General features: G+C 42.1%; 1 protein-coding gene across 1 annotated transcript; it reads left to right on the top strand.

The window, feature by feature from the left end:
• Positions 1–56,919: 56,919 nt before the first annotated feature.
• Positions 56,920–138,133, top strand: LOC126335925 (uncharacterized). The gene is made up of 9 exons (XM_049999400.1): positions 56,920–57,001; positions 63,934–64,005; positions 79,317–79,525; positions 94,193–94,321; positions 97,233–97,269; positions 110,738–111,013; positions 116,377–116,583; positions 129,586–129,789; positions 137,787–138,133. Exons 1-9 carry the CDS (start codon positions 56,920–56,922, stop codon positions 137,942–137,944), a joined length of 1,374 nt encoding a protein of 457 aa, XP_049855357.1. The 3' UTR covers positions 137,945–138,133.
• Positions 138,134–144,179: the final 6,046 nt, after the last annotated feature.

Raw genomic sequence — 144,179 nt, 5'->3', positions numbered from 1 at the left:
CATCTGCTGGGAAATTTAATCTGCACCTTACGGTAGCAAATAAATGGGTGAACACACGTAGCAACAGTATGTACATAGCTGGTGACACAATGTTTGTATTTATATACGTGGTGAAGTGCAGGAAACGTGCTGAGGGCTCCATCGACTGTCTGGCCTGTCTCAGGAAAGCGGACTTGCAAGCGACGAATGGAGGGGGTGAGCGGCCACGTGACCTCCGTTACTGAGAAAACTACCGTGTCTTCTCCCTCCCAAATAACAGGAAGTGCGGCCAGCAGCCGCCACGCATTGGTCCGCTCTGCCGTGCTGTCTCACCGTTCTCTTGCGCTTTGTGTGGGTGTTTGTATCCAACAGTAAGTAAGTATACTCTAGACACTAGAGTCTGATGGATTGTTTATTATTTTTAGAAGTTTAAAACGTTTTTCTTTGATGTATTTATGATGTAGCTTACGACAGCAAACTTAAATCTCTGATCTAAAGTTCTCGTTGGTGGCAGGTTATCGGATTTTATAATGTTCGTGTCGTCTCTGTATGAATTTTACTGTTTATTGTAGAGCTTACAGCTTGCAGTTGCATTTAGAACAAACCATTAGGGATTCCCTCTTACTAGCAGTGAGGACAGTTTCCGGCAGCAAACATTCTTTCCCAAAAGTTTTAATACACTCCTGGAAATTGAAATAAGAACACCGTGAATTCATTGCCCCAGGAAGGGGGAACTTTATTGACACATTCCTGGGATCAGATACATCACATGATCACAATGACAGAACCACAGGCACATAGACACAGGCAACAGAGCATGCACAATGTCGGCACTAGTACAGTGTATATCCACCTTTCGCAGCAATGCAGGCTGCTATTCTCCCATGGAGACGATCGTAGAGATGCTGGATGTAGTCCTGTGGAACGGCTTGCCATGCCATTTCCACCTGGCGCCTCAGTTGGACCAGCGTTCGTGCTGGACGTGCAGACCGCGTGAGACGACGCTTCATCCAGTCCCAAACATGCTCAATGGGGCACAGATCCGGAGATCTTGCTGGCCAGGGTAAGTTGACTTACACCTTCTAGAGCACGTTGGGTGGCACGGGATACATGCGGACGTGCATTGTCCTGTTGGAACAGCAAGTTCTCTTGCCGGTCTAGGAATGGTACAACGATGGGTTCGATGACGGTTTGGATGTACTGCGCACTATTCAGTGTCCCCTCGACGATCACCAGAGGTGTACGGCCAGTGTAGGAGATCGCTCCCCACACCGTGATGCCGGGTGTTGGCCCTGTGTGCCTCGGTCGTATGCAGTCCTGATTGTGGCGCTCACCTGCACGGCGCCAAACACGCATACGACCATCACTGGCACCAAGGCAGAAGCGACTCTCATCGCTGAAGACGACACGTCTCCATTCGTCCCTCCATTCACGCCTGTCGCGACACCACTGGAGGCGGGCTGCACGATGTTGGGGCGTGAGCGGAAGACGGCCTAACGGTGTGCGGGACCGTAGCCCAGCATCATGGAGACGGTTGTGAATGGTCCTCGCCGATACCCCAGGAGCAACAGTGTCCCTAATTTGCTGGGAATTGGCGGTGCGGTCCCCTACGGCACTGCGTAGGATCCTACGGTCTTGGCGTGCATCCGTGCGTCGCTGCGGTCCGGTCCCAGGTCGACGGGCACGTGCACCTTCCGCCGACCACTGGCGACAACATCGATGTACTGTGGAGACCTCACGCCCCACGTGTTGAGCAATTCGGCGGTACGTCCACCCGGCCTCCCGCATGCCCACTATACGCCCTCGCTCAAAGTCCGTCAACTGCACATACGGTTCACGTCCACGCTGTCGCGGCATGCTACCAGTGTTAAAGACTGCGATGGAGCTCCGTATGCTACGGCAAACTGGCTGACACTGACGGTGGTGGTGCACAAATGCTGCGCAGCTAGCGCCATTCGACGGCCAACACCGCGGTTCCTGGTGTGTCCGCTGTGCCGTGCGTGTGATCATTGCTTGTACAGCCCTCTCTTAGTGTCCGGAGCAAGTATGGTGGGTCTGACACACCGGTGTCAATGTGTCCTTTTTTCCATTTCCAGGAGTGTAGTTTAACCGTATTTCCAAACAGTTGCTCCATCAGAAGAGCCTCATTTTTCTGTGCGTTACAATTCATGTTCTTAGTTTCACGGAGAATGAATAACATTTTTGCTTCATTTTAATTGACTGGACTAGTAACTCATGGTGATATTGAGGAACTGTCCCTAAATCACCACACCTGCAGTGTTTTAGCATCGTAGCACGGAGACTGTAGGGTTGCCTTCTATCTCACAGTGAGATATTTAACTAAAAGTTTCTCATAAGGAAACATCACGATGATATATATGACTTTAAATAAGTTAATCGTGGTGGCAAGAAGACTAGCCACACAGATGATGAGAAACTCTCTCTTTTTAAGGCCACTGTCCGGTGCAGCACGCTGGTTAATCTGTAGTTCGATTGAATTTTCTTACCGTTATTAGTCCATCACATGCTTTCTTGTAAGTGGGGCATATCAGATCTTTGAGCGGGCTGATTGGTGTCATTGTTCCGTGGCGGAAGGCCCATGAAACCCGTAAAATTCTCATGAAACACATGTTACCTAAAATAATGAAAATGATCGGTAAAAGTATCTCAGATAGGTCCTAGCTTCTGTTAAAGAAGTGTTTAATGAAAGACCACAAATACTTTTCGGTCGATAACCTTCGAATAATTCACCTTCAACATCTCTTAGTTGGCAGCTGAAAATCATCCACAACATATAAAAACAACTCCCCACAACAACTCCTCACTACGATTTTTTTTTTTTTAATGCATAGTCAGCTGTAGAACTTGCACTACGAAATTACTTCGCAAACGAATGCCTCACTTGTCACTGATTTGCAAGCTACGCAATCGTCAACGGTTTGTATATAATTTACAGCTGACGTTAGCTTTTTAAGAATGATCCCCCTATCATTATACACACGTTGGTATTTTAGTAATACTTATGAAAGTTTTGAACGTTACAAACAACATGGTGGACTGAAAAGTAGCTCTACGTTGTTGTTGTGGTCTTCAGTCCTGAGACTGGTTTGATGCATCTCTCCATACTACTCTATCCTGTGCAAGCTTCTTCATCTCCCAGTACCCACTGCAACCCACATCCTTCTGAATCTGCTTAGGGTAGTCATCTCTTGGTTTGCCTCTACGATTTTTATCCTCTACGCTGCCCTCCAATACTAAATTGGTGATCCCTTGATGCCTCAGAACATGTCCTAGCAACCGATCCTTTCTTCTGGTCAAGTTGTGCCACAAACTTCTCTTTTCCCCAATCCTATTCAATACTTCCTCATTAGTTATGTGATCTACCCATCTAATCTTCAGCATTCTTCTGTAACACCACATTTCAAAAGCTTCTATTCTCTTCTTGTCCAAACTATTTATCGTCCATGTTTCACATCCATACATGGCTACACTCCATACAAATACTTTCAGAAATGACTTCCTGACACTTAAATCTATACTCGATGTAAACAAATTTCTCTTCTTCAGAAACGCTTTCGTTGCCATTGCCACTCTACACTTTATATCCTCCCTACTTCGACAATCATCAGTTATTTTGCTCCCCAAATAGCAAAACTCCTTTACTACTTTAAGTGTCTCATTTCCTAATCTAATTCCCTCGGTATCACCCGACTTAATTCGACTACATTCCATTATCCTCGTTTTGCTTTTGTTGATGTTCATCTTATAGCCTCCTTTCAAGACACTATCCATTCCGTTCAACTGTTCTTCCAAGTCCTTTGCTGCCTCTGACACAATTACAATGTCATCGGGGAACCTCAAAGTTTTTATTTCTTCTCCATGGATTTTAATACCTACTCCCAATTTTTCCTTTGTTTCCTTTACTGCTTGCTCAATATACAGATTGAATAACATCGGGGAGAGACTCTAACCCTGTCTCACTCCCTTCGCAACCACTGCTTCCCTTTCATGTCCCTCGACTCTTATAACTGCCATCTGGTTTCTGTACAAATTGTAAATAGCCTTTCGCTCCCTGTATTTTACCCCTGCCACCTTCAGAATTTGAAAGAGTATTCCAGTCAACATTTTCAAAAGCTTTCTGTAAGTCTACAAATGCTAGAAACGTATGTTTGCCCTTCCTTAATCTAGCTTCTAAGATACGTTGTAGGGTCAATGTTGCCTCACGAGTTCCAACATTTCCACGGAATCCAAACTGATCTTCCCCGAGGTCGGCTTCTAGTAGTTTTTCCATTCGCCTGTAAAGAATTCGCGTTAGTATTTTGCAGCTGTGACTTATTAAACTGATAGTTCGGTAATTTTCACATCTGTCAACACCTGATTTCTTTGGGATTGGAATTATTATATTCTTCTTGAAGTCTGAGGGTATTTCGCCTGTCTCATACATCTTGCTCACCAGATGGTAGAGTTTTGTCAGGACTGGCTCTCCCGAGGCCGTCAATAATTCCAATGGAATGTTGTCTACTCCGGGGGCCGTATTTCGACTCAGGTCTTTCAGTGCTCTACGTTAATAATTCTATAAAGAATAACGTTAACCGACTGAGGCGCACTGCGGCTTCCAAATCAGCAAAGAATGAACGAGAGCAAGCTTCAGACATCGCTCCATATAGCAGCAACACACCGCTCGTGCAGGTTGTTGAAGTTAACTTCAGTGAATTCCGTATCTATCTAAGTAGTTCATATTTTGTAAACGCTTAATGCTCTAAAAGCTTCTCCGTGTTGTAGGCCTAAAATAGAATTATTAGGAAGATTCACCCGAACAGCTGCTTATAGTATTTAATATTTATTAATGACAAACTGTTCGCCATTTATCTCCGTTGTCAAGTACCTAATAATACAATTTTGGTGAGACCGTTAATAACTGTGAATGTCGTTTGTATTAAAGTGACTGTACTGTACACAAGTCTTTATTACGTCGTTAGCGAATTGTCTTATTGCTGTCAGAATTTTGATTAGATGGTGAATGACGTAAATATATTGAAAATAATACGTTTATTATGGTTTGACAGTAGTCTGACACTTATACCCTTACGAAGTTATATGTTTACAATGATTATACAGATAAACAGCATATGCTACAGCCGGTTCATTTTTTCATGTTCTAAAAGTCCAATAAAGAATTCTAAGCTGTATTTGTGTTTGAATTCTACATACTCATTTATTATGTCATGTGGATCTTACCACGTTGGGTGCATACAGATTTATAATGCTTCAAGAATGCTCATTGCACCGGGATGACTGAGCTGTTCTAGGCGCTTCAGTCCGGAACCGCGCTGCCGCTACGATCGCAGGTTCGAATCCTGCCTTGGGCATGGATGTTCATGATGTCCTAGTGGCCGTTCTCTGTGAAATACCTGGCTCTCTTGAGCGTCTTCGGCAATTATTAGTGCGCAGATGCCAGTTTCGTATCAACATGAACGTTCGACAATCTCAGCAACATTTCTAAAACGATGATCATATCGTGGCCGTTTGATCAGAATCTCTAAGAATTACGGCACTCAAAACAGTCATGGATTATTAGTGGGAAGTCAGTGTGTGTGTGGTATTTTTGTCCCTTAAAAAGTCTTATTTTTATCTCCTCTAAACACTCTAAAAGTTAGTGTAAGTAGTTATTTCATACCTTGCATATCGCAACAGTAGTATGGATGTCAGACATATATTACAGGATTCGACGCCTCATTCCAGGTCGATCATTACTTAGACTAGGAGTTTCACCTTTGCCCATGTGGGGATAATGCTTCAAACTGCATCTTCTTTGTTTGTCCTGACTAGATGTACATAAAATAAAATTGTTCGTAATTTTTTGATTCACAATGCTAAACAGTTAACATACATTAACTCAGTCTGATGTAAGCTTATAAATCAAATTTTCGCTTTCGGTTTTCGTCTTATGAAGTTATGAGTAAAGGTGGCATTATGTACTGACATTCAGAACTAAATTTCTTTTTGAGTTAACAGGTTTCGTGGGAAGTTGGTTCACTAGGGCTGCTTTATCTTGCAATATATGAAACACGAAATCCTTTTACAACAGGATTTTTTAGTCTTATAAAGAATTTTTAAAGTGACTGAACACTCTCACTCAGACAGAATTAATTAGGAAACTTGATAACGTCACTCATTGCTTTTCATTCAAGCCGGCCAATTGTGATTTCAGATTCATATACCGTTTGTCATTTGCTATGACTCAGGTATCACTTGAAGAATGTTAAAATTCAAGAGATAACGGAATCTGCCACAGCTAAAGAGAGGGAAGTGAGGAATTAGGTACGCTACTTGCGACTCATTTAATAAAAGGAGCCGCCATTCTGTATGACAGAATTAATAAGTTGGCTGCATGATTTCAGCTATATTTATTTTCCAAGCGATGTTAGTGCTAGTGTCTGTTATTGTTTCGAAGAATTAAATGTATTTTTGAATTCTTGTTTACAAGTGCACAAAATCTCATCAAGGAAAAAAGTTGCAATTTTTATGAGTCTGAATTGGAAAATCCCCCGCAGTGATTTACTACAGATATCATTAGTAAATCCGAAATGTTTGTCCCCATACGACGACACAACAACTCAATATAAAAATCACAAATTAAACTTGCTCGGTGCTAACACGAGGACTGAGCTGTGCTGAGAACCAGCGTGCCATGCGTACTCTCTATGGTAACTGAAAAAAGTTTGGCTAGCCTTTCTTTCCATTTCGTTTCAGAATGTGAGCAGGGATAATTAGCTTAACCATGTGAAACTCATATTATCGGTCCTTCAGCTACCTGCTTCTCATCTAACTGGTTTTGTGTAGTTGTGCTTAGAAATACATTTTTCAAATGTCCAACGAAATAGTCAGTCATGTGATATATTCTCCACAACTGAATGTAGAGTTGGTCAGGTTATTGAAATTCAGTATCTTTTATCCGCTAACAAGATTAATTTGGGACTATTCCAGTTCTATTGTTCCAAGAGAAGTAATGTTCTACTAGTACATCATCTCGAAACCAAAATACTAATTCCTCTTGGAAACAAAATAAAAAATCTTCGAGTTCAAGCAACATGTTGATTTAGACTTCCACACGTTGTTTCAGTCGTGTGAAGTGCAGTAACATAACCAGAAAACATGTGCTTGAGTTTGGAACAGTTTAAAATTCATTACTGTATAACGAATAAACGTCACAGAGAACGAAAATTTCCTTTTCTGGTCTACTGTAACTGAGTATTGACTAAGGAAAGGAATAAATGAAGCTAAGTAAAATTTGAGGCAGTGCACATGCATCAAAAGAGCTACTAAAATCCGCAGAAACACTTAAAACATGTACGGTAAATCAATTCGTGACAGTTAATACTGATACAGGCTTTCAACACCGAGTTCGAAAACTTCAGCACTGATGAAGAAAGTACGTATAACGTTAATTAAAATATATATGTGAACGTCTCTAGTGTAAAGAAGAAGAATTTTAGTCTTATTTCGAGCACTGAATAGGTTCTTAAACTCAGGAAAGTGTTGAAGTTGGAAATGTGCCTGCCTGTAGATATCGTTTAATGTATTCAGAAAACAAAATACCCAGAAAATTTTAAAAGAAAATGTGTACCTCCATAAAGTCCTGTCTACTAATTCAACAGCAACCAGTCTACGTACAGGGAGGGAAACTACATTTCACAGTCTCTACTTGGGATACGTAACCATGAGAGACAAATTATAAAGCACCGCAAAATATTTCCAGGGTTTGGAAATGCCGGCCACTCCTGCAGGTCAAACGATCACATAATAATCGGAAGAACCTTAGCCGAAGATCGTGAAAAGCTTGCTGCGTGACACTATGCAGCCTCAAAGTCGTCACTTAATGGTTCAAAACGTAATTGTATACGCCTTATATGCGTCATATTTCTTTCACACCAAGTAAATAGTTTAGCAGATTCTGTTCTTCACTAATCTTCTCAGTTTTACTCCTTCATTCACAAGTCATATGTTTTGAGCTCCGTTTGGTTTCCGTTCCGTTTCGCCTTGTTCTTTCTCGGTACTTACAACAATAAGTATTCCGACAAGCAGATCTGTTCTCTTCCCGAGTTTACGCCGCTCTTTTTCCAAGTCAGATCAGCGATATTATGTAGTTAGCTACCTGAGCTTATTTTTTGTTCTTATCGTTTGCTTGTTGTGTAATTTGTCCAGTCACTTAGACGATCACTTTACTTAAATAAGAAGCAGCTTTCATACAATAGGACGTAAATGCTAGTCAGAAAATGAAAGTTATTTTATTTTATTTTCTGGCTAGTATCTACTCCCTTACACATATATTGTGCCTATGTAAACCTTCTACGATGGCCTTCAATCAAAGTACCTTATGAGCCAAACTCTGTTGATATGCTATACTGAGACATAACCACAATCTGTCGGTTGTTGCAGTACACTTCAGACTCTTTGACATTGGGTATTCAAAGCTATTATTACGACATACAAGAATTAAGGGAATGTCCATTACTCACAGATTTGACGTCCGTTGCAGAAGGCATCATTAGTGAGCATTATTATTCGAATCTATGCTAGCTCGTTTAATGGTACAAGCTATAATCGTACAGAAAGTCACAGTTCTCATCTGCTTAATTTTAAATGTACGATAGCACTTAAAAATGCATGATAGGATTTTTCTGATGAACGTCTGCTCTGATGTATATCCATATGCTGTCACGGTCAGAATTAGCTGGCTAGTGTTAGTGAAATCGAACAAATACTACGCGAGTGTACTGAAAAAGAAATGCCTTCGAACATTTTGTGTGGAAAGTCTCAAAGCTTTTAAAATAAAAACAAACTATATTAACATTGTACTTCTTTATTCTTCATGCCCACATATTTATTTAACAACAAAGTCACCCTGACAACCAACACATTCCTCCCAACAAGAGACCAATTTGTTGATAATGTCACTGTCGCGTGTTTGACTTTGACGGCAATGTGACAACCTCATCTCTGTTTTGACCGCATCATGATTATCAAAGTTACGTTCCCGAAGGTGTTCTTTTAGTTTTGGAAACGGCTGAAAATAGGGTGTGGCCAAGTAGGAATCGTATTGAGGAAAATCGGTAACAGTGAACCGAAGGCATCGAATTGTTGCAAATGTTTAAGCGCTCGTGTGGGGTCTAGCATTGTCAAGCTGAAAGACAGGGTGCTCGTTGTGTAGCCACACTAGACGAATTGACGTTTTCAGTTTGCAGAGGGTCTGTTTTTCACGCACCGATATGGTTACGTTACACACCACAGTTAAATTACACACCGTCATGTTTCACTCTACAATTCGGAGCCCTCTAATGGCAGAGGGTTGCAACTTGAGTCACGCTAACGGTAAATTCGACGGCAGAAAATGGATGACATACAATATGTCAACGGGAATTAAGAGCAGAATTAAAAATTGGGTGAGATTGCTTTTCATCAAGCCGTCGTAGATTGCAGTTTCTAAGGTGATGTCTGACTGTTACTGAGCATTGAGAACCATGACTAGAGGGACACATGAACTGCATACACGAGGTACGCATTGTTTTGCCGTAGGTGAACATTAAGGCCGGGGTGAAGGATAACTACACGCCCCCACACAGCACTGCCATGAGGCCGGTTTTGCTGACGCTGGTGACCGCTGCCAGTGTAGTAACTTCGCTGCACGATGACCGGCGGCTGAGATGTGACTGTCACCTCAACCAAGTCAACTTCCACCAGATCGATTTAACCTGTGGCTACAACGCAGTGAGTTTATGAATAACGGATATCAACCACCAAATGCCATCTTCCTTTATTTGTAGTCAAGCATACTACAGTCAAGCACTTAATCGTTGTTAGTATATTTGATGATATTTCCTCCACAGATTGTAGATAAGGTTACAGAACAAGTTAACGCCTAAGAGTGGGTGTACTGTTTAAGACGCTCACAGCGTCAAATTAGAAGAAGTCTAAAGCAGAACATTCATGTGTTTCATTGAACAGAAAAGTTTTTCCATAACCACAGAACAATAAATATAAACATTGCTACTTCAGTTTCGGTGCAATAACCTAATCATAAAGGCAACAGAGCGGTTTAATCTGACACCGAAATGTACTATGACTATTAGTAGTTGTATGGCTCATATTTAAATGCTTCTCCAGGATTATTTGCTGCCGAGAAGGTTCAATGATTCCACGTAGAAGTCAACCACACATAGTACGTTGAAGATGTGTTGGTTAAATTGAAATAATTTTGTCATTTACGCTTTACATGAATAACAAATATTGTCCACACATTTTCCGCCATTAGACTCTTCCCATTAAAACTTTCAAAATGGTTCAGATGGCTTTAAGCACTATGGGACTTAACACATGGGGTCATCAGTCCCCTAAACTTAGAACTACCTAAACCTAACTAACCTGTGGACATCATACACAGCCATGCCCGAGGCAGGATTCGACACTGCCACCGTAGTAGCAGCGCGGTTCCCCTGCCCCTCGGTCACAGCGGCCGGTAGCAAAACTATCATTCAGTTTTGTTTTTCATATCTGACCTCTTGTTTGTTAAAATTTCTTTCTTTTTACCTAATTCCTACTTATCAATGAATGATCAGGCACGATTAAAGCGCATTCAGAATGACTGTTGTCATATTTACTGAAGTAATTAGTACACTTTTATGTCCACTTCTGGTGCTTATTCCCCGTTCCTTTTTAAAAAGCCTTTACAGTTATTTTTTTTCTATTTGCCTTTTAGTTCGTCACTGTAATAACGGAATTAATTCCATTAATTTATGTGATTGCTTTCTGTGTTATAAGTTTGTGGCTGTCTATGAATTTGTTTATGGGTTTCCCTACATTTTATTTTTAACATCAGTCACTTTATGAAGTCTGTAGTAGCTCTTCATTCGTTATTTACTAATGTAAAGGATTCCATATTGTTTAATTTTTAATCTTTGTTCGGTATTTTTTGTCATGTTCATTACCTCCTGCCCCCATCTCCACCACCTTAGAACCCAACTTATTTCATTTTATAAATTTTATTAATTAAATAAGTAGGGGTCTGGGGGGGAGGAGAGGAGGGGATAAGAGTGGGTAATCTAGCCTCACACATTCTATCACTTTCGCCTCTTGCCCAAGGTTGTTGATATGTGATGGCCTGAGCTGTGGTGAATGGTTGTTAGCGTCTTTGGCCAGAGTGCTGTAGGTCGCCAGCAATTTTTTCCCCATATTTATAAGTTCTGGAATGCTCTTGATGTATCCTATGTTTCTAACTTTTGTACAATCTGGAATATTTAATGTGCGTCTAAATACCAGCAGTCTGGAATATTTTAAGTTTGTAGAAATAGCTTTCTCGAGGTCAGTTCCGTTCCGGCTCTAAATTGGTATTCGTGCTTTCAGTGATAAATGTGGTAGGTCCTTCACAACCCTGCACCATGATTTGGACTTGACTCTGGTTATCACGTGACATTCTTTGGTTGAGAAGTCGCGTAATGCGGAACATCTACATCATCATGCTTTCAATAAGTCAACGTGAAAGCCGTCGACTACACAGACAGGAACTGGAATGCAGGCAGTAGATCGGCACTAAGGACTGTATAATTAGGAGAACAACAGATTCCAAGCGAACAGGACATCAGCTGTAGATCCATGCAAGCGTTAATGCTTTTCAGAATCATTTGTCGGGACGCGAAGAAAAGACTTAAATAATTTTACCGGGCTACCTAATACAGGCTGTGGGAGGATATGATGTGCTTGGCAAATGTATAATATTACTTACACGGCAGAGCAAAGCAATTTTTCCAGGACATGAAGGAGAAGCTCAAAAGCTGGGACAAATTCAAGCCCGAACTAAAGAACACATTTGATGATAATCAACAGGCAGACCGCTTAGCGATAGAACAACTGAAGAACAGGGCAGAACGTAACTGCGAATCGACACAGTCTTACATACAGAATGTTTTGGCCCTTTGCAGCATTGTGAATCAAAATACAACAGAAGGTAACAAAATCTCCTATTTTCCATATTTTATTAAAGGAGTCTCAAGAGGCATGTGAGAAGCTCTTCTGTTAATCAGTGCCACAACGAATGAAGAATTTAACAAGCGCTGCCAGCACATCGATGTAACAGGAAAACAGGAGGGAGAGAGAGAGAGAGAGAGAGAGAGAGAGAGAGAGAACGCTCGCGAGTTATACGGAAGAGATATGATTGTCTTCCGAATGTCGTCTCTATGTCAGTTGTGAAAGAGAATCATGATCTACCTTATCTCATGCACCAGGTTGTCAGCGAACAGATATAGCATATTAAGGCAGCGTGAACTGTAAGATCGAGTACATAAGAAGTGGTGGACTTGAACTTCGTCGCCCTGCATCAGGAGGTAATGGAGAATGTTGAAGTATAGTTGTATAGATCTTAGGCACCAATCTCCACATCAGTCTAACGCTCCGTGAATATTGAACTGGGCCACCGTTTGCAAACGTTAGTCCTGCATCCGGTACTGCAGAGAAAGAAGGCAAGTGTTAGACGACTATTACTCTGTAAGACGTTAGAAGACTAGTACTCCGTAGATTTATTCGCGCCACTCAACTGCAGACGATTATAGTCGATATTTGGGATGAAGATCATCGCCGCACCTGGACGAGGCAGCTCCTTAACACATCGTAGCCGCTTGGTATCTCTGTACTGAGGTACCAACCGCTCGCGTAGCCATCCAGATTAGGAAAACTAATCGAGGTGGCCATCTACACAAGTGAGGCTGCCACAGATGAATATCCTCCGTGGACGACAGTTGGAGGGATGACAGATAAACTCATGAACGTTTCCACTGACGGCCAATTTGTACGGGTGCTAGTCAACTCTCTGTCTCTTTTTCTGTAAAGTCTAACACTTACCGTCGCCAGCTGAAAAGGGCCATGTTCCACGGTAGTAATGCGATTCTGCTGAAAGGAAGATCGTCCGTGAATCAGCCAGCGGTCATATAGAGTATTGCCAACTTGACGAATGGATGATCCGGAAGTATGAGGAACACATGCTGCAACATGACTTCATCTTACCTTTATAGTTCTTGTCTTCACCTTGTAATGAGTAACGACATACGATGTTTCTGTGTCAACTACTGAAAACTGAGGAAAATCACAAGGAAAAATGTTTATTCACTGCCATATTTTATCCACGGCACCACATTGATGACACCTTAGACTACTCGAAAAGAGCGAAGTATTTTCACCTATTGACATGTAGACAAACAAAATCGAGATTGATTAAAAGACTGCCTTCAAATCTCCTGTTGGTTTCCGTGAGCTTAAAGGTGTGATGCCTGGAGTGTGTAGCGTTTCGACCGGTTTCTCACATGTGGTGGGCAACCTGCTTCGAAGTGGATGAAGTGCCTTCGTTATCTGTACAATACTGTAGTTCCTTCTAAGACATTTGAAGAACGTGTTAACTAGCTGACAATCGTGCTGGAGTGTTCTCAGACTTTAGGACTCTGTCTGAATCCGAGAAGTGCGTCTTGTCCGCCTAAGGAATAAAAATTTTGGGACATCTAATGAATGAGATTGAGTTCAGCCGTATGCCGAGAAAATAAGGACACTTACAGATTTTCCATATTCGTGATGTGAGGTGTTTTCTCCGAAAGTGCTCATACTACTGCGATTCATAAAGGATTTGTGTAACCTGACGCCTTTCAAGGACTACTGCAGGGCGACACCATTTTTTTCTGGAACAAGATGCACAAAAATTCTTTTCTTGTTCCTAAGGAGGCATTAACATCATCTCCACCTCCAGCATTGTAGGATTGGAACGCTAACAGAAAATTTCATGCAGATGCTAGTGGTTATGCGATAGTGGCAGTTATAGTGCAAATTCGTGAAGATGCTGAAAAAGTGAGAGCTTACGCCTCCAGAGTACTCCCCACGTCTGAGATGAACTGATCTGCAACCGATAAAGAGTACCATGCAGTTGTTTGTGCCATAAGCAGTATTTACTTAACAAACCTTTCATCTTTGTAATGGACCACCATTTTCACTGAGCCTGAAGGATCCGTCGGGTTCACTGGCGAGACAGGCACTGGGGCTTCAGGAGCGTACCACAGTGGTGTACAAAATCAGACGAAAGGCAAGGACGTCGACAACAAATCCTTTCACGGAACACAGGGGCACAGGTGAAATCTCAGTCACCAATTCATTAAATGACATTGCTGCCTACCAGAGGGAATATCCAACACTGCTGAAAACGATGGAAACCTTGAAGAAAGAGGATTACCCAAAGGAGAATTCCAGTTAAATTAACAGGCATTGTATAAGCGGTACGATGATACAATGAGACTGAAAGGGTTGCTTATCGTCCCACCTCATCTACAGATAGATATCCAGAAATTATTCCATGACTCTCCAGCATCTGATCACCTGAAATTTTTGAAGTCTCTAGGCGGAATGAGGTATCACGGGCCCAGTTTCTAACGATCCATTAGGCAGTATATGAGTATCTGTAAGGAACGGCAATAACCGTACCACGTACCACAATTATCTCCGGTTCATTCTGCACCAATACTGTTAGCAGTGCCGCCATTCCACCAGTTTGAAATCGAGCTCTTGGGAAGATTCCCGAAGTCAACAAACGTATACTGCCTTAACTGCTATGCTGTCACACAAGCTGTGTCGAATCTTCGTAAATTGCAAATTCCATGTAGAAGGCAACATTTTGACGCAGGGCACACACCGTTTAATGATTTCAGATTGTGGAAAAAATCTTCTGACAGGACTAGTGTTCGGCATTAATTTCGGATTGTGACATCGCCCACAGGATGACAAATGCCTTCCATGCACAGACGAAAGCCCTCACAAATTGCCTTAATGAGACACTAGCAGATGTGCTCCCGAGGTACGTTGATATCAGAAGACTGATTGGAGCCCGATACTGCCCATCTTGAAATTTGCACAGAACACAATGAAGCAAGACACTATGTCGGCGATTGCTGCGCAAACAAGTTCTCCACGTACGCGTACACCACCATTGCTTCACCACGCAAACATAGGGGTTACACTCGCCTGGTGTGAAACGTTCCATGGTGGGGTGGGGGGCAACGGCGTCCGAACGGCCCACACAATAACCCTAGGTTCGGTGTGGGGCAACGGAGGGGTGAAGTGGACTGCGGTAGTCGTCGTGGGGTTGCGGACCGCTGCGGCTGCGGCGGGGACCGAGCCTCTCCGTCGTTTCTAGGTCTCCGGATAACACATAAAATAAGATATTATTGTGAGAAGATAGACTTAACCACTGTCTATGCTTAAGAGTAATAAATTTTCTTGTTAAAGACAAGTTCCCAGCATTCTGGGCAGCAACCAAAAATAGATTGTTCTAAAGGTAAGCACATGATTCGCATTTGTGTCTGTGCAACAGTTTTGGTATGAATATATTTCACAGTGTTTCTTTTGTCACATGTAATTCCATAAGTTTGATGAAGATATTACGGGTGGTTAGTGTTTAATTTCAATGCTTATACACTTCTTATCAATTAAGTAAAATGCGCTCCTGACATGTGCGAACATGACGTAGAAGAAACATCCCATCAAACTCGCTTTGATATGTATAAATAAATAGTGACTTTCCAGTTGGGCTGGTCATCAGTTCGAGTCAGGGAATCACTGAGTTGTCATCTGCCATGAAGTTACTACCCTTCCACCGTCATCCTGAACGGACCGTCTTCCACAGTAACATTGATGAGCTCAGGGTCGATCTGACCCTCCTAGGCACTGAGTCGTTGTGCGTCTGTCAGCGTCAGATGCCGCTAGCCAGACACCAGACTGCGGTTCGTTCCCCATTACCCATCGCATCAGCTCCCACTATTGCTTCTCTGCCGGCAGGCCTACATGGAGCGTCGCACCTACAGGCATTTTCACGACATTGCTTCACCAGCAGGGTCTCTGGGGCGATGCTAATCTTCCAGCACCCGTCAGATGCGTGCTTGATAAAATTTATTCTGAATTCCACGTAGATAAAATATATCCCTAACTGGGTCATCGCATTACCCCTGCATAGAGAACAATATTATCAGATCTGTTATAATTACAGTTAAGAGGGCATCTTTTTATTTTTGAACCTCTGTTCAGTCACTAACGTAAAACAACAGCGAAAATCCGGCAATCCGATGAAGCTTTGAGCAGATGTGTTGTGCAGTGTCTCTAGTATACCCGTCTATCGTGCCAAGTCTCAGTTTTCAGTTCTGAGTGCACAGTGGGCAAACAAAGATTGTAGAAAATAGTGTCTCCGCCAAGTGTGAAGTCCTGCGGACGAGTTTCACTTACTTTCATGCAGCCCACATAAATATCATGCGTTCCCTTCTTCATGGCAATTCTTCAATGCATAATGCAGGTGCAACAAAGACGACTTTGCAGCGTTTTCCGTGGGAAGCGTTTGATTACTCATCACACAGCCAGGATTTGACTCCGTCTTATTTTCATCTGTTCGATCGCATGAACCGCTCGGTAGGAGGAGAGAATTTTGGCACAGACAATGAACTGCAGACCATTGTAGGGAATTGTGGAAAATCAATGGTGGCTGCCTTCTATGAAAAGGGTATTCGAAAGTCGAAACCAAGCTACGAGGAATGTCGAAGTCTGAGCGGCAACCAGATACAGGAGTAGCTAGAAGGTGTAGCTAAATGTTGCAAATATATCATTTTTAATTTTCATTTACGTTTCCATTTCGCAGTTGGTGAGGTGATGAAAATAAAATTGCCACCGTTGACAATATTTACATATTTGAAACCCAGAGTAAAATTCTACAGTTTGTCGCAAGACACACATTAACAGTACAATAACACTGGGAAAGAAGGAATGACATGTAGAAAAGCCGATGTGAACATGTAAATAAGAAAATATCCATTTTCACCTTGTGCTAGGACAATTCACAGTGGCCGATAATCATTTCTTCGATCTTATCCACCATTACTAGTATGATCGTTCGTTCTGATAGCTTTAAACTCAGAACACAACTTGAACACATGAGTGCGAATCATCACACCATCCCCATAAACAGTTTTTTTATTTAAAAATCTGGAATACTGTGTTTCATTTTTCAAGCAGAAACTAGATTACGCTGCTCACCTCGCAGCTGGCGCAGTTCGTAACAGACAATCACTTCTACACGGTCTGCAACTCATGGGCAAGTGGTTAGCGTCACTGCCCCGGTATTGTGAGGTCGCAGGTTCAGTTCCCGGCAAGGTTGGGGATTTTCTGCTCTCGGGGATTGGACATTTGCTTTGTTGTAAACATTACATCTGATCTGCATCTCAAGGACGTGTAAGTCGCAGAAGTGGTGTCAAGTGGGAACACATGATCCAGGCTGCCCTACTACTCTAGATGGGTTCTCCCGGCCAGTTATGCCGTACGATCATTTCATTTCATTTTAATGTGGCTCTCCAACAAGAGTTTTCAGCCAAGTGTCCTCAGCCCTATGAGATCCTATTTAAATATCCTACTGGCGGCTCTCAAATCAGAATTAACACATATCAGCTATTATTATTGTTTTACATATTACCTGTTATGATTGTTCTGTATGATACACGTCTAAATATTAGACTGGTGCAAAATTCGTAGAGTTCTGTAAGTTTAATAAACACAACAGATACACAAGAGTCTTTAGTCATCAATAATATATTCTCCTTAACTCGCATTTACAACAGTCTCCCAACGTGGGGGTAGCTCCTCCTCCTCTTTCGTGGGTTGGATTGTTGGGGGAAGACACCAAACAGCGAGGTCATCGGTCTCATCGGATTAGAGAATAACGGGGATAGATGTCGGCCGTGTCCTTTCGAAGGAATCATCCCGTCATTTGCCTGGAGCGATTTTGCGAAATCACCGGGACAGGATGTCCTGATGCGTGATTGAACCATCGTCCTCCCGAATGCGTTAAGGTAACTACTCGATTTCACGAATATAGAAATCACATGGTTTTGAGGCGAAGAACTCGTCGAGAAGAAAGGAAGTTCCATGAAGGCTCTTCGATACAGAGGGGAAAAGGTGAACATGTAAGAGCGCAAGGTCAGGAGAATAAGGTGGACGTCGACTGTCTCCACAACCCAACTCTTGTATAATGTTTTTGTCAATCAAGCAAAATGCGGGCGGGCGTTATCGTTGAGTAACATAACCTCACGTAGTCTTCCCGGCCGCTGTTCTTGGACTGCGTCTGCAAACCGTTCATTTGTTGACAGTACATGCCGGCAGTGATGGTCACATCTCGGGGAACCAATTCGTAGTACACCACACCGACGCTGTTCCACCAATTGCAAAACATTGTCTTTTGTAGATGCGCAAGTGTCTTTCAACGGGGAGGTGTTGCTTTGTTTGCGGTCTACAATTCCTTTCTTTTCTTTTTGTTAGCGTAAAGACACCATTTATCGATGCTATAGCAACTACATGCTGCTGAGGTTCATTATTTTATAGGGGTGTGTCAAACGCACTGTGGAACGGATATTTTTCTTTTACTAACGTGTACACATTGATCTGTATACACATTCATTTGTTTGTTACCCCATTTCATTTCGTAAAATTTCGCTTTTCTTGTTAGGGTATGCCTTCTTACAAACTGTAAAGTTGTATTCTGTTTTCACATGTGTAAATATTGTGGAAGCTGCAATTATAATTTCATTTGAAAATATTATCCTGTATGTGAAGTATTACGACGGCCCTGTTAACAATACATTTTATCTGTGCAAAATTTCGTCACAATTGAGGAAATTATGTTGTTAAATGTTGCTTTTTCGGCTATAGGATGTGTGATATGTGGACATTTTAATTCAATTGTGAGACATTTAGTGGAGGATTTGAGCATGAACACTTTTGGTTGAACTTCGCTATAAGAAGGCGACTTGTAGACGGTGGAATAGCAGTTTTGCACGTCGCATTACTACGTAAGTGTGAGCTACTAATGCGTTAAATTCGAAATTTAAATACAAGTTTCAACAGTGTTGTTAAGAGCGAATTTCTGATAAGAACCGTGATGCTTTAGTGTATCGAATTGTGATTTGTTCTCAGGACAGTATTAATGAGAGACTAATATATGAAGTAAACTACACAAATTTAATCAGACAGAAGCTGACCGGGCCATTCACCTTTACTCGTGTTGTGAGTATGGAGTGAAATATATGTGCACGCTCTCATAAAATAAATTTGGAACGATCATGTAGTCTAACTGCACTGACTGCGTTCTGCATCAAATTCGCATCCTAGCATCCACGCGGTATTTTCAAGATTTTCAGCACATCGCGGACTATCGAATTGTGGAATCCCAGCACAAAACACTGAGACGCTGATTACTAGTTTGTTGTTTGTGGATATTAAACACTACAGACATATAATTCCCAAGACTGTCCATTTCGTGTTGGAGCAGTGACGGTTAGTTACTTTTTATAGCAGTACCAACGAGGCAACATCTTCCCAAAGTATGTTTCCTCTGACGTCTTTCTCGAATCAGATGGTGACTGGGAAAGACGCTACAGCTACTGACAACGTTGTACCTCAGCGTTTTTGTAGGAGAATATGATTTACGGATACTAAAGTAGAATCAAGATTAAAGCTAGTAGAAAAGTAAAAAATGTTACCTCCTTTTCGAAAGAACTAATTTATATTTAAAACAAGAAATGACAGATCGACTGTTGAAGGTTACGTAATGTAAACAATTAATACACAGAGAGCGAAGCGTTTCATTGACGACTTGTTAACAGCATTTGCCAATCTACTGAATCGCAACTGCACTGAAATACCATTTATTATTTCATAGAGAAGGCTAAAACGAATAGAAAACAGTTAATGTGTGTGTGAAATGTGTGAAATCTTATACTCAACTGCAAAGGTTATCAGTCCCTAAGCTTACACACTAGTTAACCTAAATTATCATAACGACAAACACACACACCCGTGCCCTAAGGACGCGAACCTCCGGCAGGTCCAGCCGCACAGTCCATGACTGCAGCGGCTAATCCCGTGCGGCAACAATTAATGTTCATAAAGTAGTTTTCTATTGCTGAATGACGACTGCCATAAAGCATTATTTCCTGCAGTATTCTGCTTTCACGAGTTATAAGACAAGCATACGCCAGAAGTGAATTTTATTTGCTTCATAGCTTCCATGACACTTGTTTAACGGCTCGCATAGCAAATCATTATTTATCTGTTGCCTTATAACTGAGGCATGTTACTTGAATATCGAATTGGAGTCTGAACGATTTTGACAAAGTAATAACTTAACATCCTAAAACAAAACATTACTTTAAAATTTCCCACAGTCACAGTTAGAAAGGTATAGATCTAAAGTTATGTATGTGCAAAGCAAAGAAGTTGTATCTTTTTGTAAAAATGTAGTAAAATAAGTAGGATAGTATTTCTCCACAAACATTGATTTTATTTCCTTTTTATAAAAGCTGTAACCGAAATTGCAATTGATGTGAAAATCCTATCGTCAGATCCAGAAATTATTATGGGGTCACTGAACTACAACGATTTACTTACTTTTAAAATTTTATCATTTACAAAGTTTTGTACTTTGTACAATCACAATTAATTTTTTTTGCTAACGTCACTCAGAATTTAATTTAAGGATAGTATAGCTTTTAGTTCCAGGGAGACAGCATATGTTTTGAACAGACAACACATACACATTTTGATTAAAGGCTTCCAATAATGGAAAAAATTAAACCGAGAAAAGGTAGTTTAATGATTTAGTTTATATAGTTCGAACATGTAACAGGCGTATGCGTATTTTAAAGTTCTCTTTATAGAATCTCCTTATTCTCCAGGTTTTTCTTCTCTGCCCCATATGCCTGACCTCGGCCTCTATTTGTAGGTCAGCCAATGCTCTTTTAGCTTTGCTGAACTCACTCGGGTCGAATATGTAAAATGCTTTTGCAGTGCACAAACCTGTACTTACAAAGCTCTCTTCAGTAGTTTAACCCTGGCAGTATTACCCTCACTTAAATATAAAACTGCATAATAATCACCTATTTTTAGTACAGCAAATATACAGAATGTTTTTTTAAACGTCTGACCAAAATTATACAGGGGGTTTCAAAAAGAATATGAGTTTTTAGAATGCTAATATTGATTAAACTTTAAGACATACGAATATGAAACTTTACACACATATTTACGAAGTTCAATTACAGATGTTAAGTACGTCTTCCATCAGCGACACGAACAATGTCACATCGATACTCAAATTCCTCCAATACTTGGGCAATACTTGCCCTTCGACATTGACGTTATGGCAGTACGAATCCGGTTCTTCAACTCTTCCAGGTTCTGTGGGAGTGGTGGTACATAAACGTTGTCTTTAACGAAACCCCACAGGAAAAAGTCAGAGGGTGTCAAATCTGGTGACCGTGGAGCCCAGCTGAGACATGCTAAGTCGCCAGCTCTTTGATGACCAATCATACGGTTCGGTAGAGTTTCATTCAGACATTCACGCAATTCGGGTCTCTGTTGAGGGAGTGCCCCATGTTGTTGGAAAACGAAATTGTCCTCGTGCAGCTTCGGAACAAGTAGTTCTGTAACACAGCAAGATACTGCTGACCGTTAACCATGTTTCCATCAGAGAATAACGGGTCGCAAGCAGATGCCGGGATATCGCACAAAACACATTGAGTTTGGGCAAATCTCGTACATGTTCAATGGTCGCATGTGGATTTGTAGGTGCCAAATTCGAACATTGTGTTTGTTTACCTGACGACTAAAATGGAACGTCGTTTCATGATTGAACAGGATGCGTTGTGCGAAAGTGTTGTCACTGTCAATAGCATCAAGAACCTCTTTACAAAATACCACACGTTTGCGTTTGTCATCAGGACGCAGAGCTTTTAAAAGCTGTAACTTGTACGGCTTCATAACCAACCGACATCTCAAAACACGCCAAACTGTTGTTGTAGGCAGTTGTAACTCCCGACTGGCACGACGAGTTGATTTTGAAGGACTACGTTTGAAAGCTGTTTGAATTTTTGAAACATTTTCTTCAGGAACACGAGGGCGGCCAGGACTCTTCCCTTTACAAACACATGCTGTCCATACCACGTGCAAGTGTTCCACCCATTTGGAGGATCAATTTGGTACCGCATCCTGAAACGTCTTTGCACTGTAATCACGGAACTGCACTTCGCAAACTCGAGAACACAAAATGATTTCTGCTGCGGAGTAGCCATTTTAAACATATGCAGTTACCAAGCAAAACAGAATACAACTGACATCTAGCAGCTGCTATTATAAACTGGATTGTATTCTTTTCTCCAATAGCCGATCCGAGGCGCAGTGATCCATAGTTTGGGCAAAATAATATATTGTAACATGTATATTCTTTTTGAAACACCCTGTATTTATAGGCTTTCACTCGCACTGTCTTTTCCATGGAGACACTTTCTTAGTTAAATCAGATTTGCAACAAAGCTGAAAGTGGGCTCAATTGCATTCATAACACGTCCTGTTACTAATGTCTTACGCGAATACACTATTGGCCATTAAAATTGCTACACCAAGATGAAATGCAGATGATAAAAGGGTATTCATTGGACAAATATATTACACTAGAACTGACATGTGATTACATTTTCACGCAATTTGGGTGCTTAGATCCTGAGAAATCAGTACCCAGAACAACCACCTCTGGCCGTAATAACGTCCTTGATACGTCTCGGCAGTGAGTCAAACAGAGCTTCCCGTGCAGCTTCAACAGGATACCACACTTCATCAAGAGTAGTGACTAGCGTACTGTGACGAGTCAGTTGCTCGGCCATCATTGACCAGACTTTTTCAATTGGTGAGAGATCTGGAGAATGTGCAGGCCAGCACAGCAGTCGAACAGTTTCTGTATCCAGAAAGGCCCGTACAGGATCTGCAACATGCGGTCGTGCATTATCCTGCTGAAATGTAGGGTTTCGCAGGGATCGAATGAAGAGTAGAGCCACGGGTCGTAACAAATCTGAAATGCAACGTCCACTGTTCAAAGTGCCCTCAATGCGAACAAGAGGTGGCCGAGACGTGCAACCAATGGCACCCCATACCATTACGCCGGCTGATGAACTGTTCTTGCAGATGGTTGTTGTCTTGCAAACTTTGCGATCTGTTGACTCAGGGATCGAGACGTGGCTGCACGATACGTTACAGCAACGCGGATAAGATTCCTGTCATCTCGACTGCTAGTGATACGAGGCCGTTGAGATCCAGCACAGCGTTCCGTATTACCCTCCTGAACCCACCGATTCCATATTCTGCTAACAGTCATGGGATCTTGACCAAAGCGAGCAGCAATGTCGCGATACGATAAACCGCAATCGCGATAGGCTACAATCCGATCTTTATCAAAGTCGGTAACGTGATGGTACGCATTTCTCCTCCTTGGAAACTTGTCCTCATGAGAACACGTTGTATGTGTCGCCACCGGCGCCAAACTTGTGTGTAATCTCTGAAAAGCTAATCATTTGCGTATCACAGCATCTTCTTTAGGTCTGTTAAATTTCGCGTCCGTAGCACGTCATCCTCGTGGTGTAGCAATTTTAATAGCCAGTAGTGTGTGTTTCATATTTTGAGCTGTGCCTACATTAGTCGTGTTTCATGCTCGTATTGTGAGTTGAAGATTGGCTTACAACCTGTTTGAGACAATATATCGATCATCGGGCACACCTCATTGCCTCTTAATTACCTGTATTTTTCCTCCCAAATCTATGACACTCCTCTCAATGTCTTCTGATTCAGGGTGCCTGTCGCTTCCACGGTGCAGTTAGCGTACAGCGACTCTTCACAGTGCCGGCCGGAGTGGTCGTACGGTTCTAGGCACTGCAGTCTGGATCCGAGCCACCGCTACGGTCGCATGTTCGAATCCTACCTCGGGCATGGGTGTGTGTGATGTCCTTAGGTTAGTTAGACGTAATTAGTTCTAAGTTCTAAGCGACTGATGACCTCAGAAGTTAAGTCGCATAGTGCTCAGAGCCATTTTGACTGTCAACAGAAATACGGGGTCGCGTGCCGCGCGGGTACGAGCACTTGCCCGCCGCCGGCCTGTACAAGCTGTTCCGGACGGGCCGCAGCTACGAGCAGACGCTCGCCAGGTGCTGGCAGGACGGCGCCGAGCTGGCGGTGCCCGGGTCCGCAGCCGAGGCGCGCGCCATAGTCGACATTTTGCGCAGGAACCCCGCCGTAAAGGAAGCCTTCGTCGGCATCAACGACTTACGAAAGACTGGCACGTTCAGGTCCATTCGAGGTAATTTTTAGCTCAACGATTAACATTCAAGCTTAAAACTCGCTTGTATCCAATTTCATCGCAGGAAAACGTATCACTGAATATGCTAGTTACAATAATATCTGCTCGCCTTACAGGCGGCGGTTTTAAATAAACCAATCGTGCTTCCGACAGCTGTCTTACATTGTTATTAGGGGTTCACTGATTGCAGGGGCTAGTACGGTATTCTGCTCTTATACAGAGTGTTTCTTCTAGAGATTGCCAAAATGTGAAAGGACATAGGGAATGCTCCACTGAACAATTTGGGGTACGGAACCTGGGGAAGTTTGTTGCAATACTCTCGCCGGCCGGGGTGGCCGAGCGGATCTATGTGCTACAGTCTGGAACCGCGCGACCGCTAGCGTCGCAGGCTCGAATCCTGCCTCTCGCGTGGATATGTTTTATGTCCTTAGGTTAGTTCTAGGTTCTAGGGGACTGACGACCACAGAAGTTAAGTCACATAGTGCTCAGAGCCATTTGAAAAATTTGTTAAGACCCGTAGTGCTCAGAGCCATTTTGCAGTGCTCTCGCTGCTGGAAGGTTGTACACGGAACAATTTCCTAACAGGCTTCATCCGCCACGACGAGTATATGTTTCCCTCGATAGGCGAATGCGGAAGACTGGTTCATTGGAAAGAAGAAACGAGGGATCCGGCAACATAAGGTCCATCCCACACTCTATTTTAAGGAGAAGGTGTTGAAACGTGCTGCAACGGACCCCGATACCAGTACTTGTCGCATTGCACGTGAACTGGGTGTGGCATGTACCAGCGTACAGCCAGTAGTCCACGAACCATTACACCCGTATCACCCTCAACGAGTCGATTAAATGCCAGACTGGCTTTGCATCACGTCTCTCATTGTGACAGTGGTTCCTCCAAACAGATAGATCAGATTTTCTCGAAAGGGTGTTGTTTGCTGACGAGGCCTCATTCGATCGTGATGGTATTTTGAGTCACACATGAAGTACGTTTCGCTGTGAATATGTGGGTCGCCACTGTAGGTGGCCATCCTCCTTCTACCTGGCCGTATGAATTGCCACCTGCACTTGAGGCTCGAGCAAGGAGTTCTACCTGTGTTGTTGTAGAATGTTCCCTTGGTGTTGGTGAGAGGATGAGGTACAACACGACGCTGCACCGCCTCACTTCAATGTGGATGTCCGCAACCATTTCAGTGTTGTATTTTCTGGTAGCTGGATGGGAAGGGGAGGTCCTGTATGGCCTGTGAGGTCACCTGACGGAATCAAACGGTTCAAATGGCTCTGAGCGCTATGGGACTTAACTTCTGAGGTCATCAGTCCCCTAGAACCTAGGACTACTTAAATCTAACTAACCTAAGGACATCACACAAATCCATGCCAGCGGCAGAATTTGAACCTGCGACCGTAGCGGTCGCACGGTTCCAGACTGTAGCACCTATAACCGTTCGGCTACCCCGGCCGGCTTGCTAAAGTACAGTAACCGAATGTTATGTACAGAAGCTTCACGTGGCTGTAGACTGCTTACACAGCACCAACACACTTACATTTCATAACTAAGAGGTGGAATACTGCCAGCACATGCTGCCAATCAGGAACGGGATAGACATAATCATAGCGAAATTGATACCTCTATTACTTTCTTGCAAGTGCTCTCAGTTATTAACTATGGACAGAAGAAGTGAACAGCTCATATGGTGATTAGTATGAACAGATAGGTAGCATTTCACATATACAACTGTGCCAGAGATGTTGCAAATGCGTATGTAATCAATCATATAATACCCCAGTCATATGGGCATACAAGAAAGATAGGATAAAATTCCACACGTTGAAGGACTGTACAACTTACATATGTGTAGATACAAGTCCACAACAAGGTAACATAATAATTCAAGTAAAGACGCTACCCAATAGCTGTTTAAATAGGATACATTTGGCCAACATTTACACAAAAAACAGAAAAAATGGGCGAATGTTACGATGTGAAAAATTACATTGCGCCCTGAAAAATGTGGCTTTCGACGTTTTTTGTTACCTCAGAACTAGTTCAGGAGGGATGAGTAAGAAAGGAACTGTCTCATCCGGAACGTATTAGTCGGAAAGATCAGCCAGATGATTCGAAACACACCAGGGGTATTTGTCAGGGTATTACACCATCTTATTCGCCGATGTCATGCTGAGGTTGACGGGCGTCAGTTTCAGCACATTTTGTAAGATATAGTACAAATGGTACTTGCCTTTTGTCAGTCACGCTTCTTGCAATTAACTGTAAATAAGAAATAAAAAAGTACACAGTAATGTTATTTTATTCCTACTATCTCCTTAACCTGGCTTCTCCGACACCACGTTCCCTACCTAAAATTGTTCAGTGAAGCATCCTGTAAGTCCTGTTGAATTTTTGCATGCTCTTACGAAAACAGGAACCTTGCAGAGAGTGCCGGAGTGGCGCATGCCCGAAAGGCAAATTGGGCAGCTGCTAGGGGCTCCGTCTCGCCACGGGACCCACTGATGTCGCAAGGCAAAAGTGACCAGGGCCCGTTTGGAGCTGTAGTTCTTAAGGCTTGCCTTTTGTAGCGTCTATTTAGTATATATGTTTTGCTTGTTTTATCCTTACTATTTCTTCCAAAAATATGGAAACCAATGAACTTGACATAGAAGACACGTGGTTCGCAGTATCGGAGATGAATAAGTGTTCATAGCTGTTAAGAACTGCATTTTAGAGCCCATGTTTATCAGACATTTTTTTCTTGTTTTGGTTCATATTTCAACCTTTGCAAAAACAGTACTGGTGTGTTTATTCCACTCTTAGACTATCAGAACGATTTTCTCTTAAAACGCAGGACATCCTTACATCGGTTGTTAAAAATAACGCGCGCCCGATTGTCAGCAATTTTGACGACTTTTACACTCTAAAACATGTGTTTCGGAGCATAAGTCCAAATTAATGAACTCATTGTTGTATTACTTCATTGCGTATAGGCTCCATGGAATATCTCCACCAAATTGGCGTCACTCAGATGTTTGCAGGAATCAGCGATAGCTTCAATAACTTCACTCGTCAGTGTTGGCGTATGATCAGAAGTATCCAGTGTCCCGTTCATCTTAACTTGTTTTCGTTTGCACCAACTTTAAGAAAAGTATTGCGAATTATCATTCGTTGAACTGTCGTGACGCAGTGTTGCCATAATCGCTTTTTCCATCTATGTTTTTCTCGAAAGTATAGGTTTGATACGTGATACGTATGCACGAAAAACTAGTATATCGATATTTTCTTTGACCTAAAACGTTACAAATAGCTTTACAGACAAAGAAATGTCGATGGGCTCAGTCGCCGACAGCGGCTTAGGTGGGCGTATGCGCGCTGCCATTGAAACATGATTTTCAGGTTCGGCATTTGCGCACTTCCATTGAAACACGATTTCCAGGTACAAATAATGATTCCGCGACAAAATCTTATGAATTTTACATTCTTAAGACAAAAAGAAGTCAAAATACTCTAAAAGTAAACGACTTTTTGAAACGTCGAGACCGAAAAACCGCTTCAAATAAGGGACAGGTGAAAGCATTCAACAGGGAACGTCCCAGCCTCTGGTAGATCGGTCATACCACGCACACGGACAGCGAAGAGGACATTGCTCTTCCCATTTTCGGCTGTCAGTCTTCTCGCCCCGCTACGGTCGCAGGTTCGAATCCTGCCTCGGGCATGGATGTGTGTGAAGTCCTTAGGTTAGTTAGGTTTAATTAGTTATAAGTTCTAGGGGACTGATGACCTCAAAAGTTAAGTCGCATAGTGCTCAGAGCCACTTGAACCATTAGCCAATCTTCTCGTGCAGATACGGACACGCTACGTTACATAGGTTGTATACTCTGGTATAAACACACGATGTAATCCCATAACTTTTAATTTAACATCTGTGCTAACAGACAAATAAGAATATCTCTAAACAAACATTTCAAGAGCCATCTGTTACATCATTTGTTGAAATTTCATTATAGGAGATCCTCCAAAGTATACAAGGTAGGAAATTTTCGCATAAAATGTAAATGGCGATACTAGTCGTACGCTCTGGTGTGTGACACAGTGGACATGTGCCAGACAACATAAAAAAAATCATCTTGGCTTCGCCGTATACTTGGTCATCTTTTAAGACTTAAATGAGTCAGTTTTGATTACTGCATCTGAAAGATAGATATTTCTGAGTTTCATGTAATATGCTCTATCAGTTATTAGCAAGATGAACTTTTACGGAAATGGATGAATAACGTTTGGTAATAAAAACGTTTCGACTCGGCCCCCGGAGTAGACAACATTCCATTAGAACTACTGACGGCCTTGGGACAACCAGTCCTGACAAAACTCTACCAGCTGGTGAGCAAGATGTATGAGACAGGCGAAATACCCTCAGACTTCAAGAAGAATATAATAATTCCAATCCCAAAGAAAGCAGGTGCTGACAGATGTGAAAATTACCGAACTATCAGTTTAATAAGTCACAGCTGCAAAATACTAACGCGAATTCTTTGCAGACGAATGGAAAAACTGGTAGATGCGGACCTCGGGGAGGATCAGTTTGGATTCCGTCGAAATGTTGGAACACGTGAGGCAATACTGACCTTACGACTTATCTTAGAAGAAAGATTAAGAAAAGGCAAACCTACGTTTCTAGCATTTGTAGACTTAGAGAAAGCTTTTGACAATGTTGACTGGAATACTCTTTTTCAACTTCTAAAGGTGGCAGGGGTAAAATACAGGGAGCGAAAGGCTATTTACAATTTGTACAGAAACCAGATGGCAGTCATAAGAGTCGAGGGGCATGAAAGGGAAGCAGTGGTTGGAAAAGGAGTGAGACAGGGTTGTAGCCTCTCCCCGATGTTATTCAATCTGTATATTGAGCAAGCAGTAAAGGAAACAAAAGAAAAATTTGGAGTAGGTATTAAAATTCATGGAGACGAAGTAAAAACTTTGAGGTTCGCCGATGACATTGTAATTCTGTCAGAGACGGCAAAGGACTTGGAAGAGCAGTTGAACGGAATGGACAGTGTCTTGAAAGGAGGATATAAGATGAACATCAACAAAAGCAAAACGAGGATAATGGAATGTAGTCAAATTAAATCGGGTGATGCTGAGGGAATTAGATTAGGAAATGAGACACTTAAAGTAGTAAAGGAGTTTTGCTATTTAGGAAGTAAAATAACTGATGATGGTCGAAGTAGAGAGGATATAAAATGTAGACTGGCAATGGCAAGGAAAGCGTTTCTGAAGAAGAGAAATTTGTTAACATCGAATATAGATTTATGTATCAGGAAGTCGTTTCTGAAAGTATTTGTTTGGAGTGTAGCCATGTATGGAAGTGAAACATGGACGATAACTAGTTCGGACAAGAAGAGAATAGAAGCTTTCGAAATGTGGTGCTACAGAAGAATACTGAAGATAAGGTGGATAGATCACGTAACTAATGAGGAGGTATTGAATAGGATTGGGGAGAAGAGAAGTTTGTGGCACAACTTGACTAGAAGAAGGGATCGGTTGGTAGGACATGTTTTGAGGCATCAAGGGATCACAAATTTAGCATTGGAGGGCAGCGTGGAGGGTAAAAATCGTAGAGGGAGACCGAGAGATGAGTACACTAAGCAGATTCAGAAGGATGTAGGTTGCAGTAGGTACTGGGAGATGAAGCAGCTTGCACAGAATAGAGTAGCATGGAGAGTTGCCTCAAACCAGTCTCAGGACTGAAAACAACAACAACAACAATAAAAACGTTTCTATAGCTGTAGTGCAGACTACGGTAAACAATGAGAATTCATAAACTGTAAATTTTTATCGTAGAGAAAGGCCAATAAATAGATGACTTATTAGAATTCCCGCTGAAAAAGAAGAGACTATTATGCGTCTCATGCACAGCAGAGATTATAAAAATATTTTTTTTCTTGAAACCAACGGAAATATGACAAATAATAACGCTATAAATTCGAAATATGCAGAATGAGACATCAGGTCAGCTGTTACAATCACGTTACTGGTCAAAGAGGATGACGAGTGTTGTAAATTCCTCTTGATCCTGATGAAAGGCGAAACAAAAATCATACGAGAGCTATGTTGAGTGTGACATATCAAAACTAATTAACACTTCTACACCTTACGCTCTCATTAGGAAGCTTGTATAGAGCATATACTCGATAATACTCAGGGGAAGACCACAACGGCACTGCTGGTTTCTGCGCGTGTTAGCTATGTCTGGATCCCACTTACACAACATTCACAGTTTCACGTGTGACTGTTTCACCTCGGCAGAATGAGCGTAGTATGTGCTGGTGTTAGTCATTTCAGTGTCATTTAGCTAAATGGTCAACTAGCACCACATACCGCACTCCACACGTTAAACTAATGTTAAACGTAGGGGCTACTTTATTGTCGTCTCAGGCGCAGCTCACAAGAAGAGTACACGGCAGTAGGATTTTTGTAATTTTAATATTTGTGGTATGTGAACTTCAGAACTGAAACATATCTCTCCCAAAGTATTTCGATGCAGGTATTCAAACTGAACGAAAAAGAACGAAGAAAACGATAGCCGAAACGGAACTGATCCTAATGATTACTAGTCTTGTTTGATTTAAGAATTCTTTGCTTCACGGAAATGCTCGTAGAACATGCACCATTGTTTAAAAATTTGATTACACCTGAAATCGAACTCAAGCTTTCCCACAAAGCGAGCAAGCATTCTGCTCATCGAAAACTTTGTGTCTTATCTTAGGTTATTAAAAAGATTGGAAAATTTCAAAGCCGATTTGCTAGAGAAATTTTGAGATTTGCATGGGACTGCTTTCGAGGGGTATATTTGAATTCTTCAAATGGCTCTGATCACTATGGGACTCAAATTCTGAGGTCATTAGTCCCCTAAAAAAAAGGTTCAAATAGCTCTGAACACTATGGGACTTAACTTCTGAGATCATCACTCCCCCAAAACTTAAAACTACTTAAACCTAACTAACCTAGCGACATCACACAATCCATGCCCGAGGCAGGTTTCGAACCTGCGACCGTAGCGGTCGCGCGGTTGAAGACTGTAGCGCCTAGAACCGCTCGGCCACCCCGGCCGGCCATCAGTCCCCTAGAAGATCTACTTAAACCTAACTAACCTAAGGACATCACACACATCTTTCCCCGAATCAGGATTCGAACCTGCGAGAGTAGCGGTCGCGCATTTCCAGACTGTAGCGCCTAGATCCGCTCGGCCACTCCGGCCGGCTATTTGAATTCTGAATTCCACGTACCGTAACTATAAGAAATTACAAAAGCCCAATAGCCGCGTGATCCTCTTGTTAGTTACAACTCTGTCGCCAGGGGACCATTCATGGAGAGGCGTTTCTTATAATCAGTCATTATTGTTGGTTACTAAGCCTTGCAGACATCAATGAATTCGTGGAAGTTGTTGTTTCGGTCTCTTCAACCAGTGATACAAACTCATGAGAGGCGTGGCTTCTATAGTATCTATCTGAGGTTGTAACAGGTGAGGGTATAGAAAAAAAAACCGCTCGCCACTACATTATATGGTTACTTAAATGTCCCCTGACCATGACCTGTTGTGTGACACAACTGTCTCTCTCAACGAGAGACACATATTGTACGTCGTAATCTTCTTCTGTAGGTGCAAAGTGGCTGGTTACTCTTTGAAACTAGTCGTATCAATGACATCTGTATCTTACTTCCTTTCTGGTCTATTTTAAAACGACTCATGGATTCAAGTAAGTGTATTCCTCAAAGTACCATATATTACAGATACTCATCAACCCAATACAAGCCAATAATAACATTCCTTAATTAGTAACAGTATGTCAACCATCAGATGTCATCTTCTCGGCGTCATATACGAGGTGTATTCTGCAAATAAGGTCCTATTAGGTTCGAAATGGAAACCACTGTGAAAAATCCGACAGACCTTTACACAGATATGTTGTGGGGGTGTCTTTAGTGTGCCTGTCGATCGCTTCAAGGCGCTTTTTTCCAGTTCAGAGCGCAATGTAATCACGTAGAAATGTCTGAAACAACAGTGTCTCCCGTCAAGTATGTGGATCTGGTGAGAAAATTCGCCCAAAGCTGTGAAGCCCACGTAACATAAATGACATGCGTTTCTTTCTTCGAGACAATTTTCAGCCGCATTCTGTAGGGGCAATGAAGAAGCTCCTGCAGCGTTTTCGATGGGAAGTGTTTGATCACTCACATTACAGTCGTTAATTGGATCCCTCTGTTGGTCCTCTCTGTTCATATGAACTGCTGGCTACGAAGACAACATTTTGGCACAAACAACGAAACGCAGATCAGCATAGAGAATTGGCAGGGAGCTCCTTTCTGTGTAAAGGGTACTGGAATGTTAGTACAACGCTATGACAAACATCTAAGTCGGTGCGGTGAGTATTTAGAGAGATATCTGGAAGGTGTGGCTAGCTATGGGGAACAAAATTTTTTTTTTATTTTCACTGTGGTTTTTATTTCGTGGCCGATCGTAGTTACTTTCCAAACAGCCTCCTCCTCCTTCCCCCCCCCCCCCCCCCCCACGTGCGCAGTAGGCCTGAAAACAGCGATATGCTGCTAAAACGTAGGTCTGAGTGGCTCTTCTTTTCCCTTTATATTCGTCAATGAGAAGGCAGTCATAACACCTTCTCATAAACAGAGGTTACTTCTAAAGAGCGTTTGTGTGTACAGTCTGGAGAAAACAAATACCAGGGCCATTACAGAAATGTAACACATATCAAACATCTGAACCCTCTGTACCAATTTAGTCAAATTAAGTCAACGACCGTAACATACTTCAAACTCTGAGTAAATGGTGAGGTGTTTGAAACATATATAGAGCCAGTCAACACCGTGTTCAGAAAATGTTCGTTGTGGTCAGTGCGACAGTCCTGCCTACTGTAAATGGTCTGTCTTTCTCAGACATATTGTGTCCTGTATCCTAAAAGCGCCATCTTTCCCAGGTCCTGGTGCCACTACGACGATGCGGGGGAATAGTGGTAAGATGATCCTCTTTTCTATTGCACGTCGGTGCTCACTGCCTACAAATTTCGTATTCCTAACTGTATTCGTTATTGAGCTGTGTGATCATGGCATCTGCATAGGTAAGCGAAGTGGCTAACACGCTGGTCGGATAGCGCTCGACACAGATGCTGGAAGAAAGCTTTATAAGTTTCATGACCAGCAAGTGGTGGAGAGTTGGTAGCGAAAACTTTCTCCCTACAGAACTGCAGGCAAATGTCGTGGGTTAAATAACAACCCTCTTTCGAAGCTGATACTGATATTTCCGCCGCAAGTGGATAACTCCGTTACTAGACAGCCTCTAAAGTATGGCATGTACGAAATTATATTCCGCCTTTCCGTTGAATGATGCACACTGACTGTACGACGCTGTATATGTTCGAATTTCTTTAGTTATACGTTCGCGGCCATTACTCAGGATGTAATTTGCAGGAAGTAATGCTGCACGAAGCCCTTTCTGTTGTAGGGTGACAGCTTTGCAGTTCGTTGAGCTTATAGTAGCTATCGCAGTGACTAAATAAACCCTTGACGAAGCGCCTAACTCTACTTTTAATCATTTCAGTTTCTGCCGTTAAATCGACTTGCTATTGGTCACAAACCGACAAAAAACACACACGAAACTGCTGGACGGGAGCCCTGTATGCTGTCTTCCTCCTAAGCGAGTTATGTCGTAGGAATCTTTCAATGTCTCTCTGGCATCTCTGTTCTCTGAGGCTTTATTTACGCAGGCAGTCTTCTAAATTCAACGCTATAGATATTTGAGGGCAGCACCTTATCCCAGTGACTGCTTATAAATGGCGCGTATAAATGGACTATATATATATATATATATATATGTCTTTCGACTTGTGGAAACGTAGATAAGTATAGTCTTCGACCAAAACAAATTTCACAATGACAACATTTCAGTCTTTCTCAGTACGGTCTTGATATCGTTAAATCTTTACGTGTGTGCATGTGACTCGTCGTACGACACCCTCCCTCCTGCCCTCCGCACCACCGTCCCTACATCCCCCCTCCCCGGCACCCCTCCTTTTTCACACAATGCATTCCACTAGCAGTGATGCTGTGGACGACTGCCGGCCGCGGTGGTCTCGCGGTTCCAGGCGCTTCAGTCCGGAACCGTGTGACTGCTACGATCGCAGGTTCGAATCCTGCCTCGGGCATGGATGTGTGCGATGTCCTTAGGTTAGTTAGGTTTAATTAGTTCTAAGTTCTAGGCGACTGAAGACCACAGATGTTAAGTCGCATAGTGCTCAGAGCCATTTGAACCTTTTTTGTGGACGACTGGTACACGCAGGAGCGTCGACGCTCTACCATCTTGGGGAAAAGTAGATGGGAAGATTGAAGAACTTTAAAAATCATGGAATGAAGAACACGGTACAGAACGTTACGCAGTAGGAGATTATGATATCATACATGTTTCAAAGACGTACACTTTCGAATAGCTAACCTTTACTTTCATTATTGTTTCGTTTTCATTTTTTCGTAGAGCTCCGTTCTGGATCCACAAGCTTTTCATCCGCTGCTCCTAATTAATTTATGCTCATTTTCGTACGCAGATAAGCACAAGCTGGAGAATCTCCTTTGAGACCGCCTATCACACTCCCCTACGGTACTCAAGGTGCAGTTTCTCTTCTAGTGGCGCGTTTCCATTAAGAAAGATGTACTGGATTGTCATTTATAGGACGTTCGTTTATTAAGTGCCCAGGATGGAGTGCATTTCCGGAAGTCAAGAAAATCAAGGAAACCTAGCTCTGTCTACAGCCGTCTGCATCTCGGGAGATACCGCAGCAATCCGAGTTTCACACGTTCTGTGCTTGCGGAATCTTAGCTGTGATGATTGCCAGACAGCTGTTAAGGTCCGGTATACATAGAAGTGAACAGACATATGAAGAAACAAGCCCCGAAACTCTACAACAGGAAGGCCTACATTAAATATGACTCTAATTGCATGTATTTCTTCCGTGAATATGTTGAGCCATGAGTATATTATAATTACAGAATTAAAAGGTGGTATGAAAATAAATCGAACTGTTTTATTGTTAAGGTAGTCATTCTTTAAAAAGAAAATTGCAACTGAAATAACTGGTATACGTGAAGAAAGAATAATTATCTCTAACCTGCACCACTGACCATTTTAACTGAAGATGACTAACAAATTGGGCACCGCGTGCTCAAATTCAGTCGGCAGGTACCGTGAAAGAGGTCAGCATTGCATCCAATATATTTGAACCTACCGGTACGTATATTCATTTGGAATTATGATTTTGCGCAGATGATCTGAAATGGCAATGAGGAATCATAACAAAAATTTCCCTATTGCAGTCAGATAATGTAATAACAGCCTGTATAGTAACGCTGACTCCCATGCACTTGTTGTGAAACTGCAAGAACTCCTATAAACTCGCTGGGCTACCACCAGTGATCTCCCGGCCAGCCAGACAACAATGGACCCTCCGGAGAGCAGTGTGTCACCATCAGCGCTGAGGGCCTCTATAACGACAACCGCTGTCATTGGGTTTTCGCCTTCGTCTGCCAGAGGTCGCTCCCTTTTGTGCTGCCTGCTGGATACAAGTAGGTAGCTCATCTGCATCTCGTCTCATACTCTGTATTGTGCCACGTTTCGCTACAAATAACATTGTTGAAATCATCTTAACTACGTTTCATTCCATCATCTGCTACCCACAGAAATAATGTACAGTGGGTGGATGTGGAAACACCAAAAACTAAAGATATTACCAAGCGTAGTACGATGAAGGAAATCATATCGGAATAGATTGTCAAAGAAATGTTGTAGCATACTTCCTGCAAAACAGTCGCACGTTCAGGTAACGATGGATGGCGTCCACACACCCTTCTATCCAAAGTACACATAAAAGCTCTATAATATTGCGAACTGCTCACTGTGTCGGCCGTGTGAGATGCGAAATTATATCTTCGTGTTTACAAAACAAGTCCACGACGATGGGAGCCTTGTGAACAGGGCCCATATCGCCTTGAAACACTGGGGAACAAACATTGCACCTCGGGATGGACCTGATCAAACAATATTGTCACAAGATCCTCGACAGTAATGCTGCCTTGAAGAGTAGTGATGGGGTCCATGGAATATCTTGGTATGGCTGCCAAAATCATCATCGGACCCCCACCATGTGAACCGGACAAGGAAATTATACATTTAGTCCAACGAGACTCGTTGGACCAAATGACTTTCTCCCCCTGTTCGGTAGCCCTTGTCTTATGGCTTCGGCACCACGTTCTCCTCTTACTGGCATTCCTATAATCAATGCTTTGTTTTGGAATTCCAGTTCGCTCCTTAATTCTCAGCTTGTGGGCGTCCCTTCGAGTTGTTTTGGTGTTGACAGGATTCACGAATTGCGAAATTCAGTTCTGCAGCGATTGCGTAGTTACCGTCCTCCTATTTATTCTTTACAGTCCTCTTAAATGATCGACAGTCACGATCACTCAACACACATTTTCAGGCGCGTTGTGATTTGACGGATAACGTTTTAGCGTTTTCTCTATATGCGGTCTCAGTCTTCGATACGGTGCTTCCTCGGCTATCTTGGTTATGGAAGCATCTATTGTATGAGCACTAAGAAGTTCCCCACGTCGGAACTGCATAGGTCTCGTTCGTGGCCAAATATAACAGTGCAGCCTCCTGGATTGGCTAGCAGCAGCTTTATGTTCGAGCATACATTGCTCTCGGTGTTTGCATATATTGGTCCAATCGCAGTAGGTATAATAGTCAACTCGATCCTCCTAATGCTTTATGCACTTATTCCTGTTTATCAGGCCTTATGTTGGAAGTTTTACTGTGTCCTACATTGTGTGGCTCATACGAGGTTCATTCAATGAATAATGCGACACATGTTATTCCGAAAGTAGATTGGTTTTATACCAATAGATCATATTATACTCTTTTGGTTACAGAACCCAATCTTTAAACATAATCTCCGTTCAATGCGACGTTCTTACGCCACCTTACTGAGAGGTCCTGTGCATGGTACAACTCTACTACTCTTGCTGCATCAATAACCTCCCCATTATCCACGTACTGCTTACTGCAGAGTGCATCCTTAATTGGGCCAAACAGATGGATGGTAAGAGATCAGGGCTGTCGGGCGGTCGAGAAACCCAGGGGGAAACAACTCGTGAACGATTGTGTCTGCACTACCAACAGAGACGCCCATTTGTGCAGCGAGGTGTTTGATTGTGATCCGTCGGCCCCCTCGAATGGATGTCGCACGTTCCAACACTGCAGCAGCCACAGGACAGGAAGGCCGGCACGCGTGAGATCGCAGAGGTTTGGGCGAACCTGTTGCGATGATTACAGACGCCCCGCCTAGCGACTAACAGTGGTTTTCTTCACTGTCAGATCTCCGAGGATATTCTGCAAGAGGCTACGAATATCTGCGATGCTCTGGTTTTCCGCCAAAAGAAAGTCAATGACAACTCTCTGCTTGGAACGGACCAGCGCAAAAGACGCCATTTCGAAGGATACGTATAGCGCCGCTACCTATCGGAACTTCAAGAAACTATAGGCGATGTCCCACAGCAAAATTCCACACTTTTTCAACCCAATTTGGCTGAGAAAGAGATATGTGGATTACTAATTGAAAGCTCCTCGGACTTTGTGTAGTAATCAGCCAGCCACACACATCAATTATAACGATGTGTGTGTGTGTGTGTGTGTGTGTGTGTGTGTTTGTATGTGTGTGTTAAATCTGCACGAAATACCTGCGATGAACTTTTTTTATTGTTATATCAGTTTAATTTTGTAACTTTAAACCTTTTTAATTACTCTCGTTTCATCATGTAGCAGCACAGGTGCTAAATACCTCAACGCCTTGCGCTCAAACGATTTATTTCTTCGCCAAATGCATAATATCTCCATATAACAACGGTCGAAAAACTTGAAAGAACGAGGTGTGGGTGTGGATATGAATATGACGCAGTCCTTGCGATATTCATATTTCATATTCATGATGGTAGCAGCGGCTGAGTGGGAAGTACAAAGTCAGGCATCACTCTACAGTGGAATACACAACTGTACTAATACGTTTAGTCTTCGTCGCCTATTCTTGTTTACAAATCAGAAGTGACCTCTGAGCACCTCTCTATACCTATGTTGGTTACTGTTCTCCTCTAGATATTGTCAAATAACTTAAAGTGCGCTCTGCTCTAAAACTCTCCGCAAAAATGAGCGTTATTATACGATTGTGTAGGTGCTAGATGTGAATGGGTGGTAGTGAGCCTTGCTAAAATATCATGACAACTCATAAGTTAATACTTTCAAAATTTGGCCTCCTGCCTTTTCATTCAGAAGATTAATACTAATCATTAATTTTATTCTAATACAATACACAAAATTATGTCTTAAACTTGTCAGCTCACGTGAGGTATTGTTAAAACCAACAGTGTGTGAACAATCTTAGGACTGATTTGAGGCGATCCACCTCGACTTCATCTGCTACGCCAACGTCTTCTTCTCAGAATAGCACTTGCTGCTAACGTTGGATATACTCAAATATCTGTTTTCCCTTATAGTTTCTATCCTCTTCAGGTACCTCTAACAACATGTAATTAATTCCTCACCGTCCTGTTTTACACTGCCCCACATTCTTGTGAGTGCTCTCCACCTAATTATTCCTCGCCGGCTGTGTGGAGAAGCTCCTCATTCCTTGACATAGCATTCGACCACGTTCTCGACACTCTTTTATAGCACCGCATCTCTAACGCTTCGATTCTGTTCTTTTCGCGAGTTCCCTTATTCCATGCTTCACTACTATGCACTGTTGTGATCCAAAGTCACGTTCTCAAAGATTTCACCCCAAATTAATACCGTGCTTGATGGACTGCCGCCCGCATCTCGTGGCGTTCTCGCTTCCCACGCCCGGGTTCCCGGGTTCGATTCCCGGCAGGGTCAGGGATTATCTCTGCCTCGTGATGGCTGGGTGTTGTGTGATGTCCTTACGTTAGTTAGGTTTAAGTAGTTTTAAGATGTAAAGTCCCATAGTGCTCAGAGCCATTTGAACCATTTGATGGACTGTCTTTGGCTAGCTTTGCTAGTATGCTTTTTATGTCCTCCTTGCTTCTTCTGCAGTGTTACATATCTTCTAAGGTAGCAGAATTCCTTCACTCATCTACTCCTTAGTAGCCAGTTTTGATGTTAAGTTATCGTTAAACTTGTTTCCGCTGCTCCACATTACTTTCGCCTTTATTAGGTTCACCCTCAGTACATGTGCACTGTAATTCAGTTCAGTTTCTGTGAGGATAACAATCTCATCATCGAATCTTATCACTGACTTCCTTCCCCCTTGAAATGTAATCCAATTCTAGAACTTTTTTTGCGTTATTTATTCTTCGCTGCATAGATTAAATAGGAGGGTGAAGAACTTCTGTTTTAAATTCTTTTTGATCTGAACACATCGTTCTTGCTCTTACGTTCTTATTGTTACCTGTTATTTATTTTCGTAAGAATTTGGAACATTTTGCACCATATTTTATTGTCGACTACTTTTTCTAGGGCGACAAAACCTATAAAAGTGTTTTGATTTTCCTAAGGTCTTACTTCCATTGTCGAGCTCAACGTCAGAACTACCTCTTTTTGGCCTTACCTTTCTAAAACCATCTGATCCTCATCTAACACATTCTCAATTTTCTTTCTATTCTAGTCAGCGTCTTTGACGTATGAGCTGTTACGGCCATTTCATAATATGTTATCCATTCATCTGTCATTACTGTCTTCATCATTACATGAATGATAATTTTCTTTTACCCTGGTAGTGTAACTCCACTGTCATAATCTACAAACGAACTTGAATGGCCGTTTGGTTGTCGCTTCCGCTAATGAATTTAAAAATTCCGAAGGAATGTTATCTGTACGTTCTGCCTAATTTTAACTGCCATTTCCTCTTCTGTCGTGTAAACAGATACGCCTTCAGTGCAGTATGTCATCCTAGCCAAGCTTTCCTCAATATTTAACTCTTGTTGTTGCAAAGTTTGCTTTAAATTTCACAGAATATTATTTTAACTCTTCTCTATCTGAATCTGTCTTTCCCACGATCATTTCTATTTCGGATTCTTCGTACTTGTCCTGGAAACATTTAAGATTCTCTGTAGTTTCAATTAATTTAATTCCTAATTCACATTTGGGTATCCCTGCCTTTCCTGGAGCATTTTTGTACTTCTCCTATCGATCAACTAAGTATTTCTTCTGATACAATTTGTATCTTCACAGCTACATTCCTTGCTCCTCTATTTGTCCTTACAACATCTGTGATTTTCCTTTTGAGAAATGTCCGATTCTGTTCAACTTGACGTTTTCCTGTGGTATTCATTACAGTTGTATCTGCAGTGAACATCAAACGCATTTCATCATTCCTCAGTGTATCAGTATCCCACTTCTGCCCAGACAGATGCTCCCAGACGATCTCTTATACTTCGTTCTATTCTAGATCATCACAGAATTGCGATCTGAATTCATACTTGCTCCTACTTACGCCTTACAGTGTGCAATATAATTTGGAAATATGTGCCTCACCATGATGTAGTACAACTAGAATCTTCTTGTGTCGCCTACCGTTTCCCCGTAAACCTTCTCCTCTTGTGATATGTGAACAGTGTATTAGCTATAACTGGCTAAAATTTAGTTGTCAACTCTGTTACTCTTTGTCCTCCTTCATTCCGAAAACCGGGACTATGTTATCCAGTAACTCTTTACACACACACACACACACACACACACACACACACACACACACACACACACACACACACATACACACAGAATCCAAACCCTTGTTGCCGTAGGTTTGCCTTCCATTCTGCAGAAAATAATTCTACCACTCACTCTCTGACCAATCTTCCTGTCTGTAACATATCTTAACCCTCTACAGGCTAAACATTTTCCACTGCTGTTGACATTCCGATATATGATTGGTACGGTATTTTTAGAATTCTATTCACATTAGTAATTTACTTACAGGTTTGCAAAAGAAAGTCGGATTCGTCTCCTTCTTTAGTTGAATACGGTTGCCACCACCAGCGCGCGTCAGCATACATCGCGTACCGGTTAATCAGTTGAAACACAGAACTGAAAAAGTTGCTTTTTGATTTTATTGTGTGCAGTGTTTATTTGCGTATGTAAGCTAAAATTATGTACAGACAACAAAGGTTGTGGGTATTGAAGAACTTGTTAAAAATGTTTATACGAAGAGGTACGTGTACTAAAAATCTGTGGAACAATTACCAAGCCAGGCTTCTACGTACAAAAACTATTTTCCGTGGCAAACGTTTTTATAAGGGGAAGTGACGCCTGACACAACAAAAATATCAGAAATTTAATGGCGGCTCGATTCAGCAATGCCCACGTGGAAAGAGTCTCCATTCACGTGAATCACTTATTGTCTGACGCTAGAGACAAATTGAATGCCGATATACACTCCTGGAAATGGAAAAAAGAACACATTGACACCGGTGTGTCAGACCCACCATATTTGCTCCGGACACTGTGAGAGGGCTGTACAAGCAATGAACCTCCCGGTCGATGCTTGCAGTCAGAGTGATTTTTACCACCATTAAATGAAAGCCTGTATGGCGCTAAAATGTGTGACTGCAGTGGTAGTGGAAGTAGGAGCGGAACGGCATTGATGTTGGTACCCCTTTGAAGAGGATTATGATGGCCATATGGTGCTTTCAACAAGCAAGAGAGTTGCCGTGGTATGATATGTTTCGTTTTCGTTCTAAGATGAAAATGTCTACTGCTCTTTTGTCGTACGTTGCCCCTTCCTATAAAAAATGCAAAATAACCCATAAGCGTTCACAACGTCCTGAACGATGGCTTCATACTTCTGTATCGACCGAATTCGAGTCCGGCTACTGCCAACACTATCGATCTAACAATACAGTGCCTATGTGTACTGTCGACGTTAGAAAGTGACTGACGTGCTGTGCCAGGACAAATCAGTAAGTACATAGTTTAGTGGTAGAGCTGCGTTGATTACTTTAAAGTGTGATATTAGTGGTGTGTTCCATTTAAGTTAATCAATTACTAGAACCTTTTTATATTGTTTATTTCGATATCTCAGTGGGAAACATTTCTACGTTATGAATAGTTTCGGTCAACGGTGATCATCTTCAGGTCTTTGTAGTTGCGTAAGCAACTTGTGGTGTCTATACAGTAACTACGTAGCAGAGGTTTGTTATACCGTAAAATAATGGGTAATGGAGACAGCAAAATAAACGACTTTTTATGTCAAGACAACTGCTGAATTCTTCGTCAAAAAATGTCAGCAACAGTGGCTGAAATCCATTATGGATTGCATTTTTTTAAAAATATTCCATCCGAACAGGCCTTGGAAGGCCCCTACGGAATCGGCCGACCGCTGTATCATCTTCGGTCGTTAGGCGCCACTGGATGCGGTTATGGTCGGTCATGTGGTCAGCACAACTTTTCCCCCGGCAGTTCCCGTTACCAAAACCGCTGCTTCTCAATCAGGTAGCTCCTCAACTCTTTTCATAAGGCTGAACACATTCCAGTTGCCAGCCCTCGGCAGAGGTGGACGGTCAATCATTCGAGTGTTAGTCAAGCCCAACAGCGCTTAATTTCGGTGACCGCTCTTGTCACTGAGGCAAGGTCATTGGCACAGTTTTTGTAATACGGTAGCTTAATGTTGGAAGACATCAGAAAATATACCGAAACTGAAAGCATCGAATATCAAGAATATACAAGGAAGGTATCAAAATGTCTGATCTAGAGCGCTGACGTCTGTGATTACGGCCGTGTGTAACATAGCATGTTAACTTTTTTATTAAATTCAGTATTATTTTAAGTTTTGATTCACATACAATGTTCAGTCTATTGCCACCTGTTAATGATGTATCTAAACGTGGTTATGGTTTATTTACAATTCCAAAGTTCTCGAAGTACGCCTGTAAGTATGGCGGAAGTAGAATTTCTCCACCTCACGACTGTTACGAACGGGCGACGTGAAAGATGAATTCTCCCCCACTTCCCCTCACAGCGTTTCCAGGTTGAAGTTTCGAAATTCATCCATACGAAACAAAAATTTCCCGAAAATTATAGTATTTCGCCAAATTTTCCATATAACCACCTATTCCTTTAAACTATTATTAGTGTATTACTGTTAGTGTTTGCAACTGGAAGAAGTGGAATTATTTGTTGAGGGACGTAATGTGTATTACTGTTAGTGTTTGCAACTGGAAGAAGTGGAATTATTTGTTGAGGGACGTAAAGTGTATTACTGTTAGTGTTTGCAACTGGAAGAAGTGGAATTATTTGTTGAGGGACATAAAGTGTATTACTGTTAGTGTTTGCAACTGGAAGAAGTGGAATTATTTGTTGAGGGACGTAAAGTAACCATACATATAAAATATTACACGAACAATTTTTTATGTGTAAATAAAAACACATAATCTGAACAGAAAAATAAAAACACATTCTCTAGGGCCAATACACTTTCTTTCTTCACGCTATTTTCATTGTTCTTTTGATTTCACGTTAGCGCACGACACAATATTTCAATTCGCAACTCGACAGCTCCAGTTGCTACGCTACTGTAAACATATAAAGTGTGTGCCTGCGTATTTTACTTACACCTCCTGAAGGCTCTTGGCTATCAATCTATCTTTACATTTATTTACAACAAATCATAGGCAAACGAACTCGTTTTCGAGATATCGTTATTATTTTTTTTTCTTTATTGAGTTTCGATTCCACCTGCAGGGGGCGGGCTGGCAGCAGCTAAGTACGCCGGACTTCAGCCTACAGAATTTGTTTAAAAAAAAATAATAAAAGCCCGAGACAGAATCGGTGACTGAAATGGTAAAATGACGGAAAATTGTGAAATTTAAAACACATAACAAAGGATAGGTGATGCTAATAAAATACACAGGAAGCAGATAGGTAAAATAATAGACAGACAATTAAAAAAACACGGCGACAGTCTGGTTTCTGTTCGCAAGAGATATAAAAATCACGTCTGCAATACTTGGGAAAGACGCACAACACTTAACACTCACTTGAACACTGCACATAAAAGTTGGCACAAACATGACACACCACAGTCGAGGGCAGACAGGGGGAACCTGAACAGAAAAGAGGGAAGGACGGGAAAAACTAAGTAGGGGGGGGGGGGTGGATGGAGCCGACGGAGGACGTGGACTCATAAGTGGGAGGGGGAGGGGGTACTGGGGAGACGCGAGAGGGAGTTGGGAAAGGTAGAGGAGGGGAATGCAAAAGGACTCAGGGAGGGGGGAGGGAGGCAGCGAGAGGGTAGGCGGCGAAAAAACAGGATGGAAGGGGGGGGGGGGAAGAGGGAGCCTGGGGAAAGGACAGAGGAAAGGAGGGAGATACAAGGATCAGAGTTGATAGGAGGGAGATATCCTTAATATTTGAAAGAGCATATATACATAGGACATATGTTTTAATATGAAATAGATCGAACTCACAGTTGAACTATAACGACGAAATCCTATATGGTGTCTCTCAGAACTCGATACGACTACAAAAGTCGATAGACATCCTGAAAGGTCGAAGCTGGTCATGTGCACTTTTACTTGATGTCACAGAAAGATATCAGCAGGGTGACTCTCCCACAAAAGCGAAATGTTTTGACTCAATACAGTGTGACATATGGTGAATATCAATGAAACTAAGAATATGCTGTCTCAACTAAAATAGCACACATGGCAGCAGTAGTAAGATTAGGCACACGGAGTACTTCCTAAGGTTCCCCAGCACCAAAATTTCCTCACGGTTTCCCTGTCCCCTAAAGTTCCCCCATAAAATGATTTTTCCTCAAAATTGCGTTAAAAAGCGAATTCTGAAGTGACTGTCCCCTTGCGTTGCAGGCAAGCTGTTGACATGGCTGTCGTTCGCCAACTGGTATCCGGGAGAGCCGAACAACGCGGGCCCCGCCGGCGAGGACTGCGCCACGCTGTACGTGGCCGGCACCTACAACGACGTTGACTGCCGCCTCAGGTACCCCTTCTTCTGCGAGATACCGCTGCCCGGCAGCTAGCGGACGCCCTCCGCAGCCGTCGCCTGTGCGTCAGCACGAAATGTGACAGGGCAGCGTTCCGGTGCTTCTCCTCACTCGAACGATAGGTACTATTACTTCACGACACTATTGGTTTTTTTCTGAATTGATTAATGGCTTTTGGGGATCGCCACTGATATCATCCTCACAAATATAGAAAGCAACATCTTCCCGTTACATCCGTTTCAACTGAAATTATGTCAGTAATCTAAGAAAATTAACATGTTTACCATATTACAATGCAAAAAATAAAATAAAATAAATAAAAAATCGTTTTCCTTATTTTTAATTGCCCCTCTGTTATAAAATCGTATAGGAGCTTATGCTCCTTTATGTCTTCTGCTGCCAAAATAGTTTCAGCATATATACCAATGCCAGAGGACATCGGACGCCGCAATAGTTCCATAATCTCTTGATATCATCTGCAGTGGTCGAAGAAGCCGTAGTTAACATCTTCCTCAAGGCCGCTTTCTCATACAGAAAGTGTCATTGTGCAGAGGCGGTAGAGGTGTTGACCGAATCTAAAAATGGTTCAAATGGCTCTGAGCACTATGAGACTCAACTGCTGTGGTCATCAGTCCCCTAGAACTTAGAACTACTTAAACCTAACTAACCTAAGGACATCACACACATCCATGCCCGAGGCAGGATTCGAACCTGCGACCGTAGCAGTCGCACGGTTCCCTCGGTGACCGAATCTCCCTTGATTAAGTCGAAGATGTACCCTTGCCACTATTAAAGTCCTGCTGTATGTGTAATTTTGTTTCCAAGGACGTGAAGGGAGATTGGACACAACTGCTGCGTAGCGTCGTCCTGTAATTTCGCAAAAACGATAGGTGTTTTCGTTTGATCGGTCCTTGATTCTAGTACCTGTGGTATTTAGGAGATGCTTAGGTTGTACTTCATTGCATTTCACTGAAACAGTGTGCACAGCTTCCTTCCCTGCTACTTCTTAATTTCTGTCCATTCTGCTATGCGCCTTCACCGACAACATTATGTCTCTTTTATTTAGCCGAAAAAGCTCCTGAACATCTTCCATAATGCGGTATACCAGATAGCTATTGATGTAGCTAACATTGTAGCATTTTAAAACCATCAATCTGAGCGTAAGTCTGATAAAATAATGACCGATTCTTGTTGAACTTCTTCTGCGTATCGAGGCCCTCTAAAATCGCTGTTAGGTTCTGTAGTTAGTATGTACACTATTTCAGTGTGCTTTATTCTGATCCCTCTATCACTCTTGCATCTACGAATGCACTTACTATACAATCTTCCTGTTTAGGTCTATCAGTGTAAATCTGTCTTGAAGGTGGCCATGCTCCTAAATTATTAGCTAAAATTTTCTCATTCAATGTATCCTTGATATAAAATGCGTCTTAATATTTATCTTCACTAATGTGTTAGCGTAGGGACCGTTGAAGCAGCTCAAGTTTGGGGGAGAGGCGGTGTATTCACGCACAGATTAAACATCGAGATAAAAATCTGTAATGAGTTCTCTATTTTTTTGAATGAAATGCCTTGATAGAAGTGGAAACGATTGACCATGAAATTGGCGATGATATATTTCCTGAGTGTTTCTAATAGCTTTTCTTTGCTCCTACCAGCAGAGCATGTCAATTTGAAAGCCAAAATACAAAGTCTGATGGTTCTGTACTGGAACTTGTCTTATTTCTATACGCTAATTTCTGTCGTTCGACCGTAGCAGATGCATCCGCAGTTCATATAAAGTCTTATTACAGGCCCTTACTTGCTATTGCTAATTCTCGGGTCTGTTCCGCAACAGACGCCTGTCACAAACCGAAGGATATTGGTGAGAACTTCGTACTGTTCATTTAGTCTCTTAAAATGATGTTCCCATGTTTAGTTATAATCGACGTAAACCCCTAATTCCTTTACCATGCTTTAGACCGGGAATATAGTCTAATGTTCGTTATGTGTCTCGTATATATTACTGTACATACGTACGCGGTATCATCAGTTACAAAGTGCGACAAATACATCAAACTTATGAATGAGGATAATGTCACGGTAAGCAATTATACAATACATATCTTGTCATGACGTATGTCATGAAGAACAGAAAATCTCTGATGATTATAAAATACATACAGATCAGATCACACACTCACGCACACGTAGTACGGAAACGGCAGTTTCCCACTGGAAGTAGATTCCTAGTGAAAGAAAAGAATTATTCCCATAAAAAATTTCTTCGACTTTTCAGAATCCCATCAGTACGTGGACTCCACTCAGACGGTATATTGCACTAAATATATTTTCGAGCACCTGATGCACATCTTTGCGCATTTCATTAATACAAAAATTTATAAAATGAATATTTTTGTTAGTGATATAATCATTGTTTCTTAACAATGATTATAGAAAAGTTATGAGCAGATGAAAAAAAATTACTTACAGTTATCACATTTTTACCAAAACCTAGGAGGAGGCAACATCGTTAGTCTATGAATCAACACGGTGTGAATATTCCAATTTTCAGGGTTATTTACAGAATTTAATGTCTGATGGGAGCGCCCGACATGTCGCAAATAATTGACCTGTAATAGTTCAATATTTGTAATAGACCAGATATAAATATTTTTATAGAATATCATTGTCCACTTCGATCATCACTGTACCTCTTCCATTCGCTGTGCAAACCTTATATTCGTCTAAGGTATTAAGGTGTACAGATGACCTAAATTAAGACAGACAGGCGTTACATGCTTCAACCTACGTTACAGAGCCTTTAAACGTACTGTCAGATTACATGCCTTACGTCATTTTTTCAGCTATTTATTCGAATCAAAATCAAATATGTGAGGAACAAAGAGTTATTAATTTCACTACCTCTGCAAAAAATTTTGCGACGTCAATTGCGCTCAGAATCGTCTGAGGAAGATTCTCCTATGATGGACGCAGGGCATAGGTGACAGATCAGTAGGGGTTCCATGATGGGTTCATCTCTGCACTCAAAGATGGTACTATCCACAGGGAATTGGCATTTCTGGAGGTAACTCGTGGATCTTGCAACTCCACATAGAACGTGTATGAGTGACCTCCACACGATCCATTTCCGTTCAATCATCAATTGTGAAGGGGAGGACAGGTCGAGTAATTGTCAAGTCGTGAAATCCTCAGTTGTTTGCTTGCTGTAGCCGATGTTTGCGACACTGAAGTGAGCTTAATGTAATTGCTGAATATTAATGACACTACTTCTGGATCTCAATCTTGCGGCTGCTGGAATGTGCCCATATAATGGATGGTTTTCCTGATAAGCCTGATACATTCTTTCCGCACTGGCAGCTATTTCACGACGAATATGTGGTGGCGCCATGCCTGCGAACCGATAAAGTAAGTGGCATTGGTTTCAGACGTCTGTTAACAAGCCAACGAGTTCCTTAAGTGTCTTGTCAGCTTTGTTTGGGTGGATGAATTGCTACCAGACTGGGAACACACACTCTGCAGTATTGTAGCATCTTGCTTAATTTCAATGAATGACCGAATATGTGCAGCCTAATGAAGATTTCGACCAGACCGGAAATCGACCCTCTAAGTACAATCTTTTTAATCATTAGGATATTTGAGCACACTTTTAGACCCGACTCACAACTTCATTGTCACTGATAATTCCATTCGTGAGTTCAGAGTACTCATACAATTCTTTTCCCTATATCCCGTCGATAACCAGTCTGCAAACTTGGAACACGCTAAATGGTATTCTATTTTTTTGTGGTAGGATCAATAGAAATTGTATCTTACAATTAAATGAAAATCGAAATTTTCACTTTCATGTTATTTAATTGGAATTAAATGTGATAATTTGAGAATGTCTTATTAAAATGTGGGATGTTCACAAATGTAGCCACAGAAGCTTGTTCAACGAGCTCTTGGCTTTCCACGTCCTACAGATGAAGCTCTTCATGATAATGGAGCTGAAAGAGTAGGAGCAAAACAGTGGATCGGCAGTCTTCCAACACTGACTGTGTCGTTGTAGACAAACAACGTCATATCCATTTAACGGGTATATGCCTCAATAATCCGTAGACGAAATTGGTCGTGTGGCGTAGGATTCAATGGTGCAAAATGTCCGGTGCCACAGGGAAATCTATAAAAACTCTATAAAAACAGTCAGTGTTCTTGAAGTCGTAGCGCCTGCTCCGTTCACAGACTCCATCTACCATCATGGTATGAGGTCTGAAGATAGTCTAAAACAGCCCGAAACCGATAACCTCATAAAAAAAGAAGTATCTTGCGGTTGTGACTGTTCGTGCTCATTTCTGAGCAATGAAAAAACGCTGTTCGCTAACAGAGATGTTCTCAAAAATTGTCAAAAGGAAATGTTTACACTTTAATGTCCTCCCCTGTCGCTGGTAGCGCCACTATGATCAAAGTTGTTCCATTATGTGCGTATCAGCTGACAGAAAATGTACGCATCCGCAAGGAACTGTATGACACTGTTGACTAATGACAATTTTGAAATGTGGGTGCTTCTTCCGTCTGTCTGACCTCATAGCTACATCGGTGTTAGTCACACATTGTGAATAATGACATGACCGTGAAATGAAACGATTAAACACCTAACTGTAAGAAAATTAATGTACAAAACTGTTAGCGTAGTAAACAACTGGAGATCTGGAGGGAAAATGCAATGTAATGATGATATTATTTATAGCAGTAACTTGGGTCACACATATGTTTGATATCCTGTCTCAATGCAGATACATTTGAGTATACAGGGAAATGTAACACTCTTTGACATTGTAAGATACAGTTCACATCACAGTCTTTATTTCTAAGAATACTAACAACCTCAAACTGAATCTTCCTGCATGCCTATCTGCTTGAGTATACGTTGCCCGTACAATTCAACTAAAATCCTGTAAGATAATGTGCATATTGATAATGTATGCAATAACTCTATGAGCAGCATGACACGGCTAAAGCACAAAAAAAATGGTTCAGATGGGTCTGAGCACTATGGGACATAACTTCTGAGGTCATCACTTCCCTAGAACTTAGAACTATTTAAACCTAAGTAACCTAAGGACGTCACACACATCGATGCTCGAGGCAGGATTCGAACCTGCGACCGTAGCGGTCGCGCGGTTCCAGACTGTAGCGCTTAGAGCCGTCCAACTACCCCGGCTGGCTGGCTAAAGTACATTAACCGAATGTTATGTACAGATGCTTCAGGTGGCTGTAGACTGGTTACACTGCACCAACACACTTACATTTCATAACTAAGAAGTGGAATACTGACAGTACATGCTGCCAATCAGGAACGGGATAGACATAATCATAGCGGAGTTGATACCTCTATTAGTTTCTTGCAAGTGCTGTCAGTTATTAACTATAGACAGAAGAAGTGAACCGCTCATACGGTTATTACTATGAACAGATAGGTAGCATTTCAGATATACAACTGTGCCAGAGATGGTGCAAATTCGTATGTAATCGATCATAGAGTCCCCCAATCATATGGTCATTCAAGAAAGAGACGATAAAATTCCACACGTAGAAGGACTGTATAACTTAATGTGTGTAGATATAAAGTCCACTACAAGATAAGATAATTATTTAACAAAAGAAGTTACCCAATGGCTGTTTAAATAGGATACATTTGGCCAATATTTACACAAAAAACAGAAAAAATTGACGAATATTACACTGTGGAAAATTACATTGCGCCCTGCAAAATTTGGCTTTCGAAGTTTTTTGTTACGTCAGAACTAGTTCAGGAGGGATGGTTAAGAAAGCCACTATCCCATCCGGAACGTATAAGTCGGATAAGATCAGCCAGATGCACGACCTACTAAAGGCAAATTACGAAATTGGACAGCATCATCGTAAGTAAAATTTGAATAAACGCAAGAAACAGCCCTCCGTAATTAAACATGAAAACCATTTGCCAACTCTATCAATGCGAAAAATCTAAAATTCAAATAATAATATCTTATACACAAACATGGAGAGATCTCATCAATACACAGCGACCTGCTTCTCTGGAATCTATGCACGAGTCACACGCACCACACCAACCACTTGTTTTTACCTAATCGCGTTTCTTTGGGAACCGCACAGGTGAAGACAGAACTACAGTGCATCTCGTTCATGCTTGATTATATTAGTGTATTCATTGTTTTGAGTGTAAATTCTTTTCCATACTTATTGACCTGTATCTGTTCATACAGACGTAATTTATTTACGTATGCATTTCATTGGGCAAAAGTGTGTTGTGGAAATTTTCCTGTCATGGAAATTTCTAAAATTCGATAACAGTTGTAAATTAACTTTTAGAAGCAATGCTCATTTCAAATTACATCTAACCTGCGTTTAAGCGAAATAGGGAAACTAAAGAGAGCTGAGCGGCGAATGGGACATTTAAATTAAACCATGATAGTGTTCGCAATTTTTGTGAATGCCAGTAAAGTGAAAGCGTGGAGGAGCAGTAATTTCGAATCTGTCGGAAACAAGGAGTATTATACAAAGTGAATGTACATGTATAAACTAAAGTAGCCTCTAAGAGAAACTGTAACAACGGTGATGCAGAACTCTTTGATGACCACTACGTGGGGAATTCGGTTATTTTGTTGTGCACAAGGACATTGATTGCATTAAAGAAAGGCAGACTACAGGAACGAGACCTGAGAAGTGGACAGAAATATCCTTGTGAATATTCACGATCAAAAAAGAAGAAAACTTCTCTCTTCCATACTTTAGACCACGAAAACTAAGCTGAAACTCTACAACACAATTGTTTTATTTATTTATTTATTTTTATTTATTTATTTATTGTTCCGGGGGACCAAATTAAGGAGAAGTCTCCATGGTCATGGAACGAGTCAATACATGAAATTATAACGCGATAGTAGAAACAGATAAAATGAAATATAAAAAACATATTCAGGCGACAAGTCGTAAGTTTAAATAAAGAAAATCAACAATGTAACACTGGAATTTGCTTAATTTTTTAGCTCTTCCAGCAGCTCCTCGACAGAATAGAAGGAGTGAGCCATGAGGAAACTCTTCAGTTTAGACTTAAAAGAGTTTGGGCTACTGCTAAGATCTTTGAGTGCTTGTGGTAGCTTATTGAAAATGGATGCAGCAAAATACTGCACTCCTTTCTGCACAAGAGTCAAGGAAGTGCATTCTACATGCAGATTTGATCTCTGCCTAGTATTAACTGATTGGAAGTTGCTAACTCTTGGGAATAGGCTAATATTGCTAACAACAAACGACGTTAAGGAAATTATATACTGTGAGGACAATGTCAGAATTCCCAGACTCTTGAATAGGGGTCGACAAGAGGTTCTCGAACTTACACCACATATAGCTCGAACAGCCCGTTTTTGAGCCAAAAATACTCTTTTTGAATCAGAAGAATTACCCCAAAAAATAATAACACACGATATAAGCAAATGAAAATATATGAAGTAGACTACTTTTTGTGTTGACCTGTCACTTATTTCAGATACTTTTCTAATGGGAAATAAAGCAGCATTTAGTTTCTGAACAAGATACTGGACATGGGATTTCCACAACAGCTCTCTATCTATCCGAACGCCTAGGAACTTGAATTGTTCCGTCTCGCTTATAAAATGCGCATTCTGTCTGATCAAAATATCGGTTCTTGTTGAAATGTGAGTTAGAAACTGTAAAAACTGAGTCTTACTGTGATTTAGCATCAAATTATATTCCACAAGCCATGAACTTATTTCATGAACTACATTATTTGATACTGTTTTATATTACACACAAGGTGTTTGACTACCAAGCAGGTGTCATCACCAAACAGAAATATTTTTGATTCACCTGTGATACTAGTAGCATATCATTTATATAAATAAAAAAACAGCACTGGCCCCAGCACCGACCCTTGGGGAACGCCCCACTTAACAGTGCCCCGTTGGGATTGAACATCACTACCACTCTCAATATTGCGGAGAATTACCTTCTGCTTTCTGTTCTTAAAGTAAGAGGCGAACCAATTGTAAGCTACTCCCCTTACTCCATAATGGTCCAAATTCTGCAGTAATATTTTGTAGTCAACACAGTCAAAAGCCTTCGTTAAATCAAAGAAAAGACCTACGGTTCGCTACCTTATATTTAATCCGTCCAAACTTCACAGAGAAAAGAGAATATAGCATTTTCAGTTGTTAAACCAATTCTACAACCAAATTGTACATTTGACAGCAAATTATGTGAATTTAAATGCTGCAGTAACCTTCTATATACAACCTTCTCGATAACTTTAGCAAACATCGATGGCATAGAAATAGGTCTAAGATTGTCGACATTATCCCTGTCTCCCTTTTTATAAAGTGGCTTCACTACCGAGTACTTTCATCGGCCAGGAAATCGACCACTTCTGAAGGAAAAGTTACAGACATGGCTAAGTACTGGGCTAACATACATAGAACAATACTTCAGTATTCTGCTAGATACCCCATTATATCCGTGAGAGTTCTTGGTCTTTAGTGATTTAATTATTAACTCAATTTCCCTCATGTCAGTATCATGGAGGAGCATTTCAGGTAACAGTCACGGAACATTTTTTTCTAAGAGCGTTATATGATTCCCTGTTGGGATTAGTTTTCCATTTACTTCACCTACTATATTCAGAAAGTGATTATGAAATATTGTACATATACGCGGCTTATCAGTAACAAGGACATTCCCACTACGCACCGATTCTATATCCTCGACCTGTCTCTGCAGCCCAGCCACTTCCTTTGCGGCTGACCATATGGTTTTAATTTTATCCTGAGATTTAGTTATTCTATCTGCATACCACATACTTTTGGCTTCCTAATAACATTTTTAAGCACCTTACAATACTGATTGTAATGGGCTACTGCATTTAGATTTTGCCTATTTCTAACGTTTTGATATAATTGCCACTTTGTTCTACAAAACTAGCCACCCAGGCTGCCTATTTGTGCTAGTACCCAGTTTTGAACGTTCTAACGGAAAGCAACTTTCAAAGAGCACGAGAAAAGTGTTGAGAAAAGCATTATATTTATCATCCACTGTATCAGCGCTATAAAAATCTTGCCACTCTTGTTCCTTGATAAGGTTTACAAAGGTCTCTACAGCAACTGGATCACCTTTCCTAAACATTTGATAACTATATTTAACATGTGTTGCAGCACAAAAATCTTTTAGAGTTAAAATTTGTACATCATGATCTGAAAGGCCATTCACCTTTTTTGCTGACACAATGGCCTTCTAGTAATGAGGAATGAACAAAAATGTTGTCTATGGTTGTTCTACTGTTACCTTGCACTCTTGTTGGAAGGAGATCTACCAGCATCTTTTTCCTTGCACAATCACTTATACAATTAATGTTGAAGTCACCACATATAACTAATTTTTTGTATTTCCTATAAAGTGAACCAAGAACTTCCTCTAGCAAAAATGTTGTGAAATCGGAATCTGGGGATCTATAAATAACAACAGTTAGAAGTTTAGCTCCATTAAATTTAACCACACCTGCACAACATTCAAACACCTTTTCAGTGCAGTACTTTCAAACATCAATTGACTCAAATGGGATGCCGTTTTTCACATACATAGCTACTCCTCCACACCGCAAAGAGCTCCTACAAAAGCTGCCAGCCAACTTGTATCCTGGTAAAGGAAGCCTTTGAATCATCTACTTATTGTGTTTAGATATACCAATAATTTCTGAGTCAACATCTATAAGCAGTTCACTAACTTTAGCTCTAATACCTTGTATATTTTGATGAAATACACTAATTCCCTCATTACTCGGATACCTAAGCTTTGTCAAAAGTGGTTCCTTTGTTAGAGAGACTTCCCTTAAGCAGGAATACCTATCTAAAAAAGGTGCAGCTCTAACACTCACTACTGCAGGAATTTTCCCATGACCCATGCCTTCTGTCATCAGCGCACCCCAAGTCTCATGTTATTATGCCTGACGGCTGTATTAAGATGAGGCCGATCATGATGCTGAAACAGTTCCACGAAATGCACATTCGTGTTGCCAGTCTGAGTGGTTATCTTTTCCAGGTCACCATCTACGTCATACTCTCCATCCCTATCAATACTATTACCAGCCCCACCCACAATCACTGCCTGATCCTCTTTAGTAAAATCCCTACATTTAACAGTCACCTGAGCCAATCCTGCATTAGGCTTCACAATGCTGGTGACCTAGTACTCACTCCCCAACACTTCCTGCAAGTGCTGCCCTCACCTCTGCCATGAGAACTACCTAACAGCAGAACCTTCTTCTTCCTCTTCGACTGTCCTAGCCACCGTAACTGGTGTGGTCTGCTGCATACTTCCTACATCTACAGCTACTAGAGATTCCTCTCCACTAGACTCTGGCAGTTGGTCATATTCATTGCAAACACCAATAGAAAAACTAGCTGAAAATCTTCTTCTCCTAGCAGATCACTTGCCAACAGCCAGCTCCCATTCCCCAACCCCTTCCCCCTCCTCATCCTATCTATCTCCTCCTGGGCGTTTTTCAACTGCACCTGAAGAGCACAGATCTTACGCTCCTGCTCCTCTATCAACTCACTCTTGCTACATAACCTGCAGTTCCAGGAGAGGATCTCAACAGAATGCCCACTGGCTTCCCCACTGCATTTCCCCCAGTGAAAATACTTCAGACAGGTCTCACACCGCAATCCACTACTCATGAACGTACGACAAAGCCCACACTTCTCACTCATGGCAAAATTTTACACTTATTGAAACAGGAAAACTATTTTATCTAAGTTCCGCTAGATGTTTAAAACCTGACTACAATAATGACAAACTTACTCTAAAAGGGACGTAACTACTATTATTGAAAGTATTAATCAACAACTAATACAGAAAGAGAATCAAACGTCTAATGGCACAGTAACGAAACTGAAAACAGTTCCCAAAAGGTTCTTCTGAAATTATGTCACCAGAAAACACTAAGAACACCGGTTGAAGACTATTGACGTTCCTAAATAAACCACTATACACACACAATTAATTAGTACTTAGCTTTCGATGCGCCGCTACAGCTGCAACTGGTTAGCGTGGGATGTAAACACAGGTAAGAGGTTAAGTTGCTCGATACGAAACACTCACAAATATCAGGTCACAACACAAGAAAGGCTGAGGTGAATGAAGGAACCACTAATAAGTCACTTATATAGTAAATATTATCACAAAAACCGTTACAATATGTATGTGAAACAAAAAAATATATATAAAAACTTAGAGAGCGTTCTCACACGCAGTCACTCGCTTATGACGTCACACCAAAGATCAGGCAAGTACTGCCTTATGGAGAGGAATCATGGAGCATGACCAAACGTAACGATCACCACCTCTCATTCTTCGAAAATAAACTATACTGAAACATCTTTAGGCCGAAATTTGACCAAGCAACCCGTAGGTGGGTTTGGAGAGCCAATGAAGAATTAGTTCAGCTTTCCGACCAACCCTCAGTAGTTAACATTGCCAAAGCCAGACGTTTGCAATGGACAGACCAGGTTCTTAGACTGGGTTCTACAGAGTATTCCGTCAGATTATGACAAGAAGATCGAAGGGTCATAGCCCCATGGACGACCTAGCAGGAGTTGACAGGATGATTGTCAATGGAAGATGGCGGCGCAACACAGGAAGAAACAGAGGTTGAGAGTGAGAGCAGAGGGGAGTCATCACGTCCCAAAGAATGTGGTGAGTGAATGAAAAAAGAATAGCAAATTTCCAGAGGAAACACCGGATAGCAACAACAGGAAATTCGTGGAAGTCCACAGCTGATGAAGCAAGACGTATGAGTGGAAGAACTAATAAAAGACACTTGACATAATGTTAGTTAACTTGTGGGAAAAGGAGGTAGAGTGCGAACGGACTTTGGCAACCAGATCAATTGTGTATATGGTTATTTACTATACTACATGAACATTAAAATTAAAAATTGAGTCAGAACGATGAGATAATTTGTGAGAGCATAATAAGAGATTTTAAGTGAACTGCCTTCCAAAATACTTGTGAGTATCCCTATGCAAATAAATTCGTTACAACAACTTGTATTTTTATGGGCCCGTTTGGCGCCATTTGCAGTAACAACACTATCAGGTACTCGGATGAGACTTGATCAGGGATCACGCAGCCTCTCACCACAGCATCTGGTGACGTCAGTAAGGTAAGAAGATACATTGTTGGTCACTCAGTCAAAATGATAACGAAACGTTTGTAGATGAACTGAAAAACTCGTGGTACGGACACACAATGCTGTTACTTATCACAGTGAGAGTTACTATTTAAATGAACAAAAACTTAGAGTTAAATCCATTCTGAGAGAAATCCTTTAACGCAATAGGAAAATTGTAAAGAATTTTAACAAAGTAAGATATTGCAACTACAAGATGCTAACAAATTTAGTACGATAGTGTGAAGTTTTATCACAGGCGAAACTCGGCTGGAACGGTGTTACGAAATTCACACTTACACGAGAGGAGAAATTTTGAAGTTAGATTTACAAATAATACACGAATTTTATTCGTCAGAATTTTGTGAAATTCTAGTTTGTGTAACGATGTACACTCCTGGAAATTGAAATAAGAACACCGTGAATTCATTGTCCCAGGAAGGGGAAACTTTATTGACACATTCCTGGGGTCAGATACATCACACGATCACACTGACAGAACCACAGGCACATAGACACAGGCAACAGAGCATGCACAATGTCGGCACTAGTACAGTGTATATCCACCTTTCGCAGCAATGCAGGCTGCTATTCTCCCATGGAGACAATCGTAGAGATGCTGGATGTAGTCCTGTGGAACGGCTTGCCATGCCATTTGCACCTGGCGCCTCAGTTGGACCAGCGTTCGTGCTGGACGTGCAGACCGCGTGAGACGACGCTTCATCCAGTCCCAAACATGCTCAATGGGGGACAGATCTGGAGATCTTGCTGGCCAGGGTAGTTGACTTACACCTTCTAGAGCACGTTGGGTGGCACGGGATACATGCGGACGTGCATTGTCCTGCTGGAACAGCAAGTTCCCTTTCCGGTCTAGGAATGGTAGAACGATAGGTTCGATGACGGTTTGGATGTACCGTGCACTATTCAGTGTCCCCTCGACGATCACCAGAGGTGTACGGCCAGTGTAGGAGATCGCTCCCCACACCATGATGCCGGGTGTTGGCCCTGTGTGCCTCGGTCGTATGCAGTCCTGATTATAGCGCTCACCTGCACGGCGCCAAACACGCATACGACCTTCATTGGCACCAAGGCAGAAGCGACTCTCATCGCTGAAGACGACACGTCTCCATTCGTACCTCCATTCACGCCCGTCGCGACACCACTGGAGGCGAGCTGCACGATGTTGGGGCGTGAGCGGTAGACGGGCTAACGGTGTGCGGGATCGTAGCCCAGCTTCATGGAGACGGTTGCGAATGGTCCTCGCCGATACCCCAGGAGCAACAGTGTCCCTAATTTGCTGGGAAGTGGCGGTGCGATCCCCTACGGCAGTGCGTAGGATCCTACGGTCTTGGCGTGCATCCGTGCGTCGCTGCGGTCCGGTCCCAGGTCGACGGGCACGTGCACCTTCCGCCGACCACTGGCGACAACATCGATGTACTGTGGAGACCACACGTCCCACGTGTTGAGCAATTCGGCGGTACGTCCACCCGGCCTCCCGCATGCCCACTATACGCCCTCGCTCAAAGTCCGTCAACTTCACATACTGTTCACGTCCACGCTGTCGCGGCATGCTAACAGTGTTAAAGACTGCGATGGAGCTCCGTATGCCACGGCAAACTGGTTGACACTGACGGCGGCGGTGCCCAAAAGCTGCACAGCTAGCGCCATTCGACGGCCAACACCGCGGTTCCTGGTGTGTCCGCTGTGCCGTGCGTGTGGTCATTGCTTGTACATCCCTCTCGCAGTGTCCGGAGCAAGTATGGTGGGTCTGACACACCGGTGTCAATGTGTTCTTTTTTCCATTTCCAGGAGTGTATAACAGTAAATATTAAATGTTTTGTTGGTTTACTAAATGTGTCTTACTAAAGTTGATCTGTAAACGATTTCAGTCATTATTAGACTCCTTCAAGTAACAGACTCCGGGCACAACAATTTTAATATTCAGTTTATGAGTAAATTTGTTGCCTAAGTCACCATATGCTTATATTTTAGTACAGTTTCATCGAATGTACTCACAGTGTGTTTGAAAGCATGAATGTATATAGTCTAATAGTTGAAAGAGAGTTTCCCAAAGAGTATGCACGGCACGAGGTAGCCGCGTGGTCTGGGTGCCTTGTCAGGGTCCACGCGGATTTCCCCGTCGGAGGTTCGAGTCCTCCCTCGCGCATGGGTATGTGTGTTGTCCTTAGCATAAGTAAGTTTAAATTAGATTAAGTAGTAAGTAAGTTTAGGGACTAATGACCTCAGCAGTTTGGTCCCATAAGACCTTACCACGACTCAGTAAAGAGAAGACAGCGGTGATTTTAGCGTAGTTTGATGAATTATCAAAGGTCCAGAATTTACATAGTAATAACAGTGTTCAGCACGAAGTTGAGCACCTGTAGCAGAGAAATTTAAAATTAGCTACGTGTTATCTGGCGATAGTGGTGTAGCACGCTGTTATTACCACAACAAAAAGAGATGTCTTAGTTTACTTGGGCAATGTTATGGTACGAAGCAGGATTTCAGCATAGTTAACGACAAACAAAGAACAAGAACTGAATTAATAGATTGGAAGATATCAACAAAGGAGACAATACAGGGGGTAATTAAGGGCAATGTTGTGGAAAAGGAAGTGGGGGACAGCAGATGATGCTGTAATTTAGCGTCTAGTAAGGTCATCCGAAGACCAGTATCAGCTGCAAAGCGATTTAGAAAAGATTGCTGTATGGTGTGTCAGGTGGCAGTTGACGCTAAATAACGAAAAGTGTGAGATGATCCACATGAGTTACAAAAGAAATCCGTTGGAATTCGATTACTCGATAAATAGTACAATTCTCAAGGCTGTCAAGTCAACTAAGTACCTGGGTGTTAAAATTACGAACAACTTCAGTTGGAAGGACCACATAGATAATATTGTCGGGAAGGCGAGCCAAAGGTTGCGTTTCATTGGCAGGACACTTAGAAGATGCAACAAGTCCACTAAAGAGACAGCTTACACTACACTCGTTCGTCCTCTGTTAGAATATTGCTGCGCGGTGTGGGATCCTTACCAGGTGGGATTGACGGAGGACATCGAGAGGGTGCAAAGAAGGGCAGCTCGTTTTGTATTATCGCGTTATAGGGGAGAGAGTGTGGCAGATATGATACACGAGTTGGGATGGAAGTCATTACAGCATAGACGTTTTTCGTCGCGGCGAGACCTTTTTACGAAATTTCAGTCACCAACTTTCCCTTCCGAATGCGAAAATATTTTGTTGAGCCCAACCTACATAGGTAGGAATGATCATCAAAATAAAATAAGAGAAATCAGAGCTCGAACAGAAAGGTTTAGGTGTTCGTTTTTCCCGCTCGCTGTTCGGGAGTGGAATAGTAGAGAGATAGTATGATAGTGGTTCGATGAACCCTCTGCCAAGCACTTAAATGTGAATTGCAGAGTAGTCATGTAGATGTAGATGTAGAAGCAGGTCTGACTGGGGAAATAGAAACAAATGTTATGCAGGGTCCGTTATTCAGTATGATAAAAGAACTGTAAATGCTACAGAAAATTGGTTGGAGGTAGCAAAATATGAAACTGAAGTAAAACAGAAGCAAATCAAAGCAAGCTAGAAGATAAAATAGAAACACATCAAAGCAAACTCAAAGATGAAATTTTTGCTGGCCAGAATGGAGATGGCCATCACAGGAGTTGAAGCTCAACTGAACACTGAAATATAAAATCCGAACGATGAATCAGAAGGAAAAATCAAGCCTGTTGAAGAAGAAAGTGAACAGATTGTTGAGAAAAAGAATTCTGGTGTCTTAAATCAAGTGACCTATTAATCAGTATATACATTAACAGTTTATCTCAACAAATCATCAGCTTAGTGACAGAATTATCTATTACAAGCCATGCGTTTATGATACAGTCAGTTTATGCAATGATGCAAGTGTTGAAACAGAAACCGTTGCAAACCAACTCCATGAACCTATCACTTCCACAACAGAACACGTAAATAACAAAAGCACAAATTTCGTCGACATTACAGTAATAGGCAAAAATCAGAAATATTAGTTTGGCATATTAAGGAAGCCAACAACCACATAGGTAAATATTAATAACAGTCCCTATCACCTAGGTTAAGAAAAAACAAGATATTTCAGAGTAATGCTATATCATGTGCTTCAGCTCTCACTTGATAAAACAGAGGAACTACAAGACAAATATCTTTAAAACAGTAGCCAGGAGCAATGGATAAAATGTTTCGCTTATTGACAAGCTTTGGGATAAAACAAAACCTAACCACAACACATCTATCACGTCCTTGTTGCAATATAAGCTGCTAAAGCCACTACCAGATATGCTATTGTGACTTTTCCAGGAAGCTTGGCCTATGAGATAGCTTATCTCTTCCAGAGTTCAAGTATTAGAACAAGTACCTTCGCAAAAAGCAAGCTACACCACTCTCCACCGATCTGCTGGTACGAACTGGCTCCGCACACGCAAACAGCAGAGATCAACCAGTTGGCTCACAGGGGAAGGCTGGAGAAGGCGTGGGAGGGAGGAATGAACAAGGTAGTTCCGCATGAGAAAGTGTTTTCAGTGACTATTCAACGACCGCTAATATTAGTTCTGCCGAAGAGTACCGCTTTACCAAAAATAATTACTGCCTTACGTGATAAATTTACACTGAGGTGACAAAAATCATGTCGTAACGATATGCACATATACAGATGGCAATATTACCGGGTACTCAAGGCATAAAACAACAGTGCGTTGGTGGAGCAGTAATTTGTACTCAGGTGATTCATTTGAAAATATTTACGATGTGATTATGGCTGCACGTCGGGAATTTACAGACTTTGAACGCGGAATGGTAGCTGGAGCTAGACGCATGGGACATCCCATTTCGGAAATCGTTAGGGAATTCAGCATTCTGCTATCAACAGTGTGAAGAGTGTGCCGATAATACCAAATTTCATACAGTACCTCCCACCTCAAACTAAGCAGTGGCTAGTCTACTTCATTTAACGCCCAAGAGCAGCGGCGTTGCATATATTTGTGATGGATTATGGCATCTGACGACATTTCCAAGTGCCGTTGATAACAATTTGACATCGCCCGCAGCGCCTCTACTGGTCTTGTTACCAAACTGACCATATCAGTTGGACCCTAAGAGGACTAGAAAACCGTGGCCTGGTCGGTTGAACCCCGATTTCAATTGGTAAGAACTGATGGTAGTGTTCGAGTGAGGAGGAGACCCCATGAAACCAAGAACACAATTTGTCAGCAAGGCACTGTGCAAATAGACGGTTGATTCTTACCGGCGTGGTCCTTGTTTACGTGGAATAGACTGGATCCTCTGGTCCAACTGCGCCGATCACTGAAGAAATGGCTATGTTCGGCTACTTGTTGACTGTTTACAGCCATTCATGGAATTTTTATGCATGACAACTCGCGGTTTTTGCAGGGCCCCAGGTCTTCGCGATTGGTTTGAAGATCATTCTGGACACTTCGAGCGAATGATCTGGTCACCCTTCGAACATTTTGGGACTTAACCTAGAGGTGAGTTTGTGCGCAAATCCTGAGGGGCAACACTTCCGCATTTACGGACGACCGTAATGGCAGAGTGGTTCAATATTTCTGCAGGGGACTTCCCCATCCCCACTCCCCACCCACCCACTCACCCCCCCCCCCCCCACTGATTGAGTCAATGCAGCGCCAGTTTTCTGTACTAGGTCGGGAAAAAGTATGTCCTACATTATTAGGAATATTAGGAGGTATCTGATGACTTTTTTCACCTCAATGTATTTTCTAAGGTTGCTGCATTTGTGAGAAATGACAGCAAAATGAATCTTACATTTCTCTTAATTGTTGAAGAGAAGAACATCGAGCAGCTAAGTAGGAAATATGATTTTTTTTTTGCTGTTGATGCGGCCTTACGACGAATATCATTTACGGACGAAGTTTAAATTGACATCAACTTATAGTCTATATTGTGACTACTTTGTTAAAACGTTTAACATGGAAACCCTGCAAGTCAATGAATACTTTTCACTAAAGCAAAAATATCTGTCACCACATTCTGATCACTATTAATTCGAAGACAAGCTTTTAAGATAATGTCTACCACTGAGCTTTTATGAGCAGATTTCGTTCTCTTCGGCGTGGGGAAAAGTTGCTCGCACAGGTACACAAATCAAAACATCGATATAATGCTGGTTTAAGACTTTTGAAATAGTTAAGACTGACGTTGAAAGATATTTTACAAGTGCAGGGAACTTATTTCATTGCGGAGCTTATCACAAAACTGCCTATCATTCTGGAGGTCTGTAACTTCTAATTGTAGCCGGGCATCTTGTACTGTCGTGTTAATGTATGTTGGGGTGTCTGACTTTCGTTGCTAAGCCGGCCAACATGATTCCATTGGTTTAAAATTAGTAGTTCTCCACATTAGGCACTGTGCCGAAAGTAAATGTTCTTCTGTCTCCTTTACAGGTCTGAGCTACAACATCAAGGTGTTCCGTCCCCACAAGAAACCTGGTGTATACAAACTACAAAGTGGATCCAGTAAAAAATACTACAGTGGCTAGAAGGCACAAGCTTCGATTTAACAAATTTTAGGAAGAGCTTAGTGTAGATCGGCTAAACAGTTCGAGCAAATTCACCATTGATTGGTTGGTTGATTTGGGGAAGGTCACCAATCAGCGAAGTCATCGATCCCATCGGAATAGGGAAGGATGGGGAAAGAAGTCGTCCGTGCCCTTTGAAAGGAACCGTCCCGGCATTTGCCTGAAGCAACTTAGGGAAATCAAGGAAAACGCAAATCAGGATGGCCGGATGCCGGTTTGAACGGGCGTGCTCCCGTGCTAACCATTGCGCCACCTCGCTCGGTAAATCCACCTTTGCTGCTCACATAGCTCAAGAGAAATAGTCTGAAAGAGAAATAAGTGAAAAGCACTAAAAACAATCTACAGACTATTCCCTCTGCAGAAAAGGGTAATATTATGAATATCCTTGAAGAAATAGGAATATTTACAAATAAAAGCATGAAGCACGTCATCACACAACTTACTCTATGAACAGACTGAATTAGTTAAGAATGCTTTTATTTAAAAACTGTTCCAAAAACTACTCTCTCATGGGACACAACTCTACTAGCTGCTAACACAAATTTAGGCCTCTATCTTTCTAATAAATTATTTGTGAACGTGCATTGAGAATAAAAGACTTTTTATTTACGAAAATTCATATGTTTTTGAAAGAACAACAATGTTTAATTATTTCTCGCTGCATGCCAACTATTAGTTACTATTTCTGAAAACATATAGATGTTAATGCCATATTTTCTAATCATCTCTGACACCTAATGTATACCTTGGCTTTGTAGTGTCTGTAAGCTATCAGTGCATGCAGGGCACGTGAAATATATGTGAAATCAGATTTTGTGCTACTGGTGACCCACAATTACTCTGACTTTTCGTGGTTGTGCTTATATCACTGATACACGTTTATCATGATACTATTGTCTGTTACACGAAAAATGACAAAAACACAAGTATTCAAAGCTATCATGACACTCACTGTATATACTTGTGGTGAATAGCTATTATGCCATTTCAAAGTTTTGATTATCTTCATTTCCTATGTGAACATTGATCAGTTGGTATACTTTCACGACATGGTACCATGGCACCGAAATCAACCGACATCTTATTAGCAGTCTTTCTTCCCCTGTATGCGTTTTGTTATTTTAAACTAGTTCATAGAAAATTAAAAAGAAGTTCAGCGTTGGCCGTAATGTTGATGTTCTATTGATAGCACAATCGATTTTCATTCACATGGTGATCATCTTCAGTGCTGGAAGTTAAAAAATTTTTATATAGCAGTCAGTGAGTAAAAACCAAAACCACAAATACACATGAGTATAAACCAACTGTTGAAAAGAACATACCTGTACAAATTAAACCCAGACACTGGTATCAAGTTACCAATAACCAAAACTGAGCAGCGATCACAATAACTGAAGCCGCTGTTTACATTAACGTATACAGCAGACCTCGGTGTGACAGGGTCTTGGAACGCCCTTTACGTGAAGACTTGACAATTATTTATTTGCCAAGAGATTACTACAAAATACCAACGTGCACTTGCAAATCATTAACTGAATATTTCAATTTTGAAACATTGTACATTAAAAACGCATAGCAGAAAAAGACAAGGGGAAATACACATCTTGCCAACATACGCTGGCGTGTTATTTTCAAACAACTTAAAAAAACATGTCAGAATAAAAATCACCAGGTGAAGTTATATGGTGTCATTACAGGACTAGAAAAGAAGAAAAATGTACAGATAACATGACATCAAATATAACAGAATTTGTTATAACAAAGTAACCGCCATCTGGCGTAGGGAGTCAGAGATATAAGGTTCTTAATTTACGTGAAATATTACATTGAAACTAATAAGTCAAATAATATTCTTTGCAATTTGTAACAATAGTTTCCACTCACGAATCCGCTAAACGATCTCTGAATCCACAATGTGCTTTTAATACATTATGCTTTCATAATTACGATGACTTTTTAATTCATATAAAGGGTTCACACGTCCCAACGGGATAAGTGAGATGTGTGTTTCATCACGACGTTTAATACAGTAAAAATCGTTAATCTGCACCCCTTCAAATTTTTTTTCCTAACACGTAATGAGTTTCATGGCATTTTGACCTGCTATATTCTGACATACACTGTATAATTATATTTATGTATTTGACTTATTGGTTTCAATGTAATATTTTACGTAAATTAATAACCTTATATCTCTGACTCCTTGCGCCAGATGGCGGTTACTGTATTATAACAAATTCTGTTATATTTGGTATCATGTTATCTGTATATTTTTCTTCTTTTCTAGTCCTGTACTCTGACACCATATAACTTCACCTGTTAATTTTTATTCTGACAGGTTTCTAGCATTTGTAGACTTAGAGAAAGCTTTTGACAATGTTGACTGGAATACTCTCTTTCAAATTCTGAAGGTGGCAGGGGTAAAATACAGGGAGCGAAAGGCTATTTACAATTTGTACAGAAACCAGATGGCAGTTATAAGAGTCGAGGGGCATGAAAGGGAAGCAGTGGTTGGGAAGGGAGTGAGACAGGGTTGTAGTCTCTCCCCGATGTTATTTAATCTGTATATTGAGCAAGCAGTAAAGGAAACAAAAGAAAAATTTGGAGTAGGTATTAAAATCCATGGAGAAGAAATAAAAACTTTGAGGTTATCCGATGACATTGTAATTCTGTCAGAGACGGCAAAGGACTTGGAAGAGCAGTTGAACGGAATGGATAGTGTCTTGAAAGGAGTATATAAAATGAACCTCAACAAAAGCAAAACGAGGATAATGGAATGTAGTCGAATTAAGTCGGGTGATGCTGAAGGAATTAAATTATGAAACGAGATACTTAAAGTAGTAAAGGAGTTTTGCTATTTGGGGAGCAAAATAACTGATGATGGTCGAAGTAGAGAGGATATAAAATGTAGAAGTAAAGCGTTTCTGAAGAAGAGATATTTGTTAACATCGAGTATAGATTTAAGTGTCAGGAAGTCATTTCTGAAAGTAGTTGTATGGAGTGTAGCCATGTATGGAAGTGAAAGGTGGACGATAAATAGTTTGGACAAGAAGAGAATAGAAGGTTTCGCAATGTGGTGCTACAGAAGAATGCTGAAGATTAAATGGGTAGATCACATAACTAATGAGGAAGTACTGAATAGGATTGGGGAGAAGAGAAGTTTGTGGCACAATTTGACCAGAAGAAGGGATCGGTTGGTAGGACGTGTTCTGAGGCATCAAGGGATCACCAATTTAGTATTGGAGGGCAGCGTGGAGGGAAAAAATCGTAGAGGTAGACAAAGAGACGAATACAGTAAGCAGATTCAGAAGGATGTAGGTTATAGTAGGTACTGGGAGATGAAGAATCTTGCACAGGATAGAGTAGCATGGAGAGCTGCATCAAACCAGTCTCAGGACTGAAGACCACAACAACAAAAACAACAGGTTTCTTAAGTTGTGTGAAAATAACACGGCAGCGTATGCTGGCAAGATATGCATTCCCCTTGCCTTTTTTTTGCTATGCGGTTTTTAATGTACAATGTTTTAAAATTGAAATGATTTGCAATTGCACATTCGTTTTTTGTGGTAATCTCTTGGCAATTAAAGAATTGTTAAGTTTTCACGTGACAGACCCCACATAGAGGGTGTTCCAAGACCCTGTCACATCGAGGTCTGCTGTTGGAAGTTAAATGTTGTCGAAGGAAGGATGCCGGTAAAAAAAAAAAAAAAAAAAAAAAAAAATTTATGGAATTGGCAAGAAGGTATTAACTTTTTTGGTCTTTTTTTACAGCATAAAATGATCCTTACTCGCGTCCGTTTACTTTTGTTATTGTAACAATTAGCGTCAGACCAAGCAGTCGTCGTTGGGAAGTAGCAAGCTTGGTTATGAGAAACGATGGAATCGTTAATTGCTAATGCAATGAGTTAATTTTGCATAATAACAATCATCAGAATCGGACTTCGTTAAAACATAGGCTGCAGGTTCGACTTACAGTGTAGAACTGGGAAAACGATTGAGCGCTTATGGCGTGTGAACCTCGCGTCACCAAACGGACTTCTTCCAACTAATTTACAGCCCCAGAATTATACAAAATAAACTTCATTAGTACAGTAACGTTGGGTTTCATACTATACTACCAAAATAAGGAGCAAATAATTCCAACACAGAATGCAAGTTACAGTAATGATTCAGCTTTATATCACCGATGCTCGAAGAAGGAGAAGAAATATCAGTACTGTTAACAAAAATGGATCGAAAATATCTTCCACTGGTAATTCATATACGAAGATGAAGTTGATTTCCTGAGAAGTGAACTTATCCCTAACACTGAACTGTCAAGTTCAGTCAAGGCTGCTGCTGGAAATGAAATGTTTTGTTATTGGAGCCCTCTGATGATGAAACCAATGTTCGAAACCAGTAATGGCAGGGAACTACAAAATATGTTAAACATAATCGTCTCTAAATTAGGGGTTAGTAGCTTTTTTATAACATATAGCATAATGCATCAACGGAGCCATCATTGTGTCAGCTACTGATAAATAGTATTAACAACAGCCACAGCTTTGAATGAAAATTGCGTAAATCAGAGGATACACAATTTTGATGTTACACGGCAAACTAAATTAGATTTTATGTATGAACTGAGAGTTATATGTAAAGAAAGAAGTAGCAGAAGATTAAAAAAATAATTTGTTGGTCAAACTAGAAGGGACTGAAAATCGTACTATATCAAGACGAGTGCCTTGAACTACAACCGAAATAAATAATCAAAAAGCCACCAGACAAATAAAGTGAAGTTAGAAAGCGGTAGGAGCAAGCTACGTGTGTCAGCCAAAAGTTGAAAGACTGTGCATTATTTGTTTTACATTTATACAATGTGTTAAAACTTCCATATTTTCAGGGATGATAGTATGCGCTAAAACAAGACAGTAGTCTCCAACACATAGGCTCTTAAATCATTATCTTAAGGGCTACGAGCACTTCTTCACCTTCACTGTTGTGAATAACATTTCTTCTAATGCCAGCTCTTCGCTATTACGAAATAGATTGACTGGTACAACGTATCTCCAGCTGCTATCAAACGACTTGCCTGTCCTTCTAGAGGAGATATCCTTCGGACAATGGCCGGAGATGTGGCTCTCCACCAGCCTATCTGCTCCGAAATGTCCAATAACGCCTCACACAGATACATAACGGCCAGCGGATTAGTCGGAGAAGTCCAGTACGCTAACCAGTTCGTTCACCCAATCTTATTTTCTTACACTGTTGGTCGCACCGACACTTAAAATCTCTGGTGTATGAAATGCGCATTGATGATGTTCAAACACTACAGAACACTGTCGTCAGTTCCTGCCATCGCATCCTGACCGGCGGAAGAATGCCTTAGTATGAATAGAAACCAGAGCTCCTCTTTAAGCGACGTCTCGCAAGTGTAGATACTGAAGTATGCAATAGCAAGTAGATTGCATTAAATCTCTGCTGTCCCATACAAACAGAATTATGTATTCTCATTTCTTTGCTGTTTTATTGCTCTCTGTAGGTCTACGTACTTTAATCTCGACTTCTGTTTACAAAATCCATGACTATCGCGCAGTCCTCATTCTATTTTAATGGTTAAACGTGGGTCAGCTTGCTACGTGGTCATATACTGCAGCACTCCTTTGGTGTTCTAGTTTATTCCGTTCAAGCGGATTCCTCTGTGGAACACGATATGTCTGTAGTTACGTTTCCTTAATGCTTACCTAAATTAATATTAACTTTGTATGTTAGAGAATAATGTAATTCTTTCTACAACCCACAAAGAGACAGTATACAGGGTGATTTTTTTCCATCGTCTATAAATTTTAGGGATTAATGGATGAGAGGGAACAGAACAAAATCGGCGATGTGGTCTGGAGCACCCTCATGTAGCAGCCACATAACCCTTTGTATCACTAATCACTCTTTCTACTGGCGGGTTGGTCAGCGCCTTGTTGATGCCGTTTCGCGGCGCTGCACTGGTCAATGTGCAGTCGATGCATTAGGACTACCCGAAAGGCACTCACCTAAAGTGAACATTTTCTGTGCCATTTCTCGTTAGCTTGTTTATTGTCCCTTCTTTTTTCGCAGTAAACACAATGACTAGAATGAGCCATCTTCAAATGCTGCTGAACTGGCTTTTTCCACAACTTTAGAAGGACTCCGATGACTTCATTTTTCAGCAGGATGTTACTGCACCACACTGGCACAGCAACTTAAGTCTGTTTCTCAGTGACACTGTGTCTCAACGCTGGACCGGGCGCACAGGACCCAGAGACACTGCCCTGCATTATTGGGATCCAAGATCGCCAGACATGACCCCATGTGGATTTTCGTACGCGTAAATGTAAAGGAAAGTGTATTCATCTTCCCTTTGTCTTGTGACAAAGAATGAGTGAAGAACAGAACAACAGCCGCCATAACTTCTGTAAAAGCAGATGCATTGTGTAAAGTTTATGACGAATTTAGCTGACGACCAGATATAGTTCGTGCTGCTGCTGTTGGACACTTACACTATGCGATCAAAAGTATCTGAACCCTTGGCTAAAAATTACATAAAAGTTCGTGGCTCCCTCCATCGGAAATTCTGGAATTCAGTTTGGTGTTGGTCCACCCTTAGCCTTGATGACAGCTTCCATCCTCGCAGACATACATTCAGTCAGGTGCTGAAAGGTTCCTTGTGAAATGGCAGCCCTTTCTTCACGGCGCCCTGTACTGGGGAGAGGTATCGATGTCGGTCTGTGAGACCTGACACGAGGTCGGCGTCCCAAAGCATCCCAGGGGTGTTCTATAGCTTTCAGGTCAGGACTGTGTGGAGACCAGTCCATTACAGGGATGTTATTGCCGTGTAACCACTCCGCCACAAAAATGGCTCTGAGCACTATGGGACTTAACATCTGTGGTCTTCAGTCCCCTCGAACTTAGAACTACTTAAACCTAACTAACCTAAGGACATCACGCACATCCATGCCCGAGGCAGGATTAGAACCAGCGACCGTAGCGGTCACGCGGTTCCAGACTGAAGCGCCAGAACCGCACGGCCACACCGGCCGGGACACTCCGCCACGGTCCGTGCATTATGAACAGGCGCTCGATCTTGTTGAAAGATGCAATCGCCATCCCCGAAATGCTTTTCAACAGTGCGAAACAAGAAGGTGCTTGAAACATCAATGTAGGCCTGTGCTGTGATAGTGCAACGCAAAAAGCAAGGGGTGCAAGCCCCCTCCATGAAAAACACGACCACACCATAACACAACCACCTCCGAATTTAACTGTTGGCACTACACACTCTGGGAGATGACGTTCACCAGGCATTCGCCATACCCACATCCTGCCATAGGATCGCCACATTGTGTCCCGTGATCCGTCACTCCACACAACGTTTTTCCACTGTTCAATCGTCCAATGTTTACGCTCCTTACACCAAACGAAGCATCGTTTGGCATTTACCGGCGTTATGTGTGGCTTATGAGCAGCCGCTCGACTATGAAATCAAAGTTTTCTCACCTCCCGCCTATTTGTCATAGTACTTGTAGTGGATCCTGATGCAGTTTGGAATTCCTGTGTGATGGTCTGGATAGATGTCTGCCTATAACACATTACGACCGTCTTCACCTGTCGGAGGTCTCTGTCAGTCAACATATGAGGTTGGCCTGTACGCTTTTGTGCTGTACGTGTCCGTTTACGTTTCCACTTCACTATCACATGGGAAACAGTAGCTTAGGAATGTTTATGAGTCACAGACGTGTGACACAAGTGACATCCAATCACCTGACCACGTTGGAAGTCTGTAAGTTCCGCGGAGCGCCCCATTCTGCTCTCTCACGATGTCCAACGGCTACAGAGGTCGCTAATACGGAGTACCTGGCAGCACAGTGCACCTAATATGAAAAAAGTATGTTTTGTAGGTGTCCGGATACTTTTAATCACATAGTGTAGAACATTTGTAATAGCATAGTTAAAACATTAAGATTTTGAGTGCACTTCGCAATTTTTCCCGTGGTTATCATAGATGTTTATCCCTTAACTTGGAGTTTTAAAATCAAGTCACTTTTTTTGAAACACCCTGTGTACCCCATCAGCCCCTTAACAACACTAAACATGGACAACACTAATTCGCTCTGGTAGCCGTTCTACATGTCACAGAAAATGGCAACTCAAATCATTTTCGTACCCACAGCTGGTGTGTATCTGTACGATGTGATTTTGGCATCCCACCGTGTATTCTGAGTGCTTCACTTTTGTTTGTCAGACACTTTACTTGACCTGAAAAAACAAAAAAACAGTAAACTCTGGTAATATTAACGTCTAACAAAGAGAAGACAGTTCATTGGGAATAAGAGGAAAAATGTATTAAGCATTGTCTCGAGCAATTCTGAATGAAGCTTTTCTTTGTGTCGCGCAATTCGTGACTTCACTTAATCATTTCTTGCACTTTCATCCTTCAGAGTTCATTTGAACTACTGTTGACCTGCAGCTTACACTGGAGGCTCTAAGATGAAAGGGCACGCCTGTGGCGTATTTCCATTATTTGAGGTTCGTGGAAGGGTGTTATTCGTAAGATCCATCAGTGTTGTAGGTTTTATAAGATATCTGTTTTTTCATTCAATAATCCTAATTTGTAAATCAAAACGTTTCACCTTATATTTTGATGCAATTTGTCAGTCGCTTAACTCAATTGGATGGCTAATGTATAAGAATTTAATTCAAACTGAAGTTGCGAATTCTGCAGTTGCTCTTTTGCTTACTGGACTGAGCAGTAAAGGCCTTAAAGAGACCAACATAGTGTTAGCACTGTACGACGTGTAACTGCATATGTCCAGATTACATTCAGGGCTCTCAAAGTACGTAAGTTACTTAGTGGAGTGAAGAACCTACGGACGTCCGAAGCATATCAGAGGATGACCCTGTTGACTGATTACGCTACAGAACTAGTGGGCCACAGAATAGAAATACTTCTTATCAACAGAATCTTACTTCTAATAACCTTTTTCATACATACCGGACTGCTATTCGTAAATTGTGTCTGATACAAAAGACAAATTTCTACATTTATCTGCGTCTGTTATTTTGGATAGAGATTTTTGTGCAGAGTATCACTCTAGAAGTGGAGGGTTTTAAATTTTCCCAAATTTGTTGAACTTTCTTTTAATTCATCATTCACCTTTGATATCTGTTTTCTCTTGGTACAGGAGTCAACTGTATTCCGATATGAAGTACTCTAGCTTTAAAACAAACCTGTTGTTGTTGTGGACTTCAGTCCTGAGACTGGTTTGATGCAGCTCTCCATGCTACTCTATCCTGTGCAAGCTTCTTCATCTCCCAGTACCTACTGCAACCTACATCCTTCTAATCTGCTTAGTGTATTCATCTCTTGGTCTCCCTCTACGATTTTTACCTTCCACGCTGCCCTCCAGTACCAAATCGGTGATTCCTTTGTGCCTCAGAACATGTCCTACTAACTGATCCCTTCCTCTAGTCAAGTTCTGCCAAAAACTCCTGTCTTCTCCACAGTTCTATTAAGTACCTCCTCATTAGTTATGTGATCTACCCATCTACTCTTCAGCATTCTTTTATAGCACTACATTTCGAAAGCTTCTATTCTTTTCTTCGTTAAACTATTTATCGTCATTGTTTCACGTCCATACATACATTTGCTTCCCAAATAGCAAAACTCCTTTACTACTTTAAGTGTCTGATTTCCTAATCTAATTCCCTCAGCAGCACCCGACTTAACTCGATTACATTCCATTATCTTCGTTTTGCTTTTGTTGATGTTCATCTTATACTCTCCTTCCAAGACACTGTCCATTCCGTTAAAATGCTCTTCCAAGTCCTTTGGTGTCTCTGGCAGAATTACAATGTCATTGGCGAACCTCAAAGTTTTTATTTCTTCTCCATGGATTTTAATACCTACTCCGATCTGTTCTTTTGTTTCCTTTACTGCTTGCTCAATATACAGATTAAATAGCAACGGGAAGAGTCTACAACCCTGTCTCGCTCCCTTCCCAACCACATCTTCCCTTTCATGTCCCTCGACTCTTACAACTGCCATCTTTTTTCTGTAAAAATTGTAAATAGCCTTTCGCTCCCTGTATTTTACCCCTGCAACCTTCAGAATTTGACAGAGAGTATTCCAGTCAACATTCCCAAAAGCTTTCTCTAAGTCTATGCTATAAACGTGAGTTTGCTTTTCCTTAATCTTTCTTCTAAGATAGGTCGTAGGGTCTGTATTGCCTCACGTGTTCCAACATTTCTACGGAATCCAAACTGATCTTCCCCGAGTTCAGCTTCTACCAGTTTTTCCATTCGTCTGCAAAGAATTCGTATTAGTATTTTCCAGCTGTGACTTATTAAACTGATAGTTCGGTAATTTTCACATCTGTCAACACCTGCTTTCTTTGGGATTGGAATTACTATATTTTTCTTGAAGTCTGAGGGAATTTCACCTGTCTCATACATCTTGCTCACCAGATAGTAGAGTTTTGTTAGGCCAGGCTCTCCCAAGGCTGTCAGCAGTTCTAATGGAATGTTGTCTACTCCCGGGGCCTTGTTTCGACTTAGGTCTTTCAGTTCTCTGTGAAACTCTTCCGCAGCGTCATATCTCCCATTTCATCTTCATCTACCTCCTCATCCATTTCCATAATATTGTCCTCAAGAACATCGCCCCTGTATCTGCCCTCTATACACTCCTCCCACCATTCTGCTTTCCCTTCTGTGCTTAGAACTTGGTTTCCATCTGAGCTCTTGATGTTCATGCAAGTGGTTCCTTTATCTCCAAAGGTCTCTTTAATTTTCCTGTAGGCAGTATCTATTTTACCCCTAGTGAGATAAGCCTCTACATCCTTACATTTGTCCTTTAGCAATCCCTGCTTGGCCATTTTGCACTTCCTGTCAATCTCATTTTTGAGACGTTTGTATTCCTTTTTGCCTGCTTCACTTACTGCATTTTTGTACTTTTTTCTTTCATCATTTAAATTCAGTATCGCTTCTGTTACCCTAGAATTTCTACTAGCCCTCGTCTTTTTACTTACTTGATCCTCTCTGCCTTCACTATTTCATTCCTCAAAGCTACCCATTTTTTTTCTACTGTATTTCTTTCTCCCCCCCCCCCCCCATTCCTGTCTATTGTTCCCTTATGCTCTCCATGAAACTCTGTACAACCTCTGGTTCTTTCAGTTTATTCAGGTCCCATCTCCTCAAATTCCCAACTTTTTGCAGTTGCTTTAGTTTTAATATACAGTTCATAACCAATAGAATGTGGTCAGAGACCACATCTGCCTTAGGAAATGTCTTACAATTTAAAATCTGGTTCCTAAATCTCTGTCTTACCAATATATAATAAATCTGAAACCTTTTAGTAACTCCAGGGTTTTTCCATATATACAACCTTCTTTCATGATTCTTGAACCAAGTGTTAGCTATGGATAAGATATGCTCTGTGCAAAATTCTACCATTCGGATTCTTCTTTCATTTCTTAGCCCAAATCCATATTCACCTGTTACGTTTCCTTCTCTTCCTTTTCCTACTGTCGAATCCCAGTCACCCATGACTATTAAATTTTCGTCTCGTTTCACTACCTGAATAATCTCATCATACATTTCATCAATTCTGCATCATCTGCAGAGCTAGTTGGCATATAAACTTGTACTACTGTAGTAGGCATGGGCTTCGTGTCTATCTTGGTCACAATAATGCGTTCACTATGCTGTTTGTAGTAGCTTACCCGCTCTCCTATTTTTTTATTCATTTTTAAACCTACTCCTGCATTAGCCCTATTTGATTTTGTACTTATAACCCTGTATTCATCTGACCAAAAGTCTTGTTCCTCCTGCCACCGAACTTCACTAATTCCCACTATATCTAACTTTAACCTGTCCATATCCCTTTTTAAGTTTTCTAACCTACCTGCCTGATTAAGGGACCTGACATTCCCTGCTCCGATCCGCAGAACGCCAGTTTTCTTTCTCCCGATAACGACGTCCTCCTGAGTAGTCCCCGCCCGGTGATCCGAATGGGCGACTATTTTACCTCCGGAATATTTTACCCAAGAGACGCCATCATCATTTAATCTTACAGTAAAGCTGCATGCCCTCGGGAAAAATTACGGCTGTAGTTTCCCCTTGATTTCAGTCGTTCGCAGTACCACAACAGCAAGGCCGTTTTGGTTAGTGTTACAGGGCCAGATCAGTCAATCATCTAGACTGTTGCCCCTGCAACTACTGAAAAGGCTGCTGCCCCAATTCAGGAACCACACGTTTGTCTGGCCTCTCAACAGATACCCCTCCGTTGTGGTTGCACCTACGGTACGGCTATCTGTATCGCTGAGGCACGCAAGCCTCCCCACCAACGGCAAGGTCCATGGTTCATGTGGGGGGGGGGGGGGGGGAGTAAGCCTATATCAACCTTATTCACGAGTTGTTTCTTTTATTGTGAGGTCACCATTAGTAAGTGAATTAAATTTTATTTAATAAAATAAACGTTGTTCCGTTTTAAAAATAACCCTTGCCGTCCTCAATTACTTAACTACCCTATTTTTCTTATATCGCTACAGGGCAACTAAGAATGACGTCAAGATAATTATTTATTACTCTTTGCCTTCACTTCCCTCCAAAACTCTTATTTTCTCCGCATGAGCTCTTTTCCTCTCATATGACCAATTTCTGCAGTGGTTTTTCTGCTTCCTGAAAACCTTTGAATTGCCTGAGTTCTCGTTCGAATTTGTCCATGTAACTATCCTATTTCATTAGTTGTATTTGAAAATGCTGACCAGTTTTACAGTTATCATCAGTTTCTATGAAGCTCAGGAAACATAACGATTCTACTGCTAAGATGGTGCAAGGGTGATAAACGGACAGATGCGTAATCACCTCTCAGGCATGTGATTGAATCTAAATTTCTACTAGATTGCACATTTACTTGTCCCTCTTTTGTTCCGTTCACATTTTTTAACACTAAGTGTATTAGTCGAAACAGAGCGCAGCTCACAATGGGAAAAGATAACCCACATCTGTATCCGTTTAGCTGTCAATGCTCAGAACTGTAAAGATTGTCATCACATTTTTCCGTTACCAAATAACGGGAAAACGATGCAGACATGTTTAGTCAGTTCGCTAATTCCTCAAAGACGCTAGTAATGTACCAAGAGAGCAAATGCGATATCAATGAAGTTGTCCCTTCCGTAAATGTATCTCGATGAAACAAAGAAATTAATCTGCATGCCTCGTTTGACGACTTTCTCAGACAACAATGCTCAGACTTTCTGCAATGTATCTCGAAAAACTGTCCTATTATAAGCTGTCAGTAATACACGTCAAAGGAAAAAAAAAAGAGTGTCTATGAGCACTAGTAACAAACGTCAACGGGCGATTATCTGATAGCAACCCGAAATAAAATGTCCACACGAAATACATGGGTTGGACAACTGTATGGAAACACCGCGAGAAAGGCATGATTGACCATTAATGCAGATGCTAGCTGAGTCTGCGAGTTGCGCTGCTGTTATGACAACAAAAGGCACCTGTGCGATGTCCTTAATATGTTGCAAGTGGCGAGAACAGCGTTCTATGTGGTTGTGAGTGTGTTATGTCGGAGCTAAGTGAACTCGAACGTGGCCAAATCGTTGGCACTCGTACGATGGGTACTTCAGTAACCAGGACAACTGAAGTTTTCGTTTTTTTTTTTCAAGAGGCACCGTATCGAAGAGTTCATCCGCTAAGTCACAACGCAAACGAATGTGTGTGTTGAGTTATCGTGACGGAGGGCCATTGAAGAGGACTGTGACGAAAGAGAAGAAGACGGCACATGCATAAGTCACTGCAGAGCTGAATGTCGCACTCGCGAATACTGTCGGCACCAAAACAACACGAAGGGACCTCTATAAGCATTGTGAGGTGGTTTGGAGTCCCAAAACTAACTATCAGTTATGCAAACGCGCGTAACGTGGTAGCATGGTCATAGAACCTGAACTAAGGAGCAATGAAAGAGAGTCATTTGGTCGGACGATACTCGTTTCACACTGTTTCAAACTTCTGGCCTAGTTTACGTCCAAAGAGTGGAACATGGTGACGGTTCGGTGATTATCCGGACAGCCATATCGTCATATTCTATGGGCCCCATAAGCACCTGCAAGGTCGCATTACTGCCAGGCATTATCTGACTATTTTGGATGATTTCAAAACGTTTTGAAAAATCGGACAAAGAGCAGTGTCAAGCGACCATAGGTCACGAAATCTGCCGATTCACTTTACCAACAATATATGAGAAAACATCACAAAACCAAAACCAAGAGAAGTTGTAGATTTGCAGCACAATAGCTACCAAAACAAATATCCAGTAGTATCATGTAAGTTAGAAAATAAAAAAAATAGACCACTGAAGATAGCACAAAAAGTGCTGAAGCATGTCTGGGTGAAATAAAACAGAAGAAAGGTGTCTTGCATAAGATGGAATTACTCTTCCCATACGTATCAATATTCTGGGAAAAACTGGTGTACGAAATCTGAAAATCTCGCGTCAATTCACCATGGCGTCATCTTTTATTACCTCTTACATACTGAGGAATAAAGATAGTAGATGATGATTTATCGCATGTTATACCTGTGAAGTTAATGTTCGGTAATTATTAATCAACGAAATATACTCGCATTTCGGAGATACAGGTTCGTCTTTGTGGTAGAAAGTTAGTGTTAGGAGTTCATTTGCGTTCTGTACGATTATTCGTTTCTTGCATGGTCGCGAAACATTTGTTTCTCAGTCGGTTCACGATTCCGGCATAGTTCATGGCTTCCGTGAGAAGCGTTGGTTGGCCACCAAGTGACGGAAGACAATACTTCCATTGGTGTGCCTGGTATTGATTCCTTCCTCGGAAGACTGAAAGGTCGAGCCACACATGCTCTGGACTATCGCAGTAGGTCGCAATAGCTGTATAACAGATGTATTCCCTTCACCGCATAATAAGAAATGTTGTGCCATACTTTAAAAGTACAAGCCAGTTAGGTGGCGCAGTGGATACCACACTGGACTCATATTCGGGAGTATGACAGTTGAAACCCCCGTCCGGCTATTCAGATTTAACTTTTCCGATATTTCCTTACATCGTTCCAGGCAAATGCCGGGATAGTTCCTTCGAAAGGACACGGCCGATTTCCTTTCCCATCCTTGACACAACCCGAGTTTGCGCTCCAATGCCCTCGATATCGATGGGACGTTAAACCTGATTTTCCTTCCTTCCTCTCTTCCTTCGACAGCCCGCTGTCGGCCACCTCTGGAGCGACACAGCCTGAGGAACTGGAGTCAGGTGGGGAGGGAAGTCACGTGGCCTCGCTGCTCGCTGCGGGCGCAGGATTGCGGCATCTCAGTGGACGTGCCGTCGCCACGGCCAGCTACGGAGCAGCCAGGCCCGGCCTCGAGACCTCCGAACACAGCTGCCGTGGGTGCGCGTGCTGACATCATGTCGGTGAGTAGTGGCGCATTCTTCAGCACTGCACGCTCACTAGGGCACACGTAGCCGTTAACGGTAACACGTGGTGACTTTAGACTAAACAGGTACAGTGGCCACTAAGGAAACCGGATCGCACTGACAACACATTCGGGTCAGTTGTGCATATACTGCCGAGTGGTTTAACGTGTACTCGTGAAATACCATCAGTAGTGCATCGTGGTGTTATCCATAACCATAAACATCCCTGAAAGTGGAAAACTGGGAAAATGTCACCAAACTGGTCGCATGCACCTGAAACATAGCTGATATTCAAAGCAGTACTATTTTACTAGGAAGCAAAAAGATCAGAATGGAAAAGTAATCTTGTGGATGGCAAAAATGATGGGAAGGTCCGAAATAACAGTGAAACACATTCTGAAAATTTTTTAACAAAGTGGAATGATCCGGCGATAACGTTGATACTCCTACAAAACAAGTAGTTCCTACAGATGACTTCGATAAAGCACTAATCCGAAGATAATGTTTGGAGTATTTTCCGCAGAAGAAAGAACTTCCAGCGTTCGGAAGGGTATTTATATTTGAAAACCAATGAGACAAATTTTTATGGTGAGGGTATCATTTCCAAACATTTGAAAGACATGGGCTGAGGTTCAGAAAATGTAAAAATGAGAGAACCATCCAAACAGAATTTTTTCAAATTGCTGCAAAGCGTGCGAAATACTTGATAGTAATAACAAATAATGAAAAGCAGCCAAATAAATAAGTGGTATTCAGACACGAGACGTAGGTGAATACGCATTTTACCCTGAAAAGGGCTAGCACCACGAAGACATTCAGGATGTAATAAGTATAGCAGTGCAGGCCAAAGAACTACTGTCCGCGCTGGAAACCTATGGGTTTTATGTAGCGAGCACAGTTACTTTATAATTCAAAACCTAAATCCCAAGATTATCACGATGATATCAATGGAGAAACTGATTCCTAACATCCTAGTTGTTAGTGGCCTACTGTTGTTCTTGATAACGCACCGTATCATTCTATTCAAAGAAATAAAGCCCTGAATACTGCAAATTTCAAAAGTGTCATAACTGAATCGTTGAGACAGAGCAAACGCGTTTTTAACCAACTTTGATTCCAAAAGGAACAGTTGCGAGCAGAGACCCGTATATTAGTTTAAGGAAGGATAGGAACACAGCAGTCAGTCGCAATCTTATTGGTGTTTTATTATTCTTGCACATCCAGATTTCAGCTATAAACAGCTATCTTTATTGCTACAATACAAGAAAATTACGGAACCAGAACTGATTTACATAAAACAATAAGTAAAATACCACAATATCCAACAACAGTGACGCATTCTAGTCAATATACCTTTTGAGTGAGATACCATCCAACAACGTTGGATCAGAACATGTCACCATATGACTTTACTGGTGTGTGGGCAGAAGATAATCGATTTTGTTGTTTTACGACAAGTAGAGCAGCCTCAGTTTGCGTCGTGTACTTTCAGTAAGCCCTTTATATTACAGGAATAACTAAATCAGTTTTTGTATATGAAAATCACCAACTATATAAGCATATCACCAGTTTGCGATGTATTAGGTTTACGATATATTTGATCACGTATTAGTTGTGAAGGTGTCTACCAAATCTTACTCTACAATCATTCTATACGGAGTTAATACATAACATTAGAAATTAAAAACTAAACACTTTTTAGAATTCGTCTTGCTTAAGAATAGTTCCATACCAAGTCGAAATTCGTCAGAAGCTAAAGTAAGACTAATAGCTCGAATCATAGCACTTAAGTAGAAATTAAGCTACATAATTAGTACAAAAGAAACTTTTGGTCATCAGCCTTCTGACTGGTTTGATGCGGCACGCCACGAAGTCTTCTCCTGTGCTGACCTCTTCATCTCAGAGTAGCACTTGCAACCTACGTCCTCAGTTATTTGCTGGATGTTTCCGATCTCTGTCTACCTATACAGCTCCCTCTACAGCTCCCTCTAGTACTACGAAAGTCATTCCCTCATGCCTTAACAGATGTCCTATCATCCTCTCCCTTCTCCTTTCAGTGTTTTCCACATGTTCCTTTTCTCTCCGATTCTACGCAGAAGCTCCTCATTCCATACCTCATCAGTCCACCTAGTTTCAACATTCGCCTGTAGCACCACATCTCAAATGCGTCGATTCTCTTCCATTCCGGTTTTCTCACAGTTCATGTTTCACTACCATACAATGCTGTGCTCCAGACGTACATTCTCAGAAATTGCTTTCTTAAATTGAGGCCGATATTTGACATTAATAGACTTCTCTCGGCCAGGAATGCCTTTTTTGCCATTGCTAGTTTTCTTTTGATGTCCTCCTTGCTCCATCCGCCATTGGTTACTTCACTGGCTAGGTAGCAGAATTCCTTCCTTAACTTCATCTACTTCGTGACCATCAATCTTGATGTTAAATTTCTCGCTGTTCCCATTTCTACTACTTCTGATTACCTTCGTCTTTCTTCGATTTACTCTCAGTCCATACTCTGTACGTCATTGGACTATTCATTCCGATCAGCAGATCATGTACTTCTTCTTCACTTTCACTGAAGATAGCAATGTCATCAGCAAATCGTATCATCGATATCCTTTCACCTTGAACTTTATTCCACTCATGAACCTTTCTTTTATTTCCATCATCGCTTCCTCAATGTACAGATTGAAGAGTAGGGGCGAAAGGCTACAGCCTTGTCTTACTCTCTTTTTAATACGAGCACTTCGTTCTTTGTCGTCCACTCCTATTATTCTCTCTTGGCAGTTGTACATATTGTACATGACCCGTCTCTCCCTATAACGTACCCCTACCTTTCTCAGAATTTGGAACATCTTGCACCATTTTATATTGTCGAGCGCTTTTTCCAGGTCGACAAGTCCTATGAATGTGTCTTCATTTTTCTTTAGTCTAGCTTCCATTATTAACCTCAACGTCAGAATTGTCCCTCTCGTGCCTTTATTTTTCCTAAAGTCAGTCTGATCGTCATCTCGAGGATCCTCAGTTTCCGTTTCCATTCTTCCGTATATTATTCTTGTAAGCAACTTGGATGCATTAGCTGTTAAGCTTATTGTGCGATAATTCTCGCACTTGTCAGCTCTTGCCGTCTTCGGAATTGTGTGGATGATGCTTTTCCGAAAGTCAGATGGTATGTCGCCAGACTCATATATTCTACACACCAACGTGAATAGTCGTTTTGTTGCCACTTCCCCTAATGATTTTAGAAATTCTGATGGAATGTTATCTATCCCTTCTGCCTTATTTGCCCGTAAGTCCTCCAAAGCTCTTTTAAATTCCGATTATAAAACTGGCTCCCCTATCTCTTCTAAATCGACTCCTGTTTCTTCTTCTATCGCATCAGACAAATCTTCACCCTCATAGAGGCTTTCAATGTATTCTTTCCACCTATCTGCTCTCTCCTCTGCATTTAACAGTGGAATTCCCGTTGCACTCTTAATGTTACCACCGTTGCTTTTAATGTCACCAAAGGTTGTTTTGACTTTCCTGTATGCTGAGTTTGTCCTTCCCACAATCATTTCTCTTTCGATGTCTTCGTATTTTTCTTGCAGCCATTTCGTCTTAGATTCCGTGCAAATTCCTATTTACTTCATGTCTCACCGACTTGTAATTTTGTATTCCTGAGTTTCCTTTCTTCGAAGTTACCTATTTTGAACCTGTGTTTTTTCTTTCCAATTTCTGTGATGGCCCTTTTTAGAGATGTCACGTCGTCTTCAACCGTGCTGCCTACTGCGCTATTCCTTTTTGCTGTGCCTATAGCGTTAGAGAACTTCAACGTATCTCGTCATTCCTTAGAGCTTCCGTATTCAACTTCTTAGCCTATTGATTCTTCATGTCTAATGTCCTAAACTTCAGCCTACTCTTCATCGCTACTATATTGTGATCTGAATTTGTATCTGCTCCTGGGTACACCTTACAATCCAGTATCTGATTTCGGAATCTCTGTCTGACCATGATGTAATATAACTGAAATCTTCGCGTAACACCCGTCCTTTGCCAAATATCCCACCCCCTCTAGTGATTCTTGAACAGGGTGTTCGCTATTACTAGCTGAAACTTGTTACAAAACTCAATTAATTTTTCTCCTCTCCACAACTGCATTCCAGTGCTCCAAGACAATTAGATTTTCTTCCCACTTTCAATATCCTCATACACTTTCTCTATTTCTTCAACTTCAGCTTGCGGCGTCGGCGTGTATACGTGAAGTATCGCGTTCGGTATTGGTTTGCTGTCGATTCTGGTAAGTACAGCCCTGTCAATGAACCGTTCACAGTAACACACTCTCTGCTCTACCCTCCTATTTATAAGGAATCCTATTTCTGTTACATCATTTTCTGCTGCTCTGTATATTACCCTATACTCATCTGACCAGAAATCCTTGTCTTCTTTCCACTTTACTCACTGACCCCTACTATATCTAGATTGAGCCTTTGCATTTTCCTTTTCAGATTCTCTAGTTTAGCTACAACGTTCAAGCTTCTGACATTGCACGTCCCTACTCGTAGAACGTTATCCTTTCGTTGATTATTCCATCTTTTTCTCTTGGTAACGTCCCCTTTGGCAGTCCCCTCCCGGAAATCCGAATGGGGGACTATTCAAGAATCTATTGCCAATGGAGAGATCATCATGACACTTCTTCTATTACAGGCCACATGTCCTGTGGATAGACGTTACGTGTTTTTAACGCAGTGATTTCCATTGCCTTCTGCATTCTCATGTGGTTCATAATTGCTGATTTTTCAAATTTTAGGGGCAGTTTCCCACCCCTAGGACAGGAGAGTGCCCTGAACCTCTGTCTGATCCTCCGCTATTTTTGTCAAGAATGGTGGCAGATGAGGGAGACTTCTTATGCAGAAAGTCGACGGCCGCCATTGCTGATTATTACTCAATATTTAAGCAGTAGCGTTACCCAACCCGGGACCAAAGACGTTTTGATTACGAAACAAAGACATTACCCCCAGACCACAAGTTTATACGAGGGCTATCCACAAAGTACATTACGTTTTGGAATTAAAAATAAATAAAGTATTGGAATTCTTTTATTATATACAGTTGAAAGCCACATTTAAATACTACTTTTCTACATAGTTTCCATTTAAATTAAGGCACTTATCGTAGCGATGGACGAGCTAGGAAATTCCTTCGTCGTAAGATTCGGCCACCTACGCCTTCAACCACGTGGTTACCTCTTCTTGAAGCTGTGCGTCGTGATTAAAACGCTGCATAGCCAAACACTTCTTCATTGCTGGGAATAAGTGGATGTCGCTCGGTGGCAGATCGGGGCTATACGGCGGATGAGGAAACAACTCCCACTTAAAAGATTCGAGAACTTCACGAGTGGCATTTGCCGTGTGGGCCCGGACGTTATCGTGTATCAGCAAGATCTCTGAGCCCAACTTTCCTCTGCGCTTGTTTTGTATTGCTCTTCTGAGGTTGTGCAGGAATTTCCAAGCTCGTCCATCGCTACGATAAGTGCCTTAATTTAAATGGCAACTATGTAGAAAAGTAGTATTTAAGTGTGGCTTTCATCTGTATATAATAAAAAAAATTCCAATACTTTATTTATTTTTCATTCCAAGACGTAATGTACTTTGTGGATAGCCCTCGTACAAACCGCTTTTATGAAGATCTGTTAACATCATTTAATAAACATAATCAAACATTCTCTACCGCCGTAAATTTCTTGCGTAACGAATGACGGAACTCCAAACGTGGTACGCTGCTTGCAGATAGCAGTATACCAAATTGTCACTTAAGGCTAATGATTGAATAGTTTCACTTTGATGGTGAAATCGGTATATTACCAACAAAATGAAAGATAAAGCCATTCACTGATAATAATAAGTTATATTCTCACACAGTATCATGTCTAGTGTTCTCACCTTAGCGGAAAATTAATTACCTCCTGGGGCGTAGCGTCTTCTGCCTCAAAGCAGAAGACCATCGAAGAGCTAAACAAACTGACATATTTACACCAAAGCTTGCTCATTGTGCGGATGAACATTAGATTACCTCAGCCGGCAGTGTACGTCCGTCTCCTCCAGAAGGTCCATGAATGTGCCCTCAGCTTTATGAAACAACATTACACCCGACCTCAGAGAAGGAGCGGTGTGTCGACTCTCAACCATCTGGCCAACGAAACTGGATATCTCATTTGCATCCCGCCTGTCCAAAGCTACATTCTGACCAAACTTCAACTGAAGCCTTCTACCTGTCGGTCCCAAGTAACAGTATCACATTCTGGACATTTCACCCTGTACACACCCGATTTTTTCTGCACATTTCTTTGATCAACATATTTAGCCAAAATATCCCCAAGGTTGTTTGTAGCTGAAAAGGAAACCTTTCTGTTTTGTTTTTTGAAAACCGATGCTATTTGTCTGCTAAATGTGTTATAATAAGGCAGGCAAATGTATTTGATATTTGTATCTTCCTTTTTTAATGTTACCTACAGATTCTTTCACATTCCGATATTTTACTTATGTAATGAGGGGTGGGGGAAGGGTGAGATTCTGGCAGTGCGTTGAATGATGCCTAACTCTTTTTCTTATTCAGCTGGAGAAAAAATATTTATATTACTGTTATTGGTTATCATTCAGATCACCCAAACTAGCATAAGAATGCCTTTTTTGTTTTCCTATAAGTCATCTTCGTAAGCTCCCACTGTACTCGTATACAGGTGAATAAGATAAATTGTTGGCTACCATTTAACACACTGCCAGTTCAAACAAGTACCCGCACTCCCATTAAGTAGGTAAAATTTACCAAAAATTATCAGAATGTAAAAGAACTTTTAGGTAATAATAAAATGGTAGATAGATATAACTGATACGTTTACTTGCCATATTATGACACCTTTCGCACAAAAATAGCATCGGTTTTCAAAAAAATATAACAGAAAGGTTTCCTATTCAATTAAAGACAACCTGGAGCAGTTTTGGCTAATTATGCTGATAAAAGGAATGTGCACTATGAGTTAGATGTGTGCAAGCTGGAATGTCCAGATTGTGAAGCCTATTACGTGGGACAGACGGAAGATTTGAGATCAGGTTTGATGAGCATGTAGCTTTGAGTAGGCGGGATATAGTTGGGAGATCGAATTTCACTATCCATTGGATTCTGAATGGTTACACTCTCCCTTCTCTGAAGTCGTGCGTCTGGCTATTGCACAGAACCGAGAAATGCACATTGATGGACATCCTGGAGGAGATGGAACTATACTGCCGTGTGAGGTAACCTGGTGTTCACTTACCTAGTGAGCAGATGTTAGTAAAGACCCGCCAGTTTTGGGAGCTCTTCGACGGTCTCGTGTTTCAAAGCAAAAGAGCTCACGACTCAGGAATGAACTAGCATAGAACTTTTAGCCTGCCTTTAAAATGAGAAAACCAGGCATGGTAGTATGTGGGAGCATAACATGTTGCTAATAGTCATCGTTTTGTCTTTCACTTTGTTGCTGCTGTTCCACATTATATCGGTTTAGCCATCAAACATGTGGAACACTATTCAACTATTAGCCTTAAGTGCTAGATAAAAGGCACTTCGTTGTATTGTCCTTTGCAAGCGGCATCCGATATGTAAGAAATTTACGTCAGTAGAGGACGTTTGAATGTTTTTATTACGTTTTTGAAACTTGTCTTGTTATGTTAATCTTCAATATTTTTTATGATGTTAAGTCTTCATACAAAACGATTTGTATTAACCTTCTTTTATTTGGTGGATCACTTAACCATTTTGATACGAGTGACTGAAGCAGATTTTAGCTTTTGATGAATTTCGCATTGGTATGGAACTGTATTTTATGAACAGTTTTAAACTGCTATATTGGAATGAAATTGGGTTAGGTATTATTCTAACATAATGGGCTTACTTATATTACGTGACGCACACTGAAACTGCTGTACTTGTTGTAAACAACACCTCACTTTCTTTCTACTCGTACGTCAGTAAACTTATATGGTGACGTGTACTGCAGCAACTTTGTTGGATGGTAACTCACTCAAATGGTATGTTGATTAGAATGGGCCTTTGCTTATGGATAACGTGGCGTTTTACTTTTTGTTTTATGTAAATCAATTCTTGTGCTGTACTATTCCTGTATTTCAGCACTGAAGACGTCTATTTGTAGCTAAAATCACGATATGCAAGAACAATAAGAAACCAATGGGACTGCGACTGATCGATGTGTACCTTTCCTTCGTTAAAAATCGGTTCTCAACCGAGTTTGGCAGGAAACGAGCTTTTACAAGTTGTGTTTTATAACAACCCAAAGCTTATTTCTAAGGTAGATGTCATTTTAAGGTGTACGGCATGTACGCTTTTGAGACTCTCGCTATACAACTTTGATTTGAACGATACAGAGGTAATCTTGAATACAAGATATAAACGGAATTGAAAATGAATCTTGACGCAGAGGTAGTTTAAGTGCAAACGAAATAGAGAATATAATTATCAACATTGGTCTAGAGACTGTAAATGAATATGCAGCACATGACGACGAGCGTGATATTGAAACAGACATGGTGGATGAAACTGGAGAGGATTCGAGTGAAACACATACTGCAGATGAGTAATTTGGAGTCCACGCCTAGAGTGATTGACCATCCACTTGGTAACTGTAATCACCATGATTAGAGTAGTTTTGATTGCATTATTGTAGCTTTATCGTCTTCCCTTCCCTCCAAAAACCCGGTTATGCGCGAACTCAAGATAAGCTGAACGAAGCGCCTTCAGTCACACGAGCAATAATACTGTGGTCGACTTATAGCTTGGCCTGCAGTTAACGACGCCCATGTTGCTGACGTCTGTCTGTAGATTGATTTCATGAAATTCTTCACACTTATCTATACTCAGAGTAATTACGGTAGCCAACGTGCATTTTAACACTCTTGTACAGCTAAGTCTTGGATTCCCTAGCTTACGATGCCCTGTGTACGGCAACATTTCAGATGAAGTTCTGTTCTTGTCTCTGCTATCGTCCACGTTTCACTACTACGTCCATACACTCCTGTCACGTATATTCATAAAAGACTTACTGACTCTTATTTGATGTACTACTAAAGATCCAACAATGTTTTGCAATTGCTAAACATGTATGGCAAGTGGATATATGGCCTAATCTCCCATCTCTTTTGTCCAGCTCCTCTTCCCCCTTCTCATTGTCCTTGTCCTTTCCCTCTCTCTGACTATTACCTCCTCTCCCCTATGTCCACCTCCCCCCTCTTGCTATCTCCATCCACTTCCTCCTCAAGCCACGGTCCATCTTTTCTTTGCCCCCTCCCTGACTTCCTTTCCATCATTCTTTCCCACTTTCTCTGATATGGAGCCTTCTTCATTGTTATTGCCAACGGATCCTTCATTGTGAATCAAAGCCGCATAAAATGAACGAAGAGACCTCTCTTGCCACAGGACCTGTGACGAGATTTCGCATAGTTTTAAGCTGCAAATAGGTAGTTTCGGACGATTCAGATTGCGTAATATTCTAAGCCTGTAAGACATAAAAACTACTTTCTTGTTTTCTCTTAAAAACGGCTGCGAGAAAGAAAACAAAACAGCAGACAGTTTTACAGAGACACGTCAACTGATGCAGGAAGCGTACTGTGATAGTCTTTAAGCCGCGCTCGGTATTACGAATGGTCCGCACGGCTTAAAAATGGTCAGACGGAATTTAACGATGACCCTCGTTCAAGACGTCCTTCGACATCTAACGACGGCGTTCAGGTCAGAAACTTCAACGAAACTGTGTGTGCCAATCGAAGATTGACGCTCCGAGAGTTTGCAGAAGAATGCATCGCGTTACAGCCAAGTTTGTCCCATGGTTGGTGAGTCAAGACTATGAAGACCTTCGCCTCGCATGAGCTTTTGGATCGCGCAAATGAGAACGAGATATTCCTTTGGAGAATCATGAAGCTGATGAGACGTGGGTCTATGGTTATGATCTTGAGATCAAGGTTTAGTCTTCACATTCTGTCGGGAATTTGACTTATATATATGCAAGAATCTGAAGTAAACTGTTCAAGAACATTTCGAGATTTTTGGTAAAAATCGTAGCCAACGACATGTGTTTTATGGATTTTCAGCCTACCACTGTCAGTTGTCTTGCTGCCATAAGTAGTCTAACGCGTATGTGGCTTTCAGTGTCTTATTTCGTAACCTATATTCATGTGAAGCTCGGTTACGAGACTAAGAAGCAGTGCTAGCTAGTTGAAATAAGACAGTGAAAAATATCAGAGGGACACTCTTCAAAAAACTTCATAGAATTCTACTTAACTAATTTGGAGGAATCAAAGCTTGATAATCGATTTTAACTTTTCCTCGAAAAAAGTCTGTTTCTCATAGCATCACCTAGCTTTGTGTTTTCAGGATGACAGGAAAGACACTAGTTGTACAAAGCACAAAAGTATGTGCCTCATCTGGCGGCAGTTATGAAAATTTTAGATGGACCTTTAAGTTTCTTGTTTATTCTTACTTGTAGCTTGAAACTAAAATAGGCGTAATAAAGGATATCAGTTCAATGAACTACTAATGAGTGCTGTGTTATGGAGAACAATGGCTATTCTAGGTTTCTTTAATCCAGCTGTCTTTATTGCTTTATTGTTATCCCTTTAGAAGCAACTATTACTTTATCTTGAATAACTTGATCGACGTGATTTACTACCGCAGGTACTGCGTGTTAAGTTATCGCTGCAGCCTATAGCGTGGCATATACGTAACCTTATAGTCCCCAATTTCCAGCGCCAGGCAAGCAACGAAACTACCAATAGTAAAAATTCGAATCATCAGCCTAGCGAAGACTAAGTGTGGTCGTTTCCCTTCCCTTTCATAATCTCCTGTAGCAAATTTTTTTGGTGTACACACAGGGACAGGAAGCCACAACTTCCACTGTTACGTAAGGATTTTGTGGTTACCTCCACAACACTTGGCGACTGGAACTTCCATCCTGTCGTCTACGCGGAGGCTAAAGAGGTTTCCAGCGAGAAAGAGAGAAAGAGATTCCTAATATTTTTACATTCCACAATATTCATCACCGTGGTGAGGAAGAGTATACCGTTTGATTGTACTCTTGCATGACTGATCCTTTAAGTCTGTCATAAATTAGAAACTGTGATATTGTAGAAAGCCGAAGATTTAACGATTTCACAATGTGTGGATCTTGTTTGATACGGCAAAACCATTTGATATGGAGGTGGATGTTTTCCAACGATATACATCATATCCACTTACAATTATTGGTGACTGGTAACAAAGTCCATTTGAAAGCTACACAATCATGTTCGTAAAATTCAAGTACACTTAAGAATTTGGGACACAACTTACTGCATTATAATATGTAAGTTACAGTGAGACTATAAAGCCAAGCTTGGTTTGACTACAGTTACTAATTTTAAGCAACGATTTGGTAATAAACTCATTTGATGAGTACCTAATCAATAAAGAATGGGAACTTTCTAGATATGTATTTGTGCCGAGGGTCTTGTAACTATTATTCTGGGGGATAATGTTTAATGAGTACTCAGATCATAATTCCCTTGGACACTGTTACTGTGAGTTACTGCCACGTCCAACTGCTTCACTTCATTGAGAACGTAAGTGTTAAATGCATCATGGTATCTATCCAAAAACCTTTTTCCCGTTAATTAATTCCTTATGGTAGTACCGCAATGTTCTTGTGCGGTGTGCATACTATAACCTGTGCTCAAACTGTCGGTTAAAAATGAAGCAAGCTGTGTTAAACGTGGACACTTTGAGGCGTAAAATACAAATTGTAAATGACCCGTTGGAGAACACAGTATGATGAGGAACGAGAAACAATGTAGAGGAACAAAAATTACTTCCCGCTTATCTTCCAAAAGAAACAGCGAACGACTCCTGCAAGTGTGCACTGAATTTTAACGGGTGATAGAATTGGCTTGCTGATCCTGTAACACATGGCCGAGAGAGATGAGAGAGGTAATCCTATCTAGTGCCGATTTCAGTGTTGTGTACGATCTTGGAACTGTCAGTGTTACAGTATGTAGTTCAGTATCGCGTATGTCTGGTGACTGTGTGTAGTATATTTACTAAAAGCCCCTCAAAGCCAAAAGTAACGCAGACAACGGCTTATGGTGAACAACACGACTAAATTACCATGAGGATTACGTTGGAAATCATTGAAACGCGGAACAGATATTGGAATACAGTTCTGAGTGACACGACGGAAATATTATTCTGTACTATAAACAGTAGCGGAAGTCCAATTAAGAGTTCAAAGTGGACGAAACAAGATTGCATAAACCCTGTTCATAAAGTATTGTCTTTCAGGTTGATGCTTCGTTTGGTAATGTGGGCTTTCTTCGTTACTTTTACTGACGGGATCTTAAGACGTTTTCTTCACACTAACAGTATCATCTGAGAACAATGTCCCAGCAAATACCCTATACTTCACCTTCATATGCGAAGTGTTATAATTATGTATCGCATCCACGTTTCCGGTGGAGAATCTACGGACCAGTTGCATGCGTTTTGTATTATGTGTTTAGGCTGGTTTTTGTATGAAACAGGGGATGCCGAAAGAAATGGAATTAATGACTTCCTGCCGCGCAAGGAATTGTGATATAGCAATGGAGAAACTTAAAAATTTGTGCCGGACCTGAACTGGAACCCGGACTCACCACTTCTCATGAGGGTTTCCTCAGCCGTTTCGGCCATTTGGTCACAGCCCATAACCGACACCAATTTCCAAATTGTCGCACGCTGCAATGTGGCGTCCCGCATCCATTAAGCCCCTACTTGCAGGTTATTGATTGTCGTAGGAGTTCGGACAGTATTAATGCATCCACACCGAAACAAACGTCAAAGAGCCACCATGCATTTACAAAAATGGGTGATTCAATCGGACATGGCGGACTCAAAAACATACAACGCTAGTGTTGGTAGACTTGGTGGTGTAAGGTCAGTGTGAGCATTAGTCTGCCTCTCCGTTATGTCTTCTGTCTTGGCGAACCTGGGATCTCAATTAGAGCAATGTTGGAAATTCTTTCCCGGTTGACATCTTCATCGTTAACGTTTTTACAGAGTCAAAGACGTCTGGAGTCGTGTCTTCGCACAACATGTTGCTCTATCCTCTGTCAAGATTTCAGGATCCCGAAAAAATTAGACGTAAATATCACCTGAGAGCGGCAAAAGCGGAGGACAAAATGGAAGACAGCACGAAGACCGCCATTTTCTCCACTTCCTGTCGATGTACATCTTCCTGACCTACGTGATCTGCCTGCCCAATGCTCCTTTGGATTGGTGGGGGGGGGCAGTTCAAGGTCATCTTTGACCATTGGAAACTCTTTGTGACGCTGCTTTCACTAGTCCGGAAATCAAAGTAATTGAATTCATGAACGTGTGATTCATTTTCCTAAAGAACAAACTGCTTATGTATCATGTGCCTAGATGAGTGTCTAGCGTTGAGCATTAACGCAAGGGCAGAAAGAGTTTTATTTGTAAACTTAACGATTTGGAAACCGAACTTGCAAGTCATTTTATTTGTTTTTTTCTAGAATAAGCTTTTTCACTGCATAGATGCGCTGTTCAGCCGCAACATTATGACCACCGACCTACTGTCGGTATAAACCCGTCCAGGCGACAGGGTGTCGACAGCAGCGTCACTGGGTGAGGAATGACTGCTGCTCAGAATCGCGCACGGTGCTTATAGTATTCGTCAGCGTGCTGTCCGTGCGTAGAATGGGGAAGACCTGCGATCTACCTGAGTTTGACCGACGGCAGACTTCGGTGACCCTGAGGCTCAGCTCCAGCAATTCGCCAACAGCACACACTTGTCGGGTGTTCGAGGAGTGCTGTAGTGAGTGTATTTGACACATTAGACCTCGGACGTCGTAGGCTGGGCACACTGGCAAAACAGGACAGGCGGGACTAGCATCAGAATTTAATGCTGGGCAGAGTTCTAGTGTGTCCTAACGACGGGACTGCACAGTCGACGGCCCGTGCATTTGCCAATGTTAGCACCACCACATCGGCAACTACGACTGAAATGGGCACGCGACCATCGGCACAGGACGTTGGCGCAGTGACATAGCTTTGCATAGCCTAACGAACCCCGATACTTTCTTCATTATACCGTTTGGAGGGGCGCGAATGCGTCGTCTTCTAGGGGAAAAGCTGTTTGACATCTGTACGTGGGTATCCGTGAGTCCATTGGAGCTCGTGCAAGGTATCATGACGGCCAAGGCGTATGATACAGTGGTTCAGGACTACGTACACACCTTCGTGACAGTCATGTTTCCCCCTACTCACCAGATCTGAACCGGATCGCCCACATCTGAGAAGTGATTGAACGTGGCATCAGGGCTCGTCACCCCACTCCCCGGAATTAATGAGGACTAGATGACTTGTGTGTGCAGATGTGGTGCAGCGAACCCCCGGACCTCATTGCTTCCATGCCACGACGCGTCGCCGCTAGGTGGTCATAATATTCTGGCGTACCAGTGTATTATTTCAGGAACAATACATGTTTCAGAATTGTGTCAAAAATGTTTCCTGGGCAACAGTTGTCCAGAATATGGACGGTATTTATCTGAGGTCTAACCTGAAATATCACACCACTTTTGTATTAGCTATTTACCTGTAAGCATATTTTGTCTGCAGGCGATCTGCGACGTGCTATGGACGCTGCTCATAGTGGCATCCCTGGCTGATGCAGGTATCAGATGCGACTGCTCCATAAATGGTGTCACATACAGCCTCGTAGGTATCAACTGTGCCAGACCTAACACGGTGAGTTACGTTTCTTTTCTTTCAATAACTGTAGTTGCCCTCACTAAATAGGGGCAGCAGGAAATGATACACAAGTTTTGTATGTTACTTCCAATTAAAAACATCACTGGATAAAATTAGTTCACACTTGTCTACCAGCCTTACAAATAACAGTGATACAAATAATTTGATGGGGTTTCAATTTGAGCTTTCCGATACCTTAAGATGTAAAGCATAGCAATAATTGTTAAGTTCATACATTCGTTCATTTGATATGCATCTGACGCAAGCCTTTAATTGCGTTTTCATGTAACAACCAATGCACATTTTATGAGTCAGTATAGGTTGACCTGTTTTGTCCTAGAAGTTTCGACGACAGTATCACCACCGTTTGGGCTTCATAGCCGTCCACGAAAGTCTTCCCAAACAGGTAGTCCGGTAGCTTTGAAGGCTAGTTAAGACTTTTCGTATGAAATGTAGATCCTACGATGGGCGCATCAAACTTCTTTGACTCCACAGAGGAAGCGGCTATTCGGATAACTTGCGGCTTGAATATGGATCTGTTTCAGGTACGAATAACCTGAATACATAAGTGTTGAATTTTCTACTATGGTAGAAGAGACATTAAACAAGTTACTCCTGGAGAACTTCCGTTCTTGAAGTGAATATAATAATGTACACTGAGTATTAAGAACAGAAAACTGAAGTGAATATGAACGAAGTTCAAGCTGGAATATAAAGAGTTTAAGCGATAAGTGCTTACAACGTAAGAAACTGGTGTTTGTGAAATCGAGAGAAATAAATTGATAAAGAACACATGTGGTCCATCAAGCTGGAAAACAGACAGATTGACCACCTGAGCCATAACGTATGAGTGCCGAGCTAGATTGTTGCTAAAATCGTCCTTGAATACTACTTGTTCTTGCACTTACAATCTATAAATTTTACGTTTATGTAAATTTTACGTCAAGCTATTGTGACTTTTAACAGCATAATATCAAAACATAAATTGCTTTGTTTCTCTGGCCTTCTTACTGAAAAACTGTTTTCTTAAGTTTAGATCGAATTATAAACGTAATTAGGTTTCACATAGTGTTTGGAAATGCCGTTTTTCTTTCATTATACTCATGGGAAAGTTCAGATTAACGTTGCTATAGAAATAGCCGACGAAGTCGGTGCCGTAGGATAGCAAGAGACTAATTACAATCCCGGACAGAGCGCATGCGCAGTTGCGTAGGTGACTTTCGTAGGCGAATTTGAGGGTGTTTCCTCGGCTTGACAGGCCACAAGTACCCTGTATCAAATTGTTCACCTCCACAACTGTACGTTGTAAACATTGACCGCTTACACCCCACGTAAGACAAGGATCGGCTAGACGCCAACGGTAATGGAGTTTTCACTACCGTAAAGAAATAGTTAATGTGATTTTCACATATTATAAATGTGAATAACCTTGGTAAAGATAAGCAGTGAAGGTGAATCAAATCGGATGTTTTTATAGGCTATCTGTCATAGGAGCCATGGTAGCTCTTTCATCAGCTATGGAATGGAATACTATCAAAACTAAGGTTCATTTGAGTCTGTTTTGAATCTATTATCTGAAATTAACTCGAACAGAGACAGAACTGGCTCGTTAGGGAAACGCCGTAGATCTCCCACAAACTACGAGGGTTATACCAAAATTAAGGTCTCCTATTTTTTTATATGTACAGAGACCTGTTTATTTCTACAATGATTTACGTCAGTTTACAGCCTGAACATTTAGCTATTTTTCGACATTATCACCGTTTCTGTCGATCCATTTTTGTAGACGCTGTTTCAGTTTTTGTATGCCCGTGTGATACCAGCTCGCCGCCATGTTGTTCAGAAAGTTATGAACCTCTTCTTTCACCTCGTCGTCGGAGCTGAATCGTTTTCCGGCGAAATGCTCTTTTAACCTAGGGAACAGGTGATAGTCACTGGGCGCTAAGTCAGGACTTTACGGTGGTTGGGTGGGTAGTTGTTCCACTGAAACTGTTGCAGGAGAACAACGGTTTGCCGAGCGATGTGTGGGCGAATGTATGACAGATGTTTTCAAGCTCATACTGAGGCTGCGCAAGATCGTTAATTCCGTGAACCACTAGCAAATGACCCGTGAGAGAGGGCTAATGATAAATAGCGCATGAAATACAATTGGTCATATACCAAAATCTGTGTTATGGAGTCAGTCACATTTTTGAGGGATTCGTTGCTTCCTTAGTTTGTGGACATCGACTTTTCTCGATAATAACAGACTGAAACAACTAATGTTGGCTACTGCAGATCGACGGTCTAGTAGCATGCATGAAAAAAATCATAATAAAAATATATCTGTAATCGTCACTATTGTAAGACGTTTTCTAGTGATGATATTATTCAAATTTACGTGAAGGGCAATGTAATTATTATAGCTTAAGAGGGTCCTGAGAGTACCAGTTCGTTTCTCGTCCAGTAGAGCATGGCCTTCGACGTAGAAACTAAATCGATTTGTTCTTGATGTTTAAATTTAATCGGGATGCCTGTCGATTAAATTTGTACATGACGGTCTTTCTAAACTGGTTGTTCAGTATCTTAAAACCTTCGGACCCTTCGTAGGTACGTAACTGCATTGTTCTCCACAAAGGAAAGAAAAACATATTGTAGCCGTAGGGTTTCTGAAACCAACCCGTAAGCTCGATAGAGCTTATAACTTTTCAGACCGAAATATACAGACTTTCTGAGGTGATAATCTCAGCCATTTATTGCATCCGTTTGTTTCTCAGGAATGAGAATGTGTTGAAGATAGTAAATTATTGGTGCTTCTTAGCTTATCAATTTACCATTGTTGTAAGACTGCCTTCAGTGCACTGTTCGTCTAGTGTAGGAAAATTGATGTTCCACAAGTCGACTAACCATGTTTGTTTCCTCTTTTCAGACCGAAGGTGTTAATAAAGCAGTGCACTGTGAGAAAGGTAATTCACTGCGTTGACTACTTCACTCTTATTCTTATATAGTATCGTCATGTAAACAATTTCCAGTGGGGATTTACAAATAATGGTGTTAATATGTAGACATGTCACTTGTACTCATTTAAAACAAACAGCGGATCCAAATGCTAATGCTGCATGAGGATATCGTTCCAGAGTATTTTGCAGTTAGGGAAAGGAGAGAGAGAGGCATATGATTGTCGCCTCAATACTTGCTTCTGGTATAAAACAGACCGGAAAACCCAACAATGTCCTATTCAGTGCGTGCATGAGACAGTCTTCGTTTTCATCAATCTGTCGGAAGTGTATGTAATTTATGTCAGTACCCTTGTTACTGTCCGAGAGGAAGGGGCTGTTAGGTAACAGAACCCTGTCTCTCCTTCTCCGTTCTGCCTTTCATGCTCATCATAATACAAATACAACTCAATGCGTTGCTAACCCACACTACACAAGTATACAACTGATCCTTCAAAAAGGTTTATAACGATCCAGTCATCCTCTTCCCTAGTCACAAATATTGCGTTCTCTTCATGTGTATTTTTACGAGAGTTTGATCACGCCGGTGAATCAGAGTGACCTCGGTATAGGTTTGTGTGTCCCCGTAACGTCCAAATTCGGACTTGCGAACCCAGAAAAGATATCTACAGTTTGAAATCAAATCCAATCAACAATATTTACATTTGATTCATTTTGAACTAGCAAATTTTACCTGAATCAGTTTTAATTGGGCTATAGAACTCTTCTGAAGCGTTTAGTAGACAAACTATTGGCTTGTTAGATTTAGCAACAAGGTATTCACTGCTCTTCACAGCTTACCTTGAGTTGTTTTGATAAATTATGTTTCCCACGAAACGTAGTGACTGCACTCACCACTGGAACACGAACCTTGACTAAATTCGTTAAGAAATTCCTCCTTGAATTAAGCTCTACTATTAGGTACTTACGGTCGCACTCGTTAACGAGCGAAATTTGAAATTTAGACCTGTTCATTCAACTAGGAACAGTTATTTAAGCTATGTTTGGATAAAGTTAAAACTTGCTTCTAGGAAGCAGAATGAATCTGGCAAGTCATTCACCTACTTCCTTTCTTTAATTCAAATCTTTTCAGAAAACCTTTAAAGTTAATGTTTGTCATTGCAGTAAAGTTAATATATTCTTGAAACTTTAAATAACTGACTTCAGGAGTAAATTAATTTTGCTCTAGTACTGCAACAAAGCGACAAATCAAAAATGTGTAGTATTCATTCTCATTAAATTCACTACAATATTGCAACTGCAGATATGAATGCAGGAAGTAATCATTCAATTTTACATATAATTAAACATCACAAGCTTTGCATATAAATGTCAGTTTATTGACTAAAGACCCATTTTATCACAGTATGGGTTGAATTTAGTCTGGTTCTCCTTTTGGAGAAATAACATATAAATAGTCTGTAGCTTGCCTTGTTTTGAGCAGTGCAGTTGAGGATGTGCCAAAAACACTTCTGCAAATTCTTTACATTTCTAATTAAAATTATATGACTATGGGGTCATTATAACTTCCCTTATTACGTCTGCTTGAAGCAAAGTGGTGCAATCGTCGCAACACTGTAAATTAGCCTGGTAAGACTTCAGCTACAGATAATGTTAATGTTTTGGATTCGAAGCGCTTGTATTTTTTTCCTCTTTGGCGTTAAAATTATTGGCTATAGTTTCCGACTTTCATACAAAACACTGTTTTTCTTGTTACCCAATTATGTTTCAGCATTTCTGTGTCATTATCAGCGGGTTTTGTTCATTGAAAGATTGTAAAGAATGAACATAGTTTGGATTGTAACTTATCTAACAACATAAGGCTTATGGCAGCTGCCTATATAGGACAGACAGTGCGTAAAGTGGAAGAGCGTTCTACAGAACATCAACGTTGCACTCGCCTACTGCAACCCAGTAAATCTGCAGTTGCGGAACATTGTATTTCTAACGTACTTTCAATGGAGTACGGCAAAACACCGATTTTGGCCACAGCAAGAAATTATCAAAGAATCCGTTGAAATACGAATTGCGGGAAATTTTATGAACCATGACAGTGGTTAACAATTGAATAACGCATTGAATCCCGTCATCCTGAGTATTGCAGCGAGGGCGCTGTTTCAGGGCGGTGTGGCCCTTCTGTCTCCGAGACTGCAACGCATGCGCGGCAGTACTATCAGCGCTCTATATAAGACGGAGCGGAGAACATCTTCGTCAGTCCTCGTTCGGCTCACCTGAAGATGGCTGGCAGTTGTCCAGCCGAAATATCGCAATGAAGTTTACGACGACCGACTGCAAGCCCGAAATCTTTTTGAACAACTGATAATTGTCTGAGACTACATAACGCAGAAAATTAATAAACGTATTCTTCCAATAATATGTGAATGTGTTATTTAGCACAAGTAGTAATGCTCTGCCGAAAGCACCAGAAACGCTGCTGACAGGCTTCTGTCACTGCTTAGTCTCCCTGCAGTAAACTTCATTTCACCTTAACGCTGCAAGGTCACCTGTTACCCTGTCTCAACACTGTCCACCGTCTCTGTATTCTACGCTTGTTCGCTTTTTCCGGGTCGTTATAATTAAATTGCAGCTGCTGACATAGATCCAGTGTGGACTGTAATTATCGTATGACAGCAAAATTTATGAGATACTCTGAAGAGTTAAAGCGGAATCAATTTACGCTAGGACAAAGAAACTGGTCCAGTTTTAGCCATCAGGTGCGAACATGGTGCTACCAAATTGAAGAAAGACGTATAGAAATGTTTCCATATGTAACAGATTAGAAATGGGACGTGATCAGAAAAGAACAAACAAGTAACCGCTCCTTACAAAAATTATCCAATATAAAAACCAGTGAGGTCGACGAGAAGCTGCATCCTTAAAATGAAGTGATCAGCAGTTGCTTACTGCAGTTCCGGTGAATCTGACAATGTGTTCTTTCAGATAAGGTAGCAACCAAACGTGTCCCTGGTAAACGAGTTCTTTTAGGTATCTCCAGAGCCAAAAGTCACATGAATTAATGTCAGGTGATCCTGCAGGCCATGGATCCGGGAAACGTATATAGATAACAAGTTTGTGAAAAGTTGCATTAAGCAGGTGTTTCACTTAGTGAGCTAATGAGGTGTTGCCCCGTATCGCATGAAAACAGTGGTTTCCAGACAGATGCGCTCTTCCACAGCAGGAGTCGCATGCTGTAAAAAGGTGGTCTCGATAACGTGCAGACATCGCGGTGTACCTGCAGATCATCTGGCTATATTGTCTCCAAAGAAGAACGGGCCGAGAATAACGATGCTTGTGAATCCACGCGAAACAGCCACATACAGCGATTGCAAAGGCTCTTCGTGGAGAACACGCGGTTTAACACACGCAGAATGCTGCAGTTCTGTGTATTCACTGCACCCTGTAGTAGAATATTGCCTGGCCGCATGTCGTCAATTTCGATCCGTGCTAGAAATGGAAAGGAAATCCAGAATGTTGCTGAGAATCATGATGTTTCACAGTTTCTGCCCGACTGGATCTTGTATGAGTATCAGTGTAAAATAGACCGCAAAACGTTCCTTACTCTTGACCATGGGATAAACAATTCTCGTGGCACTAGATGAGCACCAGCAATACCTGGGGCAAGTAACAGCTACAGTAACCTCGTCAATAACTTCCACCAGGGTTGGAGGCCTTCCTCTTCCAGGAAGCTCACCCATGTTTTCAAAATCCATTATAATTTTCCTTAAACCAGTTAATAACATCCGGCCCCTCCTCAGACCTTTCAGTTGCGATACTCTCTCAATGCAGCACTGGAATTGCTGTCGTTCACATAAAACAGTTTCCATAAATGCGCAAGGTCTGTCTTCTCGGTAGCTATACTATTCACTAAATGGTTCAAATGGCTCTGAGCACTATGGGACTTAACTTCTGAGGTCATCAATCCCCTAGAACTTAGAACTACTTAAACCTAACTAACCTAAGGACATGACACACATCCCTGCCCGAGGCAGGATTCGAACCTGCGACCGTAGCGGTCACACAGTTCCAGACTGTAGCGCCAGAACCGATCGGCCACCACGGCCGATTTGTTCACCAAAGTTATGGGTTATTAAATGACCACGAGGACGTCATGCCACCTTACTAACACTTTTGCACTTGATGTCCGCAACTGGAACTAAATTTTTTCAGCACAGATTAGTTCATGATTAACGCGTTAGCATATCTACCAAGTTTCGCTGTCATACGATAATTGCTGCCCACACTAGACCTCCATGATAAGCTGCACTTTAATTGTAACCACCAGGCAGAAAAAGTGTTCAACAGTCGGAATCAACAAGGACTTAAGCCTGACATATCTTACGCCTAATGGCTATCTTCTTCTGTATGATTACGTACTTTACGCAATAATTACTAAATAAGCACCCCAGATCTGCACTACACATTACTTACATAGACATTAATTTGGTTCCGGTACAAGTTCGTATACAGGTGCTGGTACTTTAACAGCAACACGTTTTCTTCTCTTTATAAGGTTTAACCTCGGGTTTTTGTTAGTGTAAATTCATTCAGTTTGTAGAGCAGTAGTTGCTCATTTCTTTTGTCTTGAAAGCAGCCGTCCGTACCGTTAGTAAGCCAATCAGTCAGGCTCCAGCTCTCGTCAAATATACAGCTATAGAGCGTCAAGTTAAGTGTATATCTTCATCTGTGTTTTATTGGTAGTATATTTACTAAATTTCTTGCGTGTTCCTCAATTTAAGAGGTTTTATCTCGCCATTTTGAAAGTGTAAATTAATTCAGTCTCTAGAGCACTTTTCGCTCACTTAACAGCTAGTTACACAGCTCATTAAGGCAGGAACGTCCATAGGTGACACATTAGGAGAGTTTGCATATCTAAAATTATCTGTGAGGGGACAGGTGGCCGCTCCTTCAGCAGGGTCCGGGCAGGCAAGGAGGGGAGGGGGTTGTTAGTTATTGGGAGCTCCAATGTTAGGCGCGTTATGGAGCCACTTAAGCAGATAGCATTCAAGGTTGTAAAGAAAGCCATTGTGCACTATGTCTGCCTGGGGGCCTCATCCGAGACGTGGAGGCGGCATGGCCTGTCGATATCGAGCGTGCAGGGTTAAAACGTCTGGATATTGTGGCTCATGTCGGCACCAACGACGCCTGCCACGTGGGTTCTGAAGCGATCCTCAGTTCGCACAGGCGGCGGGCGGAGATTGTGAGGACTGCTGGCCTCAGGCGAGGGGTGCAAGCACAGCTCGCAATTTGCAGCATTGTTACCAGAGTTTATTGGGGGTCCATTGGTTTGGCGCAGAGTCGAGGGTCTAATCCAAAGGCTTCATCGATTCTGTGACGGTCTAAGCGGCAGATTTCTAGACCTGCGTTATCGTGTGGGTATTTGTAGGACTCCCAATGGTAGGTCAGAGGTGCACTATACAAAGGAAACTGCTATTCGGTTAGCAGAATACTTGTGGAGTGCACATGAGGGCTTTTTAGGCTAGGCAGTAGTTTGAGGTGCGGTGATGAACACTTGCTAGTCGATATGCAGCAAGGGAAGTCAAACAGCGTTCGGAATAAAGACACTTCGACTGTCACAATTTTATTAGTAAACTGTCAAAGGATTCATAACAATGTTCCCGAATTTACTGCTTTCAAGGAAAGTTCCCGCGGTGAAGTTATTCTTCGTCTTAGAATTGGCTAAAACCCGTCGTGGGAGGCTCTGATATATTTAGCGAACTGTGGAGCGTATGTCGGAAAGTCCGATTATACGCCATAGGAGGGACAGTGTTCATTACGGTTGACAAAAGAAATTGTCTCTACTGAGATCGAAGTTGAGTGTGACAGTAAAGTCAACTGGCCACCTATAACCGATGTAGGTGAAACCAAGTTATGATAATTAAAAAGCAGACTTGATCGCAAATTTCTTTTAATCGGAGTGGCCGGTTTCAATCCTTAAGGATTATCTTCAAACTCCACAACGGCAGGTGGACTTCCATGGAGCAGGCTGCGTCGATCAACGACACTGAACTGACTGTGGTGCAAATAGGGCGCTGGTGCGATCCGTTCTTCAGTACTGCTCGAGTGTTTGGTATCCGCACCAGGTGGGATTGAAGGAAGACGTCGGGTTGATACATTTGTTACCCTAGATATGTTAACTGTACGTTCCAACAACATCAGTGTTACGGAGAAGCTTCGGGAACTCAAACGGGAAACCATGGAGAGAAGGCGATGTTCTTTTCGAGAAAAAATATTGAGAAAATTTATAGAATCGGCATTTGAACTTGGCTTCCGAACGATTCTACTTCCGCCAACTTCAATTGCGTGTTAGAAACACAGACATAATATACGAGAATTTAGGGCTCATTCGGAGGTATATAACCAGTCATTTTCCCCAAGCTCTCTTTGCCAGTGGAGCAGGAAATCAAATGATAAGTAGCGGTGTAGTGTACGCCACCCACATTAGGGTGGCTTGCGGAGTATCTATGTAGATGTAAACATATATGTAGAATGCCGTTTCCCGATTTTCGCCAAAGTCAATGACGTTTTGAGACTGAAAATAGAGATACACGTTCACCATTATTTTTTAGAGTTTGATACTGTATATTTCGTTGGCAAAACTTAGTTAATGACTTATCTACAACATTTACAATAGCATCACGTTTTCAAGTGAATTATGGAATGATTTCGACATCACAGCGACGTGTGCACTGGTTGGAAACTTCTGTTAGGCCGAAACTCCACATCAGCGCACACTCCGTTGCAGATTGAAAAATCATTCCGCAAACAATGCCCTAGGTTGTGACTACACCATTTCTCCTCTGTACCCTTTCTCCCAAGAGTGGTAGTCCTGCAAGATGTGCAGGAGAACTTCTATTCGGAAGGTGGGAGAGAAGCACTGGCGGAAGTGAAGCTCTGGGTGTGGGACTTGATTCACGTTTGGGTAGCTCAGTCGTACAGCGCTTTCCCCCGGAAGTGACAAGTTCACGTCACAGTGTGACACACGGTTCTGATCTGCCAGGAAACTTCGTAATAACGAACAGCTCATAAAAGCTTCGGGAGACACTAAAGCATTGTAAGTAATTACATCTCAAATAACATTCATCGCACGTTAAAGTGTACAGAACACTTTTATTATCACGAAAAAGTGGAGCATTAATCGATTGTCACCACCATAAAGGTCAATGTTAATGAAAAAGCAGAGTTAATATTATGTAATAACACAGAGGACTTACCAACAAATACTTACATTTATCGACTGATGTTGATTTATTACTACCCAAGAAACATTACAGATTTGTATATAATTGTTGGTGACTGCCGGTAAAAGGAGAACTACAACGAGAAGGCCTAAGTCATAAAGTCATCTCCTGTTACCCGTACAGTATTGAGCATTTTTTTAAAGAATGCGTACCACATTGGAGAGGCTGCAGTCCTGTAGCATGGCACGTAAGTCCGCCATATCACGTGAAATGGAACCCATTGCCTTCTTATATGTGCCACTCAGAAAGAATATGAGAGTTTACTTAACGCTGTTCTCTGCGATCGGGACGAGGTACATGAGTTTATATTCGAAGGCATGCCAGTACTGATGTTCCTCACAGGCCACCATATCTAATCTGAATAGTGAGTTCCTAGATTGAGGTGAAATGAAACAAATAACAGTACATTAGAAGCGCAAAGCTTGTTTGTAACGATTAATCGACAATAATGAGAGATATTTGTGACTTAAACAGAATAAAGGACACACAGTGAATTTAAGTTCAAATCTTGGACATTCCCGTTGTTAAACTTTCGTTACGATAAAGGTTTCATAATCGTTTACTCAGGATTGCAAAAAAATCTAAAATTTGGGCTTTCATTTTTGACACAGATTTTGTAAACACGGTATCACTGAGAACGAAACATATTGCTCATATGATAAAGCAGATGATTAGCCACCACAGAAGAAAATCCATAATTTTTACAATGTTAGCAGTAATTACAGTCGGTGTATTTTCACTCGTGGTGCAAAATATTCACTGTGAACGTTAGAATAGCCTACTCGTTGATTGGTTAGTGTTGAGAGAGCCTCGCAAAGGTGCGCTCACAGAGGAACGTGCCTGCTCACCTCTGATTTTGTGCAAGATAACGCTATTTGCAGTGCATGACCAGAAACAAAGGTGACTGAAGTGGGAGCGTCGGATGGCCAAGTGTTTGGCAAAAATATAGTATTTTTGGTGCAGATAGGGCGAGGTATGAACCATTTATGTTCGCGTAGTTTCCAGTCAGCGGCTGTGGCAATGGTAACAGTGCAGAACGGTAATCCAAGGGCCGTTGGTTCAAGTCTCTATGCAGAAACATTTTTATTTCTGTTATTTCCATTTGACAGTATGTGCACTGCAAATAAGGTAGGCAAACGAAAACTGTGGATTGAAAATAAATTTCCAGTAAGGGAATATCCATAAGGGTATGTCATATAAAAAAAATAGATTCTCTTATTATTTCAAGTGACAAAACAGAAACAGCTGCCAGAAATTTATTTCTTATTAGTCAGTCACAAGTAGTTTCGTGACCATAAAGCAATATCTTCAGGTGAAAAACAAGTGAACCCAAAGAAGTTACGTAGTTTACATTTACCTTTAGTGTATCGAAATGGAACAGTGTCTTTACCAGACGAGGACTAACGATCTTAAATCATGATCAGATCTCATGAGGGTAAATAATAAAATTCCCTATCTCCCAGGTTGAAACTGGCGTATAAAAACGCACCCGTCATCCATAAAATAGCAGAGTACGCGAGGCAAGACGGAACCCCAAAAATAAAACGATGGCAAGTAACGAATCCAAAGAAAAGGACAAGAATTCCCGAGTAGATCCAGCTTACCAGCAAGTGGAATGAGTAAACCACACGAGACGTTACTACGTCACAGGCACAACACATACTGATGAGAGAAGTCTCTCGTCTCGAAGAGAAATTCGGCCTCATAGTTGTATTAAGATTAGGATGGTGAAAGCATTCGATTCTGTCGCTCTTACTTTGCCCACCACAGTACTTTAAAACGTACTTGAGGTTATCAGCAAAATGCAGGCTCACAATAGATTCATTCGGGGAAAGCAATATCTGGAAAATCTTCAGAATCACATTCTTGTGCTACGGGATCAAGACAACTCTTTATGAACATAGAATTCATTCTCATTACCAAACTTCTATTACCTAATTTAGTGTCGAAGTCACTGGCGAAAGTCCTTGTAGAATCTTTAGCCTTTTCGCATAAAACTTGGATGCCACAATATTGAAAACGTTCCAAGCATTTATGGCTTTGTTCAGTTTTGCTTCACATAAACGACTACACGGAAAAACTTAGAGTAAACATGTCAGCTATTTTGAGGTAACTGACCCACTGACGTGTTAACGCCTCCTCCAAGACCGCAAGTACTGTTACGTACAAACCATTGGCAACACAATCATATGACACTGGACTCGCATTCACGAGGACGACGGTTCAATCTCGCGTGTGGCCATCCTGATTTAGGTTTTCCGTGATTTCCTTAAATCGCTTGAGGCAAATGCCGGAATTGTTTCTTTTGAAAGAGCACGGCCGATTTCCTTCCCCATTCTTCCCTAATCCGATGAGACCGATGACCTCGCAGTTTCCTTAAATTTGTGTTAAATTCTCTTCTCGTCTGTCAAATGCAGAAAGTATCACACGTGCCGCACTTGAGTCTGTAAATCACGATAGGATAAACAGTTTATGATTGTGTGTAGCGCACGGGATTATCTCACCTAAAGAGTTTTTTGACCGGAAACTCATATCCACTCTCACATTGTGGAACAAGCGCGACCTTTTGTCAGATCTTTTGCTATATTAGGTAGGGACAACGTAACTTAGTTTTGCATAGCATTCTGATGCCCGACAAGGCGTAATTTGGTTACCAAAACCCATATTTTTGCGATCAGTTTTTTTTTCATTTTAACTTACAGTTCGATAATGCTGTTCTCGTATCTGTTTCCAACAATAACGCGGTTCAATATCGAAAATTCCTCCTCAGTCTCTTCTTGAAATAACTATCAAGCTACAGCCTCATGCTGCACTCTTTTACTCAAAGGTTATGAAGGAATTTGATTTGGAATGCACTCCGCGGTCCACGATGTAATGAAATTGTGTGTGCGCTTACGCAAATTAATTTTTACTGTATTCGGTAAACCGTTTACACAGTTCGCACAATCTTGTTTTTGATTCTATTCGTCTACCCTGTAATGTCTCTGGTGGGACGATCAGGTGCGGACAGCTATAATACACTTCTGCCCCGGAATATTCTACGGCACAGAACCACCCTTCAGGTACCCCACTGTGAAAATAAACGCAACGGAGGATTTGTAGGCAAATGATTTGGAGCCGTGACAGTGAAACTGAAGTTGACAAAATATATTACACTGAAAAGAACTGTTATTATCTCCCATATAAATGAACCGAATTACTAGACTATCATGGAACGGTATTTTCTTGAATAAGAGCTGACACTCAACGAAAGATTTATTACACAAATATCAAGCGTGACATGTTATATAAACAGAAGTAAACATTCAGTTCAAGCACTTATTTTATCAAATGAAGTACTGTACATACTGATGAACATTCGACCAAATTGAGGAAAGGCTGCAGTAATTTATTAATACTGCTACTTTAAATATGGATATCGCTATCCGACTGAATGTATTTCAGTTGACAGTGACTGTGAACTACAATGCTGCAAGCTAGCACGATATGCATACAGTGAACAGCGGCTGCTACTGTTTGAAAGGTTAGTAATGCCCAGAGCTGCAAAAGCTACCATACACCTGCAGGAGTCTGCAACGCTGCGACCAGCGCACCTGCAAGTCGACTCCAACGGTGAGCCTCAGTCTCCTTTCCTCTTCCCAGGATCTGCGACCGTGTCTCCAGATCAAACTCAAAGCCGTGATGTAACAAGAAATCCAGGCTGTCGACCGAATATATGATCTGACACATCTCGCGCCCAAAGCATCGATATTTTTCTCTATCACTTCATTATCATTTCCTAAAATCACTACACTTGGGTTACTCTCGAGAAACCAGAACTACCAATCGAAATGCGGAAGCGCTTCTGTACGCCAGTCGCAGAATTTTTCTCTCTCAATACTGCCTTCCTGCAAAAAATGGGCGACTAGCTATCCTCCAATCCTACCACTTTCTGCGACTGAATTAAACGCCGTCCGGTACATCACTAACCGAGATTCCCAATCAAGACACTGTGCTCGCCAGGAAAACTGCGTTGCGTCTAAAAAACCTCAATGGCAATCCTGGCGACAGTGTGTCAGGCGTCTTGCTGCGCTGGCCCAAATGAAGTGTTATCAGGGAGCCAGTCCATCGCGACTCGGCTAAAGAAGTAGTCAATATTGTGCTCCAAGCCTCTGGGACAATGTACTGTGAGCCGCTAAGAACACTTCTCAGAACATGCGCGTGGGACCAACTGCTGTTGTGGCCATATGCGCCAGTCTACCTTTCTCTGCACAAAAGCAGCGACCGAGTCCTCTAGGCCTGCCCGACATAACCGACCGTGCCGCTTCCTGGTTCTCTGAACTGACAGCACTATAGTGATCTTTTGACTAACTCCAGCTGGTTAACTTCTCATTTCCCAGGTGCAGCTGTAACTGTCCAACAAAACATTCTGTGAAAGACAAATACAGTGCCGTCACCTAAAACGTACTCTCTGCAATTAGTATCCAATCACTGTCAACCCTTTTTCATGAACATGAAAATTGTCACTGTGACTTTCTACCTAATATAAATGTCCTAATTACACTACTGGGCATTTATACTTCCAGACCAATAAGAAATGCAGATGGTAAATGGGTATTCATTGGACAATATATTATACTAGAACTGACATGTTATTACATTTTCACGCAGTTCGGGTGCACAGATCCTGAGAAAACAGTATCCAGAACAACCTACTCTGGCCGTAATAACAGGCATGATACGCCTGGGAATTGAGCTGCAACACGATACCACAGTTCATCAAGAGTAGTGACTGGCGTATTGTAAGGAGCCAGTTGTTCGGGCACCAATGACCAGAAGTTTTCAATTGGTGAGAGACATGGAGAATGTGCTGGCCAGGGCAGCAGTTGAACATTTTCTGTATCCAGAAAGGCCCGTAAAGGACCTGCAACATGCGGTCGTGCATTATCCTGCTGAAATGTAGGGTTTCAGAGGGATCGAATGAAGGCTAGAGACACGGGTCGTAACATATCTGAAATGTAACGTCCACAGTTCAGAGTGCCGTCAATGCGAACAAGAGGTAACCGAGACGTGTAACGAATGGCACCACGCTGGGTGATAAGCCAGTGTGGCGATGACGAATACACGGTTCCAATAAGCGTTCACCGCGATGTCGCCAAACACGGATGCGACCATCATGATGCTGTAAACAGAACCTGAATGGATCCGAAAAAATGACGTTCTGCTATTCGTGCACTCAAGTTCGTCGTTGAGTACACCATCGCAGGCTCTCCTGTCTGTGATGCAGCGTCAAGGGTAACCGCAGACATGGTCTCCGAGCTGATAGTCCATGCTGTTGCAAACTTCGTCGAACTGTTCGTGCAGATGGTTGTTGTCTTGCAAACGTCCCCATCTGTTGACTCAAGGATCGAGACGTGGCTGCACGATCCGTTACAGCCATGCGGATATGATGCCTGTCATCTCGACTGCTAGTGAAACGAGGCCGTTGGGATCCAGCACGGCGTTCCGTATTACCCTCCTGAACTCACCGGTTCCATATTCTGCTAATGTTCATGGGATCTCGACCAACGCGACCAGCAATGTCGCGATACGATAAACCGCAATCGCGATAGGCTACAATCCGACCTTTATCAAAGTCGGGAACGTGATGATACGCATTTCTGCTCTTTACACGAGGCATCACAACAACGTTTTACCAGTCAACGCCGGTCTACAGCTGTTTGTGTATGAGAAATCGGTTGAAAACTTTCCTCGTGTCAGCACGTTGTAGGTGTCGCCACCAGCGCCAAACTTGTGTGAATGCCCTGAAAAGCCAATCATTTGCGTATCACAGCATCTTCTTCCTGTCGGTTAAATTTCGCGTCTGCAGCACGTCATATTCGTGGTGTAGCAATGTTAATGGTCATTAGTGTACTTATGCTGCATGACCTGAATAATTAAACTAAAAGAAATGCGAGTCCAAAGCACCTTCCGTCCTCCAACCTTACTGACATTACTCTCCAAATTTCGTCGAAATGAAGCTACATTGCGCTGCAGTGAATCGCACTTACTATCACGTTTGCTAAATCTTTATATGTAGTCGCTAATAAGTAGGTCACACGACTCACTTAATGGGGAATGGTACACTCTAGTTTTGCTGCGGTGACTGCTCTTTCAGATTAAAAGTGCCAGCGGCTCTTGTAGATACTACAGCAACTGACGAGGGCTCTGTCTGTCAACAGCGCGGTACGGCTCTGTGGAGGGCGGGTACGTCGTGAACCCCGGCGAGAAGACGAGCGGCTACAGGTCGGTGTACCGGCTGTACCGCACCAGCCGCCACTGGCTGGACGCCGCACAGTCCTGCTGGAGGGACGGCGGCCACCTGGCCGTGCCCGGCACGCAGGGCGAGCTGGACTTCCTGGCGGACCAGCTGAGGCGGCACGGCGGCGGCCGCACCACAGGCGCCATGCTGGGGGTGCGCAGGGCTGCCGACGAGGAGCCCTTCCTCTCCGTCACAGGTCTGCACTACGTCCCACAAACCAAGAGAAACACCGTACAAAGAACACCTTCACAAATTGTCACCGTTGTAACACACGGTTGTAGACTGCAGGTCGAACGAAATCTGGCAGGGGGAATATTTCATATTGCCCTGTGTCCCGGTCGAGATATTAAAGAAGGAAGATCCCTTATCATTTAGCTACAATACGGCAGGTCAGCAACTGGAAGCAGTTAGTTCCATAAATTATCTGGGAGTACGCATTAGGAGTGATTTAAAATCGAATGATCATATAAAGTTGATCGTCGGAAAAGCAGATGCCAGACTTCGATTTATTGGAAGAATACTAAGGAAATGCAATCCGAAAACAAAGGAAGCAGGGTACAGTAAGCTTGTTCGCCCACTGCTTGAATACTGCTCAGCAGTATGGGATCCGTACCAGATAGGGTTGATAGAAGAGATAGAGAAGATCCAACGGAGAGCAGCGCACTTCGTTACAGAATCATTTAGTAATCGCGAAAGCGTTACGGAGATGATAGATAAACTCTAGTGGAAGACTCTGCAGGAGAGACGCTCAGTAGCTCGGTACGGGCTTTTGTTGAAGTTTCGAGAACATACCTTCACCGAGGAGTCAACCAGTATAATGCTTCCTCCTACCGTATATCTCGCGAAGAGGCCATGAAGATAAAATCAGAGAGAATAGAGCCCACACAGAGGCATACCGACAATCCTTCTTTCCACGAACAATACGAGACTGGAATAGAAGGGAGAACCGATAGAGGTACTCAAGGTACCCTCTGCCACACACCGTCAGGTGGCTTGCGGAGTATGGATGTAGATATAGATGTAGAAGATATCTCACCAGTTAAGTGTCGAGACGGATCGATGTTTCTGCGCCATACCGAGATATCATCATCGCATACTCAGGTACAGTGTAGTTCACTTTTGAAAAGCAATTTCCAAAACTATCTTGGCATTTACAGCTTACTTCACGAGAAGCATTGCTGTACTCGAAATTTGTCTTGCTGGTGAATGCTGAAATTATAGCGAAAAGGGAGATCAAGTAACTCATTAGAGTAAATTCAACGATGAATTTACATTGATGGCAACGCAAAGTAAAAGTAATCTATCGCAGACAACTAATGAAAAACTCTTGGTTGCAAACGGGATTCAAGCAGAAAATGATGCATAATAAGAGACGAACTAATAGAACAGGGTGGTAATGGACAAGCAGCTTTAGAAGCATTGAAATAAAAATTGTTTAACGGTATGAGATGATGTGGAACTTGTATAGTAGTCAGGAGTCGCATTTCTCAATAAAACAAATAAGCCTTTCACAAAACAGTGAAATCTAAATATGTTGTTAATAGTAGCACGGCTCGCGCAGTTTAAAGATCTGATTCACGCAGCTGGTAGTCGGCACTATTGCTCTGGTCTGGTGTTACCGTCTTTAAATTTTACGCCAGTCAGGGAGACCGTTCGCCGGGTGCATGTCTTTCGATTTCACGGCGCTTCGGTGACTAGCGTGGCGATGGGGATGAAGTGATGATGATTAGGACAACACAACACCCAATCTCCGATACAGCCGAGAATCGAACCTGGACCCTTGGGAGTGACATTCTTTAGCGCTGATCACTCAGCTACCGGGGGCGGACTTACGCCAGTTGGTCTACGTTGTAAGTGAAATTTTTGTTCTTTGCGCAAACGATGGTAAAACTATAGACACCTCAAACAAAAAGAAAGAGAAATCATGCCTTTATAATTAGGAATTACACAACGGTATTTAAACTAAAAGCCCTTGATACGATGACAAAGAGGTTCCCTGCAGAATCTGCGAAGAAAGGAAGATGATCAAAGGATACCATGCCACTCCATGGTACTAGAGGGAGGCAAAAGGGCAAAAGCTGTAGAGGAGTCGATAGTTCGGAATATATGTAACAAATGTTTAACAATACTGAGACTAAAATGTTATTCAAAGATGAAGAGGTTAGCACAGGTTACCAGAAAGTCATGTCAGAATAATATTAGACTGGCTAGAAAACTGTTGTGATTCTTAGGAAGAAAAGCCTTACGTTAAATTTAAAAGATGTAATATGTTTTCTGTCATACAAAATGTACTAATTTTGGCTTACATTTGACAGCTCAGTTATTGATCAGATAATTTTTTTGAAAACTGATCAAACAGTAGTCAGACGTGAAGGACTATTTACTAGTGTGCAGAATGAGATTTTCACTCTGCAGCAGAGTGGCGCTGATAGGAAACTTCGTGGCAGATTAAAACTGTGTGCCGGACCGAGACTCGAACTCGGAACCTTTGCCTTTCGCGGGCAGGTGATCTACCAACTGAGCTACCCAAGCAAGACTCGCAATCTTACCTCACAGCTTCAGTTCTGCCAGTACCTCGTCTCCTACTAGTGTGGTTCTTGACTCCTGGACATCAGACTTAATACAGTTTGAGCCATGTATCTTCAACACCAGTACTATTTCACAAACAGTTTGAGATATCGGATAAATAGTTTCGCCAAGTGACAGTATTCGATAACTTCGTTGCAATGTTTCTATAATTCTAGTGCCGTTCTAGAGCTACCCTTCAACTTTACCGTATTTTCCGATGTATTTTACAACAGTTTAAGTGTACTAACAGGCTATAAAGGCCCAACGGTACCTACCGGCCGCCGTGTCATCCTCAGCCCATAGACGTCACTGGATGCGGATTTGGAGGGGCATGTGGTCAGCACACAGCTCTCCCGGCCATACGTCGGTTTCCAAGGTCGGAGGCGCTACTTATCAGTCAAGTGGCTCCTTAGTTTGCCTCACAAGGAATGAGTGCACCCGCTTGCCAACAGCACTCGGCAGACCGGATGGTCACCCATACAAGTGCTAGTCCAGCCCGACAACTTCGCTGATCTGACGGGAACCGGTGTTACAACTGCGGCAAGGCCGTTGGCGGTTTAAGGGTAGGCACTGACAATTTTATACCGCTCTTCCCTCAGTTTCAAAAGCTATCAAATGCTTTAGGAAAAATTTGTTTAAAAAGGTTTGTTGCTTAGTATAACAGTATATAGTGTTGCAGTCCTAACTAACCAGTAAATACTTTCATCTCAGCGTGGTAATATAAGAATGTGGGTGTATCCAGATGCAAACAGTTTTTAACTTCCAAACTTGTTTCAGCAAAATACCGCCAATTTAAGCTAGCATTCCTGTTCTAAAACTTAACATCGTTACATTACACTACGAAAAATGTCACTACGTATTGTACTGTTTGGTTTCACATACACATGCAAATGATCTTACTGTACCTTTTACTTAAAAGTCCTTGTTTTTTTTTTTTTAATTGATGTTGTGGTTTTTCGACAAGCAACATGACGTCTCTAAAGTATGAGCAGGTGTCGTTAACAGATATGACAATATGAACTAAAAGACATGTGTATTATGAAAATTAAATTTGCGGCTTCATTATCAGATAATTATGATATGTTCTATGTTGGAACGTATGATTTCTCATACTCGCATTATCCGATTGACTTCAGTTGCACCGAAAATCAAAGTAGAGATAATAACATTCACTTTAGCAGCAATTTAAATGTTAAACCTCATGTGAAGTTTCCTCTGTTGTTGCAAAACATTTAACTATAATTTAGAACGATTATTAGGAAATTTTTAGAAGCATCTTAGGTAAATATTGATGTGTTCATATTCCTATTCCGTTGAAAATCAACACCTGTTTAAATGCGTAGCCTATTTATTCCCGTGACTCTATTTTCGAATAAAAATGATTCAGCAAATGATGCATTGATTGAGGAATGCTAAGTCACACTTAAAATGGCCTAATGGAAAAAGGTCACAAACTCGACATTCCACACAAGCAAGTGAATAATATGCTTAGTTTTAGGATCATTAAAAGAAGGAACAAGTTTATGAGGAGGTTCTAACGTTCATTTCGCAGTTATGCTTGAGATGTTGCAGTGTGAGTATGTGCGGTAGTAGGTCGCTTCTTCAGGACGTTGAAATTACTTCAGGAATTGAGTCATGGACTTGTGATGTTCGCATGTGTCGCTAGCGAATAGTCTGAAATAGTTTCAACATGTAGACTAAGAATATATCGCATTAGGCTATCTTATCTGATTCTAAAAACGTTACTACCGCTATTTTTAAGAGTGATCTGCACTTAGAATTAAATAGTTCGCAATCGCAGATCTTTGAATTTAGACATGCGCTGCACGAAATCCCATTATTTCCGCATGATTTATTCGAAAGTTTACTCAAAAGTGAGATAAAGTTCCGTTTCATTTCAGCTGTCACTCAAAGAATTATTATCTCATCGATGAAAAGTTATTAACTGTGATAATTGTTATTTCAATTGAAATAAATTCACTTCTCTTAAAATTTAAAACTATCTGAGTTCTGAACATTATTTTCACCTCAAATTCCTGGTTTCATTCATCCAAACTTTCTAACTTGGTTTGTATAGGGGTAATGCATCATATGCGTCGGTTGGCCTCCTGGTTTGTAACGTAGCCAATACTTGAAAATCCAACCAGGCCTATATGCAATGATCTTCCGATGTACAATTTTATTAATCTGCAAGCTTGCGTGCTTTGCTATGTGCATAGCCGGTGTCTGTATTTAAGTTATCTTCGCAGAGTCAAATTTCAACTGCTTCTCTGATTACAAACCGCTTTAGGTGGATGCGTTGGCAAGTATTCTCGTTTGTTCAAACAAAATCTTATGTTTATTTAACAGACTGTGCTCTTCCATTACAAATGTACTTATATATATATCTGGAAACTAACAGAACAAAAATAATAAGGTTTTTCTTAATGAAATCCTACAGGTATTAATTTTCGTATTTTACAGTAAAGAAGCCCGCTGGAGATCGCGGTATCTCGCTGCAACTAGTTTTGGTGATGGCTACCTAGAAGTGCTAGCTGAAGACGGATCCATACTCTTATTTTGTTCAGACAGACATGGCCTAACAAAAGAAGAGTTAAACTTCAAGAAATATTTGTTATTTTAGTACCTTCAGCAGTTTGGGACACAACCAGAGCGTTCAGTTTCCTTGAAACACCCTAATTTGGGAACAGTTACCATCTGATCACCAGCAACTTCACAACTTGTGTTGCGTGTATCCTTGAGGAGCAGATTCTGATAAACAATATATATTTACTGTGGGAGACGCTGAGCTGAGGTAGTTGCTGTCATTGACAGTAAAAAAAAATGCAAACGACTTTTTTCCCATTTGGCACCAAATGTGGGGGCAGATCAGCTTTATAAAGTTTCTCGCTTTCCCAGTAATGTGCTAGATTTTGTAACACCTCAGAAAATATTTAGTCCAGTTGTAAGGAGACCACCTTTCAACAGTTTGATAAATGTATGTCTTGCCAGGGGAAGATGTTGAAACGGTGTTGTCTGAGAACTGGCCGCCTGGGACGCCACAGTCAGTGCCACGTCAGCAGTGTCTGGAGCTGCAGACCACGGGACCACAGGCGACCGCTCTCCGGAGCCGCGACTGCGGGCAACCTGCCGCCTACTTCTGCGAACGACCCCTTAGCGCGCCCGTCAACTCCAAATACAGTTTCGTCGCCGGTCTCGGTAAGCAGTTGAGTCTTTTTTCACTCTCGCTGTCTGCATTTTGTTTACTGCTGAACGTGAGTATCTTTATAGGACGGCTGATTTTAAGCTTTGTTGAAGCAGAACACCAGAAACAATCAAAGAAGTGATTTTTGCAACAGACATCTGATAAGACAAGTTGTAGAATAAGTATTACACCCTTGTTTTCATTTTCCGATAGCCACCACCACTCAACATAATCATCATCATTATCACCATCATCATCATCATCATCATCGTCAGCATCTGCTTCATCCATTGTATTTTACTATTATTGTTACTGGCTGAAGAAGACCTTCAGTCAGTCTTTTCTCCTTTTGATTTCTGTATCGCCGGAAAGACGAAAGCGTACACCTTTCCGTGCGAGCTCTGATTTCTGTTATTTTGATACGATGATCATTTCTCCCTATGTAGGTGGGCGCCAACAAATTATTCTGACAGAATATCGCCAGCTACGCCCAGCCATCGCCCTCTCACCACCACTGTCACACAATTCTAGGAACGACATTCCTTGAACTCTGCCGATATGGTATTGTTGCTCTGCTTTCCTACCGCGAGACTTTGTCGGGAATGCCCGGCCACAGATGATAGAGGCCGAAACATTACCTCTCGATACTTATGCTGCCGAGGACTATATCGTGTGGAACACTAATGGAACTTGCTCACATTGTTATCCAGTGTCACTAATTGTAACAAAATAGCTCAGAGCACTATGCGTCTTAACTTCTGAGGTTATCAGTCGCCTAGAACTTAGAACAAATTAAACCTAACAAACCTAAGGACATCACACACATACATGCCCGAGGCAGGATTCAAACCTGCGACCGTAGCGGTCGCTTGGTTCCAAACTGTAGCGCCTAGAACCGCACGGTCACTCCTGCCGGCCACTAATTGTATCCTGTAGTTGTGGCCGAACTTCAGGGCTCATTGCAGTCTATTTTGTTCCCTTGTGGACATTTATTTCCTGGGGAGACAATGTTTAATCGATTTAAGTTATATCGAAGTTTGATTTCCAGAATGTAGACAGTATGATAAAGTATTTATTGTTGTGGGTTGCAGTTTCATCATAATTAGACAACCTATGAAACACAGCAAAGTAAGAACACAAAGGTACGTTGTCCGGTCCCATTAGTGTGACCACCTGTTAACACCTTTCCCAGCACGGAAAACTGCGAGACGTGCAAAAAGAGCGTGATTGAGATTCTGGAACGTACCAATAGCAGTGTGGATCCATGTCGATTGCAGTGCCGTGGCCAGATGCGCTAGGTTTCTCAGTTGAGAATCCACGATGCGAATAGTGCAATGAATGTGGTCCCACAGATTCTCGATTGGATGAAAATCTGGTGAGTTTAGAAACGAGGGAAATATGGTAAACTCATCCTGATATTTTTCAAACTTCTGCTGTGGGACACGTTGCATTGTCCTGCTGGTAGATGCCATCTTGCTGAGGAAAAACAAATAGCATGTAGAGCTGGAGAGGACCCTCAAGCATGGGTGCATAACAGTGTTGATTCTTTGTGCCTTCCAAAATGACGAGATCACCAAGTGAATACCCTGCAGCCTGGACCCTTCCGACGGCTGTGCAGGATGTTTGTTTACAGACTTTTCATGCCGTACGCGCCAATAGCCATTTGTCCGATGGAAAATATAACTTCATTCATCTGAAAAGTTCCCCTGTCGGCATTACGTGGACGTCCAGTTGCAGGACTCGCGTGCAGATCCAGCCATCGTCGCCGATGAGCAGCAGTCAGTATGGGTCCATTAACCACGAACCTGCTGCGGAAGTCCGTATGCAGCAACGTTCGTTAAACGTCCTTTTGGAGGCACTTGGTTCATCTGAGCGGTTAGTTGCTCAACAATTGAAAGTCCTTTCGCTCGTACACATTACTGCAGCTGTCGTTCACCCCTGTCATTTATTCGATATTGGAGTGCCTGTGTAATCCCGAATAAAGATGCAAAGTTTTCCGTACATGCATGCATGTCCGAAGGAACAGGGCTGCGGTGAATACAGCCGTTATGAAACGCATGAAATGTATCGCAGTTGGGAATTTGGGCTACCATCAGCTGCATAATAGACTGAAGACGACGAAAATTTGTGCAGACTGGGACTCGAAACCAGATTTCCCGATTATCCACTGCGGTCTTTTTACCATTTGGCACGACGCACGGCCAAACACGAACTTCCATATGTCATCAACCATGTGTCCACGACCTGTACTCATGCATCCACTGTGTATATTCCCGTGTAGGGGAGACATGGTGGTCCATTGATCGTGACCGGGCCAAATATCTCACGAAAGAAGCTCCAAACGAAAACACTACAAAGAACGAAACTTGTGTAGCTTGAAGGGGGAAACGAGATGGCGCTATGGTTGGCCCGCTAGGTGGCACAGCGAGTAGGCCTTCCGTAATGCTCACATATGCATTGACAATGCGCTGATGACTGTTGTCAAGAGTTGTCGGTGGCTCACGATAGCAAATATCCGTCAACTTTCCCCCAGAAATAAATCCCGGGACGTCAGATCCGGTGAACGTAATGGCGTCGACGACCAATCGACCTGTCATGAAATATGCTATTCAATACTGCTTCAAGCGCACGCGAGCTATGTACCGATGTACTGGACATCCATCATGTTGGAAGTACATCGCAATTCTGTCATGCAGTGAAATATCTTGTAGTAACATCGGTAGAACATTACGTAGGAAATCAGCATAAACTGCACCATTTAGATTGCCATCGATAAAATTGGGGGCCAAATATCCTTCCTCCGATAATGCCGCACCATACATTAATCCACCTAGATCGCTGATGTTCCACTTGTCGCCATCATCGTGGATTTTCCGTTGCCCAATAGTGCATATTATACTGGTTTACGTTACCGCTTTTGGTGAATGATGCTTCGTCGCTAAATAGAACGCGTGCAAAAGATGTCATCATCCCGTAATTTCTCTCGGGCCCAGTGGCAGAACTGTGCACGACGTTCTAAGTAGTCGCCATGAAATTCCTGGTGCATAGAAATATGGTATGGGTGCAATCGATAGAATGCAGCATTCTCAACACCGACGTTTTTGAGATTCCCGGTTCTCGCTCAATTTGTCTGCTACTGATGTACGGAATAGGCGCGACAGCAGCTAAAACACCCGCTTGGGCATCATCATATGTTGCAGGTCGTGGTTAACTTTTCACATGTGGATGAACACTTCCTGTTTCTTTAAATAACGTAACTACACGGCGAAGGTCCGGACACTTGGACGATGTCGTCCAGGATACCGAGCAGCATACATAGCACACGCCTGTTGTGCATTTTGACCACAATAGCCATACATCAACACGATCTCGACCTTTTCCGCAATTGGTAAAAGGTCGATTTTAACACGGGTAATGTATCACGAAGGAAATACCGTCCGCACTGGCGCAATGTTACGTGATTCTTGTTGTTGTTGTTGTTGTTGTTATGGCCTTTAGTCCCGTTGCGTGATACAACGTACTTATACGTTGGTGACTATTACAGCGCCATCTATCACAAAGCGAAAAAAGTGGGCCAACTAAAACATTTATATTTCTTTACTTACTAGAGGAAGATCTAATAAAAAATGGGGGTTCCTATTTTAAGAAAATCGCAACTGATATCCCTTTGACCTATGGCAGCGCCACCTAGCAGGCCAACCATAGCGCCAACTGATTTTCCCCTTCAAGCTAGACGGTCATTATCAATGGAACACCCTGTGTTCAACCAAAAAAAAAAAAAAAATCTCCCCTTTACGGAAATACACATATTGCGTGCAGATGACGGATTGTGAACACATGGCTGATAACATACGGAAGTTAGGATCTGGCCGTGAGTCGTGCTCAGATAGCGAGATGGTAAGGCGACCGCTCAGGTAAAATGGGAAAATCCGGGTCCGAGTCCTGGTCCGGCACAAATTTTCTGTTCATTCCATTATACATCAGATGCTAGTCCATGTTTTCAACGAATACGTTTCATGTTTGTCATTTATGGGCTGCCATTCACCACGGTTGCCTCAGCACCAGTTTTCAGTGGTGCCACTTGGCTATGCAACGTACACTTCAACCACGGCGGCATGTGAACAATTTACAAACTTAGCCGTTAGGAAATCCTCCCATCCTGGGCCCGAAAGCCAATGATTATGCCCTTCTGAACGTCGCTCCGTTTTGACTGCACTGCTTTCCTCGTCCTCCAGCTACGCTTTATGTACCCTCCACTGCCAGTGCTGCCACCTGCAGTATGTATTACTGCACGTTGATGTCGAACACAGGCATCAGCAACATTTGTGTGTCTACACCGTGTACTACTGGACTAACCACTTTGTACGATAAATCCGTTCCAAACTGTAGAATAATTAATAAATAAATAAAAATTAAATAGTTTTAATCTATGTCGTAAAAGATATGTGGACGAATCTGAGAGACACAGACAAATGTATACTTTTCCAGCTGATGTAATTAAGGTATCGGATACACATGACAATATGCAGGACATGCCTACTCTCGTATCAACTCCTTGCTCTATCTGGTCGTCGAACTACCACCTCGTTTTAAATTTTAGGTAACTTACAGGTCAGTAACATTACACTAATATAGAAAAGCTGACGGTGTTTGCAGGACCACGGTCGAACCACAACGCAGATTATACAGTAATGTTACTTAAAATCCGTCTTGATTGCCATTTTTTTTTTAATTCGTATGACCGGTTTCGGTTCATTCAGAACCATCTTCAGATCTGATATTTCAGTTACAGGAGTAACCTGTCCAAATCCAGCAATTTTCACATGCTACGTTTTTTTTATGTGACGTAGCATGTGAAAATTTCTGGATTTGGACGGGTTACTCCTGTAAGTGAAATATCAGATCTGAAGATAGTTCTGAATAAACCGAAACCGGTCATATGCATTAAAAAAAAAATGGCAGTCAAGACGGATTTTAAGTAACATTATAAAATCACTGTTTGCTGTTATCCCATAAGACATTATGTCTGTTTTTGCCGATTATACACAACAAAATGACTGACGCAGTACTAACACAGACATGGCAATACGCGCAATAGTCACAGTTCCTAATACTGCGGATGGTAAGTAGTCACCCTCCTTTTCAACACTGAGGTACTATTTGAAGTGATTTTGCTGAAGTAAATTTCATATTTAAAGACTTTTGTCACAACATAGTTCGAAAATCTGCAGAAATACACTGAAAAATTTCCTGGGTAATTTGTTTTTCTAATTTGAAAACTGCCGATTATGGTGATGAAATTTGTTTCCATAAATGAAACAAGTGACTGCAGACAGTAACTTCAAATTTATTAGAAAAACGCCAGGGAAAGGCTTAACGGAATACTGGCCCACAACAGTACTTATCTCTTTTGGGTACACATGTGCTCCTAGTGACGACATGCGTCCTACGCAGGCGCTTAGGAGGCGTTTGCCGGTAGTTCGCAAGGTATGTGTTCGGACACGCGAGAGATGAGCGTGTGCTGGTCACCTGAGATGTCGCAACCCACACGCTATGGACCAACACAGCGCTGCGCTCATTGAGGTCGGATGCCATACTCCCCCCCCCCCCCCCCCCCTGCCGCTCTTACTGGCAGATCCTATTGAATCCTCTGTGAATCGCAAAAAATACCTGTTCCACGTGTAACTTTCACAATCAATTTAACTTTCATGTTTTGCCAACTTTCCTTACAAAATAAAAGAAACTATTTGTTTATACCGTTCCGTACGGCTAAAGCATAAATATTATCTCAGGGAATTTAAATTTATTAAGTGAGAACAAGGGAAATAGTTATCAGTCGATGTAGTTAGATTCAGTGAATTAACTAGGGTGACATGTTGTGCAGCTGACACCTTACTTCTTTCCCAGTATTTTTTTTTTTATTTTTTAACTGTCTTAGGAGAGCCATCCATGAAGCCATCCATGAGAAAATCATGCCATCTGGTTGACAAGATGATGAGACAGGCGAAGTACTCTCAGACTGCAAGAAGAATGTAATCATTCCACTTTCAAAGGAAGCAGGTGCTTGTACGTGTGAATATTATCAAACTATCAGTACAATAAGTCGTGAATGTAAAATACTAACACGAATTATTTACAGAAGAATGGAAAACTGGCAAAAGCTGAGTTAGGAGAAGATCAGTTTGAATTCTAGAGAAACTTAGAAACACGCCCAAGGCATCTCAGAAGATAGGTTAAGGTAGGGCAAACCTACTTTTATACCATTCGTAGACTTAGAGAAAATTTTTGCCAATGTTAACCTGTATACACTCTTCGAAATTCTGAAGGTAATAGGCAGGGAACAAAGGCCTATTTACAACCTGTACAGAAACCAGACAGTAATCATAAAAAGTCGAGGGGCATGAAAGGACGCTGTGGTTGAGAAGGGACTGAGATGGGGTTTTATCCTATCCGCAATGTTATTCAGTCTGTACTTTGAGCAAGCAGTAAAGGTAACTAAAGGAAAGTTAGCCGATGACATTGCACTTCTGTCAGAGACAGCAAAGGACCTAGAAGAGCAGCTCAGCGGGGTGAATAGTGTCTTGAAACGAGGATTTTTTTTTCTTTTGAGTCATCAGTCCTCTGAATGACATGATGCGGCCCGCCACGAATTCCTCTCCTATGGCAACCTCTTCATCACGGAGTAGTACTTAAACCTACGTCCTCAATTATTTGCTGGATGTATTACAATCTCTGTGTTCCTCTACAGTTTTTACCCTCTGCAGCTCTCTCTACTATCAAGGAAGCTATTCTCTGATGTCTCAACAGACGACCTATCATCCTGTCCGTTGTCAGAGTTTTCCACGTATTTCTTTCCTCTCAGACTCCGCGCAGAAACTCCTCATTCCTCACCTTATTAGCCCACACAATTTTCAACATTCGTCTATAGCAGCTCATCTCAAATGCTTCGATTTTCTTCTTTTCCCGTTTTCCCACAGTCCATGTATCACTACCACACAATCCTGTGCTCCAGACGCACATTCTCAGAAGTTTCTTCCTCATATTAGGACCTCTGTTTGATAATAATAGACTTCTCTTGGCCAGGAATGACCATTTTGCCAGTGCTAGTCTGCTTTTGATGTCCTCCTTGTTCCGTCCGTCACTCGTTATTTTGCTAGTAGAATTCCAACTAGTAATTAAATTTGTCGTTGTTCTCATTTTTGCTACTTCTGGTTACTTTCATCTTTCTTCGATTTAGTATAGAGGATGTAAGATCAAAAAACAATAAAAGCAAAATAAGGATAATTGAATGTAGTGGAATTTAATTCTATGGTGTAGAGAGAATTACATTAGGAAACTAGACACTTAAATAAATAGATGAGTTTTGCTATTTGGGTAGTAAAATAACGGATGCTGCCCGAAGAAGGAAGGATATAAAATGTTGACAGACAATGGCAAGAAAAGCGTTTCTAAAGAAAAGAAACTTGTTAACACTGAATATGGATTTGAGTGTTAGGAAGCTGCACAGGATAGAATAGCAACTAGAACTGCAGTAAACGTATCTTCGGACTGAAGACCTCAACAACAGTAATATGTTTATAATCATATTGAAATCGATATCAAGTAATAGAAACACAGTGCAATAATTGTTTCTGCACGAAAAATTCAGTACGCAGAGCAGCACATACTCCAATGCTACATTACTCCCTGCAAAAATATGCAACGTGAATCCTCTGTCATTGTTTCCTTGTCGATCAGTCCAAGAAAAAAAGAACTTGAAATATAGTATTTTCACTTTTGCTACTTTCGCTGACTTCGAAAAACAAGAGCGTATCCGTCAAGTAGACGAAAGCAGCAATCTCCCTGTTAGGGATAGGTAAGTCTTATAGAAATGATTTTTAACGTAGTCTATGCCGAATCTCCTCATATACATCCATCCTGTCGTGGGCTGTGCGGCTGGTCCCGGCGGAGGTTGGAGTCCTCCCTCGGGCATGAGTGAGTGTGTGTGTTTGTCCTTAGGATAGTTTAGGTTAAGTAGTGTATAAGCTTAGTGACTGATGACCTTAGCAGGTAAGTCCCATAAGATTTCACACACATTTGATTTTTTCACATCCGCCCCTTCCCGTTTCAGTCCTCTCCCGTCCTTTTTCTTCTTCTCCTTCCTTTCCTTTGTTTTTCGTATTGTTCTCTTCCTTTCTACCTCTCACTCTTCACTTTTCTTTTGAAATTGTTTATTTGTTTCGCCTGCAACACGAATGCGACATCTGGAACACGGCATTCAGGAAACGCGCCCCCAACTGCCGTAGTATAGTAACGCCGTTAATTAAGGTAGTTCCTGTAGGGTGTTGCAGACAGAGTACCCAATCTGAGAGACGCCAACCATAACAAGTATTCTTGTAGTCATTTCATACAAAAAGAAAGTTGATCTGATATATTCGTACATAATGGAACTCACAAGTTAACGGTCGGACGCAGCGTATTCAGGAACTAATTAGTGATCATCATACCGATATTATAAGAAGGGTGGCTCTTTCTATATCTCCAGTTTTAACCTGCAAAATCACAGTCTCTTCTGTAATTATCTGTACAGCTCCCGTTTCATATGGACGGCGATTGCTCAGATCTTCACATTTTGTTTCTCGTTACACTTTTCAAGCCTAGTGGCAGTAAGGCTGCCTGAAGCTGCGACACACGTTACAAAATGAGAGCTGGATAAGGCGTAATCGCACAATTCTGGAAAGGCGAAACAAATTTCATGCTACAGCTGTCCAATGACAATGTGTCAGAGGCATAAAACACGGATCTGAACACAAAACCTAGAATCCATCTGGTGATTTGATATTAACAAATAATCGATCAAACTTGGTGTTAAGACACTTTCGCTTTAGAAGCAATAATTCCCTCTGACTGGATGAGGGAAATCAAAGGTCCATACGATTGCAGTAACCCAGTTGCTTCACAGCTTTCTGAAATCATCAGTAACAAACGCTGAGGTGGTTTTGGAACATTACGGCTGTTGATCTGTCACACGGCGTCACCACAAACGAGTCTGTGTTCATATTCAAAAAATGTGCTGCGGGCAGCATAATGGAACAAACAAATCATAAATACCTGATCATATCCCTTGAATAAGTCCAACACTTGGGATGAGGAACGACAAACAACAATGCTTCCATCGTTTATAAGTAGCAATCGGTGTACTAAATGAAGCAAAGAAGCCGTCTATCTCTTAGGGAATAAATGAGAAAATGTGATTTCGTAAGATGATAGTTTTAAAGTTTGTCCACCAAATGACTGATGCTCTTCTCCTTAACTCAGTAGAAAACAACTTATAGGTTCATAGTATGCTTGTGTGATAAATTTACTGCTATATTTAGTTTTAGGTCACCTTGCAAGCACAATGATAACACTAGATTTTGCAGAATTATTATGAATTGTATTTCGTCATCTCTCTTTATTTAACTGAACTTACGACTCACAACTGCATAGTAATCTAAAAGTCAGTATGGCACCAGAAGGTGGAGAAATGACAGTGCTGCCATTTAGGAATAGGTGATTAGAGCTCAAGTAAACCAAAAGCTTTTAAAAGAATCAAGCATCAACACGGATATCTGGAAAAGCCTGACGGGCACGCGTGGAGCAAAGAGCTATAGTCGGAATGCACAGAACTCCTTGTCACACCCAGACAAACACTGTTATATTATATATATGTGAGTATCCAAGAGGAACGCTGCTATTTTCCACGCTAATTACTCGCACTTTGTGCAGTTATATTTTCCCAAACAAGGGTACAGTGCACACATAGTATCACAAGCTGAGACCGATTACCTCTCAGACGTAATTGAACATTTCCAGATTGTAGAGGATACCTTCCATTTTTTATTAATATTTTCTACCTTAACTTTGGTGCTCATCATTATTGTCAGTGGGAGAAAATATGTACGTTCACTTATTTTCAGTTCGTTGATTCTCCAAAAGCCATGAGTTGATTTTGGAATGCGCTAAATATTGCTGAAAATATTCATTGTTGTTTCCATGCTGGAAAAGTCAAAAATCCCCACCGCGTAACTGCAACTGCCGAAAGTTCGTATTTTAAATAGTAAGTTTAGTTTGAGGAAAAAACAGGGACACTGCTTAAACCGTACTGCCATAAAATAAATTCATTTCAACTATCTTAATATTACGTCTTTGTATATAGGGCGGTTTTAAGAAAAGTGTCGGATAATCCTACTAGAGCTGTCACTGGTGCAAACTATAAGACGTGTCCTATGACTAGATATGCAGAAAAACTCACTGAAATGTAGCCAATTTTATTCGTGTTCAGAACGGTCAGTTTTCCGGGTGTAGTTTTCCTTCTTGCTGCTAGATCTTTGTTCATTTTAAGGAGATGAATTCTTAGTTCACCTCATTACATGAATGAATAAGAAGATTTACGTAACTGGAGACTGTTGTTTGGAACAGGAGAGCGTGGAATATTTACAACTGTCATTGACTACGAAAGTATCACTTGATGCACAGGATCACAAACTGTTCTCTTGAGGTATAACGTTCGTCTTACACTAAAGTAGCCTACATGTTCATCTGAAACTTCAGTCACTGTTCGTTCACTATGTTGTTGACTACTGGAGCAGAGGCTACGAACTCCGGGTCAACTCTTGCTTGCTCGACTCTATACTGATCTTAGCGCGAGGGCACTGCTACGCTGAGGGGAAATGCGTGCTCTTCAGGAGCGTCTTCCATACGTCGTTCCGGACTGCAGCCAGCCCCTGCTAATGTGACTTTGATGAGGCACCGCGATCTCTGGATGATACAGCAGCCTGTTCAAGCGGCTTCCAGGCATAGGACCAATCGCAACAAAGACAAGGACCTAGCATCTTCCCCATGCGCGATATGGAAATGTGACTGTTGTGATGCGTAATTGATGATCATTGCACAAGTGTGCAAGTAACTGAATTTGCTGAAGGTATAAACCATGCCCTTATGTAATCAGTTCTCATCGAGTGGTTACGTTATCCATATTCAATACAGCACATGCCGGCTCTGAGGACAAATTACATTTCTTCCAATGCATTCTAAGACGAAGTGCTGAAGAATCATAGTCCATAGTTCGCATTTTATTTACGGATAAGGCAAGAAAAATGAAGTATCACTGTAGCTATGAGTGGACATAGGAAAACCCTCAAGATGTCTCGGGAATAAGATACATGTTTTCTTATCAATGTGGACGTTGACCTGTGGATGACACACGCATTCGGCCATACACTTAACCAATTTCAGCTCGACAGATTATCAACGCCTGACATACTTTCATTGAGTAATGGGTTGGTCGATGAGATCCAGCAGCATGGCGTCTCTGTTCATCTGGCCTCACTCCTTTTTGTTTATAGTTACGCAGACATTGAAACGAACTACTTATTCTACACCCATCGACTTCGTCCACACATTATTCGAACATGCGTTCCATGCCACGTTACTATAACCGAGAGAAGCGACGAGTGTGCACAAAATTGCGTGGTTCTTTGAGAACGAGAGCTCAAGGATGTTTAAGAGTGTGGGATAGCCACGTATAAATATTAAGAGACGGATTGCAATCAGGAAACAAAGTGATATATACCCAAACTAACGTTCAAAAATGTGTGTGAAATCTTATGGGACTTCACTGCTAAGGTCATCAGTCCCTAAGCTTACACACTACTTAACCTAAACTATCCTAAGGACAAACACACACACCCATGCCCGAGGGAGGACTCGAACCCCCGCCGGGACCAGCCGCACAGTCCATGACTGCAGCGCCTTAGTCCGCTCGTCCAAACTAATGTTTATGGGACTGTGTTTCTAGTGTCAAGCAGTACTATTTCGAGTAAAGACCTGGCACCTGTTTAAGAAAGCCAGTGTGATGTGGACTTGCACAGTTTTGTGATATTCTGGTTAACGAGTGCCTTTACAACCTACAAAGTGTAAAATGTATCTGACACGTGTCTCATAATATAGGCTTATTTTATCAGTAAGAAATGAGTAGCTTTAGAATTAGCAGTCTAGAACTCCGAAAATATATAACGGATGTTCCTGGACTGCTGACATCTATTACATGCTGTAAAGTCACAAATCTTCTACCAGGGACGAAAAAAATGTTTTTGCTTGATATATAACTTCCTGTACTCGCCTCCACAGCCGATGTCGCTAATGCAGATCTGTGTGATGGCGCTCGACTTAGAGGTAAACTTGTTCGAATCCTGGTGGTGGATGAAATTTTCATTGCCAGTATTCGGCCAGCCGGCGGAACAGAGACAGTGGCCTAAAGTTTCTGATCACTACTCTTGGCGCGAATGTCCTGCATTAAATTCCAAATCTCGATGCAATGTCTCCAGAGGTGAGGGCATGTGACACTGTTGATGATGATGATAATCCATGAGATACGGAGGTTAAGCTTGGCGGCCAACTTCGTGCTTTTCAAGGGGAGTGGGCTATGCGCCAGCACCAGGTTTCACCCTCTACCTTCCCTTCACCCATAACAACACAAACTCAACACTACAATACATGCATTTGTCACAGTGACCCACACGACTCAGTACCCACTTGACATTTCATAACAGGCTGGAGGAAGACAAAGGCAAATCACATCCACTAGGACCTACCCATCAGCGGTGGTGCAGGATCCCTGAATTTGCTCCCCCGACACTCATTCCCTGTTTAAGGGGCAAATTACATAAACAGCTTCTTACAGTCATGTGAACTGTACAGAGAGGACGCTTTGGGCTCAAATGGTTCAAATGGCTCTAAGCACTATGGGACTTATCATCTGAGGTCATCAGTCCCCTTGACTTAGAATTACTAATTAACTAATCTCATCACATCACACACATCCATGCCAGAGGCAGGATTCGAACCTGCGACGGTAGCAGCAGCGCGGTACAGGTCTGAAGCGCCTATACCCGCTCGGTCACAGCGGCCGGCGACGCCTTAGGTCTTTTTCTTTCTGGAGGAAACGCAAAAAATAACTCAACAATGGCGACTTGCATGGACATGTGTGTTTTCAGGTTTCTACATGCCGCTGGCACAGCTGCTGCCGTACCCCGGAGCGGAGCAGCAGTGCCAGGCAACGGGAGGCCACCTAGTGGTGCCCGACACGCAGCAGGAGGCGGATGCGCTGGTGCAAGCCTTCGACATGTACCCGCAGGTGGAGCAGATCTACGTCGGCATCGATGACCGCCGACAAGCTGGTGTCTTCGAAACTGTACATGGTGAGCTGAACAAATACATGCTTCACAAATTACAGAATAAAGCTATCCACACTATTTCAGTGATTAATTATAATTACGCTAATGGCAATTAAAATTGCTACATCAGGAAGATGACGTGCTACAGACGGGGAATTTAACCGACAGGAAGAAGATGCTGTGATATGCAAAATGATTAGCTTTTCAGAGCATTCAGACAAGTTTGGCGCCGGTGGTGACACCTACAACGTGCTGACATGAGGAAAGTTTCCAGCCGATTTCTCATACGCAAACAGCAGTTGACCGGCGATGCCTGGTGACACGTTTTTGTGATGCCTCGTGTAAGGAGGAGAAATGCGTACCCTCACGTTCCCGACTTTGATAAAAGTCGGATTGTAGCCTACCGCGATTGCGGTTTATCGTATCGCGACATTGCTGCTCTCGTTGTCGAGATCCAATGACTGTTAGCAGAATATGGAATCGGTGGGTTCAGGAGGGCTATACGGAACGCCGTGCTGGATCCCAACGGCCAGTCTAGATGACAGGCATCTTATCCGCATGGCTGTAACGGAAAGTGCAGCCACGTCTCGATCCCTGAGTCAACAGATGGGGACGTTTGCAATTCAACAACTATCTGCACGAACAGTTTGACGACGTTTGCCGCAGCTTGGACTATCAGCTCGGAGACCATGTCAGCGGTTACCCTTGATGCTACATCACAGACAGGAGCTCCTGCAACGGTGTACTCAAGGACGAAGCTAGGTGCACGAATGGCAAAACGTCATTTTTTCGGATGAATCCAGGTTCTGTTCACAGCATCATGATGGTCGCATCCGTGTTTGGTGACATCGCGGTGAACGCACATTGGAAGCGTGTATTCGTCATCGCCATACTGGCGTATCACCCGGCGTGGTGGTATGGGGTTTCATTGGTTACACGTCTCGGTCACCTCTTGATCGCACTGACGGCACTCTGAACTGTGGACATTTCAAATGTGGCTCTACCCTTCATTCGATGCCTGTGAACCCCTACATTTCAGCAGGATAATGCATGACCGCATGTTGCAGATCCTATACGGGCCTTTCTGGGTACAGAAAATGTTCGACTGTTGCCCTGGCCAGCACATTCTCCAGATCTCTCACCAATTGAAAACGTCTGGTCAATGGTGGCCGAGCAACTGGCTCGTCACAATACGCCAGTCACTACTCTTGATGAACTGTAGTATCGTGTTGAAGCTGCATGGGCAGCTGTACCTGTACACAGCATCCAATCTCTGTTTGACTCAATGCCCAGGCGTATCGAGGCCATTATTACGGCCAGAGGTAGTTGTTTTGGGTCCTGATTTCTCAGAATCTATACAACACTCCTACCTTAGCTCTCATGTTCACCTGACAAGTCACCCATCAACGACGTCTCTGAATTGGTGAGGCCGTAAAGAGTTCATCACTGTCCTCCTGCAACGACTTTTACTGTATTTTGCATTCTCATTCAAACTGTATAGATGAACACTTCCCAAGAACAAGAGCAGTCTCTCTTTATTTGTCCGTTAACGGAAGTCACTGGATGCAGAATGCTCTTTTCGCTCGAAGATCATATACAGCTATGTAATACTAATGATATACGTATTGTTGTTTGCCTAATCTGTGGCATCTAGCTCGCTATAGTCATAGGTATCGTGCTTTCAAATTTTCATGTGTATGAATTGTACCTGTCTCAGACGTTGGTCAGCTAAGACATTATTTCCCTCGTCCTTCAATATTTTCACCAATAAAATACACAGGTCATACAAGCAGGTATTAAACCCTGTAGGAAAGTGTCTGGGTTGAGCTGCAGCCTGTCAACACGGAGGAAGCGTCACGGCAGTGGTTCCCAATCTGGGAGGAATTACCCCCTGAGCCGTAAAATGCAATTTTCTAAAGGATACTGTTTCAGTCACATATTTTCAGAACATTATTACTGTTATTACAATTTTGTAAGACTCGACTACTGGTCATATAAGTTATCAACAAATACATTGTTTCAACTTTACTTTTAATGCAATAGAGGTCACAGATACCTCACATAGTCCATCCACTATACATATGTTATGCTTTGGCCCGAAAATCGCTGATGATAAACTCATATACATAACAAATGATAAATATCTCAAAAAATATGTTCTTTAAGTTGCAGACATTACCTGCAGTAGCCCATAAATTGCTTAAATACTCGATTCGAAACACATAAGTAAATTAATTACAGCATTACACGGCAGTAACTACATAGGGCTATTATAGTGCTGTACACGATATTATTATTATTAATAATAAAAATATAATAGTTTTAGTGGCTGTGGTCAGACGCAAAGCATTGGCGGACTCTAGTCTTCCAATTACTGCCAATTGAGAAGTAGGGAGAGCAGCAATCGAGTGATTTATTAACGGTAGGTACAGTGCACACATTTTAATGTGGTTGATTTTAAAGGGAGGTGCAGCGTGCAGGTCAAGCAAGAGCCTCAACGGAGAGGAGTAATGCAAGGAAAGTATGTTTTGTAACAAGTGTCTACGCTCACTGTGGATAATTCACTTTCTTAACTGAGGAAGAGTTGTGAGTAGCCCTTCCGATGCACCACAAATTATTTCGTCATTCATTCTGAAACACAGATACAAACACACACACACACACACACACACACACACACACATTTAGTTACATACTAAAGTTGGTGATAATGTGGGAGAGGTGCGCGGAGGGAACAGCCGACTGACAAGGGATGGGGGGGGGGGGGGGGGGGAGAGCAGTGAGGGAGAGCGCGGATACTAGCTAAATGTCTGATTGCACTAAGGAGCAATGGTCTAAGAAAGGTTGGTAGGGACTGGTTCAGAGGACTGAGATGTGTATTACACTTAGCAGTGCGCTAGAGATGAACACCGTGAGAGATATCATAGTGTCTTGTGATCCCGAAAAGGGCGGAAACCAACTAGCTTAAAAATTTGGAACGAGGGCGAATTTTCGATCACCATACATTGCTCCTATCTAGAATGATTGAGCTGAAAGGAATCTGACAAGTTGTATTGTGCCTTGTGGAGCACAGATACCTTCTGAGATACAGACGGTATAAAAAGCCCTTGTGTTGCTAGACCAATATCTGTTTCTGTTGGAAAGTAGACTGGGGCAAAGAAGTCGTTCAAATCCATTTTTTTTTCATGTTATGGGGTGAATTCAAAACCAAGCAATTAAATCGATTTATAGCTCTGTACATTGACATGGCCAAGAGAAGATTGTTTTTTTTCATTAGTCTGGTGTGACGCGGTACGCCACCCCGCCACGAATTCCTCTTCTGTGCCAACCTCTTCCACTCAGAGTAGCACTTGCAACCTACGTCCTCAATTATTTCCTGGATGTATTCCAATCTCTATCTTTCTCTACAGATTTTGCCCTCTACAACTCCCTCTAGTACCATGTAAGTTATTCTGTGATGTCTTAACAGACGTACTACCATCCTGTCTTCTTCTGTTTAGTGTTCTCCATACATCCCTCTCTCGCCGATTTTACGGAGAACCTCCTCATTCCTTACGTTATCAGTCAACCTAATTTCCAACATACTTTTCTTTTCGGGTTTCCCCGTAGTCTATGTTTCACTACTACACAATGCCGTGCTGCAGGCGTACATTCTCAGAAATTTCTTCCTCAAATTAAGATCTATGTGTCATACTAGCAAACTTTCCTTGCCAAGAAATGCCTTTTAGCTAGTGATAGTCTCTTTTGAATGTCCTCCTTGCTCCGTCCCTCGTAAGATATTTTTCTGCCACTGTAGCATAATTCTTTCCACTACTTCGTGATCACCAGTCCTGGTGTTAAGATTCCGCTTTTCTCATTTCTGCTACTTCCCACTACTTTCGCCTACTTCGATTCTGTGGACTGTTCATTCCATTAAGTAGATCCTGTAATTCTTCTTCACTTTCACTGAGGAAAGCAATGTCATCAGAGAATCTTATCACTGATGCCCATTCACCTTGATTTTTCATTCCACGCTTATCTGCTGTACATACTGTATTTACCCATCTTTCCCCTCAAGCTTACTACTATTTTTCTCAGAATTTCGAGTATCTTGCAACATTTTACATTGTCAACCGCTTTTCCCAGTCGACAAATATTACGCACATGTCTTTATTTTTCCGTTGTCTTCCATCCATTATCAGAACTGCCCCTCTGGTGTCTTTACCCTTCCTAAAACTTAACTGATCGACCTCTAACACGCTTTCAATTTTCTTTTCCGTCTTTCTTTTTCCCTGAACATTTTTGTACCTCCTTTTTTCTTCGATCAGGTGATGCATTTATTCTAGTACCCATGGTTTCTTCGCTGTTACCTACTTTGCACGTATGTTTTTCTTCACGGCTCCTGTGAATGCCCTTTTTGAAGATGCCCATTCCTCTTCAGCTGAACTGTCAGCTGAACTACTCCTTGTTGCAGTATGTATAGACTCAGAGAACTTCAAGCGTACTCTACATTCGTTAGCATTTCCGTAACCCACTTGTTTGGGCATTGATTCTTCCTTACTAATCTCTTAACATCCGACCTACTCTTCATACCTACTAAATTGTTGTCTGAGTCTACATCCGCTCCAGGGTACATCTTGCAATCCAGTATCTGATTTTGGAAGCTCTGACACACCATGGTGTCATCTAATAATTTGAGGAAGAATCTTCTGAGAATTTACGTTTGGAGCACAGCATTGTGTGGTAGTGAAACATGGACTGCGGGAAAAGCAGAAAAACAGAAAAATGAGAACAGAAGCATCTGTGATGTGATGTGAAGAAGAACGTTGAAAATTAGTTGGACTCGTGAGGTAAGGAATAGACGAGGGAAGGCACAAATGGACAACACCGACAAGAAAAAGGGAGAGGATGAAATGACATCTGTTAAAACATCAGGAAATATTTTCCATAGTACAAGAGGAAACTGTAGAGGGTAAACTGTAGAGGGAGACAGAGATTGGAATCCGTCCAGCAAATAATTGAGGGCATAGATTGGAACAGCATAAAGGGCCGCTTGATCTGCTTGTGGACTCTGCGAACTGTCATACAGTGTGTGGCGGAGGGTACGTATTTAACCATATTACTATGCCTGCCCCCTTTTACCTTTTCTCTATCGGAAGGTGTATGGGAAAAGAACTGTCCTAACAGTTTTGCCGCTAGCTCTAGTACCGTCAGTTCCAACGTTGTGGGCCTCGGGCGAAACGTCTCTAGGATTACGTAATATCTTACTTGAAACGATTGGAAACTTGGGGTCTCTCCACAATGTACACCTTCTTTCGGAGGGTCTCACTGCACCTTTTTTTAAAACTTGTGTGGCTGTCTCGCGTTAATCAATCGAACTCATGGCGAAGCATGCAGATTTTCTTTGAATCTTCTCTATATCTTCCGTTAATCCAGTTTGGTAAGGGAAGCAAACAACTGTACAGTATGAAACTTCCCGGCAGATTAAAACTCTGTGCCGGACCGGGACTCGAACTCGGGACCTGGTAGAGCACTTGCCCGCGAAAGGCAAAGGTCCCGAGTTCGAGTCTCGGTCCGGCATACAGTTTTAATCTGCAAGGCAGTTTCATATCAGCACACTCTCCACTGCAGAGTGAAAATCTCATTCTGGAATGTACAGTTCTTGAGGAACAGGTGAAACGATGGTTATTCAACGGTTTCTTTCTCGTGTAAGAGTTACATTTCCTTAGAATTCTTGCTCTGAAAGTAATTCTGATCGTCATCTATACGTCTAGAATCATTTGGTTTCCCGACCATAAATAGTTCCTAAAAGCGTGACTCCTGTTAACTGATACTGGTGACGAAAGTAATTAATTTGAAAGCCTTGCAGGGCATGCAACGGTTCCTAAATGCTATTCATAAGCCTGTCCAACGTGCCGAATGCTGAAAAACCGTCATCCGGAAAATAGCAACGTAAATGGCTCTCATTTAAAGACTTCAGACTTTCGTCCTTCGTGACCCTTACTCGTTGAACAGGATTTAAGATGAATGTGCACTTAAACCAAGTCATTCATGTGTTGTTGATAATTACCATTTAGCATTTGAAATCCAGTTCCACGTTCACTATGAAAAATGTGCTTCTCATTCACACGTAGAAGACAATTGCAGTTCCAAAAGGATAGCATCCTATATGGAATCACTGGCGCCATTGTATTCATCATCCACCATATTTGTAATGCCACAATGTTTTCCAGAAGAATTCGTATGATAGACAAGTATCCAAACTAACCTATGAGTCACATATGTAATCATGAGAATGTCCTTTGAAGCAGTAGGTAATTGTAGCGCACTGTAGGTGTGCAGGTCGAGGTGGAGATCATGAGATCGACATTTGACAGCCAAAGGACGTGGATTATGGCAACTCGAACGATAAATGACAGGGCAACACTCTAAAGTGTTATTAAAACACAAAGACAGCGATGACACAACGCTGGCAACCTCAGCTGCATTAGCATACAGCTATGCATGCCAAGTGAGGTTACGCACAGCTTCAGGGGGATGATAGCCAGGGCTTTGATGGTGCGTTCCTACAAATCGAGAGGGCGTCTCTCAGTACCACTCAGTGTACGTGAAATCAAGCCGACAAGGCTGTGGCCTTCCAATAGGAGAGAGAGCGGCAGCAACAGGATCAGTGGCACAGGAGCAGCATTGGCACACCCCCATGCTGGAAGATGACGATTTGGTTCCAGGCCCTGCTAGTTAAGCCTCTAGGTGGCCTCCATGGTGGTAGCAGCCACATCTCCCCATCTATCTATATGTTTTCCTTTGGTAGTCAGTGCTGCAGCCCACAGTGTCTAAAGTAAGTCCCTTTACACAAGACGATCCACATCGTAGAAAATCAAAGCTGACTACACGAGCAAAGGATTGACTGGTTTAGGTATTCCCTCCTGGCTGGAAAGCTGCAAACTGTGTAAAACTCCACCCAAACTGAAGTAGTATTTATATGCGATGGGCTATTGGGCTCTGCTACCGAAAGGTGCTAAGGACACCATTTGCCCTACTCTTCTTGTTAGGCCAGGAGCTCAAAAGCGAGCTTTGTCTGCCCTTCGGGAGTGGTAGCAGGTGTATTCTGCAGAGTCAGTACGTTGATCAGTTGTTGCATCCAAATTAGGCTTTCTTGTGACACTTTGCAGTCATCATTGTGATTCATCCTTGTCGGCGCAATGTCAGTGTTACATAGGTAGCTTAAGCTCCCAGCTCCTTCAGTGTGACACAACAGCTTCTGTGTTTGCTACTGCAGCATCACGAGTCCCCTCTCACTGAAATTACATTTGGCTACTGAACCTTTTTTCACGGCTTCTTGCGTCGCCTGGGAAGGTCTTTATAGTTTTTCTGACTGCTCCTAGTACACTATTCTGCACGTAATGACAGCGTGAGCAAAGGTATGCTTGAAATGTTACTGTTACAATAATTATTCTAGTTCTTACATATGAACTGGATTCTGCTCCACTGACCTGGAGCATGTTTCTAGACCACATTTGTGGTTCATTTATGAATGACAAATGCAACGTTACCTATTTCATTAACAAATCATCCTGGATAGTACTTTACTACACATTATCTTCATGACGACTTTTAGTAAGGTTTTTTAGCTTGGTACGCAACGAAAAGCGGCCCCTAAAGGTTGGAAGAATACAAGATTTTAATGTATTGCTCTGGACTTCGAATCCCCTGATCTAGTACCAGTTGATGCGCTGGACTACTTCAATCGTCGCGTTTGCTATGTGAATCATCTACCACGCACCCACCAACGACTGTCTGCAACACAGTAAAAAGAGCGGCTCCATTTTCGTTCCTGTTATCGCCTGCGGTCGTAGGAAAGAAACGAAGAAACTGCGCTGAAGTACTAACGCATCGATTACACTAACTGTTGTGCCAAATATGGAACTAGTGACAGAAGGGACTTAACGTTCCACCTCGTGGACGTAGCATCTCAGTCGTGAATCTAAGCTTCACAAAATCGGAATCAACAACTGTACCTCACAGGCTCCGTGTTTTTCCAGGTGGCCTGCTGGAGTGGCTGGACTTCCAGAACTGGGCGCCAGGTGCTCTGGAGACTCGCAGCGCCGACATCCACTGCGTGACTTTCACGGCCAGCGGCAACTACCAACTGGTGCACTGCAACACGCCACTGCCCACCATCTGCGAGTGGAAGCTCTGATAACGCCTTTCAAACACGACCCTCGTCGATGAGGTTTCCTGGTTCTATGATCGTGGCAACCTCTAACGACCTTTTTGCACAGCATCAATATATCTGTGTGACAACTTGTCAATAGCATGTAAATAAGTGTTCACAGCACCCAAATTACCTTCAGCATCCTTACAAATATACAAGCAATTATTTGGTCAACAGTTTCTACAAACAATAGGAATGAATCAAAAGAGATAACCTCTTTGAGATTTTCTCTTCTTTCAGGCGGTGAGGCAGTAAAGCTCGTTGCAAAGCATCCCAGATATGCTCAATAATGTTCATGCCTGGTGTATTTGGTGGACAGCTATAGTGTTTAAACTTAGAAGAGTGTTGTTGGAGCCAATCTGTAGCAATTCTAGACGTATGGGGTGTCGCACTGTCCTACTGGATTTGCCCAAGTCCACTGGAATGCACAATGGACATGAATGGATGCAGATGATGAGACAGGGTGTGTATGCATATGTCACCTTTGAGAGTCTTATCTAGACGTACGAAGGATCCCATATGACAAACTGCACACTCCCTACAGCATTTCAGTGCCTCCACCACTTATAACAGTCCCCTAGTGACATGAAGAGTCCATGGATTCACGAGGTTTAATCCATACCCGTACACATCCATCGTCTCGATACAATCTGAAATTAACTTTGTTCCGCCAGGCAATATTGTTTCAGTCATCAACAGTCCAATGTCGATGTTGACGGGTCCACACGAGGCGTAAAGCTTTGTATCGTGCTGTCATAAAGGGTACTCGAGTGAGCCTTTGGCTCCGAAACCCCATATTGACGATGTTTCTTTGACTCGTTCCCACGCTGATTCTTGCTGATGGTTCAACATTGAAATCTGTAGCAAGTTGCCGACGAGTTGCACTTCTGTCAGGTTGACGATTGTCTTCAGTAGTCGTAGGTCCCGTTCTTGCCAGCTCTTTCTCCAGCCGCAGAGATATCGGAGATTTGATGTTTTACCGGATTCCTGATATTCACGGTACATGGTATACACGTACGTGGTCGTACTGGAAAATCACCACTTCATCGCTACCTCGGAGAGGTTGTGTCCCATCGCTCGTGCACTGACTAAAACTCCACGTTGAAACTCACTAAAATCATGATAACCTGCCATTGTGCACCATTAACCTATCTAACAACTTCTTCTGACACTTGTTGTCTTATGTAGGCGTTGCTGACCGCATCGCCGTATTCTGCCTGTTTACATATCTGTATTTGAATACGTATACCTATACCAGTTTCTTTGGCGCTTCAGTGTATATCGTCTGCATGTGAGCATTCAGTCTCGCAGAAAAACACAGATTTATAAATCGCGGACTATCGTATCTACATTTCTAAAATTATATCTTCGTAACAAATATATTTCTGTGGAAAAATGACATTTGTACTCTGTATTATTTACATAGTTCTTTTCCAGGTTCGTCAAGACTGGTTATGACACATAACTTGCGAGTATCACGACATATAGATCTGTCAAAGGACTAGAAGCATCATTGCTTTCTGCACTGTCATGAAATATTTCCTCTGTTGTTGCTAAACACTTAACTATAACTTCGAGCGATTATTAGGTAATTTTTAGAAGCGTTCTAGGTAAATATTGATGTGTTCATATTCCTCTTCCGTCGAAAATCAACAGCAGTTTAAATACGTATTTATTCCCGCGACTCCATTTTCGAATAAAAATGATTCAGCAAATGATGCAATGGTTGGGCAAGGATAAGTCAAACTCAAAATGGCCTAATGGAAAATGGTCACAAACTCAACACTGCACACAAGCAAGTGAATAACATGCTAAGTTTTAGGATCAGTAAAAAAAGGAACAAGTTTCTGAGGAGGTTGTAACGTCTCGATGGGCTGACGAAGGAACAGGGCCCATTTCCTGTGATCATTAACTGTCTTACTTATTGTAATTTCCAAGATCTGATCCTGTAGACATGTGTTGAAATTTTTCGGGTGACTATGTAAGACTCACCACTGAAACACCCTCTTGAAAGTGCTTCAGTTTTAAAAGAGAGTTTTCAAAAAACAGTACTAAGCAAATCATTTCAATGTATGCCAAAATTGCACACATAAAATTATATCAAAAGAATTTGTAAAACTCGCTGATGAATTTAATTATTACATAATTATGTTTGAACATCATATTGTACTGATTTGTTTATGTGGAGGGAAACCTACATACAAACACAAAAGTCATAAATTACGTAATGGTGACAATCGTAATCCAAGAACATGCATTACTAGAATCTGTAAGATCGTAAATATTCTGGCACTGGCTCAAGAAAGATTACATAAATTTGTTTACGGTTTGAATGAAACCTACGTGCCTTCCCAAGCACATAAAATATATGAACGCATCTGTGCAAATATGCAGATCTGATGACTGTAGCAACTGTCACCACATTTTTGTACGGATAACAAGGTACAATTTTTTATTGTTGTAGAAGTTACTGCTTACCTTCCTACATTTATGAAGTAGGAACACTTTAAACTTTTGAATCAAGAATTGAAATTCCTGCCGTCAAACAATTGACTACACATCATGAGTTCCGGCTACAGACTTGCGATTAGCAATTTTCGCGTGAATAGTCTCGCTCTTCCACTGCAATCTCTCACCTCATACAAACAAGAGTATTTCTTCAATATTGGATCCATTATGGAATGTACATAAAACGCTAAATTCGGGTAAGAGTGTCCGATATGGCAAGAAAGTACATGCAACACGTTTTCAGTAAAAGAAGCAAGTTTAATGTGTTCCCCACTACTAAATACACACCCGGAAATGGAAAAAAGAACTCATTGACACCGGTGTGTCAGACCCACCATACTTGCTCCGGACACTGCGAGAGGGCTGTACAAGCAATGATCACACGCACGGCACGGCGGACACACCAGGAACCGCGGTGTTGGCCGTCGAATGGCGCTAGCTGCGCAGCATTTGTGCACCGCCGCCGTCAGTGTCAGCCAGTTTGCCGTGGCATACGGAGCTCCATCACAGTCTTTAACACTGGTAGCATGCCGCGACAGCGTGGACGTGAACCGTATGTGCAGTTGACGGACTTTGAGCGAGGGCGTATAGTGGGCATGCGGGACGCCGGGTGGACGTACAGCCGAATTGCTCAACACGTGGGGCGTGAGGTCTCCACAGTACATCGATGTTGTCGCCAGTGGTCGGCGGAAGGTGCACGTGCCCGTCGACCTGGGACCGGACCGCAGCGACGCACGGATGCACGCCAAGACCGTAGGATCCTACGCAGTGCCGTGAGGGACCGCACCGCCACTTCCCAGCAAATTAGGGACACTGTTGCTCTTGGGGTATCGGCGAGGACCATTCGCAACCGTCTCCATGCAACTGGGCTACGGTCCCGCACACCGTTAGGCCGTCTTCCGCTCACGCCCCAACATCGTGCAGCCCGCCTCCAGTGGTGTCGCGACAGGCGTGAATGGAGGGACGAATGGAGACGTGTCGTCTTCAGCGATGAGAGTCGCTTCTGCCTTGGTGCCAATGATGGTCGTATGCGTGTTTAGCGCCTTGCAGGTGAGCGCCACAATCAGAACTGCATACGACCGAGGCACACAGGGCCAACACCCGGCATCATGGTGTGGGGAGCGATCTCCTACACTGGCCGTACACCTCTGGTGATCGTCGAGGGGACACTGAACAGTGCACAGTACATCCAAACCGTCATCGAACCCATCGTTCTACCATTCCTAGACCGGCAAGGGAACTTGCTGTTCCAACAGGACAATGCACGTCCGCATGTATCCCGTGCCACCCAACGTGCTCTAGAAGGTGTAAGTCAACTACCCTAGCCAGCAAGATCTCCGGATCTGTCCCCCCTTGAGCATGTTTGGGACTGGATGAAGCGTCGTCTCACGCGGTCTGCACGTCGAGCACGAACGCTGGTCCAACTGAGGCGCCAGGTGGAAATGGCATGGCAAGCCGTTCCACAGGACTACATCTAGCATCTCTACGATCGTCTCCATGGGAGAATAGCAGCCTGCATTGCTGCGAAAGGTGGATATACACTGTACTAGTGCCGACATTGTTCATGCTCTGTTGCCTGTGTCTATGTGCCTGTGGTTCTGTCAGTGTGATCATGTGATGTATCTGACCCCAGGAATGTGTCAATAAAGTTTCCCCTTCCTGGGACAATGAATTCCCGGTGTTCTTATTTCAATTTCCAGGAGTGTACATATTTCGTCAACTTCGATATATTGTCATCAATATAACACTTTTATCCCATCAGCATATACTATAATTTCTCCCTACAAAAGCGTGTAGGACAGAAGCTTGAACGATAGGAGTGAACTGATAAGACCAAGTTTCGGCTGCACAAAAGTTGGTCGTTTAAATAATTCTGGACAAAACGCGTAAGTCCAGAATTTCTTACAGTTCTATTTCCAACTCTAGTTTCCCGAGGTCCATTACCGTGTCTTCTGATGAATCCGAGGGTTGGGGAGCGGGGCCTCCCTCCTCCGCCCCTGAATGTGTTCCTACTTTTCACGCGTCACAGCACGCTCAGATGGATGCGTTGCTTGCAGCGACTACTTGTCAGTAGAGCATCTGCAGTCGGAGACGTAGGCGACTTTTGAACGTTATCCTAAGTAGCTGAAAAAATGGAGCCTCAGCAGCCTTACCCGCTGAATGAGATCCTTGAAGTTCAGACCGACGGACGAGAGAGGCGCCAGGCAACACATCATCTGGGTCTACAGTTAGTGCTTCTAGATTATCAATCGCCTCCACGGGAGTAACAACAGCAGGCTTTTCCGATATTCCTAAATGGGTAACATCACGGGAATAGGTGGGCTGAAGAGTGCCTCAGATAGCTGCTGTTGAAACACTGATACACAAGAAGGTCCATCGATCCTCACCCTGGCTGGTTCCAGAGAGGTTACCTCAACCACAGGAGGAACAAGGATAAACGTTAGAGATCTCAGCAGCTGTTTTCGCGCCACCGACCCCATCACGAGTGCACAATATAGTACTACAAGACACATAAACTGCCAAATTTATTTCAGCGAAGGATGGGTGAGAGGACGCATCCGACTCTTCGTCACCCTTCTTACGACAGAAGTCTCTTATGTTACACCGCGGACGCAGTCGTCTTGGGAACAACAATTTCAGGGCCATGCTGCGAGGGAAATGGCGGAAATTTAGGAGCAGTAAGATAACGAGTCCACTTCACCTGGGCAAGGCGAGGCACGAATTTAGTGAACAGGAGGAACGAAATCAGCTAACGAGAATTTTCGAACGCTGTTCAAACCAGGACTACAGTACAAATACCCGGCGCGAGCAATTTGATCTAACGTAGCCTCATTCATTACAGAGAAAGCACGTCCCCAATTGGTCACTATACATTACATGAATGCGGTAACCACAGACCTGTTGATGGGAAGGAATGTTACGTTTGACTACCATCTCTGCCAAACGGCTACCGCTAAAAAATTGCACCCGGTGTTGGGTGGACCAGCGTTCGTCCGATACCCCTCACATTACCACAACGGACAAAAATCTGCTCAACAAAACTGTCGTCATCCTGCGGCAGGAGACTTAACACGTGGACGTTTATCTAATCCAATTCTGAATCAGCAAGAAGTACTATCTTATGGAACCACCACGATACTTAAATAGAAGTTAAACCGAACCATAACGCAAAAGTAACCTATCCACTTAGAACTACTTAAACCTAACGACGTCACACACATCCATGCCCAAGGCAGGATTCGATCCTACGACCGTAGCGGTCGCGCGGTTTCGGACTGAAGTGCCTAGAACCTCTCGGCCACATCGGCCGGCTCGGCGCTAGAAAACGCTGTTGAATGAAAAGACTGGCCCTCGGGTAATGCAAAACACCATTCACCATTAAAAGGAGCAACACCTTTATTTCACACTCAGACATTAAAAGGATTGACAATAAACGTTTCGGACCCAAAAAAGTTAAAAACTTTCTTTTCACTCTACTATCCAAGGAAACAGTGAGGGGACTCAAATTTTAGCAGCTTCAAATCACATGAGCAATGTTTTAACTCTCCCAGTAAACAGTAGATGGCCTCAAATGTACAACAACTCGAAATTACATAAAACAATAACTGCGCCCAAGGTAAAGCTGCAGTAAAATAATTTACTAGCACTAAACAATCAAAATATTTAGTAGCGTTTTTCGGTTGCTTTGGGCTTATTGATAGATTACCATCTT

This window comes from Schistocerca gregaria, chromosome 2 (assembly GCF_023897955.1).
Source record: "Schistocerca gregaria isolate iqSchGreg1 chromosome 2, iqSchGreg1.2, whole genome shotgun sequence".
Classification (NCBI taxonomy): domain Eukaryota; kingdom Metazoa; phylum Arthropoda; class Insecta; order Orthoptera; family Acrididae; genus Schistocerca; species Schistocerca gregaria.
The sequence above is the reverse complement of the archived record's forward strand: the minus strand, read 5'-3'. Positions and strand labels throughout refer to the sequence as shown.

Excerpts from the sequence above, each read along its gene's own strand:
- LOC126335925 (XM_049999400.1), top strand. The coding sequence starts at position 56,920 with ATGGAAGATGGCGGCGCAACACAGGAAGAAACAGAGGTTGAGAGTGAG. Across the intron at positions 57,002-63,933 it reads ATCACGTCCCAAAGAATGTG|GTCTGAGCTACAACATCAAG; the intron begins GTGAGTGAATGA and ends TCTCCTTTACAG. Across the intron at positions 97,270-110,737 it reads AGCAGTGCACTGTGAGAAAG|CGCGGTACGGCTCTGTGGAG; the intron begins GTAATTCACTGC and ends GTCTGTCAACAG.